Genomic DNA, 123,269 nt, shown 5'->3' on the forward strand with positions numbered 1-123,269 from the left:
CCACATTACTCACCCCTGCTTAAAAATGACGTGTAGCAGACAGTGTGGACACTATATACAGGAGCACCGTGCCTCTTACAAATGTACTCTTTCTGTGAGACAATCTATGATCCTTAGGCATATAGGGTTAGGGTTAATCTACCAGGGGATTCCTCCTAATTGCAACAAATGCATTATCCACAGAATACATTTAGGGGAAAAAAAAAAAAAAACCCAGGGCATCATTTTAATGATTTCCTCTTTAAAGTGTAAAAAACTGTGCAGGTTGTGTTAAATCATGAATGATGCATGTACAGAGTGCAGCCTTGGAAAACCAATATATAATTCTAACACATTTCTCTTAGGTCTACAGTAAGTACACTGCATCACTACAGGCAAGAAGTTATATAATTCTGCACTTCAGAAGAATAGCGTATCATCAGTCAAAATATTTACATTTAATTTTTAAGTAAAGCCTCTAAACTGAGGAAAGAAGCGCAGGAGGAGAAAATGAAATGAAAATTATACTGTTAAAAGAGATCTTGCACGTCAGACAAAATACCGCAGATTCAAACTGAAATCTCCCTTATTTTCCTTTTTCTTTTTACAAAGTACAAAAGTAGTCTCGCATGTCGATTTTTAATTTTTTTTTATCCTTTATAAATGGGATCTGGTGTATTTAGTTTTTGACTAAACACTACTTACTACTGCTACCTGTAGTAAAATGAACAACTGCAGTGTTAAAAGGGTCCACAAGATGGCAAAACCAAACTTCTGCACCCAAGTTCTTCACTTCTTTCCTGGTAGTGCTGCTCAGTGCTCTTTGGCCACATGGTGGAAGCAAAGCTTTTCTCCTTTTTTGGATGGGGGAGCGAAAGCTTCAGTTCTACAAACAATTTCTTCAGGAAGAAGTTTAAGATAAGAAACTAAGAGTCGAGTGAAAATATTTCTGGGGATTTCTCAATTCAGGGTAAATTCAAGGAAAATTATGGTTATTCAACAGTAATAATAATGTTGGTAACAATGCAGTGTTTCATTAAATGTCCATAACCAGTCTTTTGGGGAATATTACAGTGCAGAAAGATTTACATATGAATAATTTGTAAATTTCACTGCACTCTGTATTGCATTATACAATTTTATTCCTATGTTCATCTTCTAATAAACACACACACACACTGTCTGAAACCGCTTGTCCCGAGCACCGAGCGGGGTCACAGCGAACCAGAGTCTAACCCGGCAACACGGGGCGTAAGGCTGGAGGGGGAGGGGACACACCCAGGAGGGGATGCCAGTCCGTCACAAGGCACCCCAAGCGGAACTCGAACCCCAGTCCCCCCACGTAGTGGAACCCCGCAAAGCCTGCTGCAGCACCGCACCCCCTTCTAATAAATATCCTCAAAGAAAATATATTTAATATTATACTTTTTAAACAGCATTTTTATTGTAAGTTTTCAGATTATAAAGAATTGTCCAGGACATGCTGGAGTCTGGCCTAAAGTCCTTCTTCAAAGCCTTATTAAGTAGCTGCTTATTGAAAAAAAGACAAATGCCTCCTTTAATCATAGTGCCAGTTTTCCACTGTCAGTGGATAGATTTAGTCCCTGTGTGTGTGTGTGTGTGTGTGTGTGTGTGTGTTGATAAAAACACATTGTACCATTTTTACTATTAACAAAATGTGATTAAGTTCATCAATTTTCTATATTGTTACTGAGATCTGTGGTAAAGCAGCAGCTGTAACCCTTCATGGATACAACAGTAAGCAATCACAAGTACTGTATTATGCTGAAATACTGATAATGATGATATAGGAAATGTGTCATGTTGTTGATGAAACTTATCCAAAGTGTCCCAAGAACATTTGCTAGTAAATAGATGGCTTTCATTTCATTGGCTACAGTCACTCAGATATAGTAAAAATTCCAGCATGTCCCTGTTATACAATATCAATGGAACACAGAGGAAACATGAACAGCATAACAAATCTTAAAGCAAGATATTAGCTTAAGCTTGTAAGTGTCTGGCTTTGCATAAAACCTTGTACTGGGAAAAGGCAGCACTGACATTTCTCAACGAGATTTCTAGCACAGATTACTTATGATTTAACTTGGCAAAACGTACACTGTAAGCAACCACAATAGGTGGGCCATAAGCCCACTGAAATCTTGTTGAATTAGTTTTAAGAAATTTGTAGACCTAATAATAGCAATAGGAGAGTAAAAACAGCAAGTGACCCAATGTTGACTACATCCATCTTTTCGAAGTACTATTAGTTACTAAGGGCTAGTAGGTAGTATAACAGTCAGAGCTATTGCTTTGCAAAAGACCCAGCTCTGAACCCATCTCCTGCTGTACAGTAGTTCCCTGGAGCAAGGTTACCCTGAATAGCTCCAGCGAAAATTAAAGCTGCATTTAGTTAAATAAGTAAATCATTGTAACTAGCTTAGTATACAAGCCTAACACTGCAAGCTTGTTGGTTATATAAATAAATAATGATTCCATTAAAAGGTTTATTTCCCCAAAACACACACACATCTTCAGAACCACTTGTCCCATACGGGGTCGCGGGGAACCGGAGCCTACCCGGCAACACAGGGTGTAAGGCCGGAGGGGAAGGGGACACACCCAGGATGGGACGCGAGTCTGTCACAAGGCACCCCAAGCGGGACTCGAACTCCAGACCCACTGGAGAGCAAGACCAGGTCCAACCCACTGCGCCACCGCACCCCCCCTTCCCCAAAACAGTTCTATGCAATAAATGAAGATTTTTTTTGGAAATGTGAAAATGGTCTGGGGTACTTAAATTAATTTTTTAAACAAACTTAGTCAGGCAACTCTATGAATTATTCCACTTCGTTACAGGTTTTGCTATTCAAAAATACATACTGGGGAGTGTGGTGGGGCAGTGCATTTGGATGGGTCCTGCTCTTTGGTGGGTCTGGGGTTTAAATCCCACTTGGGGTGCCTTGCGATGGACTGGTGTTTTTGTCCTGGGTGTGTCCCCTCCCCCTCCAGCCCTCTGCCCTGTGTTGGCAGGCTAGGCTCCGGTTTGCCACAACCCCACTTGGAACAAGTGGCTTCAGACAGTGTGTGTGTGTGTGTGTGTGTGTGTGTGTGTGAGAGAGAGATACGTACTGCTGTATAGAAAGTGGTTGAGCATTTCGTCAAGGTTTTGGTATGCTACTAGCCCTTGAGAGCATGTGGTAAATAAAATCCTCTGTACATAGCAGAAGTACTGAGAAACTCAAATAAAAACTGTTCTTGCACAACTCAAACTTGGAGAAAAACACTCTTGCGGTAGAACACTGTAAATTACATCACTTCATCTCCTGTCTTCTGAGCCCACCCAACTATTTCATCATTAAGCTTTAGCTACTGACCCTGTTCTTAGCATTAAATCTTTATTTTTCTGTTCACTTACAAATAGCGTTTCACACATCAAGCTTTTTGGAATTAGTTTTTGGAAAGCATCCAGATGTGGTGTTTTCGCTTTGTCCATGAACTTACAATGACTGCTGACCAAGCAGTTCTGATTTTGTGATATTTACCTTTTTGGAGAATGTTTCAGGAGAGCAGTGGACGGTAAACATGTTTAGCACTGTTCTGCAGCAACAAACAAGCCTTTCTGAGCCAAAACCCTGACTGCAGGTCAGGCGATATGCAGAGGCAAGTGAAACTTCACACTGCACATGAAAACAACAGAAGCAAATACAGTCATCTACTGTGCAAGTGGTAAAATCCTATCACTGTACTATTCATATTCATGCTGTTGTCCTTGATATCATTTTGGATGTATTTCCCCATGGTACCGTTATCGTTATTACACACATTTATCCAGTTGCGTTTACTCATCTTACAGCCTCATGCTTGTGCAGCTCAGTATCCATAAATAATTCTGGATAAATACATTTCTTGAGAGTACAACGGAAGTGCCCTTGTAGGAAAATGATCGGTCAACCTCTTGATTACAGCATGAGGTTGTACTAAAACAGTTGCAACATTCAATCTCCATTCCCTAAAGCAGTAATATTTGTGGGAGCAATGAGCTGAGGAGACCTCACACTTGCTTTTAGACGGTCATCTTGCCAGACATTCATTTCTGGTGAAACGGTAACTCTAAGTTGTAAGTAATATATGTACGTGAAGGAATGAGTGTGTGTGACTTCCCCGAGATCAAATGACATACCACCTAGGGTGTACCCTGCCTCATGCTTGGCTATTAGAATGAATTAATTAATTTTGTTTCTCTTCTAAAATAATAAATGCACTTTTTACTGTACTTAGCATCATAGAAGCCATAAAACTGTCCTAGTATTTCCCATTGTTCTTCTTTCTCTTGCCACTTATCCTAAACACAAATATTTTAAAAGATTGTTTGTAAGCTATCGTTCTCATGTGAAAAAAATCTCTTAACATACCTAGTGATGATGCATTGAATTTCATGTAACATGGATCATGAACTTTCCCTTAAAAACAACATTAAGATTAGACAGTGCCTCCTAAACTTTGGTAAAGAGCGGTTAGAAAATTAATTGGGAGGGAAAACATTTAAATTAACTTTCATTGGATGACAAGACATGTTTATTTTTACCATGTGTTCAGAATGAGTAATTCTGAGAAAAATTCACAAATTCTGAGAATAGCTCTTGCATATCGTTTTCCAGTATGCAAGAAAAGAAGTTGGCCTTCAACCTATAATAACAAAGCTTTCAGACCTGAATAAGCAAGCATTCCTACACCAGAGATAACATGTTTATTTGGTCTAATTTAACTTGGAAAAGGACATTTAAGGAATGACTAGACATTACTGTTTTGAAGTATCATTTTACACTTACTCACATCCTATTTATTGAGATCTGCTGTACACCCTCACTGTCACGGTGTGGAATTGAAACAGGAAGTGTGAATCTACCCCGAATTTGGGAAAAAAAAAAAAAAAAGATATTTTTGTAGAGTTTGTTTTTGAAACCGAAAATTAAAATAATGATTTTGTGGAGTAATATGTTCATTCAGGGGGTGCCGTGGCGCAGTGGGTTGGACCACAGTCCTGCTCTCCGGTGGGTCTGGGGTTCGAGTCCCACTTGGGGTGCCTTGCGACGGACTGGCGTCCCGTCCTGGGTGTGTCCTCTCCCCCTCTGGCCTTACGCCCTGTGTTGCCGGGTTAGGCTCCGGTTCCCTGCGACCCCACATGGGACAAGCGGTTCTGAAAATGTGTGTGTATGTTCATTCAAATATAGAGCCAAAAAAGCATCAGCATTTTGAAAGAGTCCCTTAATTTCCAATGTAATGCTACATAAATTTATTTCCTCAATATTTACCTTACTTACTGCTGACAGAACTGCCTTGTTGAATCAGAACCTAAGGGAGTTTCCACTTTGAAGACAGACCTTTCTCTAAATATCATTCCACATACCTAAAAGGTGACCAGTAAGAAAAATTTTCCCCAAATTTTATTAGCAAACACAAAATTAAATAACTGAGTAACATATATGTTTATATTCAGTATCAGTTTTTCTTATCACTGTTGGCTTCTGCTCAATATATTTATGTTTTCCAATAAAACTAGAAGTTGGTCTTTATTTCAACACACCTGAGCATAAAGCCAAGTTAAACAAGTTGTTGGACTAGCAGAACCTGTCCTCATGTTGTGTGTGTTTGTGTGGGTCCAGAACAGGAGTTCTGTGACATCACAGTGCTGTGACAAGATGTGACGTGGCAATGAGTGTGGCCGTTCCACTTGGATATTTGGCGGAGCTGACTAACTCTGGCGATGTTTACCGCCACCCACAGAGGTATCTCACACCACCCTTTCTGTCGGTACCCTAGCTCATGAAGGGCTCTCTTAACCAAGCTGAACACCTCTCCTCCCTTCCCAGAATAATCTGGGCTGCCAGGAAAGCAATATTCCACATTTTCTTTGGAAAACAAATTATAAAATCTCTGCAGTCCAGTGTCCTTAACACTGGCGCTGTGTCTGAGCAGAGTGGCAGCAGGCTGATCTCTGGATGGCCTAATGTGATGATGGATTACCCGTGAGAGGCTAAAGGGACATCTGACCTTTGAGACATAATCCCTGACTTCACACAACACACAGATGACCTGTCCAACATGTGTGATCAGCGTGAGCCCATCTCAGCTAGATCACCCATCTCTGCATTTTTCTCAGCCAGTGGGAAACAAATACATTTAGATGACTAGTATTTCATACAAGTGTCCCTCTCCTCCCTCCCACAAAAAACAAAATTATTTATCACACTGACATTTGTACAGGTAGGATTTTCTGCTGAGGCTCCAGAAATTCACTAGGGTCTTTGGATGATGAAGCTTCCACCTCCCTTGGTGAGTCACAAAGAACCCAAGCTCTAGGACGAAAGGAGGCAATGACTGGAAAAAGTCTGCTTGGCTTGCAGGACCATACAACTGTTCCATTGCAGCTGTGGGATGTGTGTCAAGCGTGAGTAACGGCTGAATCTTATTGGCTGAAGCAGAGCAGCTTAAAGGCTTTTGATGACATCAGATCAGCAGGCCTCACTCTGACCCACACACCCCCCCGGGCCACACACACACACACACAGAGCTTGCTTTAATGTAACCTGATGTTTTAAGCTGAGCTGGTTTGAAACCGGTCCTGCAGGAGGCTGAAACCACGAGGACAAGACTGTCAGCATGAGACTTCTCTACACTCTTCTCTAATTTCTCTGGTAGGATTCCCCACCACTAACTGCCACAGATGCATTTATAACTAGGCCTGTGAAAAGCACTTTTCATCATTATATATACTGTGAGAAAAAGTAAACAAGCTACAATGGCCAAACAATATGTAGAGCAAAAGGAACAGCAGAATTCCTGAGGAAGTTAAAAAGACTTCACTGGGTCAGATGTCCTAGTTTTCTGACAATAGAACAGACTATACTTCTTGGATAACTATGTTAATGTAAACCTGACCGTTCACTCAAAATTAAGATTTGAGATGTTAATATAATTACAGGCTGCTGTGACCTAGACTCATAGCTCCCGTTATACATAGAGGACGCACACACGCACACATCGTCTGAAACCGCTTGTCCCAAGTGGGGTCGCGGCGAACGGGAACATAACCCGGCAACACAGGGTGCAAGGCTGGAGGGGGAGGGGACACACCCAGGACGGGACCCCAGTCCATCGCAGGACACCCCAAGCGGGACTCGAATCCCAGACCCACAGGAGAGCAAGATCTGGGCAAGCCCACTGCACCACCACACCCCCACTACATGGAGAACGTTAACAATGAATTCCTTCTGTTTGATAAAACTTGATCTGAATAACAAAAAAAAGAATGGAGGGTTTCATGCCTAATCGTTTCTGTTCTGTGCATTGTTGTTGCGTTTCCATTTTATCACCCAGCTCCTCATTATCTTGCATTCATTCATCCATACATTATCAAGAAGTGCTGTCCAGTGCAGTGTTATGGTATTTAAACCAATGCGTAAACATACAGACCAGGTGCTGTGAGGCCAGCACTACCAACTGTGCCAGAGTATCAAGCATCCTGACTGTTTGTAAAGAAAATTGTATGTCTGTAATTCATATTACGTAGCAGTTATCAATATGACCCTGCATTTTTTACTAAACCTTGTTATGCTACACTACTTGGAAATTCTGTTATTCTGATTTGACACAACAAACTTACAGACAATGTACATCACAAACATTTGAGTTCAAAAACACATCCTCTAATCCAAGCTTATCCTTGGATCAACAAAATGAAAAGATTAAAGAGACACTTCAGAAAGGTTGCCTGGTAGTTGCAGATTAACAGGACATGTGCAGTGGCAGAGAGGCACATGGGAGGGTTCACACTCTGTAGTAGTTCTCAGCCTATATCATTTAACTTGGTCTGCTCCCCATCTGTTGCCTTTGTTAATCTCCCTCACTGCTTTGGTCATACTCTTATCATGGGGTTGCTGCAGCATGCCAGAACCAGGAGCAAGGGGGGCAAACTCATCACACGCGACAGTACCCGGAATGCCACGCACTCTAAGGAGGTTTGGAATAAAGGGGAACAACTTCGGTGATTAGTGTGACTTTGCAATGTGGTCACTGAACCGAGGAGAGCGGCCCATAGACAGCCCATGTCCCTTCTGTTTAGTGCACAAACTTAAACCTGGTGTGATGCATTAAGGCCAAATTTTGGCTTATTAAAGTACATTAATGGAAGGGGACAGTATTGTAATAAGTAATGAGTAATAGTCATACCGGTCAGCTTGCACTGTAACATTTCATGGATGAAAAAGGGATGAGACAACTTGTAACGTAGCAACAGAACTAATCTGTACTGTGTATCTATGGGATGAAGTTAACATCCTGTGTTCCCCTGGACACTTAGAAATCCCAGGCTATTTTTGGTTGTGTATCAGTAACCTGTTGCCTCAAAATCTGGGCACACACACTAGGAAGTAAGACACTTTTTACACATGCCCTATTGAAACAAAAAAGCTATTTGTGTGTATGTGGTTTAAAGTCAGGGATGGCAATTAATTTTCACTGACAGCTGACTTGTGCCAGAATATTTGGTGAGGATAGGGGGGGTGCGGTGGCGCAGTGGTGCAGTGGGTTGGACCGGGTCTTGCTCTCTGGTGGGTCTGGGGTTCAAATCCCGCTTGGGGTGCCTTGCGACGGACTAGCGTCCCGTCCTGGGTGTGTCCCCTCCCCCGCCAGCCTTAGGCCCTGTGTTTCCGGGTAGGCTCTGACTCCCCGTATGGGACAAGTGGTTCAGAAAATGTGTGTGTGTGTGTGTATTTGGTGAGGACAATTAAGAACAAAGACCTAAAAAAACACAAGGCCACTTGTCATGATGGGTTGTTTTGGCCACACCTGCTGCTGGGGAAATTCTGGACATAGCCATTGATTAACCTCCCCAGACATAATAAAGACCTGTTACAAGCCCTGCCTGTAAAACCTGGTGTAGCATGCCGAGGCCGCCCGGGGAGGGGGCGAAGACGGGGGTAAAGCAGCCACAGCTGGGGCTGATTTCACTCCCTATTTCTTCCCCAGTGCCCAGCAGTAGGAAGAGACCGAGGAGGAGAACAAGTCGAATCCGAACCCCATTCCTGAGACAACGCCCGCGTCCCGACCAACCCAACTCTCCCAGCCCCCTGACCAGCACGAAACCTCTCCCTACCTGTTCCCTGGTCCCCCTTTCCTGTCTTCTTCCTTCTCCCCTGTCTAAGGGCAAATAAAAGCCCACAGCAACGGGCAACTGCATCTCCTGTCTCCTGCCTCGTCTCTTACACCTGTATTCTCCACAAACGCTTGTAAACTGTAATACCAGGTTGGACACATTCGCAACAGACTTGGTATTTTAAGCGACACCAATATTTAATTTCAATCACTGCAGTGCACAGTTGCACCATAAAGGCTGATGATCAAGCAAAAACCAGCCCACACTTGAGGTCCTGAGAATCAGTACTCAAGAACTGCCCACCTCTGCAGTGTGCTATACTGGAACACTCACCAAAGGTAGAACACTTATTGAGGCACAATGTAGAAACCTGTTTACGTCAACAGAGTCCAAAGTACAGAGCAAAAACCCAGTCACCCACACAGAACGGAAATGTTAGGTAGTACCACCCAACACCCAACCCCAGATCGCCAGTCAGTGCAAAGCCTAGCAAGTTACTGCACCAGCTGTGGAGCAATCGAGATGACAAACTGTTATAACCTGAAGGTGAACCTGTGGCTTACATATCAGCTCAGCCTAGTATGAATTACATCATATTTTCCAACACATTATGAAACAAAACAACAAGCAAAACCAACACTGTAGTAAATGATTATTTCACTGTTGGGGACTAATTGCCCTAATAATTTTTACAGAGTTTATGAATCACTACAAGTTTTATAAATTACTGAATTCCTTTCCCTAACCTGACCAAGAACTGCGGAAAGAATGGTAGGGGACCAAAGGTGTATCAGTGACGATTTTAACACAGAAAATCCTTCTGGGAATACGTATAAAAAAGCATAATTCAAACTTCTCCCAATATTTCACTAAACTCACCAAAACAGGCACTACTGGCGCAGCCTCTTACAAACGGATAGCACTACACTCCTATACAAAAACGTTTATGAAAAAAAACTACACATGATTTAAGCATAATTCAGGTTAAAAAGAAGCCAAAAACAGACAAATGTATATATAAATAGGAGCAGAAGCTGTTATTGTGCTGAGCCTGGGTTTCCTCCATAGCCCTGCTTAGCTGCACCTGCGGCTGGGTGTGGGGTGGGGGTGGACAGCTCTGCAGGAGAGAACAATGGCAAGGACACGGCATGGAGACAAGCCCAGACAGTCAGTCTCCGCCGGGCTCTGGCTGTGGGGCCAGTAGGGATCCCCAGCGCCCTCACAGGAAGGGCCCTCTCTGGCCCATGTAGCAAGATCGGAGGACAAGAACAATGGACCCCCCCCACACCCTCTTGTCGGCAATCCTGGAGCCAGTCCTGCCGCTGGGGACCAGACAAACACCCTGACGAGAGGACAGCCCATCCCTGCAGACGGGTAGGAGCCAGAGTGGAACTGCACTGGATCTCCTCTACAGTGGGTCTGGAGCCAGTTGTTCCCTTCAGAAGGGGTGAAGAAGGGCAAAGAGAGTGGATAGTTACCCTAGTGACATTCAGCTAGCTAAGTCACATGGTGCTCTATGGCAAGTCCACCTCTGTGCAGCAACCCCAACCATTCAATATTGTTTGAATTCCAGTGTTCCAGGCTATGTTCCACTGCAAAACTCACAGGTTCTGGACAGTGTGCTTTGGAATAAATGTTACAGCATACAAGCAGTCATTCCCTAGAAGACTGCATTGCCTTCTTTTATTGGGCAGGAGTTAGCTTTTGCTCTGTACACCACCATAAAACACAATGTCTCTCCTTTGGGACCAACAAACAACACAAACATAACTGTCAAACACAATGCACAGATTCATCAAAAGACAACAGAGGTTCTCTAACTAGATTAGAATGTATTTTGCTGGCAGGAACACGTGACTGAGACAAAAGGAATGTGTTTCATATTCATAATTCTTCGCTGACATTTCCTTGACTGCTTTGTTTGTGTTCATTCTTTTTGCGAGGGACCCCCGCTGAAACAATTTCATAATGGCATCTTTTGGGAAAAATTACAATTCACACTTGCACAAGGAAGAAAACAATATGAAATACTTTCTTTCCCTCACCCGTGGAATACCGCACATGCTGTTTTCCTGTACAGAGCCAGTGCTGTCATCACTAGTGTCCTTGGGGTAGGAGGCATGCAGTTATTGCCAGCTGCTTTCAACACTGGCATACAGGAATAATGATTCGGCTGATGGAATGTAGCATGGAACCTTCCACTTCAGGATTTGCATGAACGCTGTGTCCTTAACAGCTGTAGAGATTACACACACACAATGCCTACAACCACTTGTCCCAACTGGAGTCGCAGCGAACCGGATCCCAACCCAGCAACAGAGGGCGCAAGGCTGGAGGGGGAGGGGACACACCCAGGATGGGACACCAGCCTGCTGCAAGGCACCCTAAGCAGGACTCGAACCCCCACCCACCACAGAGCAGGCCCCAGCAGAGCCCGCTGTGCCTCCCCTGCTGTAGAGATTAGTGGTCCTCTAACCTTAGCATGCAAAATACTGAACAATCACTGACACATTGTCTGTTTTCACTGTTTACTTCAGCATGGAAAGTCTTTCATTCTTCAAATGTGGCACAGTAGAAACTCTTGTGTAATACGTGTCTTTTGAACTCAATAGTAATTTCCTCATATGACGCAATCAATTAAAAACCCACATTAGATCTACTTCCAAAAAATGAGGCTGACTCTTTAAACAACGTGGCAGTGCTGTCTCATTTCATCGGGATTAAGATTCTGTCTGAGTCTTTTATCTTAACAGAGAAGGGGAAAAGTATGATTATCACATGTATTCATTCACTTCCTCCAAAACTATTATTATTTACTCATTTCCAAATTTACTGCTCATTATCTTTGTCCACTAGAGCATCACAGTGATTTCTAGACACTGTCTGGCAGCCTTGAGAAACAACCGAGGCCAACAGTTAAGATAATACAGTTCCTAAACACGCATGCTTTGTTTATATCAGTAGACCTATTATTAGTAGTGCAGTAGTTCTAACTTTCTCTAAAGATGTCAATCCTTCAATTTAGAATTTCTACTATGTCATATGTGTAATATGGACAGTCAGCTCTTGGATTTGATGTATGAGAAGCAGGAAAAATGGACAAGTGTAAGGATCTGAGCGACTTTGACAAGGGCCAAATTGTGATGGCTAAACGACTGGATCAGAGCATCTCCAAAATGGCAGGTCTTGTGGGGTGTTCCTGGTATGCAGTGGTTAGTACCTACCAAAAGTGGGCCAAGGAAGGACAACCGGTGAACCGGCAACAGGAACATGGGCGGCATGTGGCGAGTGAAGTCTAGTCCATCTGGACCGATCCCACAGAAGAGCTACTGTAGAACAAATTGCTGAAAACCTTAATGCTGGCCATGACAGAAAGGTGTCAGAACACAGTGCATGGCAGCTTGTTGTGTATGGAGCTGCATAGCCACAGAGTCTGAGTGCCCATGCTGACCCCTGTCCACTGCTGAAAGCACCTACAATGGGCACGTGAGTGTGAGCACTGGACCATGGAGCAATGGAAGAAGGTGGCCTGGTCTGATTAATCACGTTTTCTTTTAGATCATATGTGTCATTTACCTAGGGAAGAGATGGCAGCAGAATACACTATGGGGCACTATGGGAAGAAGGCAAGCTGGTGGAGGCAGTGTGATGCTCTGGCCAATGTTCTGTTGGGAAACCTTGGGTCTTGGCATTTATGAGGATGCTACTTTGATACGTACCACTTACCTAAAGATTGTTGGAGACCGCGTACACCCATTCATGGCAACAGTATTCCCTGGTGGAAATGGCCTTTTTCAGCAGAATGTGTCCTGCCACACTGCAAAAATTGTTCAGGAATGGTTTGAGGAACATGACAAAGAGTTCAAGGCGTTGACTTGGCCTCCAAATTCCCCATATCTCAATCTGATCGAGCATGTGCTGGAAAAAGAAATCCGATCCATGGAGGCCCCACCTCGCAACTTACAGGACTTAAAGGACCTGCTGCTAACATCTTGGTGCCAGATACCACAGGACACCTTCAGTGGTCTTGTGGAATCCATGCCTCAATGGGTCTGAGCTGTTTTGACGGTACGAGCAGGATCTACACGAAATTAGGCAGGTGGTTTTAATGTTGTGGCTGATCGGTGTATAATTCCTATGAGTGTTATTGTCATGGATAAAATACCTGACAGTGGCTACACATCTGCGCCATATTAATATACCCATGTGTCTCACTGTTATAAGAGCTATAAACCATTCTTTTATATTCTTTTTGTTAAGATCAGCTACTTAGAATGATTACTAAGAACCTTTAAAACAGTGAGGTTAAATCTGCTTCGCTGATATGTCCTAAAACTGGTTTGTGCTGGATAGAAACATACTTCCTGCAAAGAAGTTTCTGTTCCCCTGTCTTTCCCCTGTCTTTGAATTACAGCACTTCTTCCTGTCACCATGGCAGTGGCCCAAACACTGCGGCTGGAAGGTCCGTCTGCCGTGCTGTCTGCGCACATCAAAGTGCCTGCGATGAGAGACAGGAAAAGGGTGGGAAAGCAGAGCTCTTCACCAGCCACATTGGATGCCACTAAGGACAGCTGGGACAACTGCCACCTCAAATATTTACTTTTGTTCCTTGACAATTAAACAGCCATAAATACCTTAAATACCAAATAAGGAAATCCATGTTTCAGAGTTAAATAATTCAAGGCTATAATATCTGTAATGCATAGGAGAAAACATATACTCTCTCTCACTCTTTCCGAACCGCTTGTCCTATATGGGGTCACGAAGCCTACCTGGCAACACAGGGCTTAAGACCAGAGGGGGAGGGGACACACCCAGGACGGGACGCCAGTCCATCGCAAGGCACCCCAAGCGGGACTTGAACCCCAAACCCACCGAAGAGCAGGACCAGGACCAACCCACCGCGCCACCGCACCCCCTATATTTTCTTTATTACAATATAATATTAATTTTGTTGATTATCAACTGCTTCACTTTTATTCATTTAACAGACATTTTTCTCCAAAGTAGTTAGACGGTAAGGCTGCTTACAATGATTTATCCATTTACACAGCTGGTAAAATTTCACTACAGTAATGTGAGGTTGGTACTTTTCCTCATATGGTGTTACAACAGGAGGTGAGACTTGAACCTGGATCCTTCAAGTGCGGCGGTATCAGCAGTAACGGCTACTCATACAGCTTTAATTAATTGCAACCTATTTTTATCCATTCATACACCTTTCAATGTGTCAGTTTTTGGAAAAAAAAAACAAAATGTAAATCAATTGAATAAATCTGGGTTCTTTTTTTAAATTGTCCAAATATACTGTAGCGCGCTGTGCTCCGATGGGATGAACAACACACAGCCAACATTCATTACAAACAGTTATCGGAACAGCAACACACAGCAAGCAAGAGCTACAAACACAAGGACATAATGCTCTTGGTCTGAGGACCCCATTTTCTTCATTGGACCCGCACTTCAAACCAGCCTTCCCAACTCCTCAGAGTTTCTACCTTTCTTACTGGCCAACACACTCGCCCTCTTATGTTTCCCACGAGTCGCCACAGCAGTTGAACACTTAACTCACATTTTACCCACAATTCAACTATTTACAATAAACGCATTTTCCCGCTCAAATCGTTACAGTACTGTAGTCGTTTCGAACGTGTAGGCCAGGTGAACGGAGGAAAGTTGACTAGCAGAAAGCCCTGCGCTGGGTGCCGCTGATTGTGAGCGGGGCTGAAGGGCACTGCAGTAATCGGTTGACGCTTCACGGGCGGCCGCCCGCGCGCCACCCTCAGAACCGGTTTGAGCCGGTGACTGCAACGAGATTAACGGACTCCCCGTCGCTGTATATCCCACGGACAACGAGCGGATGGATAAAGCCCAGCAGCAATACTGTACGAGTGCTAAGCAGGCCAATAGCTTCCATACTTCTAGATCACTACAAGAGCGTCAATATTTTCTGTTAAATTAGCTAATATATCACTACAACTTAGAAGATATATATCATATCAGCCGTTACGTCTGATTATCTTATCGATTACGTAGGTTCTTCAGTGTAATATTATAAATTAAAACGCAACAATGATAAAATAGATGGTGGACAAAAATAAAACGTAAAATTGTAAATGAAAAAAGAAACTATTGTACTGTTTTTTGTTTCTTGTTTGAAGAACTTTCAGCTGCCCACTCTGTACCAATGAAATGAATATTACCGTAAGGAGAGAACTGTAGCACAATAATTTAATATTGTTCGTCGAATACACGACAATAAAACTGAAAATTTAAAAACCTTGCCTTTTTTACCTCTCCCTGTGCTCACAGTTAGTGACCAGTCAAGTAAAGTGAAAGCGAACGCTTAAGGACGCCAACACTGCAGTCTGAGCACAGAGGGCGCGTGCGGCGGTGGCGCGTCTCGTTTTCCAAACCGGTTCGCACCGGTCCGATAAGCCGCGCGGCAGTGATACCAGATGAGATGCGAACGAGCTCGCCTGGAGCGTGGCGGAATCCCCACGAAAGCGCGAACGCGCTCTGAAAGAAAAGAGCCTCTCTAAGCAAACCCGTTCTGCCACATAACATGTGCATAATCCTATGTAGAGACCTCCAATTTCTTCACAAACTTCAGTGCTTTTGTATCAAATTTTCATTAATGAGCTATTTTAAATTGCCTAAATTTTAAGAGGGTGCCTGTTCCACGTATCAAGATGTATTTAATTCTATAAATCTAGTGAGTGTAATAATATAACATAATATAATAATCTAGTGAGTGTCATAATTCAGTGTAGCTATTCCTATTGTCTGCTTACTGGCCTGTTATGATGAATGTGAAGAAATGATAGCTGTGATACAATTGCCCCCTACTGGATATAAATAATCACTTTAAAAGACTAATTGGACACATGAAATTTTAGAAGTGTAAGCAATAAAATAAGGAACTTTGAAAAGACAAACTGACACCTGCATCGAATTACAGTGTCTTATCTGCATTTTACTGCTTCAGCGAAGCTCTCTTCAGCGTCAGTGCCCTTCAGCAGGATGCGCTTGCCTTCACTACATTGAAAGATAGATGGATCTATGTTATTATAAGATATAATTTTGAACAAAATTTTAATTGGGGGAACACTTCCAATTATTTAACCATGGTTTAGAAATGAATTGTGTTATAAGGTCATTAGGTGGAATACAAATTTACCTGGTATTGTACCCCAAGTGTCTTACAATTCATCAATTTTGTGTAATAAAACTGCTATTTTAATGGTATAGAATGAAATGCTTTCGTGCCTTTAAATGTTTGGCAAAATGAGCAGAGCCCTTCAAGGAAATGGTAAATGATAAGACTTGTACAGTGAAAATAATTGGCATAATAATTTATTAAGAAAATTGCAAAAGGAATGTGAAACGTATGACACTGTGTTATCGTAACATTTCGTGACAAATAAATTAGTGGTCACTAACAAACAGTGTTAGAACATGTATCAGGGAGCTGGAAAACTGGTACGGAGACAAGGCATTGAATCTGTTCCGAACAGAACTGAGGCAATTTTTTCAGGCATTTTTCTTCGGCACCAGTCCAAATACATGTTTGTTGTGTCACCTATGAGGTGGAAGTCTCGCGCATTCTAACAAAATGCATAATGAACAACACTGGCAAGTTGGCGCCTCTCTTCAGTCAAGAGTGGGAAACGGTCGGCTCTTCAGTGTCGCGCGCCCTGCCGCTTCGTCCTCTTTCCGGCATGTTCTCGTCGCCTCTCCACTGCAGCGCAGCGGTCTGGGCGCAGCAGCCGTGCGCTCCGTCGCGGCAGTTCGCCGCAGTGTCGCTCGAGCCGTCAGCAATTGGATCCCGTGCATTTTGTCCATCTTTTTCAGGATGGCCAGCGTCGACTCGAGCGTAATTTTCATCGTGAAGTAGTTGCCTGCATCACTTCGCACAGAGTCGGTGCGACAGAGTCGCAGTGTGACAGTCAGTGCAGTTTGAGCAGCTGCCTGATTGCACCCGCGATGCGCAGGAACTTGTCCTTCTTCCTCTGTTTCAGCGCCATGAGCGCTTTGGACGTCTCCTCGGGGTCGTGGGCGTACGAGAAGATACTTCGGACCCGCTCCTCCGCCTTCATATCCCCCGTCTTCTGGAAGAGCCTCATGAGCGCGTCCTGATTGACGTTCTCAAATATGTTGGCCGCCGCCTTCTTGCGGTTCGCCGTGTCGAAGCGGGTCCCGTGGCTCGAGGGACTCACGCGGCGGCAGTCTGAAGACACGTAGCTCGACATGTTTCTCGACTTTTCTTTGGTGAAATCTGCCAGGCTACCACACCAGCTCCTCAGGATGAGCGAGGTCGGTATTCCTTTGTCATGGAGCAGAGTGCGGCTCCGGACTCCTATTGTGCTTTATAAAGGGTTGCCGGCGGCGCTCGCGCAGCCGGGAGCTGCGTGTTGCCATGACGTCACTGCTCGTGCTAGCGCTCCGCTGGGAGCCGCCCATTCCAGCGCAGGGACCCGAAGGCGGAAGGTCAGACTGAGGAATGAGGCAGAGGACCCTGCGTGCCGGCACGGCTGAAGTTATGTTTTAACGGATATTTGCGTGTGTGCCTGGCGTGTGGATTTGTTGGGTTTAATTAAAGGGCGCCTGAAACACTTTCCTTGCTTATGTGATGGTCATGATTGAAGAATATTCAGCACAGCTGTCAGATCAAAAGTGCCTCTCGCAGTGGTACTGCTGTATAATTTCTCATTAGATTTGTAAAGTGAAGTGTGAGCGCATGTAATCCTTCGTTCGCACACAGCGCATCTTCCAAACATTTAACTGGGCAGAAATTAAAAGAAAAAAATACTGAAATCGCCTGTCCATCAGCTGAAAGGAATATTTTGCTTTTCTATTGAGCAGTTTCTTTGAAAATATGATTGAATAAAATACGTACATCCTGTCCTGTGTATGCTGAATGTCATACTATATGATGTATTTTGCTTCTAGAAACAATATTTTATAAATTTATAGCTATATTCATATACATACAAACAATAGGTTCACATACAAGGAGCTTGATGTGGTGTATGTCCTTCCAAACCTTAACAGGTATATATATGTGTGTGTGTGTGTGTGTGTGTGTGTGTGTGTGCGCGCGCGCGCGTGCGTGCACACACACACACAGTATGTTCTTTTGGGAAAGCTTTGCCTTGGAAGCCATGCTAGTGGTTGCTATGAGTGAGACTCAAAAGACTTAAAGCCCTTACATTTGATCATCACCATGCAGTCAATGGTCTTTGCATAAGACATCATGTTTTGTGCAATTCTCAGTTTTTCATGGTTCAGATAAAAAATAGAATTCGCTGCCGCTTCCCACTGTTAATTACAGGCCTTTGTCCTCCTGAGACTGTTATTGTAAGTACAGCTGTGTCTTTGTTTTGACTGCTGCAGCACAGTCAGCATATTTCTCGATGCTTTATGAACAACCTCTCGCATTTGTTCTTCGCACGGAGATGTATTACTTCCAAGCTTATTGAACTATGTGAGTCAACACTATTGGCACTTTTTATGTCCGAGACTTGCAGACACACACACACATTTTCAGAACTGCTTGTCCCATACGGAGTTACGGGGAACCAGAGCCTACCCGGCAACACAGGGCGTAAGGCCGGAGGGGGAGGGGACACACCCAGGACGGGGCGCCAGTCCGCCGCAAGACACCCCAAGCAGGACTCGAACCCCAGACCCACTGGAGAGTAGGACTGTGGTCCGACCCACTGCACCACCGCATCCCCCCTCACTTGCAGACAATCACGTTATTTCTGTATGTATATATTTCATCGCATAACCTGAAAATAGTATATACTGGCACTAAAGCCATCCACACAGCTGGTAGAGTAGTGGTTAGAGTCATTTCCTTTGCATCCAAAGGTAACAGGTTTGATCTCCATCGCAAACTGTGGTACCCTTGAGCAAGCGACTTACCCTAAATTGCTCTAGTAAAATAACCCAGCTGTATAAATGGGTAAATAATTGTAAGTGACATTAGAGGAAAGTGTCAGCTAAATGAACAAATGTAAATCTATTAAGAGAAATCTTGCATTAGTAGCAATGTCATTTAATGAAGAACAGAAAAAATGAAGATCAGCTAAAGCACCATACATACACTCTTCCAGTTGTAGTAGATGAGTCTACTAAATATCTCTCTTATCTAATAAACAGCAACTATAAATAGTGTTATGAGGGTGCTGCTCCCTCTTCCCAGTCCTAGACGCAGCACTGTATACTGGCAGGTTTGGGAGAACAGTGACCCTATGCATGTTGATAAGAGTAGAGGGTGGTCCCACTGGCTGCAATTTAGAAAAGGATACAAACAAAACACCCCCACAGCTTTAAACACTTGCATCCTGTGAATACGCTGTTTTCCAGCCACTTTTAAATCTTCCTAGGAACCAGAATTCTGCTTTTGGTTACTGCAAGACAGAATATTTTACCAATTATTACCACTAATTTGTTTTGTAGCTGATAGTTTTAACCCAAGACACTTACAGAATGTGAGTGACTTACACGGCAGGCTAATTTTACTGGAGCAATTCAAAGTACCAGGCCTAAGGTACAGCGATACCCAAGAGCAGGGCTCGAACTGATCGCGCTTCAGGTCATTACTCCTTAACCTCAATACTATTTGTGGTATTTCTGTTATGTAAGATTTTTGTCATCTGAGAGTGTTTTTGAAGGTCTCTAAGAGATGAGTCTGGGAAAAACTAGGGAATGCTAGCACACTTAGCCTCTTGTTCAGCCCCTAGTAATTTTCCATTAAGCAGATCTATGACAAGTGTTTGGCTCCAACAGACACAACAGACATATACGCCATCCTGGAGGTGGTGGCAGAAAATACGGTAGAGGGATGTGGTCTCTGGCGCATTTATCACAAGAGCTCAGAGAACTCTGAAGGTTCCCGACACAATGGAGTCTGCACTGCAGGGAAGGGGAAGGGGCGGTCCGCCTTCTGACCCGACCCGACCTGGCCTGACCGTCCGAGCCAACTCATTAATAACTATAACAGAAGAACAGTTAAACTTAGCAAAGGTCAGAGTTTCTGTCATCACTTCCTCCCAACAGCTGAGCTGATGGAGCGAGAATAGGTTGTCCCAACCAAAGCCATCTTATCATTTAAACATCACAAACGGGAGATGTGCTTAAAAAATAACATACAAAACAACAGCCAAAAACAAATCTGTATGAGTAATAATGTATAAACATTTAATTTCCAGTGAACCAAGATGCTTTATTTAGCAGTGCCATGACTCAAGAAATGTGTGGGAAACAAGATTCTGAGACTCAGGCTGATTTTTTTTTCTATTCCTGTCACACAGTCTGATCCAAGGGTAACCTAGCTTTGCCCTCTAGCACTATTGCTGTAGGCATGCTGTAATTTACTATGGTACTGTATGTAGCTTCACTTTCATCATGCAGCTCTGGTACTGAAGAAAAGAAATACTTGTAGTATACAAAAGATCCATGAAAAATGAAAGTGGTGATATCATACAAGGATACTCTTAAAATAACCTTAAGCACTACCTGTGGAATGCCAACATCTCAGATGATAAAATATGAATGATATAACCTCAGACTTATACATGTTTGATTAATTTTAAGCAATTGAAGAGACGTAGTTATACAAAGCAAGAGTTGCTTCAAGTGTTCTGATGCTTTGACAATAATTACGGTTTCGCTCAGAGATGATTTCATTTGACGTCAAAGGATGATCAGCGCATGCTGGTAAAGATGCCACTGGAGGGCTTTAAATATTAATTTACAATGAAATATTAAAACTGCACAAAACATCCTCCTTTGGCATAATGAGACCTGCTGATGATAACTAGTGGGACTTCATATAATAAGGCCTAGCTGCTCTTTAGTGGTTTTACCAGAACTTTGTGGACATAGTCTGAAAAACTGAATAGCTTTAGCTGCAAACCACATAAAGCAACAAGTAACTGGGACAACTGGATTAATACTTCAAATATCACTGAAAAATACATCAAGCCGATTGTTTTTTCCTCATATGGTTGGAGTTTTACCGGCATAGAAAACCAAACACACGCAGACAAAAGTATTTTTTGATTAACTTGACCAAAAAAAGCAGTCTCTGAAAAATTCAGCACTGGCCTTTTAGTCATTCTTATAGTGAACCATTACTGTTTGGATTAATCTCAGATTTTTGTTGGAATATTTTATTATTACATAGACTTCTGTCACATTTCATTAACATGTTTCAGAAATCCTTTCTTCCCCCTTATTTTATTCTGTTCTCCAGCTATACTCTGTTCAGAGCAATTAAAGTGTCACTTTCATTCCAAAAACAGCCCATTACATCAGTCATGCCTTCAAAATCAAATTTAAAAATGTATCTGCCATCTAGTCCACAACACTACAACTGTGTACAGCTTTCTGAAATAATGAAAGAATTGTTTTATTTTCCTGTTGTTGTCATTCATGAAAAAAGAAAAAAACAGAAAGTAAGAGAAGTCCATCCAGTGCCACACCACAGCCCAACAAATTACTTCATCCTTCCATCCTGCTGCTAAAGTGTCCTGGGGAAAAGTGACCGAACTCCATCCCAGTGACACCAGACACAAGACTAATTCAGAAACTAATTTACAGTTTTTAAAATATACAATAATATACATTTTTCTCCTTTGGTCAGTTAGTTGACAGTTTCTGGTTTCCGTTAGTGGGGAACACCTCTCCACTCTTACAAAGATGCTTGGCCAATGTACAAAGAACATCCACTGCATCTGCAGGCTGAGCAGAAGACAATGCTGAGGAGCTCAGTGTTTACACTCACAGCACCTCGGGAAGCCTGGGCCTAATTTCTACTCATCTGGGTCAACATTCCATTCTCTTATGCCAGCGGACTACAGTAATCACACAACTCCTTTCCTGGAGTCGCCATGGGTTGAAGCAACGTTTGACAGGAGGAGCAGGGTAGGCTCCTCGTTCTTAGTGCATTGTGTGCCCCTGCCCCACACCCTTAGAAAACACATTTCCCGTATTTCTAAACATCTCCCTGGTTAGGCCTTACGAGAACACACACAGCCGTATGAAAAAGGATGACTCTTGCATAGTCTCTTCTGGGGAGAGAGAAACCCTCAGCGGTCTGGTTTCCCAGGAGGGTCTCTGTTGCTTTTTCTGGAACCCAGAGCACAGCTGGTCACCAGAGGAGTCACCATCCAGTCATTTACTAGTTTTCGGTGCGCTATTAATTTCCAGTAGACTCTATTATCAGACTAAATGATATTTTGCAACAGTCTTCAACTTGATAGAACCCTACCAAGTCTGAGTGAGCAGATCCCATTGAATGATGGAATTCCTAGGAAAAGTTGTACTCATCTGGGTTAAAATTCCATGCTCTTGGGCCAGCAAGAAGAAAACAGCCCCTAGTGCTGGTAAGTACTAGGAGGTTAACCCAATGCCAAACGGACTGGAGTAATCGTCCTGTGAGATGAGCCAGGTGCACGCGACTGATGTCACTTCTGATTGGTGCAGCCAGCGCTGGCATTGCCACCTGCTTCAAGCTTCCTTCAGTCGCGGCTCGGTGGCTGAGTATGCAGATTAAATGACTCATCAAGCCGCACGAGCAAAGCAAGCAGGGGCCAGCAGCCGGCTCAGGCCGGTTCTATGCGAGGTCGCTGTCCTCTGTTTACTGCACTCAGACACCTCATGTGACTCCCTAAGCTCAGGCCACAGTGAAGCCACTGGCGCTATGGGTGGTGGCAGGGATCGCATCCTTGGCTAATCAGCACACCTCATTAAGTCCCACCCCTTATTTTCAAGACCACACCCTGCATAATCGTACCCATGTCCCATCTTTTCATATATTAAAATTGGCTGAATATTCTAGGAAGGGGGGTGCAGTGGTGCAGCGGTGCAGCAAGTTTGGCCGAGTCCTGCTCTCTGGTGGGTCTGGGGTTCGATTCCTGCTTGGGGTGCCTTGTGGCAAACTGGCGTTCCGTCCTGGGTGTGTCCCCTCCCCCTCCTGCCTTGAGCCCTGTGTTGCCAGGTTAAGCTCCGGCTTGCTGTGACCCCGCTCGGGACAAGCAGCTTCAGACAGTGTGTGTGTGTGTGAACATTCTAGAAAAGAAATACAAAAAGTGTAAGTCATAGACAGTGACTTTTCCATCTTCTCTTCCATGCTCTCAGGAAGTTTGTTGCTGTTACTTTCTTCTGAGACAATTTCTACTTTCAAGTGGGAATTTAAAATTGCATTTTTATATTCAAATTAACTCGGCAGGTATTAATTTATCAGACAAAAATTAAATTCAGAGGAGACTAATTCAACAGCAGACAGAAGTATCAAACACAGGCAAGAAACAGGTAGAAACAGTTATGTCTGAAAACTCTTGGGTACTTATGACTAAAATAATTGTTAATAAACACAAATAAACAAACTGAAAAGACAGAAAGACTTTGTTGAGTCATCACATGATTTGGGGTGAAGAGCATTTGGAAGAAGTGGATTTGGAGACCTCTCCTGAAGAGCGTGTTGGATTCTGCATCCCAGACCTACAACGGAAGCTCATTCCTTCACACTGGGACCAGTGGCAAAACCCCACATGCTTCTGCATTGGTTCTCTTGTGGGAGGGACACCCAGAGAAGCTGAAACGGAGGATCTTAACAGGGATCTGGGTTCAATCAGATCTTCAAGCTACATGTAGCTCTTCCCTTGACCACGTCAAAGCCTGAAAGAGGTGAGAATGTCCACTACTGAACGGTTATACCCGCATTACACCTGCAATGTGCTGCGACAAAAAGCACGACAGATGGCCAACATCGCTCTGAAGAATATTCCAGAGCAAACCTTTACCGAGACACCAGAACGCATTCATCGGAGCTCTCCTTTCTGTGTGGTACTTCCAGGTAAACTCAAAGTAAAGTCAAGGTATGATCTGAGCTGAGCGTAGTGCTCACACTGGAGAGAAGGTATATCTCTTTACAGGTGCCACATCAATTGCTTGTTTGCCCTGATCACTAGTGCTGAAAAGCTGCACTAAGTCTCTCAGGTTAAATTCCATGATCGGAGGCAGATCTCGCAGTACAGCACATCGCTTGTTGTACCATAGTGGCACTGTAAACATGGGACCCAACAAGCCCTGTATGATTCCAGGCAGGAAGAGACAGTGTGACTCAGTGACAGTGAGCTCAGTGGTGGACGTGGCTGTATGAGCAGTGCAACAGCAAGTAACCTCACTGGTTTCCAACAGCAGGTTTTGAGCGGCACAATTTATGGGTCTCCAACTTGGAGCTCAGTGCCCACACAATGCAGAGAAGAAAGTTAAGGTGCGATTGTAGAAACAGAGAGAAAAGAAAGCCATGTTTAAAGCAATTCTTTGGCTGCGACGGCGACGACCAGGAGGCAGGCGTTGCTGTCTCCTTCACGAGCTGGACCCGCCATCTGATCCCTCCTGGCTGGAGGCCAGCCAAGGAAAGTGCCGGAGCCAGAGCTCACTATTGTTCCCTGAGGCTGGAGGTCAAGGTCTGAACAGGACAGGGCTCCGTGCCGAGTACCTCCCCAGGACAGACAGCTGTATTGAGTTCCGGTGCCCCTGTCCCCTGTCTCCTGCCGCCCTCTCTGTCACCTTATGAGGGGTCTCCAAAGAGCCAGAGGAAAAATGGGTCACATGTGCAGGGTCTGGTGTTCTGATGCAAGGAGTAAAAATTAGCAGGAAAGATGGAAGATCTCCAGAACTGTAGAGGTTTCCTTACTAGGTGGAGAGACACATATTAGTTTCCTGCTGAGGGTTTGATCCATCAGAATTCCACCAGAACCATGTCAGCGCTGAAGGTGACTCGGCATTGCTTAGCCAAAGCGAATTTTCTAGCCGCAGAGACGCCTTATGCGGACCCATAGAAACAAAGTGGAACGACCACCATGCTGGGCAGCCACTCGTACCTGGACCCTCTGAGGTTTATTTTTCTCCCATTTCCATCCCCGGGAAATTTTTTTGATGTTGTTGCTTTTTTCCTCATTTGCCAGACGGGTTGTCTGAGAATCGTATATCAAAAGACGACTGCCTGTGTTTATTTTGAGTCTCCTGTGACATGTATGTCGTTACATGTGCTCCAGTGTCCAGCTGCAGAGAAGAGCACTTGACAGGAATGAAACAAACTGAACGCAGTGTCCAACGTGTACAACGGCACAGAGGGCACATGGATCAATCATCTTAAAGATTATGGATTTCTTTTCAAGGAAATGCCTATTTTTATACTTGTACGTAGCACCGCAACTCTGGTCAAGACAACCAGTTATTGAAATTGGGTGGATGGATGGATGGATGGATGCCCATACACACAAACTTGAAGCACAAAGTTAAAAGTCTGAGAGCTTAATGGAACATAATGCACATGGTAGTCAAGAGTGGATGTTAAAACACTGCAGTCACAATAAAAGGGTTTAATGGGGAACATTGTTGAGAGGAAGTCACTCTGTGCCAAATGAGAGAGCGTCTGCTTCGCATCATTGGGTACAGATGGTAAAACATGAATGTCAAAAGTGGCTTCTGGGACACTTGTCCAGGACCACGAGCAAAAGACAAGCTGGGTGGAGGAGTCACACAGCCACGCACGCTTCTTTCATTTGGGGAAAAAGTTGCAGACACTTTAGACATCATGAGAATGGGCTTGTGAGAACAGTGGTAACACATGGGCCTGGTATCCACATTAGATGAGTCTACAAACATACATCAGAAGACAGACAACCCTGAAACAATATGTCATGTTATGTCACATCCACCTTCCAGCGCCAGTTCAACCTGCCAGCCCAGTGACAGCCAGCGCCAAGGACAAGGTGGCTCCATCGCCATCCGATACCGTGGACACAGAGAGCCACGCTGGGTCCAACACGCTCCTGGGCTGGTTCTGACCGGTTGCACAGAGAAAGAAGATCTACCTTGTGGGTGATGTAACGCTGTCAGACGACAGGATCCTTGAATTTCCATCAGGGAGCCAGAGCATGGGTCAGACTGGGCACGACACACCGCCCTAAGTGCAAAGTGGTGAAAGGATGGACCCTTCAGTAGTGCTGATAGCATCGCTCCTCCAACACGGCAATAAAGCCTGGAATCTGAAACAAAGCAGGAGGATTGAACTGCAGGAGGCCAAAAGCATTTCATTGCTCTTATTAATCAAAGACAAAGCACTCATTTCTTTTTCTAATCTGTACTTTTTACATATTTTATCATGCAAATAATTTAAGAGCAGTCTGGAAAAAATAAATGCCATAACTATCTTTGTGTCTGAACTGAAAACATCTATTAACTTCTAAAAAGAGGGAACTTTTTCTAAAGTAAACCAAAAAGCAGGGCTGACAAGTTCTGGTTGTTTCAGCCGATTAATCTGAAATCCGTCATAACACAATGCAAAATGAAGTGCAAAACACTTTCTGGTAGGCCTGGAACTGGAGACACATATGCATTTTTCTGAAGTGCTACTAGAATAATGTTGATTCCTTGTTGTGTAAATTCTCTCAGTTATATTAAAGAATCTCTCTGAAGTTTGGACGTTACGGGAAGGCGTGGGAATTATCAGGATGATTGTATCCTAAAGGTGGTAAACAGCTAAATGCTTCGAAAGTGCACAGGAAATACAGAATACTCAGATGTCTGGAACTGAATAACATCACTTAAATTGACATTGCCAAAATGATAGAATCACTTCTCAGCTGTTTTTTTTTTAAGAACAGCGACTTCATTGTCTGTTCCAGAGAAACTTTATGGTCTGTCCAAACTGTAATGATCGCATTTGGATGCCCTGCCTTATAATGTCACGGGCAAAAAGAGTTGGAACATGTCCAAGTATGTGCGGTGTATAATTATTGCTGGGTTTACGATGAGAAACACAATTCAGCAGAAGAATAAAAATCTAGGTGTTTCTCCTCACTCAAGACAAATGTGATGGAGGGGAAAAAAAGAGTTCAATTTCCCAAAATACACAATCAGACAGCTTCCAGATTATGCCAATAAATTCCATTCAGTGCAGTGAAAGTGTTGATCAGACCGTCGAGGTGCCTTTTTTAAGTGTCCAGATGGATGAACCTCTGGCTGTCAGACACCCACGTGGTTAAGCCTCTGCAGCGAGCGCTCGTGTGAAAAGGCAGTGGGCAGCGCTCCCTCTAGTGGCCGCGACGTGTTACTACTTAACTCACCATCGCGGCGTGAGCAGCCCAAACATGACAATCAGCTACGATCACTGTTACGTTTCCTTTATATATTTTTATATAGGTATATATATACAAAATGTCCATTTTACTTTTCAGACCCACACCAGTCGTCTGAAGACCACACTAATTTATTCATTTAATTAAATGATTAATCAGGCTGGGGTTAACTCATGCTGTCATGAGAAAAATGCTGCCATTCTACTGAATCCCAGAGCATCACGCACATTACTAGCAGTAATCCGTTAACTATTTTCTTGTCTGAGAATTCAGTCACATATTTAGTCCAAAACATGTCAAATGAAGTGCAAATGGAGACTGGCCCTGCCAATTTTCAAAGTTTAATATTGTAATTACACACACACACACATTTTCAGAACCGCTTGTCCCTTACGGGGTCACGGGGAACCGGAGCCTACCCGGCAACACAGGGCGTAAGGCCAGAAGGGGAAGGGGACACACCCAGGACGGGACGCCAGTCCGTCGCAAGGCACCCCAAGCGGGACTTGAACCCCAGACCCACCGGAGAGCAGAACTGCGGTCCAACCCACTGCGCCACCGCACCCCTATATTGTAATTAAAAAAGTCTAAAAAAAATTATTATATAAAGCATATAACAATAATATAAATATAAAATAATAATAATAATTGATAAAAAAGAGTGCTTTTTAACCTTGAAATGGAAGAAATTATGTTATAATAGAAATTATAGAAGTGAATGCGGAGTAAAGAGCGCCCCCGTGTGAGCGTTGATGTAACTGCTGGGAACACAAGTGGTTTTCGTTGCTCCTCTTTCTTTCTTTGGTTGTGGGGATTTATGTTTTTTTTCCTCCCTGTTCATTTGTGTCATCATGACACACTCGGTTACTGGCTGCTGCAGTGGGGAGATGAGGCCACAGCAGTACAACAGGAGGACCTCGGTCAAATCTGTTGATCAGGGCCGGAACCTCGATTTACGTCCTTTTTTTACACTGCACTGTATTTTTTAAATGTAATATTACAGTAGTTCACACAGTGATTAATTGCCTTTGAAATGATTTGTTGATCCGATGTGCTGTAAACATAAAAATCAGATAATGCTTCTGAGAGGAAATCTGAGCCACATACAGCGCTGCTTGGAAGTACGTGAAGCCCTTGTGTACCTCACTCTTACTTTTAATGTTTCTCTTGTAACACAATTGGTGTGTAAAGACCAATTTCCTGTGTTGCTTTAGAGGAAATTATGCGTGTAGTAGAAACACGGTAGCAGAGCAGGTATAAAAATAAGTGGACCCCAAGTTGCACTGGTTACACCAAGTAGGTACATAGAATCAAGTGTGTAAATGATAAAAATACATTCGTTTTATAAGTTTATAATAGGGTATAAAGAATAGATTTCATAAGTTTAACATTTTATACAAGGGGGGTGCGTTGACACGGTGGGTTTAGCCAGGTCCTGCTCCCTGGTGGGTCTTGGGTTCGAGTCCTGCTTGGGGTGCCTTGCAATGGACTGGCGTCCCGTCCTGGGTGTGTCTTCCCTCCACCTCCAGCCTTACGCCCTGTGCTGCCGGGTTAGGCTCCAGCTCGGCATAAGTGGTTTCTGTGTATGTGCCACGCCCACACCTCCGGGCCAACACGGAACACCAGGGACGCAACGCAGACTGCAGCATAAAAGGTTGCGTCGGACAACCAGCTGATGCGGAAACTTGATCTGCCTCCTCGTTAGCGACCTTCTCCAGCCATTTCCTGTTCCCGAACGCCTTCCCCGAACCCGTCCCTTGTTCCCCCGATCTACTGCCTCCTTCGGATCATCGACCTCTTGCCTGTACACCGACCTCGCCTTTTGGATCCTCCCTGTTACGACGTTCGCACCTCGAAGACCCTTTGCCCGTCCTCTGACCTCCTCTCTTGGACTTCCCCGAAGACACCACGATTACCGCTCTGCACTTGGGTCCGCCGCTTCCCTTAGACGCGACCATGACAGTATGTGTATTTTATGCAAGAACAAAGACCATCTCTACAGGGTTCACATACTTTCAAGCAGCGCTGCAAGTTCCCCACTGGCCTGAAAATGGTTTAAAAAAGAAAAGCACAAAACACTGACAGCCCAAGCAGTGATACTGAGTGTGTGCTGCACTTTTCTTTTACATTCACACACGGGGACACGCAGCCGGGGACACAGCTCTGCTCCCGCGTGTGGACCTCTGGATGTGTGGAGAAGGCGCTGCGGCGTTGAGCTCGCCCCTGCAGCTCTTGCAGGTTATCCAGACCATCGGTGCTGAGCCATTTGTTAACCACACTGGTTACGAAGAACACGGCGATTGAAGCCTCGCTGCTCTCCGACTTACCACAGTAGCTCTCGTTCACTAAGCAAACCTGTTCTAACATTGTCATCGCTCCGAGATGCAAAATTCCAAACAGGTTAGATCACGTTTTAACAGATGAATATGTAACAAATGAACTGCTCCCTTCCAGTTCTCAATGTTTGCACACCGGGTGGCCGGTTTTGCACATTTACACAGTGGCCATGTCTGTATCACTTCAACATTTGGCTCCGGAGAAGGAAAACAAGCAGAGTTCATGTATCGCGTTCCTTTTTTTTCGGGGTAACAAACTGAACAAAAGCATTTCAGGTCACCGGCACAGCAGAACAACTACTGAGCGTAGTTTAAAAAAAAAAAAATTTTTACTCTCTGTTTTCCTGAACCAAAGCAAACGACTTCTGATAAACAGCCCGCATGTGAGAGTGAGCAGGCAAACAGTGGTACTGGAGCATGACTGCAATGACACAGCTTTTTTAACCCACACTTTTCGCCAAAGCCACTCACAGGTATTTACCCATGTATCTGGTTTTACTGGATTCATTTAGGGTAAGTACCTTGCTCAAGGGTTCAACAGCTGGAGGTGGGATTCAAACCTGTAACCTCTCGGTCCAAAGGCAGCAGCAGCTCTAACCACTACTCTAGCAGCTGTCCCACATACTCTCTCCCTACTGGTTTCCATAAGAGTAAAATCTTATCACACCGTAGCTCTTGATTTCTTCAGGGTTCAATCAAAGGCTTGGCCTGCGATAATGGGGAAAAAAAAAAACATTTTCTTCAACATCTTGCAAAAGTGGGTTAAAGTTTTTAAACCAGATGACATCATAAGGCTCTGGCTGGGAGTGGAGGGAAATAAAAAGCCAAACAATACTGAGTAAGTACAGCTTTAACTGGATCATGATTTTTCTACTCTGTATCCAAATATTTCAGGGAAAGGAAGTCATCTGCAGATCTATACCACATCTCGGGTGTCTGCTATGAAAATCCCCTACTTTCTTTCGCCGTAGACACCGACGTTTTGTGTTGGTGTCATCAATGTATCCTGACGCAAGGCAGCCTGCCTCTCACATGTCTGCACTGGGATAACCGACCGTCTACAACTCAGTCTCTCAAAAACTCGGATCCTTCGCCTCCCAGCCGGTCCGTCAACCTGAAACTCAGTCCGCCAGATACGTCCTGCGTAACATATAGAGGATCTGCGCTTATCCCGCAAGGGGCCCTACACAGATCCTGGCCCAGGCCATGGTGATTTCCAACCCAGACTCCTGCTTGGCCTCCCAGCATAAGAACTCCCAGGCTCGTACCATGTAAGGAGGTCCCGAGTACAATGGGAGAGGGCAGAGAGGTGAGGTCTTGGTGTGGAAGGTGAGCAGTTGTACAGACCCTTTGTACTCTACTGTACTACTGTATGTTTTGTATTATTTGCTTGGACTTGTAAACATGGTAAATAGCCCACACTTCTCAGAAGAACATTTCGGTCTTTCCTCGGCACGGAACTTCTTGGTCTGCGATTTTACCACCCCGGATATCAGCGGCCCTGATGTTCTCGGCAACACGGCCCTCGCCAAGGAAAGTGGAGTTAAAGATCCAGATGAATAGGAGTGAAAGCGAATGATTTAACGCTTGTAACAATGAACTTAGTTGAGCTCCACTCAGTAAATGTCTTAATAAGATTTAAAACCTTTTCACCGGCTGGAGCAACTGTACATGCTGTATCGGTACCATGTTCTACCTCTACTTAGGTTTAGCAGTGGTTTAGCTCCACTAAGGGTAGTAACGTGGACTGAACTAATCAAAGGGTAGAAACCAATGCTCTCTCATGAATACCTTTTACCGCAAAGCAACTAAATTTATTTGTTTAGCAGACACTTTTCTCCAAAGCAACTGCCAATGAACTCTATGTAGTGTTATCAGCCCACACCCCTTATTCACCGCGGTGACTTACACTGCTAGATACACTACTTACAATGGGTCACTCATCCATACATCAGTGGAACACACACAATCTCTCTGTGTCACTCACACACTGGGGGGGGGAACCTGAACAGCATGTCTTTGGACTGTGGGAGGAAACCAGAGCACTCAGAGGAAACCCACACAGACATGGGGAGAACATGCAAGCTCCATACAGACTGAATGGTGATCGAACACATGTCCTCTCACACCACCCAAGCACTGTGAGACAGCAGCGCTACCCGCTGTGCCACCCCACGATTACTGTCACTGGCAATCACAAACTATTACTTTCACTACTACTGCCCACTAAACTTTTTTTTTTTTTTTTTTCCCGCCCAGGGCTTTTAGTGGTGCTGTTTGGTACCTAAGGGGGTACAGTGGTAGAGCAGGTTTTGTCAAGGCCTGCTCTCTGGTGGGTCTGGGGTTCACATCCTGTTTGGGGTACCTTGTGACAGACTGGTGTCCCGTCCTGGTTGTGTCCCCTCCCCCTTTAGCCTTGCACCTCCAGGTTAGGCTCTGGTTTGCTGCGACCCCACTTGGGACAAGTGGTTTCAGTCAATGTGTGTGTGTGCACTTAGTACCTCTTTTTCCTGGCCAGTCAATTGACTTAGACCTCAGCTTTTCCCCCTATATGAGCGCTTTTTTTGTTTCCTTTCATTAATACACCTTCTGTGTATTAATGCTTAATTTATGCACTTGATCTTACGGGTTCTGTGATGAAACAATGTTGGGAAAACACTTAATTGAAGAAGAAAAAAAACGAAGTGCTCATTTTCTTTCACGACACATTGACTAAATTAGGTTTCTGTACACAGATCCAGATCCAGTCCCTAATAATCACGTGCTGCGGAGAGATCACCAGTCCGGCGTAGACTTTTTTATTTAGAAAAAGTGAAAATAATGGAGTGGTGCTCAAGAAGAGACGAGTAAAAATTAGTAGTGTGGATGAAAAGAAAGAATTCAAATAAGATGGATTGTCAGAGCTGAATCTGCCAAAATGTTCCCCGGCCAGAAGTTCAGCTGCATCTGAGCAGGACTGACAAAGTTCACCTGTTAGAGGAAGGAGGACACAGCAAGTTGAGCTGCTGTCTCACAGCACGTGGGTGGTGCGAGAGGACGTGGGTTTGATCCCCACTCAGTCTATGTGGAATTTACATGTTCTCCCGAGTCTGCGTGGGCGTGGGGTTAGTCTGCCTCCTCTGGTTTCCTCCCACAATTCAAAGATATGCTGTTCAGGTGGACTGGTGACTCTAAAAATCCCCCACGGTGTGTGTGAGTCACAGAAAGAAAGAGTGTTTCACTGATATATGCATGAATAACTCACTGTACAGTAAATAGTGTATCAAGCAGCATAAGTCACCGCGGTGAATAAGGTGTGTGGGCTGATAACACTACATAGTGTTCATTGGAAGTTGTTTTGGAGAAAAGCAGCTGCTAAACGAAGTAACAAATACGTAGCAAAGTAAATGTTCGGATAGCAGTTTATGGTGAAATTGTGATTGTGGAATAATGTGGGAATATTAAATTAATACATGAAATAAAATCAAGTGCTACTAATTCTTCTAAAAGTGCCCTCAGCAGTCTTATCGTTTCAGTGCGGGGGGAAAAAGACTCATATTTAAATAAAATGTAAAAATGCAGAACACGACAGAGCAGAAGTGGCAATACTTGGAAAATCACAGCTAATGTATAAAATTCAAACTGTCATCCCACGCTATTCAGGACTTAATGAACAATTATTCATCCCATAGAACTGCTTCTTTTTTTGTGAAAGCGAAATATTGCTTTATTTGGCAATGGCATGAACTGCTTTTTTGGGAAAAACTCAGTGGAACCCAGTTAGCTGTTGCCTGTAATAGAGGGAGTTATTTCCACCGAAAGCATCGTGAAAAAGCACCAGATCAGTGTGTCAGCAAAACAAAGGAGTGGTGCAATAGATGGCGTTCAGAGCGGAAAGCGCCTTGCCGGCGTTTCGGTGTCGGGTGACACAGCCGGACCGCCAGCCGGCCGTGTGACTGCAGAGACGCGTCATCGGCCGCGCCGCGTCCCAAAGGCCGCCGCTCCGTGTAGCTTCTGAGAGTGGCTGAGTTGCCCTCCCAGTTCAGGTGGTGGAGTCACGAGTTTCCTTTCTTATGTTGGTTTCTAAGTGTACCGGTGAGTCCGGTGCATTTCACCAGGGTTCTTTGTACTGCACTCTGCTCCTGGACCCACCGCAATTCTGTAATTTACCCCCCCGTAGATAAGGTCTTGTGACGAGTCAATCAATAACTCTGTGAATACTTTATTACACGCAGGTATTCACAGTGGTTACCTTTTGATATTCTATCTCTTTCTCTCTCTGTCTGCCATCGAACCAAACGCGTTGGTCGCTGGTTGGTTCATGCCTCACCCTCTCCAACACAGTATGTCACAATCCAGCAGCTCTGATAAACAACACATTCCAGTTTGGCCTCAATTTAATCTGTGTCTCCAGCTGAGTTGGGAGAAAAAACATTGCAAAACGCATCACCTGTATGAACCGGTCAGGGTGATTTTAATAATGTCCTTTTAATAAGCCTTATTAGTGAAGGTCTTGGTGAAGAGAAGGTGCTCAGCCATCGGTAACAGCAAGGAAGACAATATCGGTGAAGGAGCTTTTCTTTATGCAATGAGTGAGGCGACGAGATACATTTCATCAGCAGAAGTCTGATTGCTCTAAAACCCGGGGAAAGTGGTTCAGAAACCGACAGCGAGCAGCCGGAGCCACGTCCATGAGAACACAGCAGACAATCGTAGACCAACGAAACCCCCGGCAGTGCCAGTTCCGTTCTCATACCACCATTTTCCGATGAACCTCTTCTGACAGATTTCACGTCACCCAGCATTCACGCTCCTGTGTTGCGAAGAAGACGCTTCATCTCCAAAGCCACCTTCACCACTGGGGGTCGTCACCACAAAGGATCACGGAACTGGAACAACAACTCATGGAGAGCTGGAGACCAGAGCAAAAGAAACAGAGAGACAGCATTGCTGAGGAAGGCATCGTTTCAGCGTCTTATGGTGTGTATTGTGAGCTCCGAGGCTCGAGGTTTCTGAGGGACATCTTGACAACATTCACCGTGCTGTTGAACAAAGACGGCTACGCTCGGCACTATTGGCCTAGACATCACATTAGAGTTATTTTATACATTTATCTGCCACTCTGTGGTTTGAGTCCTGCTTGGGGTGCCTTGCAATGGACTGGCATCCCATCCTGGGTGTGTCCCCTCCCCCTCCAGCCTTGCACCCTGTGTTGCCGGGTTAGGCTCCGGCTCGCCATGACCCCACTTGGGACAAGCGGTTTCAGTCAGTGTGTGTGTGTGTGTGTGTGAGAGAGATTTATCTGGCACTTTTCTCCAAAGTTACTTCGGCCGATTTGACCTATTCATACAACTGGTTACTTTCTACTGGATCGCTGTGTGGTAAGCACCCTGGTCAAGGGGACTAGAGCAGAAGGTGGGATTTGAACATAGGTTCTTCAAGAGCAAGGCAGCAGCTCTTATCACTATGGTACTTCCTGGCCTTGAACCAACTTAACCGCTGTGATGTAAATATACCACAGTATACAAACGTACAAAGAACTGATGTCATATTTCCAGCTAAGACTCCTTTAGGCCGGTTTGTCAACGAAAAGAAGAGCTCGTGTAAGAGGAGAAAACGGAAGTAACGACAAAGGCCTGAAACGTGTGGTTTATTCAGACGCTGAGAAAGGACTGTCGCATTCACTCGAGTGTGTTTTGCTGCAAAACGTTCACTTCTCCTTTTGGGACAGTTGTGCAGTTCTGCAAGGCGAGCGGAGGGCATGTTGTTCGTGACACTCTTGGGGACACCTGCCCGAGAGTTTTTGGAGAGAGCCGTCCAAGGCAAATTGCACCATTTCCTATTGCAGCTTCATCCTTTCCTGCATTCTTTGAAGGCGTCGCGGAGCTGCCTGTTGACACACGTCAGAGAGACGCAAACAAAGCAATAAGGAAGTTCGGGTTAGCATTTCAGGTTGAGGCGGTAGACTCGAGAGAGCGAGGGAACGAGGGAGTCAGGAAGCGAGGGAGTGGCTTGCGGGGCCCGTCGGAGCAACAGCTCAGGTGATCTCAAACATAAACCAGAGCTCCCTGTCCCGGTCGCAGCTCAGACGTACGCGGTGAGCATGGCGAACACACTTCCCGTCCTGTGGGCCCTCACGGCAGCTGCCTTGCTTTGTCGCTCAGGTACGTCTCCTCAATCGCTGTTCTGCGCTCTTGAAACTCAACGCAGGCTGAGCGCAAAGTGCTTCTGCTGTAGCAATGTCCTGCCTGAAACCAAACTCACGTAAGCGCTCGAGTCGCCTTTTTCAGTCGCTCGATCGGGTGCAGCCTGGAGGAAAATTGCTTATGATGAAAATATAACTGCGTTTTGGGTTACGTGCTGAGTAGCGAACGCTTTTGTGTCACTTGCACGTCTCTCATTTTCTGACTATTTGGGAGGAGAGGAGCAAAAAAAACTGTCAAACACTTTAAGAGAGAAGAAACTGAAAATTTTAAAGCCCTCTACGAGGGAATAAATAAATGATGGTAATAAAAACACGGGCAGCTGCATTTGGCTCCAGAGGTTGCCGGTTCGATCCCCACCTCTGGCTGTAGTACCCTTGAGCAGGGTGTTTGCCCGGCTATTACTCCTTCGTCTGGTTGTGTACCTGGGTACCTAGTTGTGGCCCTGTGATGGACTGGTGTCCCGTCCAGGGTGTTCCCCCTGCACCCCGTCCCTTCAGCCTTGTGCCCATTGTCTCTGGGATAGGCTCCGGCTCACCGTGACCTTGCTGGGAACAAGCGGTTATTGACATTGGTTGGTTGGTTGGTTGGTAATAAAAATAATTTGTAATGTTGAAAATTCCAGGTTTGAATCCCAGTCTGCTGTAGAGCCCATGATGAAGAGATTTACCTGGGATTACTCTAGTTCAGGGGTGCGGTGGTGCAGTGGGTTGGACCACAGTCCTGCTCTCCGGTGGGTCTAGGGTTTGACTCCTGCTTGGGGTGCCTTGTGATGGACTGCTGTCCCGTCCTGCGTGTGTCCCCTCCCCTTACGCCTGGTGTTGCCGGGTAGGCTCCGGTTCCCTGCGACCACGTATGGGACAAGCGGTTCTGAAAGTGTGTGTGTACTCTAGTTCAAGTATCCAGTTATAAAAGAGGAATTATTGTGTAAACTTCTTCATCCTATACTGAAAATCAGCTGTACAATGGGGTTGGCTAAAAAGAGGTATAAAAGCAGTCTTTGTACAATGAAACATAATATATACATTATACAGACGAACACAACAAATAACTAGAGGTTTTCTAGACTTGATTATTACCTTTATCGACTCTTACTTGCTACTGACGGTTCCACTGTTTCTGTTTGCTTTTGCGTGGCTCCTTGCTCATTATCCCAGAGCAGTTTGTTTCAAGCTTTTGGAGTAAAAAAGGGAAATTTGACCCTCGGAAAGAGTGCGTACATGTAATAACGCTTCTTCGGACCCTCCACTTTATGATGAGGCTGTACCCTGCAATTACCTGCTCAGTTACTCAAGAGGAAAGGCAGCCCTTTGCTACAGCGGGTGATCCTCCACTTTCCCCTGGATGGTCCCAGATTGACTCAGAGAGGCGGACAGATGCCAAGTGGCGCCACAGCCTACGGGAACACTTTTCAGAAATTTTATTTGAACGGATTCGTACGTTTCTGCACGAAAACCCTTTGTGGTTTCAAGCTGTTTCCTATGTATTCCATTTTCACAACATGTGCAGGGTACAAATTACGTAAGGCGCTACTCATATGCTCAGTATGAAAACACAGCATTGCAGCCACTCCACTTCCCAACCAAGAGCAAGAAGACAAGAAGTCTTCTGTCGCAATTTGTACCGCGTTTCTGTTTCCCTTTATTTCAAAGTATCAAACTAGGGATCCAATGCGTACTCCTTCTTACATTCCAGTTACCCAATGAGCAGTGGAAAAGCACTGATCTGATTGTCGATTTCAAGAGGAGCCAGTTGAAGTGGTTCCGGGACTTGGAATGTCCCCCCTGGGTGCCCCACGCCGATGGTGTATGAGGAAGGCCCCGGGGCAGACCAGCACACACTGGACAGATTACGTCTCTGATCCGGCCTAGGAGCACTTGGGCGTCTCCCAGTAGGAGCTGGAGACTGCTGCTGTGAATTGGGAAGCGTGGTCCATCCTGCTCAGCCTCTTGTCACCGAGTTACACAAGTGCCAAATGGATGAAAGGACAGATATGGATATATGTGTCTATGTATATGATGTACATATTAATGGTTTTATACTACAAATCTATCTAGGTGGTAATAAAAATCTTAAAAGAGAAAGGTAAATTACAGCCCCCTCCCATGACAAAGGTGGGTGTCAGAGTGAGTAGCACTGCTGCCTCACAGTGTCTGGGTGGCGTGAGAGGACATGGGTTCGATCTCTACTCAGTCTGTGTGGAGTTTGCATGTTCTCCCCGTGTCTGCGTGGGTTTCCTCCGGGTGCTCCGGTTTCCTCCCACAGTCCAAAGACGTGCTGTTCAGGTTCACCCACAGTGTGTGAGTAACAGAGAGAGTGTGTTGCACTGATTTATGGGTGGGTGACCCATTGTAAGTAGTGTATCTAGCAGTGTAAGTCACTGCGGTGAATAAGGTGTGTGGGTTGATAACGCTACATAGAATTTGCTGGAAGTCACTTTGGGGGGAAAAAAGTGCCTGCTAAATAAATGTAATGCTTTTCTGACAAGCTGTTCATAAGGTGAATTCTCATAACTCAAAGACATAATTACCATTAGTTCTGATCTTACATTTTTTTATGTTTTCCTGAGCCTCAAAATTGGCAATCGGGGTTCTTTTTCCACTAATACTGATTATGGCATCAAATCTCTTTAAAATTAATTCAGTTACTGCAATAGCTGATATCAGTTATCAATAATTAATTTCTTGGCTCTCTGCTATGGGGGTACGGTGGTGCAATGGGTTGGACCGGGTCCTACTCTCCAGGGGGTCTGGGGTTTGAGTCCCACTTGTGGTGCCTTGCGATAGACTGGTGTCCCGTCCTGGGTGTGTCTCCTCCCCCTCTGGCCTTATGCCCTGTGTTGCTGGGTAGGCTCCGGTTCCCCACGACCCTGTATGGGACAAGAAGTTCAGAAAGTGTGTGTGTGTGGCTCTCTGCTAAGTATTAGTGACTATACTCCAGTAACGTTTCTTACAATATACTCTATTAATTACTATGAACGACTGACAACCTTCAGCTCTTTCGTAGCTATTTTGTATCATGTACTGTTCGCTTAACAAATGCTTACAAACCAAACCGATATACATGCATTCTCCTCGTGTTCACTTGGGTTTCTCCCACGAAACAAAGAGGTGTTTCATATATGACGGCTGCATGTGGTATTCATGAAACGTTTATTATGAAACGAGGGGTTTGTCTGCAAATAAACCTATTCCAATGACTTGGATTGCTGAAGAGCATCCCATTTGAGCAGGAACACGTGTTTATTGTAAATAATTGTGAATAACAGGAATTGTGGGAAACAGAAGCTAGTTGCAGGGGTGTGGCGGCACAGCAGGCTTGGCCTGTGCCTGCTCTCCGGTGGGTCTGGGGTTCAAGTCCTACTTGGGGTGCCTTGCAATGGACTAGCATCCCATCCTGGGTGTGTCCCGTCCCCCTTTGGCCTTACATCCTGTGTTGCTGGGTTAGGCTCTGGTTTGCCACAACCCTGCTTAGGATGAGTGGTTTCAGATAATGTGTGTGTCAAATAGTTGTTCAAGCAACAAGGGGGTGATGAGGGGATAAGTGCCTGTTGGGGAGAGTACGACTGGCTTGAGGGGCAGCTCCTTGAGGAAAATAGTGTCCTTGGACCAAGAGTATTATTTTCTTGTGTACTCGCCGATGGGAAATAGTGAACGTGTTAGACATGGACATGCTGCCTGTCGGTCTTCCAATAAACATTAGTAATGAACACTGTCCGTGTGTCCTTCTTTGCCCCATCGGAGTCCACAGCGGCGCACGCTAAGTCCCAGACAAGGTAATAAACTTATCGGGAAGTAACCCGAGGTCAGGAACCCTTTTTCAGGTTGATTACCCATAAGTACAGAGACACTGTGCAACTGTCCCTTTGAAAGGACTTTGTGTAAAAGCTCACAGAGGAAACTTCACATTGAGAAAGAGGTTGTATGAGCTCAAGTCATGATGATGCACTAAAATACGGGCAGGAAATTGCACAGAGGACTGCAGCTGACACGTCATGCCGATGCCACGGTGGTTTCTCCTCTCCACAGCGAGCTTCCGTCCTGAGTTGGATGGGGTGAAGGACTACGAGGTGATCACACCAGTCCGACTGCACACTTTGCACAGGAGAGATACCCAGGTGACATTCCTCTTTCCAACAAAAAACTCTTTTCAGTAAAAATCACCTGAATAAAAAATACAAGCTAGAAATATCTTTTCACAGTACAATTCTGTATAATAAATCAGTGTCTGTGCATAGACAGTATTTATTATATATGTCACTGTATATATATATATATATATATATACACATATATACATATATATATATATATATATATACACACACACACACACACACACACACACACACACACACACAGTCCTGCTTGAAAGTATGTGAGCCCTCCAGGGATTATCATTATTCTTGTATACATAATTACAATAAACCTCTAAAATAAATGATTCATTTACACACTTTGTAGTTTCCCGATAGTTTCTAGATTTTAGTTACCTACTTGGTTTAACCAATGCAACAATCCAAACTTGGGGGTCACTTATTTTTGCTACACACATAATTTCTTCTAAAGCAACATATGGATTTGCTTTTTACACACCTATTATGTCAGATGAGGAAGACTGTTTCTCATTAAATAATGATTTCGTAGTAAAACCATACTTCCAAGCAGTATTTTATGTGTACGCATAGATACATATTTTAAAAACTATATTTTTCAAACCAGGGTTCTGTTTTCCAATAATATTGATTACGGCATCAAGGTCCAGAAAACATAAATGTAATTTAATGTCATGTCTGCAGTCCTCCCGACCTGACGTGATGAAGTATAAGATACCGGTCGAGGGAAAGGACACTGTGATGCACTTGGAGAAAAACGAGTGAGTCCATTTAACTGCGAGATCCAGCTTTAATCTGTCGAACGTGCCGAAATGATGAAAATCACAAACCGCCGTCTGATGAGAAAATTTCTCTCACTTCCTTTTACGCCGATAATGTGTGCATTGTTCTGTTGTTAAACCTGCTTTCACAAGATGAGGGAATGCATTGTGCGACTTCACCCCACCATCAATTTAGCAATTCACAATTTTGCAACCTGGTCTTGCGTGCTCTTTTGACACCTTCTATGTCAAATCAGCTCATTTCCGCAACAGTATCGGCCACAATGCCATCGTGTAGAGGAAATAGCAGCGATGGATAACTCGTGTAGTTTTGATGATCATCACCTGCGTATGGATGAGAGAGAGGACACTTGTATAAGTGTCAGTCAAAACGTTATGGGAAACAACGCTTTTGCTGCCGTGAACAGCAACAGGAACTGTGTCATACTGTTGGGAAAGTCACACTCATTCAGCAGAGGACATCAGTCTATGAGCTCATGAGAAGTGTGTGTTTTTCTTAACCAAGTCATTCATGAGCCCCAGGAGAGCTGTTTTAAATGAGGTGATTAGATGGCTGAAACGGTGTTTTTCCCCAGGGGTTTACTGGCAGAAGGCTACAGCGAGACGACCTACACCCAGGATGGGACCCCAGTCACTTCCACCCCACAGAACTTGGTGAGGGACAAATACAGAATGTCACGTAGGAGTTACGTGACAAAAGCGGATTTCATGTCTTCCTGGCATCGGTAACGTTCATCTCAACGAAACAATATCCGTAGTACAAGCAGTAGAAAGGAAAGATGTCTCAGCAGCATGATTGTGTTGTGGTCAAATCTCATCGAAACTAAACTAAACTCAACTGGACTTCTTCAGCTGCGCGTCTTTGTGAGCCTTTGGAAAGGGACTCCGGCACTCATGTGTTCTTGCTGCCCACACACAGGACGACTGCTACTACCATGGGAGGATAGTGAATGACTCAGAGTCCACGGTCAGCTTGAGCACTTGCGACGGTCTGAGGTTGGAACGACACCTCCGCCCACATCTCACTATAAATAGCTTCAATCCGTTTCTCACAAGTAGCATCGGTGATACATTTCAGAGGTTCACTGATGGCTTTTAATGACAGTGAACTATCTTTGTCTATCTCTCTCGCTCACACACACACACCAGGGTAACAACTGTATAAGGAAAAGAATGAGTGCAAGTACAAAAATAATACTTGTATGGAAATACAACATTCACAGCTGAAAGGTTGAGTGAATAATAAGTTAAAGTATGTTGGATGCCACGTGTGCCAGTATGTTGGATGCCAGTCCCCATGGTATGTGTCCTTAACACCCAGGGGCTACTTCAGGACAGCTGCGCGACAGTACCTGATCGAACCTCTGTCAGGTGCGGAGGACGGAGCCCACGCCCTCTTCAAATACGAGGCCGTGAACGCGGAACCGCCAGTGTGTGGGGTCACCAACAGCAGCTGGGAGCCCGTTTACCCCCCATTGATCAGCAAATCGCGCTCCCGTAGCTCAGTAAGAGTTGCCCCGCCCACACACGCTCACATCGCCGTTCTCCAAAACGGTATTAACTTGTAAAAGACATCAAGACCTGGAAGTGGTACCACTCTCGTATTGGTTATTCTCTTGATTTACTTTATTTGGTCTTTCTGCCGCAGGGTCTCTCCCCGCTTCAGCAGCAGAAGTACGTGGAGCTTTACCTTGTTGCAGACAACAGGGAGGTATGGATGAGGCCCCGGCATTTATGGTCTACTGCGGTCCGTTTTCGGCTGACTGCCCAGCTGATTTTGGGACGTACTTTTGGAGAAGTGCGCTTTCTTACGACATGCACTTCTGCTTATCGTTTCAGTACAAGAAAATGAACAGCGATATAAATGAAGTGCGGAAAAGGATATTTGAGATTGTGAATTATGTCAACGTGGTGAGTGACGTACAGCGAACGGGAAGGTTTCCTGTAAGCCGGCGACAACGTTAAAACTCTGTGGTGTGGAAAGAGCCGCCTTACATCGCCATTTATTCACTTAGCAGCTGCTTTTCTCCGAAGTGACACACATTTCAGAGAGCAATACGATGTGTGCGTTACGCCAAGAGAAGGAAAGATCTTTATATCACACTAAGCATCGGTGGCCCTCACACTTCATTCTTTTACTCAACACACCACATTTCACATCATCATATACTGTGGTGAAAGCCACCGGTAGTGCTACATAAATTATTAAAAAAAACATAATTAACTGAAACACTCATAGCATAATGATGAATGCAGGGGGTAATTAATCCAGATTCATTCCCTCTTCCTGACCTTCTCTGTGCACACAGGTGTACAAGCCTCTCAAAACCTTTATAGCCCTCATCGGACTGGAGATATGGACAGACCAGGACAAAATCTCTGTGACAACCCCTGCTGGATCGACCCTGGATGCCTTCACCAACTGGAGAAACAACTACCTACTGAAGACCAAACCACACGACAACGCTCATCTGATCTCGTGGGTCTCGTCGTCTCTGCTGTTGCTCGCTGCACCAAACAGGCTCAGTGCTAAGGTCCAGCATGGGCCTGATGTCTGTCCCCTCTCTTGCAGTGGCATTGATTTCGACGGAGCTACAGTGGGACTGGCCTACATCGGTAGTCTGTGCACAGGTCACTCCACCGGGGTGGTCCAGGTACTGTGGATTTGGTGACATCTCCAGCTCCGCAAGAGCATCTACACCACATCTTATACAACTCTGTTGGACCCTGAAGGTTCTGTAGTCTGAGACACCAAGCTCAATGGGTGCATCCTTAATCCCTGGGAAAAGTAGCAATTTCATTCCACACGTGTCTATTGCTCACTTCGAAGACTAAATCCACACTGACATAATGTCTCGAGAAACGGGAAGGGTACTGACCGTTGCGTCACGGCGTCTTCTACTAAGTACGTGCAAACTGCGCAGGGTCACATTCTGTAAAATTAAACATCCACGTGATTTATTTAGCACTTACTATCGAAGCCAGAGTGTGATGCGTCTATTAAATGACCATTTTCAGGATCACAACTCCAGGGCCATTGCAGTAGGGGCAACGCTGGCCCACGAGATGGGGCACAACCTGGGTATGAATCATGACTCCAGTTCCTGCATCTGCACAGGCAGCACCTGCATCATGTCCGCTGCTCTCAGGTGGGACCTTACAGCATTCAGTGAGGTACTATTTCATCCATTTGCAGCAGGCGATGAAGTACTCATTTACTTTACCGCGTGGTTTCCTTTCAGCTACGACATTCCCGAGAACTTCAGCAGCTGCAGCGATGCAAACTACGAGCAGTTCCTCACCTCGCGCAATCCGCCGTGCCTCTTCAACAAGCCGGACTATATGTCACTCATCTCCACGCCGAAGTGTGGAAATGGCTTCGTAGAGAATGGAGAGCAATGTGACTGTGGTACCGTTGAGGTAAGACCCAGGTTGCTGCCACGGCGACATTTTTACAGAGGTAAATAGAGACGGAGGCAATGTAACCTCAGGCACGTATGTATTCCTTTTGCTCCGAGTCATAATAAGAATGGTAAGATGCTTTACGCATCTTTTCGAAGATTTTACAAATAATTTTCAAGTGAAATTCTAATAACCGAAGTAACAAAACATACGTGTACGTCACAGTAGTCATGACTTTGCAAAACAGTGGCTGCATTGTTAACGAGCAGTTCGAAAAGCCTCCGAAATAAATGGGATTTGGAGAAAACAAGAATGAGTAAAAAGCCATGTTTTACAGTTGCATTTATTCATTTAGCAGGCGCTTTTCTCCAAAGCGTCATACGTCTCTGAGAACAATACGAAAAGTGCATTACACCAAGAGGAAAGACATTTTAACAGAGTGGTTTTCTTTATCAGCGCCGATTTCACCTTACAGAGCCGCAGGAATGTCCTTTGTTTATCGGTGGGGTACACGATATCTCAGCCGCTGTGGGTGACCCAAACACAACATCAGCCCTCGCTTTCAACTGTACACCGTATGGAAAAAATTTATAGCAGGACAACCGTGTGCTGAACATACATGCACAGCCTGCTCCCTTGCCAAGGTATCCAGGGGCCCCATTTACTCCCAAGAATCCCTTTGACAAGCTCAGACATAACTGGTTAGTTACACTGAGAAATGGAGCAAAGAAAAGAGTGATCTAAATTAATAAATGCAAATGTTTTTTTCCAGTGCTGCTAGCTGTCAGGAAAACTACGCAGCTTGCTAAAAGTGCGGCTGTCTCCCCATCATTAATATCAGCACAATATATAATAGGGTTACCCGAGGGACTCCTCACAAATCCACTTTTGGGATAGCTGATCATCAGTAATGTCTCTGACAGCAAAGGTTTCCTGGGGGTAACGTTTCAGGATAGGTATGCTCATTATCAGGAATGTGTTCCAACTCGCAAGGAAGAATGATCAGTATCTCCAAGCAGCAGCCTATTTACAAATGTCTCACAACGCTCATCTTTGAAGAAATTACCACCCTTTCAAGCAATCAAACTTCTTAATTGCATTAAAATGTACTATTACAGTTTTATTACATTAATTTTCATCTTTGTACCTCCCTAACCTTCCATCAGTTTTTAATTCCCACCTTGCAATCTTCCTTCATCTGACTCCCCCCCCTAAGAATACCAGGGAACCTCTTCACATGAACCCCTTTAAATCCATGATTAAGACTCGCATGCTTTTCAGAATTGCTTTCAAATGGCACGTTTACATGCTTCCTTTCTTTTCATTTTCCCAGCCAGCATTTTCTCATTAGCTGGATGTTTCTTTTTTTTGATTTTCTGTTTAATTTCACTGATGTTTTGTTGCTGTCATTTATTTACTGTATCTAAAGGGTATATACTGTACCTTATGTTTCTTTTTACTGTAAAATGCTTTGAAAAAATTGCTTTTAAAAGCACTGTATTAAATAGTAGATGGTAAAAAAAAAAAAAAAAATTTTTTGAACACCTTCAAAAGGCATCTTGAGTGTGAGATTAGAAAAAGTGTATGGGTGAGTGATAACTGATTAGGTGTTAGCTGCTGTGATTGCCTGGTACAGGTAGTGCCATGATATCTTGCCTTGTTTCAACAGGAATGCAAAAATCCCTGCTGCAATGCCACAACCTGCACCCTGACAGCAGGGTCACAGTGTTCTGCTGGAGACTGCTGTGAGGACTGCAAGGTGAGTGACAGACTGCCATGTGTCGCACTTACCACACCATAATCACATCACAGGCACAAAATCCCACCTGACGAGTTACTGGTCATCCTACCGTAGACCCTGAGCTTCCTGGCATATGCTCTGGATCAGCAGAAAAAAACTCACTGAAATATTCTGTTACACCCCTGGCAGGATTTACTACAGCAGAATAACACACCATTTACCCAGTCACATTTCCAGCAGTACTGAACTTTGGTCTTTAGTGCCTTCTTGCAAATATGACAAATGCACAGGTATTTATTATGAACCTTTATTTAGCTGATGCCTTTGTCCAAGGAGCCTTACTATGTTAATACATTTTACAATGAATTTACCCATTGTTTCAGCAGAATATTCTTGCAATATTCACACTCAATTCAGATGAAATACTCTGATCAAGGGTATTACAGCAGAGATTCAAACCAGCAACCTTCAAACTGAAAGGCCTAGGTTTATGTTCTGGTTTTACACATATGCATGAAAAACAAGTGCTAAGAACTCAAAGAAACAGTTTCAGTAAAAAGCGGGTGCTGTATTTTCAGTGGATACAAGTACACATGGTACAGTTTAAACATGATATAACAACTCTGTTGTGTGTGAATGGTATCACATAGCAGCTAGTCTTAAAACATATTGACTGTATCAGAAATTTTCCATGTGGAGATACCCCTGTCTAGCTGTGTGGTTTAGCAGGTAATTCCTTGGTACCGATTCGGTCTATAGTTCACGCCACCCTCCAGAGTGTGCAGACGGCAGCAAGACGAATGCGACCTGGCCGAGTACTGCACAGGGAAGTCTACGGAATGCCCGGAAGACGTCTTCACTGTCAACGGGCTCCCCTGCAAGGGCGGCCAGAGTTACTGCTACAACGGGTTGTGTCCCACAAAGGCAGATCAGTGTGTCAAAGTCTGGGGCAGCAGTAAGTATGACTGAATTCCACGACTTACCGAACCTCACCCTCCAACTATTAAATTTACTGAAACTATACTTAGTGAAAGTCACCTGCTACGAAGTTCCTTACTTCACTTTCATCTTTCAAAATTAATGAAGTTCTTATCTGTCAATCGATTGATCCATATGCCCATTTATCTATCCATCTTTGCAACTCCAAACTTGGTCTAACAAAATGTATCTCTGCAAAGCCCAGGTCACTTGTTACACTACACACAATGGACATTACCATGGTTATGTATTCATAAGCCCAAATTACCATGGCGCCAGATTCACTCCACAGAACACATTCTCTGGAAGGGGACAAGAAGTCAAAGGCCTAATCCCTAAAATCTTCTTTCTCAGCTGCTGAAGTGGCAAAACCATCTTGCTATGACCAAAACACCAGAGGAACGTATTATGCCTTCTGCAACCGTCCATCCAGGGAACAGTACATTGGATGTCAGAAAAAGTAAGAGCTGAGGAGCATCTCGTTCGCAAATCCCTCAACTTGGGGGCAGAAAAAAGGCAGGATTGACCACGTCCTCTCATGTGTGCCTGCAGGGATGTGATGTGCGGGAAGCTATTCTGCATCGAAGGCAATGACAACCCCAACTACAACCGCTTTGTGAAGTTCCTTGACTGCAAAGCTATATTCAGCGATGATCCAGATAATGACTTTGGCCAAGTGGACACCGGGACCAAGTGTGGCGATGGAATGGTAAGGTCTTGCCCACTGGAACAGGGTGGGAGTATCAAGGGATGTGGCGATACAAACTGCATTAATCTATACAAGAATGGGAATGTTTCCTTCGACCACTCAAGGCCTGTTGACACGTGCTGCGGAAATGCATTCCAACCTATCTCCCTATCTCCCATTCCTAGGTCTGCAAGGACCACGAGTGCGTGAATCTGGAGACAGCCTACCGAGCAACAAACTGCTCAGCACGTTGCAAGGGCCATGCAGTAAGCCCTTGGCTTTCTGGCACTTCAGCAGCCGAAAGCCTCATACTGAAACAAGTGTGGGCGATCGCTGCCTTGCGGCCAGTATTAGCACAAATCAAGCACCATATCATGCAAATACGGTATATAAATTTGAAAAGTTTAATCATCGTTACAAGAGACACTTTTTGGTCCAGTTACCCAACACCTATTGATGCACGGTGCACAAAGCAAGCACCTAGAATAACAGGGTCAACTGGTAGTGTAGTGCTTAGAGCTACTGCCTAAGGACCCAAAGGTTATAGGTTTGACTCCCCCCTCCAGCTGTAGTATCCTTGAGCAAGGTACTTACCCTAAACTGCTCCAGTAACATTACCCAGGTGTATAAATTAATACATCATTGTAGGTACATTAACATTATAAGTCACTTTGGGGGGAAAAAGTGTTGGCTAAATGAATAAAGTAGCTGGCATTTCCCAACACCAGACTCTGTCCCGCAGGTGTGTAACCACAAGCAGGAGTGCCAGTGTGAGCCAGGGTGGCTGCCACCAAACTGTGACAGCAAGGAATACACACCACTGTCTCCAGGTACGTGTGTGGACTCTGGTTTTATATACTGTCAAATCTTACCGAAATGTCTTATTTCAATGAAAGAAAGGAGATTAATGCTTCCTGTATGATTGTTTCCAAAATTGTTGTGCTGTGTATGAAGCGTTTGTGTTTCAAATACTTTTTTTTTCTTTTCTTCATTATAAAGTTGGGGGGAATAATCTGAAAAGTATTCTCACATCTGAAGCCCCATCAGTCATTTCAAGGCTGCTTTTCCCACTACTTAGATACTGGTTTCCTCATTTTTCTTAGTAAAGCAATGAAATGTCCTTGTACCAAAAAACAAAAGGAATGCTATTAGTGCCAGAAATATAATAGTACACATCATGGGGATTCCTACTGCTTAAACTGAATTTAAAGAATGGGAAAAGCAGGAAATCTGAATATGCAAACCATTTGAATCATAGGTGGTACCAGTGAAAAGTATGAGTACGCCTGAGCAGAACTTGCGTGGGATGAAATGCAGAGTCCAAGGAAAACTTTTCACTTTTACATGTATTCATTTAGCAGACGCTTTTCTGCAGTGACTTCCATCGAACCTTGCGTTGCATTTAGGGGCTACCTTTCCGCCCAAGGTGACTTACGCTGTTAAACAAAGTGAGTCCCTCATCTCTGCACCATAGCAACTCGCAGGTATGCCACATGTCTGGGACCTGGAGCATAAGAGCTGAGAAGTCATGTGGGCTCATTTCCTGATCAAAACTGTTACCCGAGTGTCCCGTGAACGCAGCCTAGTTTCCGACAAGCGCGCTCAAGCGTTTGACTGGTACCATAGAGGAATCCCAAAGGGTTTGTAATTTAAGCCTGTAAGAAGAGGTAACTGTTTCACCGTGATTTTGAGGATTAAAGTAACTGTGTTGAACAGCAGGTGGGCGCTCGGTCCTGCACAGGGGTAAGTGGCACTGGTCCATCCACATCTGCTGATAAAACTGCCCGCACGCTTCCTGCTGCTCTTTGAAATAAAAAAAAAAAAGAGAACTGAGCACTGGGGTTAATAATAGTGGCTGCTGCACATAAGACATGGGGCCACATGCATCACGACACAGCTGTCTCAGTTAAAATCAATTAAAAAAAAAATAAATAACTCGAAGCGGCTCAGGGCGATCACCTCTAAAACACTCGGCGAGCTACATGGTGACCAGCACTTGCTTTGCACCCTTTCTGTGTGATCTGAAGTTTGGCACAGCACCCTAAATCCGGTCACCCAGTGGAGGGAATTTTCAATAATTGAAACTTATTTTTAAATGGTCACTCGAAGCACAGTGGGACTCTGTGGGATGAGACATTAATCAATGCTTTTTTTTTGGTTTAGGAACAATTATCACCATCATAGTGATTGTCATCCTCTTGATCTTGATCGTGGTTGGCGGGCTTGGAGCGTTCCTGTACATGCGCAAACGCCGAGCCTCAACATCCCACAGGTGAGCAAAAACATGTAAAGCGGCTCTCTCAAGCGCATGGCCACACACACACACACACACACACACACACGAGTATTTGTACACCGACACTTCCCGCCGTTGTGCTTTCAGACGCGTGCGCCTCAATGACAAGCCGGGAGTGAACAATCCTGCCTTCAACCATCAGCCGAAACCGTCTGATTTCCAAGTGCAGGTAGCAGAGCCCGCCAAACTGCATGTTGGTACCACCTATGCGGTACCGTGGGGAATCCGGTCACACCCCTTACACATCCTCTGTGCTCCCGGCACGTGTTTATCAGCATCATTCTGGAGAACTGGTCGTACTCACGACTGGACAGCCACCTGTTTATACACATGCAAAACTTTTTAAAGGACGCATAAGGCTATAATCTTGAGTTTTCCTCCCATGCCTACTCAGTGATATTTCTTAATTCAGCAGATTTAGTCTCTTCCCTTTGGTGAAATTTTTTTCAGGTGCAACGCCCCAAAGGACCCCCTCCGCCTCCACCCACCATCTCTGCTCAAGCTCAGTCTCCAGCGCACAACCTGGTTGCTGCACGAAAGGTAGCAATGAAAACTAGAGAACCGAACAAAGATGTCCCGATAGCCTGTCATGAAATTCCAAAACCATGACTGAGCATCCTGGTCGAACCCCTGACTTTCTTTGCCCCTCAGACTTGTTCAGACTCACACTTGGTTAAATTGTGATCTCTTTTACAACAGATACTACATTTCTCATTTAGACATAACTAAAGAATTGGAAACAGACTTACCGATGCATCATAAAGGACTTCTGACCAGCAGGTTGCTGGTTCATGTTCCAGGAGAGGCTTTGTTGCATTAGTGAATCACTAATGAAGTTGTAGGCTATGTATAGCCTTTATTCATTTATTGCCTTCCATCTCCCGTGTAGGCTCTGAGACCACCACCACCTCCTCGCGTGTGACACCCAGTCTTCCGTGATGCAGACACACCCACCCGATCGCTCACACGTGTCTGGGCAGGGGCACTGCTGGGTGCCGAGTGCACTCAACCCATCGCTCCAGCATCGACTGACACGATTTCATACATGAGACTTTTACGTGACAGAAAAGTGTCCCGTCAGTCACAAGCCACCAGGACTCCAATAGTTAACCAAGGGCTTCTGAACTTTGGATGTTTCCATCCTGAAACTCACCATGAATGAGCTGCTGATCAGTGTTGACCTGAAAGGTTTCCTTCTCGCTTAATTTCACATAAAAACACAAGCTAATATTAGAGTTGACTTTAAATTGTAACTGCATTGGTGGGTGTTCATTTTAATCTATAGGAATATTTTAATACTGTAATTTTTTTGCACTTAAGTGAATTTTCTTTTCTGAAATGTGATGTAATTATGGTGTATTGTTTACAGTCCCCTCATGTAGTTTAAATCAACTATACTGCTAGATCATAATTAATGTCCTTGAGGAAGGACACAAGCCATATGTGGATACAATTTCACATAAAACAAATTCACAAAATGCTAAAGAGGATTTAAGAGGACAGCTTTGGGCAAAGTGGTCAAGGTTTTTGACCAAAGCGTTCAGTAGGTAGGAGTAGGAGACTCTGCCGCTCCTTCACGGCACTGACCTCTCCAGGCAAGGAACTTGAACTGGAGTTTTAGAAGTATTTTCTACATAGCAAGAGAAAATTTTTTTTTTTTTTTTTTTTTTTATAAAAAAACCAAGATCTTGTAAAGACTTTTAAAAATGTTTCCCTAATATGTAAAGTTCAATTTTATATAGCATGTTTACGTTTATTTATTTTCCAACAACTAAATGCACATTGTGATTTTTTTCTTTGTCAGCAATGTGTTAATATTGTGAAGTCATTTATACTTTAATAAATTTATACTATAAAATAACACAATGCATTTAAAGTGAATCTTTATGCCAACAGCATAAATTCATACAAACACAATACTGAATAATCCAACATATATAAATAAAAAAAAATTCCGTGCAAGATGCTCAGTGTCCCGCAGAGAGGGGGAAAAAAATTGACAGTAACCTGTATAGGGGGTATTTCATCTTCTACCTGAAATTCTTAAATAATCTAAATTTGCAGTGAAACTTATGACATCACAATATAGTTAATAATGAAACTAAACAGTAGAGGTCAGTAATAGACTGGAAATTACAGTAACAGTTGACTGAACTGAGCCACATATGTTGGCCAACATTAACAAGCCAAATTATTACTATTTCTGCCTTTCTCCAATGTTATATAATGAACTTTACAAGGAAGTATCCATTCATACAGCAGTGCATTCTTACTGTACCAGCTCACAGCAAGTACCTTGATCAAGGGTACTACAGCAGAAGTAGAATTCGAACCAGCAACAGTCAGACAACAGCTCTAAACAGGTCCCTACCCTCTGCAACATAACTCTCCTCTAATAAAAGACAACACAATCTTCCGTGTATAACCAGTGATCGCATTCTGAGAGTTCTGATTTACAAACACGTAATTTGTACAATAAAATCTGAATAAGGAGTTAACGCACACTTAAGAAAATATCTTAGTTGAACAAAATATAAGCCCTAATGACAGCGCCACAGGGGGAAAGCAACCCCCCTCTACTCCCATCGCAAGGCTTCTGCCACACACCTGTTACCTTCTTGCCATGTGCTCACCCACACACAGACTACTTGGAACATTTTATCATAGTGTAAAGCCATTGTAACAAGTGAAAAGGAAAAAGAATGTCTTACCTATCAGTTTAAAACATAACGATATGACAACATAATAGATTTCTCTTAAAAAGGCAGTATCAGTAGGAATGGCTTTGCATGGTTTGATTTACAGTTTATTTATTGCAAATGACCCTTAAAGAATAGCTGGACAGAGAGGGGTTACAAGTGACACTATTACAGCTGCCTCAGGTATTCCAATACGCTGGTCTTTGCTTTGAATTGGATTTTCTCCACATTTAAAAGGCAGGAAGTCTTGCATGGTGAATGAAAAAAGCTTTGGTGACTCCAGAACCCTTTTCCCATTTAAAGCAATGATAGCTAAGAGTTTGTTTTGAAATAATTTACTCAAAAAATAAATTTTCACAAATGATGGTCTCTGTGGAAGTCAAGCCTGTGATCTATTGCTGATTAAAAGAAACCATTATATTTTATGTATTTCAGATGCAATGTACTGAACTACTTGGCAGTGCTCAGTGTCTAAACTTGGAGGCATCGAGCAGCAAAAGGGTATAAGACCTTAAATGTATGTCACACTCCTATATCGTTTCATGTAGGGGAAAACTGCTTTTCTTAAAATTGAGCCTGGAATATTGTCATTTGTGTAAAAGAGAGACATTTTGAATAGATTTCCTTTTATTTGTTGGAGCAAAACATCTACATAATTCAAGACTTTTTTAAGAGGTCTTGCAATACAAGTACTTGACAATATTTTTTTTACTTTGTTTTACAGCTATTAGAAAATCCTTAACATGTTTCTCCACAATCAATTTAAAAAGTCAAACAGGAAGCCAGAAATGCAGCTTGCCGTAGGGCCCTGCTTATCCCCACTTGTGCACGCTGCTCTTATTTCATTGAATTCAAATGTGAATGTAACACCTCTGCCATGCATGCACAACCCCTGGAGGAAACGGAACGCGCCCTGCAGCGACAGACCTGGAATAATTATATTAACTACAATGAAAAGTATCTGGACTGCAAAATGACCCAACGATCTGGGGTCGCTCTGAAGCAGCGTCGTCGATTAGCCCCTTTGGCGGCAGACCACAAGGTGCAACGTGCTGTTGGTGACAGGGTCGCACCCTGTGAAATCTGTTCAGCTTTGGTGCTCTCACAGATGTTTCCCTCAGAAACAGCATGGCACATTTCTGTAATGCAAGCATGGCTCAGAAACATACAAAATCACATAGGAAATTCATAATACAACGTTCTATAAATACACCGCAGACTGGAATAAAGACTGAAAGATGTTGAGTTAAAACCACTTAAGTGCACTGATTACACCACTCCCCCTGTACTTTATAAATACTGTAATAGAGAGAAAAATTTAATAGCAAGAATCTTAAAAACAGGAACAAACTGCAAGAGCTTTTGTTTTCAGGCATGGGGCAGCAGGAATTCCTAAAGTCAATGTGTTTTAAATCGAAACGGCATCTAACTTGGACTTGACTTAAATGAAGTAAATTATGACTTTATGCCTTGATTGCAGGATCAGGTAAGCACATCATTGGAAGAATGTTAAAAAAAAAAAAAAAAAAAAAAAAAGCGGATTTTAAAAAATAAATCTGTGGGCTTTTTTTGATTCCAGCTATTCTGCAAGCCTGAGAATACGCATTTTTGCTGCAGTAAGAAAAGCACTGAAAAAACCTCTACAACTCTGATGTGAAATCAGACCTTTTGTTCAGTATACAAATATAAGGACATAAAATGGACATATCGAAGCAAAGAATCATTTTGGAGGTGATTTTGCCTTGTGTCGTTCTGTACTTGTCTTTCAGACTGAATAAACTGACCACGTTAGTTGCGTTTGCTGCCTGTGAACGTGTGCATTGAAAAATGCATCGACAACCCCCCCCCCCGAAAAAAAAAAAAAACTTGTAATTCCCCAATTTCAAATGCTAGTACAGCCTGGTTTCTATGACCTACTCCAAAGCTTCTGTTACTTGTTCCGGCTGGAAACTATCAAAACAGCTCTTCATAGGCCAGCTATTCATTTATTATGCTCCTCTAAACAAAGTGCCCCAATGTAGTTCCGAAGAGTCTTTCATAAGAGATCAAGAGCAGGTGGAGATAAGACTTGACAATTTAAGCATTAACTCTGCACTGAATTGAACAGTAAAGCTCTAGAAACATCAAGTGCTGTTGTGTCAACTGTGTTCCCATTGCCTGAGCATCCTGTAGCAGCCCATGGCATGGAAACTTTCTTCTCTTCTTTTTGGCGTGTCGGATGTTTTCGGAGGGAACAGGATTCTTCTCCTCTAGCTGTTCTGCTGCAGTTATTCAGTAATGTGCTTTTCATCAGCAAACTCTCTCCTCACAAAACCATACCCATAAGACCAGCAAGCTCCTCCTTCCACATACTTCCTGGAGACACAGAAGCTAAAATGTCAGCACCTGCAGGAGTTCTGGCATCTCATCGCTGATGGAACAGTGCTGATGATTCTGTCCCTTCACATCTTGCTTTGGTTTAGTAATACTGCAGGCCTGCCTGCCCTCTTACTCGTCACCGGAGGAAAGCGTTAGTGGCAAACGCAGCAGACAGGCTCTGGGACATGTGGCAGCAATGGAGAGTGTTGAGCCAGGAAAACGCATTGCTTGGCAGAGCCCAAAACCAAACAAGAACTTGCAAACCATCAGACAAAGACATTGCCAGAGATCCAATCTCTGCTTTTTTTTGACATACGCTACTTAATTTCACTATCATGACTGATCTTACAGGATGTAAAAAATAGAAAAAAAATTTAAAACTCCCACATTTAAATAAGGGAACACTCAGAAATATACATTAATAAATATATCTATAGTGAAAGCAAAGCAGCTCCAACAAGTGTATCCATTTAAGTTGTTTTGATGATTGTCCACCAACAGTATTAAAGCAACTAATTGGAGCAGTTTTCCCAAATCTCTCACCTCTTGAATTTATAAAGCAACACCTCCTGTTCCTTGGTCAACATGCATATTACAAACCTTTCACATGAAAACACCACCTCAAGAGCGTGCATGTCACCATCTGTATGTATATTCACTCTAATGTTCCTTTTTGCCAAGCAAGTAAGACAACACTAGTGGAAATCACTTAAAGCTACAACTCTCAAATAATAAAGATGCCCTCTTCATGGTACCATACATAGTCAAACTTACAAAATTTCCCAACACACATTTGATTCTAACAGTGGGTGTGCATTCCAACCCCGACGTTTCATGTTTGTCTTTAACCATTTACACAAACCTAATACATATCATGTAATAAAGATACACTGATGTATTTGTTTATTGTTGCCGTTGTTGTAGTTGCGGTGGTGGGACTGCATTCAGCCCACCTGTCCTTAGCCTGCAGCAAGTGGCTGAGGAGAAGGCTTTCGCAGGCTTCCAGTAAGAGAAAAAGAGTGGAGATGTGTGAGCCTGGTAGGATGGGGCCGTGTGAGCAGGCGTTACTGTGCAGGGGGATCCGTGCCATTCTTGTTGGGGCAATTGGCTGCATTGAGGGACTTGAGCGAGGCGCTGTCGGCCTGCTGGCTGTCCCTGCGGGGGGGCATCCTCTCGTTTATCCTGTCTAGGCCGCGCGCCTCCTCGAAGCTCCGGATCTTGTGCTGGGGCGAGAAGCCTTGGATGGCTGCAAGGACAACAAGGGGATCCAGGGAGAGAAAAAGGTAGGAGAAACAGTAGGGAAAAATTAAATGTCTCCCCCAGAGCACTTTGACCAGCTGCCTTCAAGTCTTTGGCTGGAAGAACTTAATTTCCAGAAAGAGCCTATCAGTAACCTTAATCTGATTTCACCTCTGTTGAGACACCGATAACAGACTTTCAGTTAATATAATCAGTTAGTTGTGGCCCCCCCTCTCAATTTCTGCAGACTTGAGATCTTAATACACATGTCATCTTTGAACACAAGTTACAGGAGAGACAAGGCTAGAGTGAGCCCTGGGGATAGCGGGTGTGGGAGGGTACCCAAAGGGCATCTGCCCACAGAGACATCGTGACAGTTGTTCTTAGGGTAATTGGGCTGGGCAGCTTCCTTCTGCCTGTGTGTAGGGTCACACACTGTTGATTAGCATTTGGGATGGTGGGAACATGACTGATATCCTCCACCATGGCACAGAGGAAAATCTGGCACGTGCAGAAGGCTGAAGGAAGAAGATCCATGAGGATGAAAAGAGATGGGTGGGGAGAAGAGAAATCACATGCAAATTACCCCCACCTAACTTCTTGTGGTCCAAATTGCTGTGGACATTGATTGAAAACCATTTCACTGTGTGAACTTGTGTACAGGTTAGAATATGCCATAACAACACTATACCATAACACAGTAAAGTAAGCAGTATGTCAACAGCAGCATCAGCAGCAGAAAGCCAACACAAAACAGAGTAAACAGAGTGACTGCCTCCTTGGCCAAGACTGAAGAAACCCACATGGAATTACTGTCAAGTGTGTTTTGAAATGGAGCTGCAGTCTATCACTCATACTGTGACAACACAAATAACGAGTGAAACACGAGGTGGTACATGTTGACTGTAGCAAGTGCCATAAGAGGCATACCAAAGGTGCTCATCCCAAGCAGAAGTTAGTTACTTGGTCACAAAATGATAAATCTTAGAACATCAAGTGCTCAGTAATGTGCATGTGCTTGCTGAATGTGTATGCAGCATAAGAACTTACCAGCGTCATGAAAGTACACAGGCGCCATATTATACACATTAAAGGCCGTTGCTTTGTCTTTTTACACTGTTAGCATCACTTTCTGCAGGCTACGAACAGTTAAACAGCATTTACAATACATACAAAATAGCAGGTTATTGTTTTAAAAAACACCTGGTGCTAAAGCAGCTTCAGAAAACAGCTGGACAGCTGGTAGCATAGCGGTCAGAGTTACTGCCTTTGGATCCAGAAGTGACAGTTTCGATCCCCACCTCCAGCTGTGGTACCCTTGAGTAAGGTACTTATCCTAAACTGCTCCAGTAAAAAAAGTTACCCAGCTGTATAAACGGGTAAATAATTGTAACCTTAACACTAACTCGCTTAGGAGAAAAGCGTCAGCTAAATGAATAAATATGAAAAAATTAAATATAAAGCAAGGAAATGCCAGCTGCTATCTGGCCTAATTGTGAATGAGCATCAAGTCACCCACTGGCTGTAGCTGCGTGATTGTTCCACTTAGAGGAAGTCCAGCTCTGAACTACACAGCCTGGGAAGCAACTGGTGGACCCATCCATACTGCCGACTGAAGGTGTCCCACTACTGAAAATGGGCGTCACCAGGGATCAAGGTTTTTTTTTTTTTTTTTTATATATATAAAATCAAAAGTGCTTCAGATGTGAGCCTAGTTTGGAACCGTTGTTCACTGCATCACGAGCATATGTGCTTACAGGCAGGTGTTTTTTAAGACAACCGTTAGTGCAGATCACAAAGTACCAAACACAGACGGACAAAAAAAAAAAAAAAAAAAAAAAAAAAAAAAAAAAAAAAAAAGAAACCCAAAGTTCTACATAATAGAAGGGTCTGCCGAGGCTATCACACACAGGTGGGTACGTACAGAAAATGGCCCTCTTTCATGTCCAAGAGTCCAGCCATACTCAGGCAGCGAACCAGGATGGCCCACGAGGAGCCCAGTGTATGTGCATGTGCCCGGTGCATAAGGACCCAGCCGCTGGAGGCAAAGGGTTTCCTTTCACAATAAACACACGCCGCATTAAGTGGCAAGCAAACGTAACGAGATTAGGCTCTATAAATACCTGCTGGAAAGAGGGAGGGCTGCTGGGGGCCTGAGCCAGAGCAAGCTCCTGAGAACAGCAGCACTTTGCCTTAGTGTGGAAAGAGTCCTGCTCCTCTCAGGAACTTTTATCTACCATTCAAAGATTACCATTCAGCAGGTGAAATACAAGCTGTGACAACACCTTAATTCACCAGAAATTATGGATTAGCAGTTGGCCAGGCACTTGCTACACCGTTCTTGAATTACAAATTAACAGGCCCCTAAGCAATGATTGTGACTTTTTAAAAATTAAATCTATTAAAAACAGAATAAGACAAGCTATGCATTTTCCATAGACAGGTGTGTTTTGACTGCTATTTAAAATAATCTGGCTTCAGTTTTCCAGTTCATAGGACAACCTCACACTGGTGTGTGCAGCGGGGTTTCATCCTCTCCGGGTCAACAATTGTATGTTAATACGGAGGCCTACACTGCATCATCATCACTGCAGAATAAAGCACGAAGGTTCCAGCACAGGCTCCACTGCTGTACACGACCAGATCCCTAAAGCAGATACTGAATGATCCGGAGATGCAGTCCATTGCAAGCTTCACTAACACCTCCCTGACGTGGCTGTCTCTGGTGGTGCAGGAGCGGCTGTACCCCACACATGTAATGTAACACACATTGAAATTCACACACACACAAAAAAAAAAAAAAAAAAAGACGACGACAAAAACAGAGAGGAATGACACGGAGGCAGATTGAAACGGGAGAGTCCACACCGCAGACAAGGGGGTTAGACAACGGAGAACACGGAGAGACTTCCACAGACTGCTTGCATTACCTCGTGCCGCTTCTGCTTCTATGGTGGCTGTATAAGCGTGAGTAGTTGAGCCATGCCGAGAATGAATGGAAAAAGAGTGAATTCACATATCAATGCAACGAGAGACATCCATCGCATTCCATCACATTCCCCCAAAAACATTATCCTGAGAAACAAAATGTACACAGAGAAGTTTGTCACTTGTACGATAAACATCGGTGCATATGGTGAAAGTAACTGTAATTGAGTCACATCTGCAGCTATGTGTCTTTCTCCTAACGTAACGCACAAATTGTGTTTTCTATGAGATGTACGTCGGTTTGGAGAAAAGTGTCTGCTAAATGAATAAATATAAGTCAACTGCCACTGCTACTATGATATGGATTGCCTGATTTATTAACCATTGCGCGAGACAAAAAAATATACCAGTAAAAACTTAAAAGTACACAGTAAAACTTTACTTCAAGAAGGTGACTCCCCTGAACCCTTTAAAGTGCACCAGGTACACGCCACCATAATGAGGTCAAAGTTAGCTTCCAACAACCATTTACAGTAATGTTATGGTGAGAATGACGTGCAAAGAGAGGTGGTGTGTGTGTGTGCAGCAGCAGATGGAGTGCATCAGGAGTTTTCGCTTGGCATTGCAATCAAGTTCCTGGGAATTGCCCCTGCGCTATGAAACAGATGTCTCTGACCCGCGGCGTCATAGCAAACAAGCAAGATGCTGATCAGACACTGATCAAGAGAACTCAAGAGAAATATGCACACGCATGCAGCACAAGCTACAGTTTTTATTTCCATTTTTATTTTATGGTGCAGGCAACATCAGCAACAAGCCAAACAAGATTTCACTGTGCAGGTAGTTCTGTCTAAATCTGCCACCTAAATCCTGACTCATCTCAACTGTATCCATCAGAGATTGATTGACTTCTCAAAATTTATCATGTTGTACTATTGCTATTGCAGGAAAAACATTTATATTATTCTGTTGCAGGAGCAAATTCAGTCACTATACTTTACACCCAGCAGCTCATGACCACCATGCCAGCGTGGAAACACCACTAAATGTTTGACAACACCCACATGATCACACGTTAATTATCTCAAAGTCAAACTGAATTTAGGTCAAGGAGGATTTCAGAATGAGAAAAGTGAGACCTGGGAGTAGCCTGGGTGTTAATAAATGGAAATGAGGCTGTCAGGAATAACCAGCTGAAGAGCACAGGGAGACATCAGAAGACACAGCCCAAACATACAGGCAATATTCTACGGTATTTATATCTAGGCCCGATGCGGGTAGGGATTAGATGAATTTCAATTCGATCCCTTGAAAGCACGCAAGGGGTTTGTCTGCCGCCTGGCCACTTAAAGCCACGCTCCACATCAGCCAGGGAGATTGCGGGAGATAATGTTGCTCATGATTACCATGGGAAAAAGCAGTTTGTTGGACCCATGCTGATAACCCATCCCCTTCAGACACATGGAAGCAAGGGAAGGTGGTTTCCAGCTATGCAGAAACACGGTCCTTACACTGGTACATCAGTGTATTCAATGACTGTGTAATCAGGTCAACCCCTCTCTCATATGCAGGAAACTATTCAAGGAGAGTAAATTCATAACTAATCAGAAGTTAGTGACTCCAAAAAGAAGCATAAAAATACTGTACATCCTTAACAGAGAGATTATACTTTAACACTGGACTCATTCATATAACTTTGCAGTCAAATAAAATTCTTTAATGCCTGAAGGCCTTAAAAAATTACTGTTTAAGTAAGATTTAGGTGGAGGACTGTGTTCCCTGCTACTTTGGAGTGTGAACATGAAGAAGAACAGGAGGAGGAGAGGGGCGCTTACCACTCTGTAGGGTCTGCCGGCCTCCAGAAAGCACTCCCAGAGGCAAGGTCCCCGTGGGGGTCAGCCCTTTAAGCTGCAGTACACTCTCACTCTCCTCTCTGCGGATACACGCACCCATATCAGTGCAAAACACACTGGTGTGCTCCTCATCGCAAAAACCAAGCAGTGGAAGCTGACCAATCCTGAGCATAGTGCAAAACCAAGGACAGAACCATAAGCAAAGTACTTCTTAGTTGAATCACAGTGAAACACTGAGCCCAAGGACCTCTAAAAGCATCTGTCATGATTATGCTGGCTAAGATGAAAACCACCATCTCCTCTGGCTCCGTTTGCCCAAGGACACCAGAGACTCACCGGAGTACAGAGAAGACTCTGGCCATCTTGCCAATGGCACGGATCTTGTTCCTGATGACTTCCTTCCGCGCGGCTGGGGTGCCACCTGTTAAAAGAAAGTAGTGTGAGCAAGTCTGTCCTTGTTCGAGTCACCAGGAAAGGGGCCTTTTATTTTCCAAAGAAATGACCTTCAACCGAAAGTCAATGGTAGTGATCTCTGCTAAACTGTGTGTTTTTTCCAACGATGCCTGTCGGACTTGTACAGCAAATGACAGAACACAGTGAAGCGTGCTGCACACAGCCATACCATATGCTGTTTCACCACTACTACTTCTGAAAATAAAAAGGCAGTGTGAGAGCACAGGAGTTGTGTGCCTGTTGCAGAGAAAAGCTCCTTGAGATATGTTAAATGGAACTCTGTAGGGGAGCACAAGAGGGAGGGCTGTACTGGGACAACACAAAGTTCAGGTGGTTTGGCTTTAAATGGACTTATCAAAAGAGCAAGCCCTTGTCAGTCTTTCCGCTGACTGCTCTGGGTTTAGGGTCTTTCTAAATTATCAATGACCCGTCAACAAACACAAAAGTGTGTCAGCTCAAACACATCCTTAGAGCTGCACCTCTTTCTGCCCAGTTACTTTTCAGCCACATTGGTATATCTGTGAGAACTTTGCCTTTACTTGGGTAATCATCACAATGACAAAGACAGTGCATAAACAATGCTTCTTCGGTTTAGACATTATGTCTTGTTTGCTTAGGAGTTATCAGAGCATGAAATATAACAGATGTTAGACAATTTAAAAATACAGCAGACATTAGTTCCAGTCCTCTCTTTTTGATGTCTGCACATGTTCTTAGATCTTTATTTGGCATCAGAAGGTCAAGCGGAAAGCCTGAAACCTCAGGTTTTCTCCTTGTGTCATCAACACAGTAGGGGTTTGCAGAGACAAAAGCATATTTGTCCCTCTTGAAAAAAGTGAGAAACGGAGTGTAATAATCACAGTTGTGTGTTAGTGGTTTGGCCTTAGCAGGTGGACTCTGCCTTTTTACAAACAATCCGAGTCTGCTGCCATGGTGCTCTTTGCAGTGAGGGCGAGGAGGAGGGTAAAACTGAGCTATCTACACACAGTTAACATCATAAGCTTCCAGATGATCCTGTCCAGATATCACAGCAACTACTCAACGGACACAGCTGACTTGTCAAGATCTGGCTGATGCTACTTCACAGCTCATTAACACTAACGGCACTTAGAGCATGTAAAACGGGAAGGGAAAGACTACTGCACACAAACTAATGCATTATATTATGTGGTACATAACTGCCAACCAAGAAGTAGCTCTACATATGACATGTTTCAACTTTAACTTTCCAATAACCACTAACCCAAATAGTACTGCAGTGATCGGGAGCCTATTCTAGAAAGCATATAGCTTCAAGGGTGGCATGTCCAATAAGATGTACACACCAGCCACCTAAAAGATATCACATATAACACATGACAAACCAGAATGTAAGTGTGCTGCCAGCTCAACAAGCACATCTAGAAGAGGGAGAAGCAGCTTCATTATTTAACACTATGCTTACCTTCCACAGGACCATCATATTTGTACAGTGCAGCTAGTGGCCAATGCAGCAATTGAAAATAAATGAAGGAAATGACTCGGGATCCTTCAAAACACCACACAAAATCTAGCACAGATTTTGGGCATTGCTCATCTGTAGACTTAACATGGGGTCTGTGTGGATGGCCAGGCATTACATTTCAGCTCTGGTCCCACAACACTGTGGCCAAACAGCAGAGCAAGTCATGTTTGTTTCAACAAGCAAGATGCAGGAAAACTCTTGTGACATAATCACGCAAAAATATAAGAATCACACTCTTAATGATGAACTAACTGGAAATCTAAATAAACAGCTGCCTAGTTCTGCCTAAACTGACCAAGAATTGATTACAAAAGGCCTTCCCCATAATTCAAGTTCTTTTTTTCCCCCCATTTGTGCTTGTGTATGCAATTTGATGTGTTAAATATAAAAGTTACAAGATTGCACGTAGCATTATTACTCACGTAACAAGACCATATAGGCAATGGATAAGATGTGGCTGCCAGAGTCTTGTAAGCAAGAGGTATGTTATCTTTGGTGTAAAACCATCGTAACATGTTTCTTTAAACGCAAAGAAGACACGATGAAAAAAATATCTAGGAGAAAGCTTGGTAGTGGGTTACGTATCCTGAATGTGATTTCTTTGCTTGGTTTTCCATAACACACTTTTCAAACTAAGGGATTGAGAGCTGTTTTAGTTAGAAGTTTCCCACCCAGTAAAAATGACAAGGGCATTAAGCTGTTACATTTACCCTCACACGTGTCGTCTCCTTCAGACATGAGTTCATCGTCGGAGCAGATATTGAGCACGTTCACGAGCATCTCGGTCACTGTGAGAAAACAGCATGCAGGTTAGCGCCTCTGCTATACAAAAATCTTAGTATGAGTCTCAGGGCTGAAATCTGTGGCCTCCAGAAAACAAAGACTAAAATGATGCTCTTGTTCTTAACCTTGTGGCTCTACAATAAAAGAACTGGGTATGTAACCATCTCAGTATAATTGTATCATCCATGACTAGATGAAACATGCACTTAGAAGAATCAGGTCTATAGTCCCAGTATCTTTCAGGCCAAGCAGTCCTGAAGATTTAAAGAGAGAAGAAACTTAAAGGTTCCAGCAACTCTGGGTACTGCTGTGGCCACTGGGCATACAGTAATACCAACCAAACGCAATAGTGAACAGTTGCATAAGAGACTTCCTGGCTGCTGTAACCACAAAACCCACATACTAAATCAGGGGTGCCAGTAGGAGGTGAGATGCTTACCTTTCTCACCCACAAAGGGCAGGGACCATGTGAAGACATCCATAAAGTTGGGCAGCCAGTAGGGGTGTGGAGAACAGTTGAACTGCCGGATGTTCATCACATTGTTCTCGTATTTCAACACAGCAGCTGAGAGTAAATGGAGAGTGGACGCTGTAACCCGGTGGTGGACTCGGGTGACAGGCCCGCCTTCAGGCGGGTGAACACTTCCTCCCCTTCATATGGGCAAAGGCTTTGGCTTACATTTTAAAATAGGCTGACACGGAGCACTGGCAATAGCCTGGGCAGGAGTGAAAGCTGAACCCTGCTGCTCGTCCAGCGAGTGCTGACTCCTCTAAGGGTATTCTGGGAGCAGCATGGCACCACAATTGGCATTTGGTGGAGGCAGAGAGGTTAAAGCTCTCATGGCACAAGGGCACAGAAGAGCTCACATATTCTCTCTCATTCCCTCAGAGATAGATGTGAACATTCACTGACAACCACCTGCTAATGACCACCATTAATCACCAACAGGCCAACAGTGTAATGAGAAGAGCCCCTCACACACATCCCATGAACCTACCTTTGTTGTTGTAAACGTCTAGGTAGTTTGGTGCTGAAAAGATAGTGATTAATGATGGGAAACCTGTAGTCTGGCTTTTTCTGTACATTCGGTACCTAGACAGGGAGGGTAAAATGGGTAAAATACACAGTAATTATAACGTATTCAAATGCGAGCATCCCCATTATGTCAAAAGGAATCTATGAAGAACACAGTGAGAAAGGTAAAAATTTAAATATAGAGAAAAGAGTTTACACTTACCCTGCATCTTGGGCTTCATGTGCTCGAATTACTGATAAGAGATTATTATTTAGCAAAAAGTCACATACTGCATGGTAACTGAAAGGGAAGAAACAAAAAAAAAATACTTCAGCCACAATATGGAAGTAAAGAATGCTGAATTTGTCATACTGTTTCATGGAAGAGCTCAGCATCTAACCCTGAAACCATAAACTGTGAAATTATTTGAGGCACAGTAGTATTTGAGACAATATGTTGATTTCCCATCTTTACTATGGCCATTTGACATGCATCAGTGGTATGGTCAATGAGTTTTGCACGTTCAAAAGCACTATATTGTCAGCCGCCCTTATTTTTTAGGGTTTAATGTTAAGCGGCAATATTTTCACAGCTAAAAATTACCCATGCTTGAAGTGGCTTCGCATAGGCTGTCATATGCAACTCCTACCTGAAGAAATAAGAGCAGCCACGGACAGAGTTATGGTTGAAGTGTTCAGGGGTCTTCTCGCTGCCATAGTCCTCCCCAGGGTCAGCCCACAGCAGGTCACACATAGGACCAAATGCTGGCGGCTCTTTAAACCTGTCCAACTGCAGAACACAAAATGTTTAATACAGCCTTTCGGAATTTGTGTTGGTCAAGACTATTCTGTCCTGAGCACTTGGAGTTGTAGCCAAATTAAATCCACAGTGATTCAATACTGTAAAACAATGAAACATGAAAAACTCCAAGGAGGTGAATATTTTTTTTTTTGACACTGTATACATACATAAACATGTACGTGTTTGTATAGACATATGTATGCATGTGTATATAAGCAACCTTTTTATTTAAAGGTTGTACTTTAGTGTATTAGTCCCAGGTGGGTGGGGATCGGAAAGGGGTGGCCTAAAGTTACATGGTTTGTTCACTATTCACTGTAAAATGCTTTAAAGGAAAATAAACTACAAAAAAGTAAGTATGGCCCTCAGCACAAGCATACGTGGGAAGGTAAGAGCTGCACAGATTATGGCCTGTAACCCACAGCAAAGGAAAGCTTACAGTGGGACTTACTTTTCGGATGTCGTCCAGGCAGTTGATTTCCGGGGACAAGCCTCCATGTACACACAGGAACTGCTGGTTGAGGAGGGCAGCCAGGGGCAGGCAGTCAAATGCTTCCATGCAGGCATCGTACACACGCTCTGAGTACTTGATTTTACCTGAAAATGACACGTTTGAGAAGCCTCTGCACTACATAACGCCATCTGTTATCATGTTGACATTCGTGAGGTCCACTCATATCTCTACTACGTTTGACAAATATAATAAAATAATTCAACAATAAAGACCTATACATAATTTTCTATAGATATTCGTCTATCCATCTATATATTTATTCAACGCTGTAACGTCTGGTATACACCCCACTAAGCCATGATAGGAGTGAGCACAAGAGAGCTGTCCCTGGATTAATTATTTGGCACTAGGTGCTATTTGTTCTTTTACAATTAGGGCCTGTTCCCTGGCCATTAGCATGCTGTCACAGGGGAGGGAGGCTGTCCAGAACACGAGCGTAAGACCATAACAGTAACTGCCTTCGGGGGTCTTCAGCAGCTCCAGGGGACAAATCTTAGTTACCGCCACAGTGACCAGAGAACAGAAATAGGGCAGGCACTGTACTCAGATCCCAGATTAATGCAAAAGCTGCATTGTCTACTCCTTTTTCACTATAGCAAGGGATAGCAACAAGCCAAGAGGTTTTACAATATTCTACAAACAAAGTGAGCAAGATGAACAGCCCATGCTTTTGTCACTTTCTCTGAACTGAGGTACACAGGTCACCATTTGGTGAATATTCCATTAACTGCTCTGACAGGCCTGACCAAGAGGAGTAAATGAACAATCACAAAAATGTTAATCCAGGGACATACTATACATCTTATATCTGTAGTATGCTGTAAGAAAGTGTACCCACTTTCATTAGTGTGTTAAACTTTGGTCAGAAATACCCCAACAGCCCTAGTTTCTCTCTTAATCTCAAATCTTTCCAATGCCACATAAATCTGCATCCACTTACTAATGAGACTGAAGAACGAACGCATTCCATGCTGTTAGCAATTTTCAGAGTTTCTGTCTTCATGAGACATGTATGGGTCTCGGATCAAACCCCCTGCAGCCCAACCCAATTATCCTGCTATCTGCATAATGTGAGGCTGGGTCCTAATACGGACAAATCTAAACATTTCATGTTTTTTACATAACTGGCCTCTATCCATGCTAATGAGTTTTTTTTTTCCCCCCATTAAAACACATTTGCATAAAACATTTCCCTTTCAAGGTTTTCTATGATAATCATTCATCCATTTAACCCTCAGATCCTATTAAGTAACATTACAGCTAGCAAATCGACGGGGCTCTTTTGGGTGTTCACGTCTTAACAGTCCGCACCTGGAAGACTGCTGTGTTGTACAGCTCTTCAGCCTCTCGTCACAAACACGGAAGCACAGCCCGTAACATCTGTGTTTGTTCATGTACCAAAATGCTGCATATTCAAGAAGAGCCGTAAGGTACTAGTGGGCTTTCTCATGCAAACGCAACCCACAAAGGAGAGGGCTCTCAACGGAGAAACAACCTGACACACATACTGCATAAGCCCAGTGGTGGGACAAAAGCAGAGACATGCTGCCTCTCAGACACACATTCGAGCCAAGCTATATATAGAGGCCGACATCCCGGCTTTTAAGGTGTCAAGATTATTCCAGCAGCTAATGAAAGAGGGACTTTCCACGTGGACTTTGTAAACACCGGCACCCCACACATACATGCCATACTGGCAAAGCAACATGAAGGGGATAAATAAATGTGCTGCCAATTAATCTGCCCTGTACATTCAGTGCTCGTATCAAACTGTGCTGAATTTCCTCACCAGAAATAAATTACACACACATTAAAAAAAATTAATCTAGAAGAGCTGAAGGTAAATCCCTTTCTTTCTGGCTGTTAAAAGTGTGGGTGGAGGTGGACAGGCATGACATTTGCCCCAGGACTGCGCCCCAACCCACGTCAGGCTCAGCGGCTGTCGGCTCTCCCCTCCGCTGGGGACAGATTCCTGCCAAATGCCACGCAGCAGGAAGCTGGGGGGGTGTCACCCAACCCCCATACCACCACCACCCTCCCATCACCTTCACCTCTGCAGCTCCTACATTTCAGTAAACACCAGAGAGCACCATGTTCATCAGGCTAAAGATGTCAATTTCCTCCAAGTTTGCTCTAAGTGTTGCTCGATTTGGGATAAGCCACTTTAGCCCCCCATCGCCCCTCACCCCCCACTATGTTCCTGGTCACGTACCAAACTTGACGATACACAAGACAGACAAAACTAAAATACATTTGCCATATCACACATACACATACATTGAGATTTCTTGTAAAGCCTGGAACTACCCCTACATTTACATTTATTCACTTAGCATACGCTTTTCTCCAAAGCGACGTATATCTCATCGAAAACACAATTTGTGCAATAAATTACGAGAAGAGACATAGTTGCAGACGTGTGAAATTTAGGAACATTTAAAGCTAACCGCTCTGCAAACACACGACAGGACACACTTACACTCCTGCTTGAAGGTAAAGTACTCTGTGAGATGGCGGCACTCATGGTTGCCTCTGAGGAGGAAGAGTGTGGTCGGATGGTTGATCTTGAGGGCCCAGAGGAACAACACACACTGAATGGGAGAGAAAAAGACCGCATTGATTAGGCCACAGAGAATAACCACAAATACTTTGTTACAAACTCTGAATTAGTTTCGATCTAAAGTTCCTTTGTCCTATAAACAATGTAGAGCAGGTCAGCAGGGTACATATAATCTGAGGATGTGCCTGAGGTCAAGTTTTGCCTTTGAACTACAAGTCTTCCTAGTGAAAGCATGCAAAAAAAAAAAAAAAAAAATGAACCAACCAACCTTTTATAGAGTGTCAACAAACTCCATTGATTAGTGGATTTTTTTGGAAGTGAACACTTTTCAAAATAAAGTCATTAATTTCAGTGATTAATCCCTCTTGAATTCTCAGATGTTAGACACGAGAACAACGACTCTCTGTTAATGAGACTGCGGCATCCAAGACAGGAACCGCAGGAGTCAGACCAAACTCATTACACTATTTATTTTCGCTTTTTCTCCCCTTCTGTATTTAAAGGCAGCATTAGATGGAGCCTTAACAGGTGTGCATTCAAAGTGGGATCAGGCACCAAATGAACAGGGCAAAGAACAAAATCCCAGAGAAAAGCCTCAGATCGCAGAGCTCTCGGGGGCCTCCTGGCGAAGGTGCTCAGCCTGAGGGCATCGGGCTTTGTGACTGAGCCGTTTCACCCCCCCAGCTGCAATCACTGTGTGTTTAGGAGCAATGCCTTCATTCAGGCTTCCTGGAAAGCAGCAAGTGAGTTTGGTCAAGTATTAGCAATAACTGGAGACCGCTAATTTGGCACGAAAGAGTGCAACGATTGTGCGTGCTTGCAGACTCTGACACAACGATGTGGAGTAAAGACCACAAACTGGGGGCTAGGAGGTGAAGTGAGGTATGTTGGCACTCTGCTGGCTGTAATACCACTACAAGCTTTGAACTGGCCAGTACAAGAGTGCTGTGCAGATTACCATTTTAAAGGACTAAAGAGACACCCTTTCGAGGACTCTGTAGTGCTTACATTTTATTCTTACTCTTTACTTCTTTATAAAAACTTTTATAAAACAGGAATTGTTTTCTAGCAATCCTGTTACAAGGGTAGGTAATTCAGTAAAAAAAAAAAAAAAAATTTAAAAGCACAACGTGAGAACTAGAGAGCTGTGTCTTTCCCTCCTGATGGCACAAAGAATACAGGCTGATCTATAAGAGGTCATCAGTCAAAACTGCAGATGGAGCGCCGCTGAGAGACTGAGGAATGGCAACGTCAGTAAATATTTAAGCTGACACCATGAGGACCGCGGAGAAGTAGGTGTGTTCAGCAGGATAAGAGAGTACTGCAGAAATGACAGCACAGAACTAGGGTGGAGGAGGCAGGGGCAGATCATCTGAGTCAAATCACTAGCCTGAACTTGTAATCCAATCATTTACACTCATTAAGATGCTGGTAATTAATATTTCTTCCAGTCACAGAGCTGACACTTTAATTCATCAAGTTGATTTCACTCTCTAGGATGTCACACTCATGTTAACGGAAACATCATCATTGTAAGTGCTTAACTACTCGAAAAGGACCAGTGTAACTTCAACAAAGGTGCTTGGGGCAAAAAGTGGTGTGGCTAAAGCGGAGCTCGTCTCACTGGTTTCAGGCACAACTTCCTGTTTCCTCAGGCGGCCTGGCCCATGACGAGCTTTGCCACTTACATCACATGATTAGCCCAGTCTGAGCCATTTCCGTACACTGCACATGTAACGGAGCGTCCTGTCCGAATGAGGCCCGAGGCTTGTTCAGCCTTCTGGGAGCCCACAGGGCACGCAGCCATAGACCGTTGGGTTTCCAAGGGCACATCCAGCACTGCAAGATCCCAAAATGGTTTTCATCTACATATGCTTTTAGAGTAATGGGTGGTGAAACTACTGACCCTTTCATCAGGGCAGGACATTTGAAATGTGTATTATTGTGGCCTTGGCACAAAGGCCTGTAATATTTTGTTTGTGGGCAGGTGTGTCTGTCTCTCTTTTCAAAGGTGAAGCTGGGAAGACTAAGTGTCATCCAACTGTTACCAGCCAGCAGAAATGGAAGATGGGGGTCCAACCCTAGACTGAACTGTAACAGTATACAAACAGCATTCAGTAATGCCTGGTAAAGTTCTGCAGGTGACAGTGGCTAAAGACCTGGACTTATGTTCTGCACGCTGAAGTCCCAGGAGGAACATAAGTGTTGTACCATTAGGTAAGGTACTTACACAAGCTGCTAAAGTAAAATCAAGTCTGCTATAAATATAAAAAGTCAGTCAACAAGCAAAAAGCAACTGTCAGAAAAGCCGTTTTGTCTCTTATAAAAAAAGAGAACAAATAATTGTGCGCTGAGGCAAAGCCCAATACTTCATCCAGTCACGGCAGGACTTGGCATCAACGAACACCCAACACAGCATGAGGCTAAAACATCACTCAGTCCCAGTTACACCTTATATGTATTAACTATATAAACATTTGAGTTTTGCCCCACAAGCACATCTTAGTCTCCAGGGTACACACACAGGCAGGGGGTGGGTTTGATCCCCAGTTGCATCTGGGAGTTCCGCTCTGCCACGGCTCCTTGCTCTTTCACGCCATCGCTTTCATCTCTGACATTTAGCCAGATCCCCCCTTGTGCCCATCAAAAGCAAAACTTGGAACACAGGCAGCGGAAATCGATGCCCTGAGAGCGGGGCGTGCCTCAGCCACCCAGCTGTGATCGAACTCATCACCATATAGAGGAAACCCCAGACACCAAAGAGGCGCCAAAAAAAACTTAAGCTGTTCTCTGGTCAGTTTAAATAAGTATGATGAATAGCAGTTCAAACAAAGCAGAGTTCAGCATTTTGAGCTGCAGAATGAGGGAAGAAATCAAATCTCCTTTAAGGTGCTTTTGGGTGTACTGTCATGGGCACCACATATTTTCCTTATAGGTTCCTCCAGATTTTTCTTTTCAGTTTTCTGACATTCTATAAATGCTTTTAAGGATCCAAAAATGGTAATGACACCAAGTACAAAAACACTGGTCAATGGCCTAAAAGACCAGCAACTGAAAAATGAATATAGAAATAAACTAAATATATATGAATTTTTAGGGTGTGCTGCATATGCAGCTGCTTCAGGCCCTTGCTTGAAAGCATGTTCTAGATATGTATTTTAAGTGAGTTCTTCACCATCCATCTAAACAGCTGGGATACAACAGAAGACAACTGTCAGCACCTCTTAGGCATTGTCTATGAACAAGTGTATGGAAAAAAAAAAAAACTGCAGAAGGCTTAGATTAATTGGAGATTGAAGTATTAAAAAAAAAAAAAAAAAAATTTAAAAAGCATCATTCAAGATGCTTCACAAGACAGCAGTTTCCTAAGAAATTCTGCCCCCATTTCCAACTGATTTTACTAAAGAAGACCCAGCAGCAATACACCTCTGATTTGAGGACAGAGGAGAGCAGAGAGAGGTTCAACTTCAGGTTTCTTTTACTAACAATCCCCTTGGGAAAATAAACCATACTGCAGACTGACACTCCTGTTCTTTATTCACTATTGTTGTAAGACGGTGTGTAAAAGCAGATCAAGACCTACTGCCAAACGTGCTGAATGGTTCACCACACTACTGAGACAGCATAAAGGTGTTAGATGAGCCCAATCAGTGAGAGAAATGAAGTGGACTGACACATTGCATGCGACTGTACACGGCAATGCTCCAACCAGTTGCTTTAGAAATGACCCTTGTGGATGGTAGTTACGGAGCACAGCACATGTGCCAGGCTTAGTACCTGGATGGGAATGCACCCGCACTCAGTCATACCCTCATCAGAACAGGGAGGTTTTTACAAGGCCAAAGGGCAGCAGAACCAAATAACTAAGTGGAGAAAGCGAAGCCTTCTGATGGGTGCCTCTGAAAAGAGTTTGCTCATAAGAACAGTAGAGAGTCCTACAGACAAGGCAGAACTAACAGAACCCTGGGCACCGAATCAGCTGCACATTGGAAAAACAGCTCCTATCAAGCTGCAGGCTTCCATCTTGATCTTCCAGTGATGAAAAAACCTGTGAGGGCTGCACACGACCCCAGACGCACTCACCTCGATGCTGAAGTACCCTCGATCCACATAGTCCCCCAAGAAGAGATAGCGTGTGTTGTTTGGCGAGCCACCAACTTCAAAGAGCTTCATCAGGTCAAAGAACTGGCCGTGGACATCGCCACACACTGCGGAGAGACAAAGAGGTTGGTATTTCTAACATACAGCAGAAAACAGGAAATACAGGCAAGACGACGACAGAGAGTTTACGAGGTCATTTGCCAGTTTGGCCAGTAGTGTTTGAACCATTTTTCTTAATTATGCAGTCAAGACTATTAATTTTCAAATACTGAAGTTCATGAAAAAACTACACTCATTTACATTTATTCATTTAGCTGATACTTTTCTCCAAGGCAACTTACAACGTTAAGCTACCTACTATTATCCCATTTATACAGATGGGTAATCTTAACTTGATGCTGGCGATGGATCGGCCATACCCTGCGAAAGCCAGCTTCAAACACTACAAGAGCAGCCCTCACGTGAAACCCCCAAGGCAAGAAGACGCGAGGCCAGCCAAAAAACACATGGCAACGCCACCTGGATGCAGAAGCCAAGAGGATGGGCCACACCTGGGGAAAACTGGCCCAGGACAGAGATGCCTGGAGAGCCCTTGTTGACGGCCTATGCCCCAAGAGGGGTAGTAAGCGTAAGTAAGTAATCTTAACTTAGGGTAAGGAACTTGAACAAGGGTACAACAGCACTAGGTGGGATTCGATCCTGTGGCCTTCAGATCTTTCATCAACTATGCTATGACTTGCCCCATTTTACAGCAATATTTCAGAAGACATCCTTTTAAGCTGTCCAGGAAATGACCTATTAATTAGATTTAGTGAAAGGAAACGGGTGTGAATGAAAAATCAGCTCTGACTAAACCCTTTAGGAATTGAGGGCAACACTTTTTGAATGGACTACTGAAATGTATGTGGTCCCACTATGAAGGCCAGAATTGTTTTGCTGCATCCTGGTCTTGGTTTAAGATACCACAGCACTCAATAGCAGAGGTCGACTACATATCTCTGCTCCTTCATGTATGCAGCAGTGCAACAGCATGGCCTGTACAGAAATGTCACTCTGAAGCAGAGACACCATGGAAGGAGAACAGGAGCTTCTAGCCTGGCAGCAAGCAGAGTGTGCAGATGCCAGCCTGCTTCGCTCTCTCCTCTGGGCAACCTTGACAACCTGCAATAGCTTGCTTCAGTGAGCTGCAGGGAATGGGGTAGGGAGGTGGGAGGGGGGGTCGAGACTGAAATGCACACTGCTGTTGCAAGCTTCCAGCCTCCACAGTAAAGAAAAAGTAAATAAGGCAGCTTATCCATATTCGCCAGATTGAGGAATAGAGGGCCAGCTTACTACTGTTCTGCGAGAGCAGCAATGGCAACAGCAGCTGTCTGCGATGGTGCGCAGGAATAGCGACTGTCAGAGAGATGTAAATAACGGTACCCAGAGGGGCCCCAGTGCCACAGGCACTGAGTAAACAGTGAGCTGGGCCGGCCAGGCACCTCTGAGGGAGGGGTGTGGAGGAGCCATGCTGTTTGGCTCAACTGCACCCTGCTCAGCTGTGCCGCATCACTGCTGTGCCACACGCCTCATGGTAATGGTAACTAAATTCCCTGTATTTCCGTGTATTTAACATAGGGAAAATGATTGCAAGAAACAAGAACACAAAAAGTGAATACAAGAGAAAAATGTGATGGTGCATCTTTAAGAAACAGAAAAACCACTGACACTGCAGCAGAAATATACAACTGATTCTGGAAGTTCTTATATAAGCTAGAAGTATACTGTCAACAGATGAAGAAAATCTTTAGTCCGCATTTTTTCCATTGCATGTTGCTCAACATGTTCCGAACAATAAAACTTTCTCAACCTTGAGGCATTTCAAAAAGCACTCTATAAAACTATTTTTTAAAAGGAACTATTCAGTCAAAATGAAATCATAACGCACACTTTCCGACCTTGGACCGGCATAACATTTGTTTCGTAACATCAAGTTTATAAAATGAGCATGAGCCTTCAACTGGCAATAGTCCAGAGCTTGTGAATACCTGCATCAGGACTTGGACAGCTTTAATGGCATCTGACATAACATGTCTATTGAATGCTTGTGTACATTCATCTGCATTTGCTTACCTTTTGTCCTTATTACTTCTGTAAGCATTTCTATACGCTGTGGGCTGAAGCAAGATCCAAGGCACTCTGAACCAGTCCTCGCTTACTGTGCTTTCATTCTGCTCTGCCCAGCTGCATTCACTCAAGGACAAATTCAGTGTGGAACCAAGGTATTCATGTCCCTGCTTTCAGATGCTAATAGCCTCAAATCAATACTGTCAATATATGTAATACGTTTCATTAATGCTTGACTTAAAACCACACAGAACAGTCAATCGTTTTACAGTTATGCTGTGCTCACACCCTACGATGGCACTACTGTCAGAGTTCAAGGGGATCATATATTTACTCATTACACAGCTATAATAATTTCATTTAGCCATTTCCGCGGGCTGCCTTTAACACCAAATGTTTTCTCCACTGAATTAAGATTATTAAGCATTTTACACACAGCAGCCAACCAGAAACACCCATCCAACACTCATCGCAGGCCACAGTGATGTAGTTGGCAGCAAGCTTTGCATGCAGGGCCACTGAGCCAGTCAACCACCTGATGTCACCACCATCATTGGGCGCGTGGGATTCATTCTGTGTGCTATGAGGTGTCCGCACAGTAGCTGAAGGCTTTTCCTTTGGAAACACAAAAACACACACAAAAGCCTGTAATACCTGTGATGGGTGCCTCCACTTCCAGCATGCACTTCTCCTGGCGAAGGATGTTGGCACCATCCCTGATGATGCGCAGTGCCACGTCTTCCTCCAGCCGGCCCTCCTTCACAAGGTGGCACTTGAGCAAATCCACCTTGGGTTTGCCATCCTCAAAGAGCTCCTTCATGGAGAGGCGCTGGTGTGGGGGGAATGGCACCGCTGTAGAGAGAAGCTTGGTGGGTCAGCACACTCATGTCCAGCAGGCAACTTTCATAAACCTAAACACTGTGGTGGAAATTAGACTCCATTCAACACTTACATTAACAAAAAGAACCAGACAACATTATGTACCAAAGTAGCACAATACTCCGCTTCAGTGACTGGGTGTAAAAACAAATCATACAAACAAGGAATCGTTTACCAAAAAAAAAATTCTTGCAGTGCATGTGACTTAACAGGAAGCTGACTTCATTTCACCCTCAGGACAAATCACAAAAAGAAAAGAGAAGAAAAAAAAAACATTTTACAGCACGTAGCGTAGTGGTTAAAACCACCAGTTGTGGACTACATGGTTGCATGTCTGAATTCCATCTCCTGTTGTAATTCCCTCTAAAGCGGGCCAGTAAAAACAACTCACTTGCTCACTTTCATTAACTTGTCCGGGTCAGGGTCTCAGAAGTCCACAGTCTACTTCGGAATTGCTGGACACAAGGCTGGAGGGGATCCCTGTCCATCACAGAGTAGCCATTCTCACACACATTCGCACATTATGGACAATTTAGAGTGTATAGTTTACTTGAACCGCAAGTTTTTGGACTGTGGGAGGAAAGCTGAGCACCCAGAGGAAACCCACAGAGACATGGGGAAAACTCCAAACAGACCGAGCTGGATTCAAATCTACACCTGAAGACCCAGGCATCTTGAGGCAGGAGTGCTCCCGCTGTGCCACTGTACCACCCTTTCATGGAAAATAAATACCCAACAATGCTAGAACTCTGAATACATGAAATGTTGCATACATTATGCAATATTCATTTCCATGCACTTCCAGTTAAATATTTCAAATGGTCAGGATTCCCAACATCCATCAACAAAATTCATATCTGAGACCAGCCACAAATGATTCATTCCAGGATGACAGAAACTGCATTTTAGTTACAATCGGGAAACTGAAGAAAAGCATCACCTTGGTTGTAAAAATGCAGCTTAGTCACCATATGCAGTTTTGTTCTATGCTTCACTGATCAGAACAACCTCAAATCTATGAGCTAAAAAAAACCAAAAGGCCCTTCAACTGAGGAAAAACATATAGCGAACACAATGAATGACAGTTCAGATTCTCTGGATATTTAGGTTCACCTTGAGCAAATTACAAGTTTGTCATTTCAGAAAGTACACATTTCTGCAGCTGAGCGTCCAAGTGCTAATTCAGAAAGCACAGAAACGCTTCTTGCAATCAGATTTCCAGAAGCACCGCTTCCATGCTTTTATATCTCATCATGTTCCTCCTTCAGCCAACCAGGTACCCTTGTAAATACGAAGAAGCTGGTCATGACCCCTTTCCTCTGTTAGTGAGAAAACCCAAAAAGTTAGCATTCACAGGCAGCTGGCAGCACAAGTTATGTGAGAATCGAATCGGGACGTGAGAGCGGCAGGTAAAAGCCCCAGGAGCAGCCGTGCTGCTGTGCTCCGATGAAAGTGCAAGTGTGTAACCAAAGTGCACTTTGCTTAAATGCATCTGCTAAAGAACTTGACATCATAACCAAATTATCAGATTTCTTAGTTCATTCCTGACTGTTTCAGGGTTATTCATATCTGACTCAATCATTTAAAGGTCACAAACAGGGCCTGTTGGGCAAGATTGACTCTGTAGAGGATGGGGATGATGCAAGGCGATGATCGGAGACAGAAGGAGCAGACTGTTTCCCCGAGGTGTACATCCCCTCAGTCAAGCTGCAGCTGCCGAAGGCCATAGCACAGCAGTGGTAAGGTCGGGCTAGGTCAGGTAGGCCCAGGACCCCTCTGGGGTCCTCAGTGCCCCCAGCCCCACAGCATCCATTAGCCTCTGCGGGCCTGCAGAGCTCAGCCTGGGCTGATTCTCAATGCAGCGTACACACACACACACACACACACACACACACACACACATTCCATCTCATGTTTATATAAAGAACTTCAAAATTAAATAATGAATGAGCGGCTTTGTATGGGGGGTCTTGGGGGGGACATGTGCCTTAAGTCAGGCAGCACACTCCCATAGCGCTTCCTTGTCCAGCCAACAGAGTGGAGAACAGGAGAAGGTTAGTCCAGAGATGCCGGCTAGAATAACAGCAATGGAGGGAATTAATCAGCCGTGCACGATCCAGGAGAACAGCTGGGCAAGAACTGGGGCCCCAGCCAGCCATGCCCGAGAGGGCCTGGGGGAGACTGCTGCCCCCTCAGTCCCTGCCATCTAGTCTCACTCGATCAGATCCATCCTAGCGCCTGAGTCAGAGCTTGGATAAAAAACAGCAGAACTGTGGCTCAGAGTGGACAACAGCAGTGTAACACAGCTCTCCCCAAGAGGCGCTTGACTACGTGAGCTGGCGTGCCTCTATGGCGGGACGCAATTCAGGCCCAACACCAACCCGCAGGGCAAGCCCAGGGGGAGCAATAGAGAGGTCCAAGAGGCCAGTGTATGCCCACACCCTACAGGAGCAGAGAGGAGAGCTTCTCAAGGGTTACACAGACATGATGCTCTGCAAATGCAGCTTCTCACCTGCATCACCACAAGCTTCTTAAGTCTGCTTCAGCACAGAACCTCAAGTAAAAACCAGAGGATGTTTCATCAGAAAGTTAAATATTAAAATGACTATGGGGAATACAAGTCTCTCCTGCCTGTCATGTTCAAACAAGAGCGGCTATCTCTTAACTCGATTTAAGAAACATCTGTCCCAGGACAAAACCAGCCTTTCAGTTGCAAAGAAACTGAGTCCTTTAGTTCTTCTGTTACTGTGGCATTAAAGGCTGACACTAGAGACTTGAATACACATGCCTGTGTGGGCAAAAACTGTGGTCAAACCCAGATCCTGCAAGGAGGCCTTGCAGCAGCTGGCTAGAGATGGAAAAACTCAACTCTGCCTCTTTTTATATAGATCATAATGTGCACAAGGAAGGGAGGCCAAAAATTTGCTTTCCCTAGTCTTTGAAATAAAAGATCCATCAGAATATAGAGAGGCATTAAATGACATCTGCATTCCAAGTGGTTTTCTACTGAAAACTTCAGGCATGTCTCTGATCTACAGCAGTAAGGATCACAGATGTCACACTCTCAGCAAAGGTGTAAACCTTTCAAAAAAATGTTACTGGTGGTGCTTCATCAACATGACGTTTATCACCACCACTCCCAGAGTCTGCTTTGTCACTTTCCAGACACCTCGATTTTCAGTCTGGTTGACATTCCCAACCAGACAAAACTCGAGGTTTCTGGAAAGTGAATAATATGAACTATAACTTAATGCAATTTTGGAAAATAAGTGTAGATCATTTTTCCATTAAATCAAGCAGATAAACATATTACTGGAAACTGGACCACTGTTAGTCAGGCATTCAGCAAATTTCAACAGGCCTTAAAGCACAGCAAACATGAAAAGGAAAACTTCATTATGCAAGCAGTTATTCTGTAGTAACCTATAAAGATTTGTCATACTTCAGAATAGAGCAGCAGGTTATCAAAATTTTAATTCCAAATTATTCAAATTATGCAGCAAGAAGACTGCAGTAGCATGACAGCACTAAGAGCTAAGCCCAACACCACACCTTCCGCACTGGCAGTGAGGTTGTGCTTTTTGGGCCAAGTGGCTGTGCTTCAAACAAAAGCAAGACCTGACCGCTCGCTGAGATGTTCAAACGCACATTTGGCATCAGTGTTAGGCTTTTGATTCAGAGAACTTGCAGGCACTACTTTCAATCCCTTTATGAATTTCAAGAACAGTGATCATCCACCACAACAGACTATCACATCAGACTCATATTCGTACCCGAGTTGTTTCGGCACAAAACAGACAGACTCTTTAAACCCTGTGATGCTGCAGAAGCCAGACAGGGTAGGACTGCAGATCAGGATGAACATCCACAAGACCACAAACAGAACCTGTGTGCTTGGGTCAGTGTAGTGGAACAGACACTGGTGTTAGTTACAGTCTTCAGAAACTTTGTGCGCTCCAGCCACCTTGGCACCCTGGGTAACACTTGTACGGGACACACTGGACAAAAGAGCGAAAGCAAAGCTATCCATAAATGTCCAATCTCCGGAAGTGGCTCCAGAAGAGCTGGGAAGACATGCTGGCTCATTTCCAGCTCAAAATTCTTCAGTGAATACCTGTTGGGGGGGGTGGTTGTGAGTACAGTCACACTTTTGATTGGTACAATATATCACAAAATACTGTAGGTGTGCATGTCTAAGTGAAAGAATCGATGAAAGCGTACAGCAAGAATCAGACTGCAAACCACCCTGTTGCCCTGACTTATTATAGGTTGTGGCTCTTGAGGATCCTTCTGTGACCCAACTCATCATCTTGGTTATAGGCAGCGAGCAGCAGGCCATCAGCTGAGCTTGTGCAATGGAACCTGGGACCCTCCAACTGGTTCTTAAGGGCGAATATGTAGGTTAATGGCACATGCTCATCGGGGCAGGCAGCACACTCTGAGGTCCCACATGAGATATAGAGAAAGAGGTGCGCTCCTATGGGCGTTATAGGGAAGGACGCCAAGAAAGGGGGGCATAAGAGTTGTGTGAGTGCTAAGAGGCGATTAAGCAAAGCTTTTATTAGCCTGGGATTCAAGGTTCACAAGCTTTATTTTAAAGCCCAGGCGAACCAGCGATGTGTCAACTGAGGTCTGAAGACCAGATAGTGACGTGGCAGCAGGACCAGCGGCTTTTAAAAGGGGAGGGAGATCACTGGGGTATTTCTCCACTAAAACTGAAATCCCCACAGAGAGGTGCTGCCCTGCCCAGACGGAGACCTATCCCAGTACAACAAACTAGGATTCCCTTCTCAGCTGGATCAAGAACACCAGGGTTGACAGCAGAGACTCCTCCAGAAAACCTTGCAACAATCTAGCACCAAGCCCACTGGGGTGCAGTCAAGCACATTGGGCAGAAATGTGGAACACCAGTTTCAGTGCAAGGAAAGCATCAAGCTCCATGAAGCTCCGCAGTGATGTCATGTAATATATCCCATTATATTTAAAAAAGTAATAGAAGTAAAACTGCGGTTTAAACGGCGCAAATGCTGCACAAAGAAATGAGCCCGACAGTGTCTGCAGCGTCATAGGGGGCTGGTGACATCACGTCCCATGTAAACAACATCTAGTATCTCAAAAAGTATGAGAGATGGAACCGCGGTTCGAATGGCAAACCAGCACAAATGTAGCACTGACGAAAAACGTACTTTATTTATGCTATTTGTAGGGGTGCCAGCTTCATGGTTCTGGGTGATGTCACATGAAATACTATTCTTTAGATTTAAAAAGCAGAAGAAATGGAACAGCGGTTCAAATGGAACAAATGTAGCACAAACAAATGAGCCCGAATTCGAGTGTCTGCAGCATTGTAGGGAGGCTGGAGTGACATCGCGTCATGTAAACAACCTTTAATATCTCCAGAATCAAAGGAGATACAACCGCAGTTTAAACAGCACAAATCAGCACAAACGAAGCACAAACAAAAGAACCCAAATTCGAGTGTCTCCAGTATTGTAAGGGGACTGAGTGATATCACTGCCTGGAAAAAATAAATGTTAATATCTCAAAAACAACAATGGCATAAATTCAAATTTTTATGGCAAAAAAACTGCACAAATGTAGCACTAACGAATCACGAGGTTGTCTTTATTTGTGCTGTTTGTAGGGAGGCCAGCCACATAGAGCTAAAGCATCACTTTCCAACACCTGGAACTTTTATAATTATTTCATGGGAAATCCAACAGTTTTGGGTAGAATTCAGAGTCAATAGAAAGTAAACAACCTAGTGGAACTGAATGGTACAGATCAAACGCAGACAGTCCACGAATGAATCAGTTTACCAGCAGTAAGGGGGGCTCTCCACAAGAGATTGGGAGAAGTCAGAGTAGGGCAGGGTGATGATACCTCAAAACTCAAACTGAGAATGATCCACTAAGCATTCATGCATACAAACTGATCAAATGGCAACAAAACCAACTTTACCAACTAGAATGGCTATACGTCAGCTGCCCCTCAAAAAACTTTCATTTCAGTCATACTAATTACACTACTTTCAACCCTACGATAGCATTATTTGTATATAGGGCTCTTTCATAACGATATCTAGGACAACCGGTATGGATGGAGACAAGTGAAGACACAATTACATTTTTTGTGTGCCATGTTCAGAGGGTAATTAGCATGTGGAGTGGAGTGCGCACTCACCAGGTCAACCACCCGGCGGTAGTTCCATACATCTGAAATAATTGAAACATTTCCCTGATGAACTTGCTTAGAGGAAATCGTTACGCTTAAAAGCCTCTTTAAAATGCACGAACTGAAGTTAAAGTGGGAAAAAATGATGACAATGACATTTCACGAGAAAGGGTAAGGGTGCAAGACGCCTCCGCTCCAACGTCTAACGGGGAAGCAGGAAAGTGCAGACTCGCTCTATATTTAGAGGGCATGGTGGCACGACTTGCGTGCTCCAGATGTACTGTTTACAGCTTCTCTCACACCCTCTCCGCCAGCACCAAACAGTCAATCCCACACCTGAAGGTCGGCCTGATAGCATGTTGCAGAAGTTAAGGAAAAGGTCGACAACCAGGGCAGTGAGCCCATTGGTTCGGGGGCACGTCTTGCAGCTCACACACATCGGGGAATGACGAGGGAGGGACACCACCTCTACGCTCGTATCACATGCTGCTTGAAGACCCCATCGTCAGCTTCACACGAAAGAAAAGGTCTGTTGTAGTCACATGGTGATCTGCTCAAACTGAACCAGGGAGGGTAGGTTCAGCATGCCCACAATGCATCAACCCAGAAACGGGCTCTCTTGCATCCACAATCCAGACACTTAAGCAGCTACCGAGACACTCCTGAGTGACCAAAATTACACCATGAGTCACACTAAGCACTTAACAGATTTAACTTTGATCATCTGTGTTAGTATTGACCACAGTTCACTTCAGGTATTTAAATCCCTCCACAGCAAAATACTGCATGACTTTTTCCATATTATATGAAAATGTCTCATACCGCATCTCCTAGGTGACCGAAGCCACCATACCTTGGAAAGGGCGCTGACAGTCAAACTGATGAGCTTTGAATTGACTCTGCTTTAACTGTCAGATGCAGTGAGCCCTGCCACAACACAAAAACAATATCAGGTAAGAGGAAGCAAATGTCACAAAATCCAAAGGCATATCCAACACAGCGAACAAACGCCATGACTGTGGCTTTTAAGTCTGGCCTCTGGGGCCAAAAGGAGGCAGACTGGTTGTAATGGAGCTGTACAGGTTGAACGTAACCAAGCAGAACCCAACAGCCCCAACATCCCATGTAGCACTTTAATGCCGAAATGGGGTTCGATGTTGGACTAAAAAGAAGATCCTTTAAAGGAGCAGACAGCCCTGGTGGGGTTGAGTCATTAAGCTGTAGACACCAAACTACGCTGTTGTCTGATCAAATTATCAGGAGTAAAGGTGTTTTACTGAGCCTGCAGCAGGCAAGACTTGCTCAGAGATGCAGAAAAACATAACTTTTAGGAACATATGTAACATTCACATATCAAAGCATCAGCTCTTCAGTTGTACTCTGACACTAACCAATAGCTAACCAAAAACTAACCACTGGAATTACACTAAAGCAACAGAGAAAATTAGATATTTGTTGAATGCGGGGAAAAAAGTCCCATTATGCAAAAATTCAAATCACCAAATTTTGCCAACTGAGAAAATTAAGAATACTGCCATTCAGCACCAGTTGATCTTCATATTAGCTGATTTTCATATACAGAATCACAGTAGAAGTCACAGGATCTGTGCTATTTGAGTGGGGACTCCACCTGCTTAGTGAACACACTCCATGCTTTCCTTGTCCACTTAGACACTATCCTTCAGCGGATAAGATATAATACAACATACAAAAAACAGATTAAAACTCTCATACAATAAATATATCCAGTATTGTACCTCCAATGAACCATTATTGTGACACAATAATAATGTTGCACATAATTCATGTTCCATATAGCCAAACTCTGGAGGATTCAATGCTTCAAATGAGTAAATCATTGAAATAACAGGTCGCTTCATTTTAAGAGAGAATTAATTAGCACAACTGTGTTTACAAAAGGAGGTCACATCATTCTTGGCGATCATATCTGCTTTAGGAAGAACATTGAACTGGTTCAGTCTCTCTCTGAACTGGTTCAATTTATCTCGAATTTATATGAATGTGGACCGGATGTTTCACAACTTTTTATTTAGGCTCTTAAAAATAGGCTGACAGCACACACCCTGACATACTTAATCCTTGTGGGGAATATTGAAAAGTTTCTAAAATCCAGTCAAACTGCTGGACACCAAGTTATACTCTTTCTGTTCTTCTATATGTGGGCCACATGTGTCTGTGAAACCAAGTCTTGTCAGCCTGGCTTGTACAATGTCTCAAGCACCTACTTTTAATGCAGTCAGCACTCACAGGAGAAATGTGATCAAATGTCCAGCAAAATACAGATGGTAGCCTTCCCTTAAGGTCTACGTTTTCATGGAGTTGGGGTGAGAGCAGAAGTAGAATCTCCAGTCTTCCTCTAAAGCTCCCATAACGGTAACAGTCTCACCCCGTTTCTCTTTTCCTGCTTAGGACATGGACAGAGGATCAAAATCAAGTTTCTGAAAATAAGGCATCGCAAGAGCTCATCATAATACATACAGTGATTTGTAATAACTTCTGTTTAATTAGGGGTAAAAAGTATGCAATACCAATAACCGCCAATCTATGAGTTTAGTGCTAAATCCTTATGCTTTGTTATATTCTTTGAGATGCACATCAATTTAGAGAAAAACATCTGCTAAATGAATAAACGTAAATGTAAGACAACAGGAACATAGCTCTACTACTCCCAAAACAAAGTCAACTGAATTCTGCACTGCCTAATAAGCAGAGCCACACAAGCATGATATCTAAGAAGTGCATTAAGCAAGCAGTAGGAAAGGAGATGATTAATAATAAACTGGGAACTGGAGAAACTAACACACAGTGACAGCCTGCCAATCATTCACAGACATAAAAAATTAAAGTCAGTCAAGGTTGATAACCATCTTCAGAATGACAGATCCATCATCTGATTACATTCAGAGTCAGCCTGACAAAACCACTGGCACCCAATACCTCTAAATCAGTGGCCCCCAAAACAACATCCAGGGTATTTGGGCATTTGTTCCAAGCCTAAACCAGGAACCAAGTGCAATTAAGCAAATTACTTTGTTACACAGCAATAAAAATTCCAAGTGCTTCAAATCCTGCATAAAGGCCACAGCATCATTGTTATGTACATGAAGGGCTTTAGCTGTGACTCAAACCTTTCCCAGCTTATCTAGGAAACCTAACAGTACTGCTAAAAGCAAAAAAAGAACAAATATGCCTGGTTTCAGGGAGGCAGAACCTGAGGAAAAGCCAGGAAACACTGCTGATCGCCAAGGGAGAAGAGGGAAAAAAAAATCCACTTCTCTAGAGCACCATACCTAAGTTATTTGGTTGTTTGTGGCCTCAAGGGGCACTGGTTCAGCCCGCTAGGAGGCGAAGAACAATACAAACATTTACCACGGCAGATGCACCCCCTCAGTCACCAAGCGAGCTCATCAGCACCAAAGTGTAAACACACACCCTCACACCCAGTGCTCAGCAGCAATAGCAGGCCTGGGGAGGTGGGAGATGTAACGGTGGAAGCTCACTGTAATTTTACAACCATCCTGCAGACAACAGAAACACCACCACCTGGGGTGGAGCAAACTAGCACAAGGTTGAAACGGCTTTAAAATGAACCAAAATGCCACAAATGAACCCTGTCCTCCAATCCTGTGTTGCTTTAAAAAGAACAGCTCAGATGATATGGGGGGAAAAAAATAAACACTTCTCAGAAAGATAAATTTAACAACAAACCAAACTGCAAGCTATATAACCTTGCTTCGGCACCTCACTTTATTTGCAACTGAGAAACCCATTAGAAATATTTTGCTTTTTAAAATTCAATATATTAAGCATTTTTCAAGAGGGCAAAACAAAAATAAGTGTCAGTAAGCTCTAAGCAATGGGCACATTACTTTGCTGCTGGTCATTTCTACAAAGGTAGTCCAAAATAACTGAGGCAACATCCTTCTTGGGGATCAAAACATTGATTTATCTCACATTTTCACTGGGTTATAATAAGAAATTTTACTTCACTGATTTCATTTTAGATATAGCTGAGACTTTTCCCCAAAGGGACTTATAAAGCTAAATTTGTAGACACGCTACAATTACAATGCATTGCTCATTTATTCACCTGGAAAATTTTTACTGCAAGAGTTCAGAGTAAATACTTTGACCAAGGGGGGTACAGCAGAAGGTTTGTTTTAAACTCGGGTCTTTTGACTGCAAGGTGATGCTCTAGCACTACACCGGGATATTCTCTAAAACGGGTGGCTGTGACTGACTGTGGCAATTTTAAAAATTCAGAATATTCATTCATCTCTTGTCCTATATGCTGAGATTCTGGGTTACGGCCGGATATGGTTTTGGGGTTACAAAAAAAAAAAATTAATTCATTAATAATAGTAACAAAAATAAAGACAAGTCAAGTAGCAACAGTTGTGGATCCAATGTCAGTGTCTAAAATGTTCAATTAACTACGCCACTCTGCTGTAAGGAGACTGAAATCTGCAAACTGGAATTCACTACTTACATAATTTAATGCAAATCTATTTAAAACTATATTTAGGGCAGGTTATTTAACCTCGTCGTGAGGGACTGTAGACAGAAAGCTGTCATGCTGACAGCGTGTGGAGAGGCTCTGTCGAGTGCAGTCACATTACCGCAGTCCCACAAGGACCCAGAGGGGAAGGACCCACTTGCTCTGGTTTTGAACTACGCTTTTCTAAACTGCAATGGTTTGAACTTAACTTTACTTGCATCCACCAAGCAACCCTACTTCCATCTGGCGAGTCCTCCACCACTGTTTGCAACATTTAAAACAAGGAACAGCCTGCCTCTAAATTAACTGTTTCTTGAGGACAATCCACATATGCTGTGGAGCACCTCAGAAGTTTGCTACTGGTAACGAGCCATTTAAAATCTTCAGAAAAAGCAAGCCTCGAAAAGTGGTATGAGGTGTGGAGTTCCATGTGTCTAGCCATGTCCTACAGTAGCTGTGAGTCACGAGTATCACATTGTCAGGGAGCCTTCAAGAGCCTGTGAACTTTGCAATTTGGTTATAGCTACACACACACCTCACTCACACACCTACTAACTTAACCCACTGCCTTGCCCATAATACACTGCCCAAAAAAAAAGACTTCATCAGGACTAGTTCCCATTTCCCTATCTTCCTCTAGAGCCCAACATTGTCCCTTGTGGTGTAAACACCCGACCTCGCAACCCAATTTGTTCACAGAAGCCAAGTGATCTCTCAAGAGTGCGAAAGTGATCCCAGCTCATGGGGGCGTAGGTGCCAGGGAAGCTGACGGGTACCGATAACGCCACGTCAGTAAGTCCCTGTCGGAGCCCGAACGTGGGAGCCCTGCAGCAGCGTTGCCATAGCGAGCACAACACAAGGGAAATAAAAAGGTGTGTGCAATTCAAAGTGCAGAGGAGAGGATGGCAAGAACCACCGACCAACCCTTTCACAGACAAGGTGCTCTAGCTGAGCGCAGGGTTCGACCCCCCAGGAGACCACATAGTGAAAAATGTCCAAAAAAAAAAAAACTTTAGCATTTCTAAACCCTCCCCTCAGGCTCATTTCATTATCTCCGAAACCTTATTCAACATGCATCCATGACAGATGAGCTTAAAGTGACACAGGGGCTGAGGCTGGAAACCAGTGACACTCATCTTACACTTAATCCTTTAGCTGATGCTTTTCTCCAAAGTGACTTGCAATGCTAAGTTACCTACAATGACATACATTTATACAGCCAGGTATTTTTTCTTTTTTCTCAATGCAGTGATCCGGGGTAAGTACCTGGCTCAAGGTAACTCCCGCAGCAAGTAGGATTAAACTGGACACCTTCAGATCCAAAGGTAGCAGTTCTAACTACTCAGCTACCTGTTGTGGAGGACATGCAGTTTGAGTGATTTTACTCCTGTACAGGGAGTTGCAGCCACTCACAACACGCAGACACTGAGCAAGGTCGTAGTCCTGTTAGCCACCGCCATTGTGTCTGCCTCCCTCATCCCCGAAACCAGAGTGTGGCCTCCCACAGCGCACCGTAGACACACCTGCAGCTCAGGTCGAGACTCAAATCCCTTAGCAGCGTTCCAACCGCTGCAACTGCACAGCCAGCACTTCAGCTGAATCCTTCTGGAAGTGACCTGGGGAGATCACCAGTGTAAGGATTCTCCTTACAGTTACTCCACTTTTACTTACTCAGACGCTTAATTATTCATCGACATGCAAGTGAATTTCCCAGCGGTCAGACAGGCCTGGGTGAGTCGGTCTGGAAGGGAGACTCTTCAACCCACAGCGCAACCACGACAGACTGAGTTGGGTAACAAGTTTAGGACTGAAAGCACTCTACACACTCCCAGTCAGAGAGGTCACTTCTATGTAGGACGCAGTACCACTGACCCAATAACCACACCTACATCAAGTTTAGAAAATGTTCATGTTAAACGCCATGTCTTCAAGTTTCTTCTCAGTCACGGCATCTCCACAATCCTTCAGCAAATCGGCACAAGCTGCTGGGTCACGCAAAAGAAGCGGTAACATTTCTGTACAATTCATATGAGAAAACTCATTCGATATAGTGTGGGACAGATCCAGCTAGCCAGCTTCACCAGTGACAGAAGCGCAGTGCTCGAAAAGATCTCATCAGAGGATGAGAACAGCAGCCCTGTGATGATTTACTGCTGCTTTCCCACCTCACCAGCTGCAGAGATGGACAAGCTTATTTCCGCAGACGGTGTTCCTCTCCTGAGGCTCAGACAGAGATGCCCAAGCTTCAGGGTAAAGTGACGGCTCTCCACTGCTAAGGGTGACCCCAGCGCACACACACCCTTCAGCCACATCCAAACACTGGTTCTCAGCATAGGTGCTCACATGTGTCTTTCTGCTGTACCATAGGAGCCCCGGGCGTTGGGTCCAAGAGGGAGAGAAAAAAAAAAAAACATGTTTACAAAACATCTACCCTATTCATCCTCCTTAACTGTTACTGAGCATCCACTTAAAGTAGTAAAACGATAAAACCTTTATCAAAAGTTTCAGTAAAACTTTAGATATGAGGATAATTCACGAGGGGAGGGGGGGGAAGATATCGATAAAATTAGGACAAGATAAAATTGTTCAAGTCCATCTCCTAAGAACACAGGATGCTGTTTTGTTTCACAAACAGTAAATTAACAAGATCAATAAGAGATTGATGAAAACAAACCCACATTATTGACCACATCAGCGTTTAGCGGTTAATGCAATGATATCTAAGGTCTCATTTGATATTAGCTGGCAAACAGATCCTTTCATCTCATGCTTCTTACAGATTCAGTCACTTCCTCTACCTTCATTACACACACTATGGATCTTTCAAAAGCATTCTATAGACTGCTAGCCAGTTAGGTTCCACAATTACTATTAGAAGAAGAAAAAAAAAAAACACATAAACACAGACCTAAAACAGACATGGAAGCAGTGAGTGACGTAACGGTTTTGCGCTACCGTCTTGCACTCAAAGGACCCAGGTTCAAATCCCACCTCCTTTTGTAGTAGCCTTGGCTAAAGTACTTGCCTTGAAATGCTTCAGTAAAAACTATCCAGCTGTATTAATGGGCAAAATGACTAAGTAAATGAACACTGCAAGCCACTTGGCAAGAAAGTGTAAACTAAATAAATACATGTAAATGTAAACACAGGAATGCGAAAGTGTGACTGTCGAAAGCAAAACAAAAGGATGTTCCTCTTGCTTTGAAAATCGGTGCCTTGTTTTAGGTACCGGTAAACAGTGCTAAACAATGAATGGGGCTCAAACATGAAATTGAAACAGCACATATATTTTGAGCATCAACCTGTTCTGGCACTGCCAGCTGTGTATTCTCAGAGTCAAACCAATACTCAAAGCAGGTGGCGTAGGATTTTGGGCCGTTGCCCGGCTTTCCTTAACTGTCTGTCTACGGGTCACTTCTTTACCACGCAGACCTAAATTAAATGACAGCTTCCAGCGTGGTGTAGAAAAGCGGAGGAGGCTCTTCCTTCAGTGACAGCTCAGTCCTACAAGCAGCACTGCAGGCTGAAATGCGGTTACATCGATAATCTCGGTGACCTTGTGAGGCTTTCTAAAACTGCAAACCAACTCTCATCGAGTGCCAGAAGTTGATGAGCATGTGAACCATGGGCAGACAGCGTGGGAGCTGTGGTCTACTCAAGGAACCCAGCAACCAGGCTGCGTAGTGATGGCACTTTGCCCCAGTAACCCTAAAGACACAAAAAGGCCGTCAGGATTCGTTAAGAAAACAGCGTGAGCACAGGGACCGCCTGCAACGAGGAGGAAGGGCGACAACATCGGACCCTGAACCGTGCCGGCACCGAGCGCGCAGGCTTTAAAACGGGCTCAAACCCGGATGCGTCAAAAATAAACTGCGGTTTCAGGCCGCAAATGAGATCCTAAGTCCAGTTTGACTGTGCAGCCGAACACCCGCAGACAGACAGAGACAGACAGACAGTCCACCGCGTTTGATCCATTGGAGACAATTAAACATTGACTCCGTCACGGCTGAAGAGCCAGAGAGAGCGCAGCACCGCTGAACGGTCAGACACAAACACAGCGAGACAAAGTCAAACATGGACAGTCCGAGTGAGCCAGACAGAGTGACACGAAGAGAAGACACTCAGCGTCAAACACTGGACAGAAAGTCTGAGTGGAAAACTGTCAAACGGAGTCATAGTGAAGCACTGTCCAACAGTAAATCTCACAAGCACACAGACAGATGAGGTCAAAGTGACTGTCTCAGTGAAACACTGAAAAAGAGAAACACTGTAACAGTATCAAACATTGACATTCATTTAGCAGATGCTTTTCTCCGAAGCGACTCCCAATGAACTTTATCTAGTGTTATCAGCCCACACACAATTCACCATGGTGATTTACACTGCTAGATATACTACTTACATTGGGTTACTCATCCATACATCAGTAGAACACACTCTCTCTGTCACACTGTGGAGGAACCTGAACAGCACATCATTGGAGTGTGGGAAGAAACCAGAGCACCCAAAGACTTACACTACTAGATACACTAGTTACACTGGGTCACTCATCCATACATCAGTGGAACACACTCTCTCTGTCACTCACACTTTGTCTTTGGGAGCATGTCTTTGAACTGTGGGAGGAAACCGGAGCACCCAGAAGAAACCCACAGAGACACAGGGAGAACATGCAACTTCTTCACACTGACAGACTGAACAGGGAACGAACCCACGTCCACTTGCACCACCCACCCAGGTGAGACAGCACTCGTCGTGGCACAATGTGTCGCCAGAACCCACTGCAGAGAGACAGTCTGAGGGAAAACTGCCAAACACACACAGTCACAGTGTCACACCAAAACACACACACAGCTGAACGGTAAATCACACACACACAGCAGGCAGGCAGGCAGAGGCAATGCCGCGAAACGCGGTCGCCGTGAAAACACACACAGCGTGAGCGATGCCGTCGCGTCGGGGGGAAGACGAGGAAAAGTGGAGAGCAGCGTGTCTGTTGAGTCAGACTGTGAACTCAAGTGTGCGAAGAGAGATTCCACATGATTATTTCCACATTGACTGAACGTGACACGCAGCGCGTTGGACTCTGTGGTCCCCGTCGACACACACGCGGGTCCTGGCTGTGAGTGTGACAGGAGCAGGGGAGCCCCGCTCGGAGTCGGACCCCGCGCGCGCTCTCTTACCTTTCACCAGACGCTCCGTGGTCGACTGCCTGCTCTGCTCCGCCGCCGGCTTCCGCGACATCTCCCTCCTCCGCCTCGCCCACCTCTCTCAGTCTCTCGCGAGCGAATAATCCCTCCGCGGGGAGAACGCACTCCTTCGCGCTCGCCGTCCCGCGCCGCCCGGGCACCCGGGAGCCGCCAGCTGTCCGCCCCGAGTCCGTGCACGAGAGAGCCCCGGGGCGGGAGAGGGGGCGCGCGGGAAGGGGAGGGTGGGGGGAGAGAGAGCGCGAGCGGTCGGGCAGGGGGGGGGAGTGGGGGGTTCGCTGTGCCTCCGGAGCGAGCGGCGCGTTCTGTGCACGGAGAGCCCGCTCGGTGGCCGCGCTCGTCGGCCGCCGCGCGCCCCCAACTGCTGCCAATTCCCCTCACTAACAGGATTAGCTAGCTAGCTAGCTAGCCACCGAGCCGACCAAGTACAAATGAACAACCCCGTCGGCAGCGCCAAAAATCAGTTTCCCCCCACTTTTCCGCAGCCCCACTGCTTTAAGATATCTTAAACGTGGCGATGTTGACGTGCCCTCTTGTTTCCGAGCCCATGAAACTGCTTTCGGGGCGCTTCGCCTCAATTTTCTTGCCTCCCCCTTCGCACGCGAGCTGCAGTTATCAGGGTCCCCCCTCCCCTCCACTTTCGTGCGCTCGGATTAAACTCTCTAATCCGCTAGATCCGAGCGGATTTCCTACAATATGGCGACGCTAATTTGCCGCGCGTGGAGGCTCATGGGAAACGTAGTCCAAATACAGCCCGGACTCGACATCATTAGCGCGTATAGAAACCCGTACGCCATACCAACATTTGTTGTTTTTCTTTTCTTAGTGCAAGCGATCGAACGCAAAGTGCCAAGAAAAAAAGAAGCAACAAATATAAGTCCACATGCCGATGAGTCTCTGCACGCGTGGTGTCCCCGCCCACCAGTGTACCAAATAGTAAGGATTTAAAGTTTCTCTGAAGGGACTCTGGGGGGCAATTCTGTGGAAACAAATTCCTTCAACTGAACATCTGAGGGATATAATAGTAAACAGTTTACTTTGTTTTCACGCTGCTCAGGTTAGACACCAACAGTACCGCACCCCGACCAGAGCCTTTCAAGGGGCAGTTTTAGGAGACGATGGGAGGAAGGCCGCTGTCACATCAGTGTCTGGACATGACTTCATTAAATACAGGAAGGCAATTTTTTCTGAACAAAAATGTTTATAAAAACACAGATGTGCACCCTTTACACCGAAAAGGTTTATGTTGTTTCCCCATAAAAGACACAAACATACATTTGTTTCATAAAGCAATATCTATTTGAAATTCTTACTGACTTCCATACATTGTTGTTTCCTGCACTCCTACATGGAAATAAAAAGACGACGACAGGACACAGTCATCCTCCAACACACACCACCAAGTCCTATGAGATGTGACTGTGCAGGAGCTCCTCCAGCTTCATTCCGGTCTTCTCCCCAGATGCTCCAGATGTTGCGAGACGCGCCTTCAAGCAGCAAGTGTCCACTTGGTCGCAGCATTTTACCCCAAAAAAATCTGAAATCGACTTTTCGATTTACTGAATCGCAAAGGTCGGCACAAAATGATATTCGCACAGCTCAGTTTCCCACCTAGGGTCAAAAACGGGGATCTCAAACACGAGAAACATTTAGAACATCAGCTTCATGGTCCCTGGAGAGACCCCTCTTACTGTAATTCAAGTTCAACGTGTGGTTTCCAGTGACGAACGCTTTGGAGAAAAGCGCATCAGGACATGTTTCCCAAACAGCAATATCATAAATTATAAATGACATACAAACATTTCTTTAAATAGAGAAGCATATTAAACTGCATCAGCTCAAAGAGACCCAAAGAGCAATTTGTTAGAAATTTCAGCAAAGGAAAAAACACATTACATTGTTGAATATTTGAGCTGTTTTTTTTTTTTTTTTAAAAAAAATAAGAAAAAAAGAAAAAAAAAGAAAAAAAAAAGCACAAACTGTATTTTCTATGAGATGTATGTCGCGTTGCAGAAAAGCATCTACTAAATGAATACAAGTAAATGTAAATAAAGCTCAGATCTTATATGTGAACGAGCCAAAATGGTCACTTGCACATAAATATATAACAACATGACGCATGAGCAGGCACATGAGTTTGAGAGACACAGCTGTCTACTTCAGGAACAAATCACTGCAAAAGGAAATTCGAAAGATGCCACATGTGCAAGTTTATCACCATTGGAAGAAGAATGACAAATAAACCAGAGATAATGATGAACCCATTTTCGGTCCTCTTCTAGATTCATTTCTGTGCAAACATGTTTCTGCATAATTATACAGCAAGAAAGTCTGCATTACAATTAAATGCTTATTTCTAAGAAAAACAAAACACACACACTTAGAAAAATTCAAGTACTTGATCATTGTTTGGTGCCGCTATTTGATCCTTCCTGTATAATTTATATCAGAAAAAAAAAATCCTCCAAAAATAGGTAAATATGAATTTAGAAAAAAAATGAGCAACCTACTTTCAGGAACTCTATTAAACAGCTTATTCTACACCATACTTTATACAGTATGCCATACATGACGATCTGTTGTTAAACACTGCTCTATTAGTGTGCGTTACACATTGTTGACAGCTGAAATCAAAGTTTTGACTCTTCCATGATTACCGAGTTGCACTATTTGCTTTCTGCTAAACCAGACGCTGCAGTGCAGCAGCAGCTACCTTTGTCACAGCAAATATAAGCTAACAGAAGTGAATGAGAAGCAATCATCTATGTATAAGATCTAAGATTCTAAGACCAGAAAAAAAGAAAAATGAATTTCCTATCTGTGTGTGTTTTAAAGATGCTTGTAAAGGTCTCCTACTTAGAGAGGACAGGGGAACCATTTATTCTACTTAGGGGAAGCTGGTTGCGTAGTGATGAGAGCTACTGTCTTTGGACCCAGAGGTCATTGTCAGCAATTGCTGGTCCCAAGTGGGGTCGCAGAGAGCCGGAGCCTTAGCCGGCAACACAGGGCGAAAGACCAAGGGGGGAGGGGACACACCCAGGACAAGACGCCAGTTCATTGCAAGGTACCCCAAGGAGGGCTCAAACCCCGGACCCGCGACATTGCGGGAACTGGCCAAACGCACTGTGCCACCATGCCCCCCCTGACTCAGAGGTCACTGGTTCAAATCCCACCTTCAGCTCTAATACCCTTTTACTTACCCTAAATTGCTAATATAATATGACCTACCTGTATAGATGGGTAAATAATTACAAGTTGCTTTGGAGAGAAGTATCAGGTAAATGTGCTTAACATCTGCACTGCTAGCTTTCAGTGCATTTACAGTTTGTGTCTCCCCCTTGTGGTCACTTCTTAAACAGCATTTAACATTAATTCATAATTATGGTTCTGCTCAATGAGAAACTCAAGTACAGTACAGCAGCTCCACAACTCACTATGGGCCAAGATGCATTCTTTCCAGTTCATTATTTTAAAATTAAACTTTCTTCTATTTAAAGTAGATATTGTGTTTGTAGTGGAGTGAACGCAAACCATTCACCCAGAGAGACAATAGATGGGAAGTAAAGTACGCCCGAATAGCACAGGGGTTGCCCTCATTCAACTCACCTCCACAGCGTTTACAGCCAGTTTCTGGCATTGATGAGATTAAGTTGAGAATTTGACAGAAATTGCACATTTAGGGGACGAATAAGTCAACAACTGGAACTGAACAGGAGTTTGAGGAGAAAACATTTGAGTAATTTTGAATTCTAATTTCAATATAGCTCAAAGACTTAAAAATGTCAGTTTTTTTTTTTTTTTTTCTTAAAAAAACAGCCTTACCAAAGATTTTACAGAATGCAATAAGCAGAAATTTATCTATGTTTGGATTTGCAAACAAAACAAGTTGCCGAAAGACTTCAGGGCTCAAGTGTGCTTGTCGAGTGAGGTGTCAGTCTATTGAGAAATACGTGTGCAACAAAGATTTCAAACAAAAATGCAACATGAATGTGCAGTTTGTGATTTAGTAGTAAATTTGTCACAGAACATCATTCTCAATAAATATAATAAATAATCAATCAAATGTCACTGACGCTTTGGACAAAAACAAACAATTCAAAGAAAGCGAACATTTTCAGCAGTGTTGTTCAAGTGACACAAAAATACTTCCATGGTACAGAATGTAAAGCAAGAGCCCCTGACAAACTATTCTTCTGCCTGACTGTCTCACGCTGTTAAAGGAAGGAGGTGTCCATCATGCCCTGCATAGCCACACCATCAGCAGGTTTTCATAACGGCCCCACGCTCAATAATTTAGCCATCACTGAATGGAGAATCAGAGATTTGGAGAATGATGAGAGATGAGAGAATGGAGATTTCATTGATTGGAGCAAAGCGATTTTCGCCACGAAAAGCCGAGCGAAACAATGACCGACTAATTGACCGAGGGCCGAGACTCAACGAAAACCCACAGATCCGGCAGCGACTGCAAGGTGTGAATGGGCAGCCCTGTATTAATCCAGCTGGCCTTTCAAATTATTTTCGCATCTTAAAAAAAAAAAAAAAAAAAGCAGTTTGGTGCGGGTCCGATGGAGCAATCAAAAGGCAAGAACAAAATGCAGACTGCGTTCCACTCGAAGAGTAGGCCTATCGCTCTCCTCGGAGTAGAAGCAACACATACCAGCACACGAAAAGGAAAACACGGTCCTGCATATTTCACTAGCGTTTCACTACATTATCACTTGGACATTTTAACAAATCTGATGTGTTTCCGGAGCAGTGGGGAAAGTATTCCATGGGGGGGGCTCATTCACACCTGGCAGAAGGAAAAACTAGAACAACTGCCCTGGGCACACGAAACAAAACACTCCAAACAAACCAACGACACAAGAGAACCACTAACATTAACAAACATCCAAGAGCGAAGCGCGAACAGCGGAGATCTCGAGATCGCAGCCGTACGCAAAAACACACAAAACTTGTCATTATTTGGTCTTCAGGGATCAGAAAGAGTCCTCAAAATAAAGAAGATGATACAAAGAAAAGGTTAAAAATCACACTTAAAAACAAAGCCTTTTAGGTGGTGATTCACTGCAACTAGTGACTCTGGCACCCACTATGTGTTTGGTTTGGACTCTAAGAAGGCTGCTGTCTCAAACAAAGAGAGGTCCTAAAACGACATCTCTGCAGGAACACCTGCACACCTGACTGTGGAAAGCACCGAGACACTGTACAAGGTCATGAGAACTTCCGCGTCAATCCGCTACTCCGGCCAGCCTGCTTCGTCGTCATCCGTAAATACACAAAGCAGAAGGACGTCGGGGCAATTCCGGGGACACTCCTTGGGGGTGGGGAGAGAAAAGACACAATCTGGCTCACTCGTCTGCCCAAGACTGCTGGGATTCGCCTTGGATCTGCGCTTTTAGTACATTCCCGTTTCTAGTATAGGGAGGGTGATTTCGGGGGTAATGCACTTGACCGAGGCCAACACAACAAGGCCAGCACTTGCCGATCTCCCCTCACAGGGTTGGCCTACGGTGTGGGTGTAGAGAGGAGCGAAAGGACAGAGCCTGGCACATCACGGCACACCAGTTCTATTGCATATAGGAACATCTGTTTGTCTGTAATTGGGCTTTAGTGTAGGTTGGGGGGGGGGGAGGTCCGAACGCAGGTCCGGCCCGTCTAGTCCACCCAGCATACTGTGATAGACAGGGACTGGGAGAGCGCCGGTGGGCCTCCACTCGGACCCGGGCCTAGGCCCGCGTCTAACCCAGTTGGATCTGGCCTGAGTACATGGTAAGCAGCAGCATGATGGTGAAGCCCGTCAGCAGCCCTGCATTCTGGATGGCGAAGGTCACAAGGGATCTACTGCCCCCGCCCTCCTCTTCCTCACGGCTGACCTCGTTCATCTCCGGGAACTGGAAGACAAACACAGAGCATCAGCATGTGAGAGGCAAAGTCTGTCTCTCACACACACACACACACACACACACACACACACACACACACACACACACACACACACACACACCAAAGTATGTGTAAGTACATGACTGATTTTTGTCACTCATTTCATATTTTAGTCTTTTTTGTTAACCCAGACCTAGAGATACTGACCCTTCTGTTCCTAAGAGTGGGAGAGAACCTAAAAGGATGGCAATGTGCTCCGTGAGCTGTCACGCTGTGGAGCAGCACAATGGCAGCAGGTGGTGAGGAAGGAGTGCAAATTTCCTCACAGTGCATCTCACCCAGGGAACCTCAAGGGGGCGCTCTTAGCAAAAACCACCAGAGTTGCGGCAGTCAGTCGGCGCAAAGCAACCCGATCCAAGACATCCGGCACGGCCAGCTTGTATGTATATTAGCTCATGTCGAACGTTTCATCACTTGTCAACTGTTTATATTACTTCACCACAGGCTTGATGACAAAGGTCAAAAGTGACTGTCCCTGGACGCCAGCGGTCACAGTTGACCCGAGGCCAAAGTTACCGCAACCTAACCAAAGTCAAAGCGACCACCCCGGTGACCTGGCCCGCCCCTCACCATGTCAGCCAGAGCGATGTAGAGGAACATTCCTCCTGCCAGCGCAAAGATCCAGTTGGCGGAGAAGTGGCTGCCGGCCAGGATGCCGAAGCCCATTCCCAGGTAACAGCAGCAGGCTGACAGGAAGTTAAAGAAGAGCGCTTGCTGGATGCTCATACCCGCGTTGAGCAGGATCACAAAGTCACCTGCGTACACACAGGAGAGTGCGAATCCGTTCACATTACACATTAATAATATGTAAAATATCCTAAAATTATTACGTATTACTACTATTATTAAGAACATGAATATATTCCTCTGCTGTCCATCCATCCATCAGTAATCTCCTGTCCAATGTCAGGGTGAATATAAAAATGTGATTTTGCAAAAGTACACTTCTCCCAATCTGGACAGGTACAGGTACATTTTATTTGCAATTCAGAAAGAGTCAAGTAAGAATTTCGCCATTGCGGAACCTGACCCTGAAACCGTCTGACCTTCTCCAGCTCATTAGCCAAAGCGGTGACTGGTGACCGATGTCCAGACTCTCACACTGCACCCACACGATGCCGAGGGCTACAAACGAGGTGCTCCCGCAGTCGGTGCTTACCCAGCTCGTGGGGAAACTCCTCGCAGAGGATGGCTATGGAGGTGCTGATGCCCTGGAAGACAGATACGGTGAAGGAGGCCCCGATGGCCAGGCCGTCTATGAAGTTGTGCAGCCCATCGCTCAAGGTGATCATCCAGGCCAGCGTGCCGATGTCCGAGTAGGCCGTGCCTTTGAGCCAGTAGCAGCCCCCGCCGCTGCCAGAAGTCTGGGATTCCTGCGGGGGCCATATGGGTGCAGTCAAACTGAAGGCAAGTGATGCTTGAGCAAAGCACCCAATTTTGACGTTACCACAGAAGACAACCAGTACGACTACAGCTCTTTGGTGTCCCGCACATGGGAGGATCATCGCTGCGGTGTTCATACCCACAGAAGAGATCCCATTAGCTATGACTGACCTGGAGCGCAGGAACATTGAACACCCGATCATCCTCATCTGCCCCCTGCAGTTGCCCATCCCCCGCAAGAGGAGGCGTTTTCGCTTCGCCATTCTGCAGCTTCTCCGTGACACCGTCCTCCACGTCAGCCTTGGAGGCGTAGCACTCGGCCGGGAAGTGGCTGTGCCCGTGACCTTGGGCCTTCTGAAAGGGGAAGAAGAGGATGTCACAGCTCTATGAAGTCCACTATACCATCCCTCCCCACCCCCCAAGTGTTATGTGCGATTGCCAAAGTTTGTCCACTTTGTCCAGTAGCACCGTTAACGCTTAGCAAATGAGTAGCTGCATAAAGATTTAACTGGAAATACAAAAGTGAGTGTGAAGCACTGTGCTACGTGCATTTAAGGAGCAGATCCAAACAGAACTGCTTCAAGAAGAGATGCGATCCTTCTTGAATGTTAAAAGGGATTCAGCCGTTCTGAGGGGGAGAGGGAGCTCACCCCACCACATTGGAGCCAAAACAGACTCTACTAGCTTCCAACTTTGGGATTTGTGGGCATGGGACCACCACGCAGCACTTTCGCTAAACCTTTACTCTGTCGTGCTTCTGAAACATCAGGTGTGCCAAGTCACTCCCTGAATCGTTTCTTCAGTGAAGAAACTTAACGCTGGCATGAAAGCGGAGTACAACACCGTGCCCGAGCGCTACCATCAGCCACTCCCTGTGAACCACTGAGTTCGGCAGGCCTCGCGTTCGGCCGGGACTTTTCCTTTATCAGCTCAGAGCCCAACATGTAACTCATCGAGATTCTCCGCCAAAGATGACGTTCAACAGGTTTTTTTGCTCTAGTCTCTGACTGGGTGCAGTTTGTCACTCCTGGCGATGAAAGGTTCATCAACCACAAAAAAAAAAAAAAAAAGGCACCCGACGGAGAAAGAAAGGCCTCCTGTGGGGTTCATTTGGCTGTTCCTTTCAGGCCGTAAGCGATCCTTGGAACAAGCTACGCTACCATAGTGTTGTGACGCACCGTTTCTGGCGAACACTCCCTTTCCCAGCTCAGATGTGTACGTCGAAGAAACGTGCCGCCTGCTCTCATATTCAGATGCCCCGTGGTTCATTACGACAGCACAGTGATCCGGTTCCCTAACAGCTCCACCCAAGAAACTGGCGCCAATCCAGTGCCAATCCAGCGCCAGCTGAATATCTGCTCGCTCCACATTCTCGAGGGCTACACCTCACACTCTATACATAATTAATACGCTCCATAACAGCTACCGGTAGCCCGCAGAACAAGAAAAACGAGGCCTGGAATCTTCCAGAATGCAGGCCTCTTACATTTCTGTTCAGATACTTCTGTTCCACTCTTTCTACGTATCAACAAACATTTACACGGTCAGCTGGTAGCGTAGTGGTTCGAGCTACTGCCACTAGACCCAAAAGTTACAGGTTCGATCTCCAGCTGTAGTACCCTTGAGTAAGGTACTTACCCTGAATTGTTCCAGTAAAATAACCCAGCTGTATAAATGGGTAAATACTTGTAAACAAGATTAACACTAAGTTGCTTTGGAGAACAGTGTCAGCTACATGAATACATGTAAATGTACCGTGTTTCCCAAGCCCCGAGTAGCAGGACTGTTTACAGGTGGGACGTACTCACCCCATCTTTCCGTTTCAGCACCATCTTTAACACCTTCTCCGTGAAGAAGAAGAGATAGAAGCCCCCGAACACGACCGCCGACTTGGAGATGTAGTAATTTTCCATGGGGTCGAAGCCAAAAGCCTACGCATGGAAAAGTACAGCGTTATGACACTTCCCCAAAGCATGTGTTCAATTTGTGAACACTCTCAGACAGCATTACCCTTCAAACAGAAGTACCATCACAGCTACACATCTTGAAACATATTCAGTGATCACCCAACAGCATATGCCTCGAGATATAGTCATAACAGGAGAAAATCTATTTTGTGAATGAGAAACATGTTACTGTTAGTTTTTGGGGATGTAGGGCCTTTTAATCTGTGATATAAATTATGCTACACCTTTGTCTTTTGTGCTGCAAAACATGGTTTTACTCCAGTCCCATGTTGGGAAGAAGAAAGACACTGTGGGTCAACTGCAGTGTACATCCATTTCAGCGAGGTGAAGAAAGATTTGGACTTCTTAAAATTCTTCTCTTATTTATAATAGGAATAAGACGCCAAAAATAATCCAGAAATATACAAACACGAGAACTATTATTACTCATTTAGTTGACACTTTTCTCCAAAGTGTCACTGACAATTATTCACCCATTTACAGCGCTGGGTAACTTAAGTGGAGTAATTTAGGGTAAGCACCTTGCTCAAGGGTACTGCAGTTGCAGGTAGGATTCAAACCTGCAACCTTCGCATCCAAAGGCAGTAGCTCTGACCACTACACCACCAGCTACCCACATTAATTATTATAATAATAATAAATTTACATTTATTTAGCAGACACTTTTCTCCAAAGTGACTTCCAATGAACTCATAATAATAATAATAATATTATTATTATTATTATTATTAACAACAACAACAACAACAACAACAACAACAACAACAACAACAACAACAACAAGGTGCAGAATCTGAAACACAGTATAAACTACAGCTATTTGTTCAGCAGGGTGTGTATATAAGATATGCTGGGAGCCACAGACCACACAACTGCGTCCAGCTCACAGAGGTGGCCAGATGGATACTAGATGGCGCACAAATCACTTTCTGCCTGCGAACCGTAATATAAATGTGTCTTACCGACTACTAATATGTTGTTTTTACTATCCCGCAACTCTTTTCTTAATAAACTGAGCAGAGCAAAAGCGCTGTCTTTCTGAGCGCCTGCTTATCACGAACGCGCCGGGTTCGAAAAAAAAAAGGGCTATGCGACGAAGTAGGGGAAACGCCCCACGGAGCCGCGCAAAGACACAGTGACGAAGCCAAAGGTGTCACGGCGATCCGGTGCTGAATGTACACTGAAATGGACCCCGTGTCAATCGCTTGGGTGAAAAGAGATACTGCCGCATTACAATGACTGAACTTTGTGACTGCAGAACACAGATAAGGGTTTATAATGTTAGTCATGTACAAAGAAACACATCAACATTTACACTTCACGCTAGCATTTCCCAGCCCTTCTCCTGAGAGACCCAGAACGAGCCACGGTGTAAAGTTCCCGAGTCCAACGTTTGGCGCTGCAGTGACCTCCAGGGACACTCGAGCGCAGCCTGACAACAGCGACAATTTTTTGGGTCCAGCGGGCTCGACTGACAGCGGGTCCCTCAGGTTCGGGGTTCGAGGAATGCTGCCCATGAACCACACGCTACCTCTGGGATGAGCTGAAACAGGGCGTTGGAGTAGAGCGTGCCAATGGCCAGGGCTATGAAGTAGAGGAGCAGCCGCTTGTAAAAGGTTTTCCTCATGAAGGGCACCACGCTGGCACCCACCAGGGAGCACAGGGAGATGACCGTGACGCACAGGAACCCATAACCCCACACTGACCGTGATGGTCAAGAGTGAAAATGAGAGCCACAAGAAGAGAAGAAAGGGGAGGGGGGGTGGAGGGAGAGAAAACAAAATGATCTGGTTTTTTTTTTCCAAGAAAAATTATTCCACATGCATCCATCAGCATGCAGCTTTTCTTTAAGAAGAAAATAACTGCATGGTCATACCCCCAGATTACAGTCAAAGAGATCAATAAGATTAAAAATTCCATCCTTTCTTGGGACACACTTCCTGAAAAGGAGACCAGGGTTTCCCCCAGAACACTTTGCTCTGCTGGTAATTAACAGCTGAATATGTCCATTTAAGCTCAGTATGAATTGCTCAAGTGTTTTGCTCTGATGAGTGACCACCAGCCCAGCAAAGCCCTGGAGTAAACCCTGGGAACAGTGTACAGCAGAGTACGGTAAACCTGATACAATGCTACAGCAGTCAGTGGCAGGAATAATGGAGGTGAGAGGAACTAGTCGTCACGAAGTTCAGTGATTCCCTTCAGACTGCTGCACGGACTGATGAGAACAAGAACAATTACTGTGATTCGGTGCGGGGTGGGGGGGGGGGGGAGCACTGCCTTGTCATGCCATCGGTACACTCTGATTTGGGAATTACTGGTGCGCTCGGCTTCAGGCCACGTAAGAACAATGGAGGCCAGGCCACAGTGACAAGTGAGCGGTCAAGCAGTCATCAGGAGAGAGAAACGATTTCCTCCCCGCCAGCCAGGGCCTGGAGCGACGTCGGTCCGGTGAGCGAATACAGAACAGCTCAGCAGCTGGCCAGTTCCTGCAAGATGATCCCTGATCAATAGGTCCATCCACAAAGCACCCACACAGGTGTGTGCCTACACCTCCCCGCCATGTGCAGCGCACCCGCATGACCCACACGGAGGTCACGAGAACCTCTCGCTACACTTCTCCTGCCTCGATCAGATTTGGGTTAGTTAGTGTGTTGTAAAACCCCATTTTAATTTAATTTGCTTAATCTATTTTCCCTTCGTATGGAAGGAGCTTTCGAGAATTAAGCTCCCTTTTCGGTTCATCTGCGATTCCATTTTTTTTTTTTTTTTCTTTAAACCCAATTTCATTTTCAATAGGAAGGACAAGGGTTTAAAGATTAAGTAAAGGTAAAATTCCTCCATAACTTGCATTCAGTGGAGTGAGAATAATAGCGATAATAAGCTGCACTTTGCGGTGTGTGCTTAACTTCAGCCGACGTGGTTCCCACACCGAGCGGCGCTTGGGGGCAGGGGAGGTGCACACAGAAGCCTGGAGTGCTGTGTGAGCAGGACTGGGACATGAATCAACCAAAAAAAATTTAAAAAAAAAAAAAAAAAAACACCCACTGGAGAACAATTCCACAAACACCAACCAGGGATCTGTGGCCATGCTTTGGAATTTCAGAGACTCCAACAAATCAAATCAAATCAAATAAATGATGGGTAGAAAGGAAAGTCAAAAAGTGAGAGGTCTTGGACTCAGATCTGTCTCTGGTAAGAGGCTTGCTGGGTTTTGGGGGGAGTGGGGAGCGGTTTGCAGAGGGGTGTACTGCACCTCGGGGATGAGCTGGAAGACAGCAGTGGAGAAGAGGGTCCCGATGGAGAGGGCGATGAAATAGACCAGCACCCTTTGCATGAAGCGCGTCTTCATACAGGGCACCACAAAGACCCCCGTGAGGGAGAAGGCGCTCACCAATGTCACACTCAGAACAGAGAAACCCCACACTGTGGGACAGAGAGTGACAGGAGCTGCCGTTAACACCACTCCTCTGAAGCGGCAGACCCTTCGGAAGAGCAATTCTCGCACACATACTGCACGCGCCTCGCATGCAGCACTTGCAAAGACAACGGGCCATGTTTACACCGTAAATGGCGTCTTTAAAACAAAAAAGAAAAATCCTTGTAAAAAAGGATGGATGGGTGAAACTGGATGTCCAAGTCACCAGGTGGCTCTCGGTCCAGCATCACCTCTCGCCCCCCCAACCTGGAAGAGGAGCACCTGCAGATCTGCGACACACAGCACAACAAAGCTTCCCATGTGGCACAAGTACAATGTGGAACAGGAGAGCAGAGCCAATGGCACCTTCCCAGGGTCCCCCGACATTGAACTGCTGTGATGGAAAAGGTAAAGCTGTCATGGCAACACTGTAACCTTGGGAACAACAGAGAGGTCCAGATGCGCATGAAAAGCACCATGATATGAAATAGCAGTCACACCCCACTTTGGTGTATCTTTGTAGGAAGGGGAGAAAAGAAAAAACAGAAACAGTAATAAAACCAATCTGAGTATGAGGGAAAGAAAAAGCTAAAGAAAATGTTCCCCAAGAAAAGAAACATGTTGATTCCTGGGTAGTTCAGACTGCATCCCGTCAACAGCTGCAATCCCAACCCGACTGGGCGAGTCGGTGACCTTCCTCCCATTGAGTGATGGCCAGAGGGCAAGCAGTATCAACTGTGGGAAAGCTGTTAGCAGAGGATGATGGGTAAGTGTACATCTGTCATGGCCCCTTTCAAAGCCACTGCAATAGCAAAAGTGGGAAACTAAGAGCAAGGCAGCAAGAGAAATCACAGCCACACGTAGTATCTAAAACACTAGGGATCAATTATATGAGCAGTACACACACACCTCACTAGTGCACAAAAACAGGGTTTAAAAAAAAAAAAAAAAAAAAAACAGAAAAAGATTGCTGTGTTGAGAGATGAACCTTAACTGCCTCTGCTTACTATGCTCTATTTACACCACAAATATACTGAAATTTACATTTACTCATTCAGCAGACACTTGTCTGCCAAGTGATTTACAATGAATACTATGAGTATATGGAAAAGGATGGTTTAAATAAATTAATTCTGCTAGAATTGATGCACGCTGAATGAACACTGGTTCATATGGTGGAACGTAACTAACCGTGCTTTAGAATCACGTGTCTGAATCTAAGTGTCTCTTTCTGCTAATGTGATGCGCATGTATTTTCTATGACATTTACGTTGCTTTGGAGAAAAGTGTCTGCTAAATGAATACATGGAAATGAACATGTAAATCAAAGCCATTGAAAAGTATACACTCAGTGTGGGTCAGGCAGTCCTACAGAGGGACCGGAAATCCTCACCCTCAGCGGTGGAAGGCTTGCCCTCCGTCGGCACGTCTCGGTCAGGCTCCGCCTTGGACCCCTCCCCACAAGTTCCAGGGCTCAGCTGCTGCAGGACGGTGGGGCAGAACTCTTGCAGCCCGTGTCCGTCGAGCCGCGACTGCTCGCTCAGGCCATGAGCCGCCAGCAGCGTGTCCCAGGGCAAGCACTGCGGATGACGGACCCGAGATTTGAAGGGCGCGATGAGTCAGGCGGACTTGCCTTCATCCCGAGAGGCCCCGAAGGGCCCCCATCCACAATTACTGCACACCTGGGCATGCACGGGGACCCAGCACAGTACGGCCCTCAAACAATGAAACATCAATGTACAAACACAAGTCACCCAGCCTGTTTGCCCAGGAGTCATTCATGGTCTTATCTGTTTCAGTACAGTGAAGGAGCACGCCCTCAACGACAGCAAAACCTGGAGCTCCTGCAAATTTCATTGTCCGCAAAGGTTCTGTAGAAGAGATTTATTTTTAAAAAAAAAAAACCTTAAAGTGAAAATGCAAGTGTAACGGTATAATATGAAATTAATTTGTACTGGCGGCACAATGGATAGCACTGGAGCCTCACAGCTCCTGGGCGTGGGTTCGGATGTGTGTTCACTGAGCTTGTGTGTTCTCCCATCTTTACGTGGGCCTCCTCCAGGTTCCCAGACACAGACAGGTACGAAAATAAGTTACTCGATATACTGGAACATCTCGTACATAAGCCGCCTTGGACGAAGGTGCCAGGTCAGTATGGATTAATATTAACTGGCAACACGGCACAGTTTACGATGTGATGCCACCGTCATCCAGAACTCCATGAAGCTCTGACAAGATCCGCAAGCAGCAAAACGGAAGCGTCAACATTTGAACGAACATGTAAGAGCTATAATACGTCGCCAGCATGCGACTTACTGACACCACCGAGACACCTGCAAATGGATTGAAAGTGAGCATACTACATCACAGTCATCACTTACTATCAGCTCTTTCTCAGTTACTCGATGCAAGCAGTGGCAGGAGGGCGGCGTAACGCAAAGCGAACTTACTCTCGAGACATTGGCGCCGGGAGCTCGTCCAGCGGAGCTGTTGTCCCCCTGACCTATGCTGAAGCGGGACAGGAACGGACGGAGCTGTGCCACAAGAACGGTGCTGTTGTCTCCATAGTGGCTCATCAAGTCCTGGAGGAACTGTTTGGGAGAGGGCTCTCCGGCACCCCCCGCTGGCCTCAGGAAGCACAGCAGCAGGGCTAAAGTCGCTGTCAGCTGGACGCTGCCATGGCCAGACCTCTGGATCATGACTCTTCTGGTGGGTGGGGTGGCAGGAGAGTGGACGTAGACTGTGGAAAGCATCAGGGACAGGACACAACATTTGCATCAACCTTGGTGAGCGGGGGCAGCTAGGGGCCCTCAATCGCTGCCAGACACATCAAGGCCTAACGGCACGTGTCTGCTACAAAACACTTATCTACTGCAACAGACAAAACAGACCAGTAAAGTGTGTCCATTGCGTAAATGGGGGGGAAAAAAATGGACCCAAGATGAACATTCGAGGATGTCTCTAAAGGTCAAGGATCACTGCACTCACCTCTCCCAGCTTCAGGCAGATCTTCAGCCCTTTCACCTGAGCTCAGCGCTCTAGAGACTGAAGAGGCAATGGAAGAGTCCTCAGAGCCCAGCTGCCTGTGTAGAAGAGCAGAGGATTCCAGAGCCATGAGGCAGCAGAGAGAAAACAAAGTGTTCTAAAAACATCCTGGTCCAGCGCCACCGGGCAGGGCCTTCTGCATCAACAGGAGGCTGCGATGGCCGTGCCATTCTTCATGAGCTCTAACACCATTTTAACCCTTGGGCTGCGCTCAACACAGCTCGCTATTTCTGGCCTTCCTCTCCAACACCGGGTGGCCCGTTGTAACTAATACTTTCTAAAGCAACTGTGTGATGTCACCTAATTTTGCGTTATACCTTTTCATCAACCTCAGTCTTCCTCATTCTCAGAAGTTCAACATGTTCAACAATTTTTTTTTCCTCCAAATCTGTGGTCCATTGACTTCGCTCACGTGCAGTGATACCACTTTCTGGTGGCCAAATCTGAGCAGACACACTACAGATGTACAAAAAGTGAATAAAACATGTAAACTTCAATGAAACTGATGACCATTTACTTCAGGTGTTCAGAAGCCTGCTGTGGAGGATCTCATGAAGCCTTATGGCAATCAGACGAAAGGAGCCGCATTTATGATACATAAAAGTTTTTTGATAACGTTTTATGATACGTAAAAGATGCAGCTGGTAGCGTAGTAGTTAGAGCTGCTGCCTGTGGACCAAAAGGTCAAAGGTTCGAATCTCACCTCTAGCTGTAGTACCCTTGAGCAAGGTACTTACCCTAAATTGCTCCAGTAAAATTACACAGGTGTATAAACAGGTCAATAACTGTAAGTAGCTTAACGCTTTGGAGAAAAGCTAAATGAATAAATGTAACGCAAAAGTGGTCAAAGCCAAGTTTGACAGGAACACGACTGGAGGGTTAAATTTCCTGTCAATCTGCACCCATCCAGTGCCCACATCATGACTCCAGTGTTTGTTAACCTCACGCGGAGTCCTGCGGCCAGCAAGCGCAAACCCCCACAGCAAGGCTGCAGTCCTGGTGTGAACTGATGCACGCCTCCCACCAACCTTTTGCGAGACAATGGTCCGCAAGCTCTGAAGCTGGCAAAATGTTTGAGGAGAGAAGGAGAAAGAGCTGGACAGGGAAACACAGAACCATCACCAGGAAACATAACTCTTAACTGTACCCTGACACATGAAATTTCCCGTAAACATGTGTATCTACAGGGCTGCAAGTCCAACAGAAGGGTCTGTGCTCTGTCTGCACCCATTTATGGAGCTCCGATAAGACTGTTGAGTCGCGTCTGAATAAGGCCAGAGCCCTTGCCACCGGGCTCAAGCACTCTGCTGCGCTACTGTGCTCCTGAAATGGCTGAAATTATGGAGGAGGGTGAAACTCCAGCACACGAGAGGCCAAAAAGAAAGTACGTTAAATAGACATCAGCGAACCCGCTCACAGACGCTGAACCGCAGAGCTAGGCAGCGGGTTCCAGGAGGACCCTGAAGGCTACATCGCACAGACAGACCTGTATCCTGCCTTCTCCTCCTGATCTTCTTCTGAGCACTTAGGTGAGAACAAATGATGAACACTTACCTTATCCAACGCCTCACATCACAGCAGTTCCCAGACAACTTCCAGAAAGCGGAGGTCATTTACACCGTTTCTTACGGCGATGGGCACACGGATCACGATGCCACGGGTTCCAAAGCGCGCCACACAGATTCAAGACTTTTTATGGAGCTGTTAAAAGAATCAAAGCACCCGCTCGTCGCCGTTATCTTCACTCGCCGCGCTGACGCAGGGTAATGATGGGCTTAAGAGTACAGCGCGAACTGGGACAGTCGGGTACAAAACAGACGCTGCTCAGAAGAGGGTCACCGGGTTCAGTGCAAAATGCACCAGGTCGACTCCACGAGAAAGAAGCATGTACCCTTTCTTAAAACATCTCCAAAGTGTTAGTAGCTAAGCGACACTCGCCTCTGTGAGCCACTCAAAAAAAGGTAATGTACTGTATGATTAGGACAATATTTCTAATGAAAGGTCACAGAGACAGATGCTGCCAGTTACTTAGTTATTTATTCATGTAGCTGACACGTTTCTCCAAATCACATTGCAATGTTAAGCTTCTTACCCATTATTTACTCATTTAGACAGCTGGGTAATTTTTACTGTACCAATCCAGGGTCAAAACCTTGCTCAAGGGCAGTCCTGGGGGAGGGGGGATTCGAACCTGGGTCCTCTGAATGCAAAGCAGCAGCCCTAAACACTCCACTACACTCCAGGTAAAGAGGAGGAAAACAAGGGAAACATATATATATATTTTTTTTTTAAAAAAAAATATATTAATTTTTAAAAAAAAAAAAAAGGAAGAGGGGGTGCGGTGGCGCAGTGGGTTGGACCACAGTCCTGCTCTCCGGTGGGTCTGGGGTTCAAGTCCCGCTTGGGGCGTCCCGTCCTGGGTGTGTCCCCTCCCCCTCTGGCCTTCCGCCCTGTGTCACCGGGTAGGCTCCGGTTCCCCGCGACCTTGTATGGGACAAGCGGTTCCGAAAATGTGTGTGTGTATATATATATATATATATATATATATATATATATATATATATATATATATATATATATATATGGACCTGCAACTATATTTCATTACAGACCATATACAACCCAGAATAAAAATCTGTCTAATTAATTAAAATGAAAGAAAAAAAATGTTGAGCACTAGTAACTGCTACAGAATTATATACACTTTGGTACAAGAAAGACAGCCGTAGGCACAAAGAGTAGAGGCCACCCAGGCAGCCCGCTCTGGTTGCGCAAAGTACACCCCGACACCAGTTTGGGACGTCTGACTGCCAGCGATGCAGAGCCTAAGGACAACAAACGCAGAGCGAGAGACACACATAAGCATGACGTACGACTTCTTTCTCGGCCAAAAATGTTGGTTCTCAGGGAAGCAAGCACGTGGAAATAAGAGCTCACGGGCTCAGCCCCAGACCAGCCAGAGAGCAGGACCTGGCCAAGCCCACTGCGCCCCCCTATATGCTCATTATATTTATCAGAAAACACAAGATGATATTTAAACAAAAAAAGAGCAGTAAAATACATTACTATGAAACTGTCAGCGCATAAATGAATATACCTGAAGAGCACCATCCTCTACAGTCTCCTCACTGTCATCCAAGGAGAACAAGTGTTTGCCACCAACAAAAAGCAGTTTGTGGAAACAGCTCCTGTTCACGAAACCTTTGTCATCATTACAGCGTGTGACTTCAGCACAACATGTTGTCCTGTTCCGTCTTTGTCATAAAAGAGCAGAAACGCATATTTTACAGGTATAATTGAGCTGCATAAACCCCTAATTGTGGTCAGGTTGGGTCAGCGTTTTCTTGTCCTTCTATGTCACTTGGCCACACGTTCTCCATCTTTACTTAAGCCCAAGCCGTCATCATCCAAGATTCATGCGGCATGCTATGAGACATCACACTTGTGCAAAACACACACACACAGGTGGCAAAAAACCAAAACAAACAAAGGCAAAGGTAGCCAGCTCACTAAGCGCCAAAGACCTTCGACACTTGTGAGAAAACTGCTGCAGCAGCACGCCTCTCCCAGCATGCCACATCACCTCCCGAATTCTGGCAGAACACCGAAGAGCTTTATTACACCCGACACAGCTTGATGGTGCTTTCGGTACAGGGTTCAGGGGCCCACCTTACAAGCGAGACTCCAATGAACTTTTCTTTATCGTTCCATCACAAATAAAGTGCACACAAACATAGTAATCGGTGTTATATTACCATGGTCACGTAATATCAACTGAACATACAGTAATACTAACCACTGATTGCGTTATAGTACGTAATATGGTATCACTCATGAGATAGCGCCAATACAACTTCAGTGAAGTCATAACGCAGGTACAAACTATCTTACTGGTTCTAACACTGACAAACTAGTTTTTGTGGATTCATAACGCAACGTGTGGCTTTACGGAAAGTAAACGCTTCCAAAAAAAATAAAAATATCTATCAAGTTAACCAGCATTCCAGCAATGCTTTCCCTCGGGCTTTGTTTTTCAAGATTAGGCTTTCAAGTACATCAAATCACGTTGCATGATACCACACAGCAGGAAGGCCGTCTCGGGAGAAGAGTAAAATTACAGTGAGCGAACGCAGTAAAGAGTAGTTTGCGTCCAGGTACTGAAGCGATTCGATGGTTTTGCAGCTACTGCTATTAAACTGCTGTGCCAGGTATTTATTTAATACGAAAAGAATTAATCGTGTGCTGCAATAGAGGCTCGTTGAGCTTCTCCCTCAGCTTTCCGACAACAAGCACTGGGATCCGGGCTCCCCGAGCCGTGTATGTTAGGAGAACCGTTTGCTTTTTCTTTCCATCAGACATACCAGGCGTTCTCAGTACTCTCCTTGCATTATTAAATGATGATTATGGACTTATTTTCCTGCGTTTTCAGTAATGTATCACTTTGGGGTTTGAGGGTGCAGCGGGTATTTTAGTTGGAAGGTTCCGGCTCAAATTCCACTCCTGCCGCAGTTCCTCCATCAAGGCACTAAGCCCATGGTGGAGGGGGTCCCTGAAGCGAAGGTTCGCTTCGCAAATAAACCAGGCTAACTAAAGAAAAGTTGAAAATAAAGTAAGAACGAGTACACTTACTATCTGTGACATTATTCAGGTACGGCAACAACAAAGCCTCAAATAACTTCGGTGCGGTATTTTCTTGCAAGTTGACCTGAGGAGTCATCATTCATTTTACATTTACATTTATTTATTTAGCAGATGCTTTTCTCCAAAGCGACTTCCGACAAACTCTATGTAGTGTTATCGGCCCACACACCTTATTCGCCAAGGTGACTTACACTGCTAGATACACTATTTACACTCATCCATACATCATACGAGCACCTCATGCCAACTGAAGGTGATGACCACCTGCCATGACGGACAAGATGTACCTTAGTGAACAAGGACATCCAGTCAACACTCAGCTACAATGTTATTATTAGCTCTAAATTGTCTTTAAAGACTTATTCAATGTATATGTAATGAATGTCCAGTGGGGGGGCAGCCACTGGCACTTGGAGCCCCAGAGGTTTTTTTTTCCTCCCTCAACTTTCAGTTGGGAGTTTTTTGTTCTTTTCCTCCGTGGCCAGTAGACATACCTATTTTAATAACTGTATGGATACTGTATTACTCTAGTATATAGTCACAACTGTCTCATTTCTGTCTTGGACCTTCAGCGCTGTAGAAAAATAAACTGAATTGAACTGATCGATGGCCTTTTTTTTTTTTAAGGTCCTTCGATTTCATCTCACTCTGAAGGGGATCAGTCAGTGCCGAGAAAAAAGTGAAGCAAGGATTGCTCACGTGAAGTAAGTAAGAAAGAAAAGCCAGAGGCCAAAATATTTACAACGCTGCTTATTTTTACACCACCTTGGACGAAGGCATCAGCTACAGGGCAACAATGATGGATGGACGGATGGGTACGAAGCGTAAGTGAGGTAAAACTGGGCCAGAACACGGGCTTGTTCCACAGTCGAGGATTTATGCTCAATCCTGGCAACAAGTGCGCGCGCACAGAGCGCGAGCGGGAGCGACACAACCGACCGCAATCGGGCGAAGTGAGACGCGACGCGACGCGCGACTCTGACCTCCTTTAGAGCGCGAGCCTCCGCAGCACCGGCTATTTCTAATACATTCTGCAGAGGTGGTGGTCGTCTCTCTCTCTCTCTCTCTCTCTCACTCTCTCTCACACACACGTCCACAACACACATCTCACTCCTGCAGTCAGCTCTCAACAACAACGTCCTGTTTGCGGTCGTACAAAAAAAAGACTTTCATTATCGTTCCTGGTTTTCGCTCAAGGAATTTCTTAATACAGAAAATCCATTACGACGAATTACAGACATGTTTGGAAAGAAAAAACTAGTAATGCACTTAAAGAATCACGCGTGTGCATCCAAGTCTCTCTCTCTCTGCTAACCTAACGTTACCGTAATGCACACATTGTATTTTCTATACGTCACTTACTTGGCGTCTGCTAAGTGAATACATGAAATGTTACGTCAGGCAATCCACACGAAAATAATGGTTTAGTTTTAGACTAGAGGTAGCCAGGCGCTGCCAAAGCGAAAAACTGACACACACAGTTCAAGCGAAGTGTCCGGAACCCGTGAAGTGGCGCGTGTGCCGGGGGTGAACAAGGACACCTTTACACACATGCCACGGCTCGAGCCACTGACTAGACACAGGGCATCCGCGACCATAGGTTCAGCATGCGCTGCTGGAGCATCACGGCGCCCACGCCGTTTGCGCTTACATCCGTCGTGGCTTCCGCCACATGCGACGCTTTGAGACTCATTCCGGAATCATATGGACTGACGAAGGGAATGTGAAACATAGATTCGAACACCGACGACGGATGGGAAGGCAGCCCACTCTACACAACCAACAACATGATCATGAACATGACACACACATCATCATCGCATCTTCCTTGCTGACCTTCTCTTGCAGGAAACCCTCCAAACCAAAACATCAAATCCGGTATAATAAGTATTTGCTTTCTAAGTAAATTACCACTATCTCCTACTCTCTAGTAGTAGTATGCAAACATAACAGCGGGGTCCGGGAGCTCAAATTGCTCTGACTCATGTCATTGTCATGCTAGCGGGACATAAATCGGAGCAGTTTTGCTTACTGGAAGGCGCTGCTTGTGCCGCGGAGACGGATGTCCTCGTTCAAACTGTCCTCCGATGCTTCGGCCGAGCCGTAAACAGAGGACAATCGCAGGTAAGGCGCTCGTTCAGCTGACACATACCCCGACCTACCAGTACACGCACCATATGGACGTGTAGCACAAAAATACGTCACCCTTTCCCCTTAACGTCACTATGCACACGCCTCCGTGACGCCGTCAGTCCTTATGAACCAATTAGAATTCAGAACGTAAACAACTGCTGTCCAGCATGGTTGGTTTTTGGCTTTGCGGTTCTAAGTTTTCGCGGGGCTAATAATCCCTTCAGTGTTTTGACGTTTTTATGTTCATTTTTTTAAACTTGCAGAATGAAAAAAAAGCATATCTTTTTTCAGATTATACTCATTTATTAAACCGCTTTTCTTTTTTTGAAAAAGCCTAACTTTACCTGTGGCTTCGTGTCCAGTTCCAAGTGTACATGTCGAATGTAGTCTTTAAAACCCGCTTTTCACACACACACACACACACATTTTCAGAACCGCTTGTCCCTTACGGGGTCACGGGGAACCGGAGCCTACCCGGTAACACTGGGCGTAAGGCCGGAGGGGGAAGGGGACACACCCAGGACGGGACGCCAGTCCATCCCAAGGCACCCCAAGCAGGACTCGAACCCCAGACCCACCGTAGAGCAGGACCGCGGTCCAACCCACTGCGCCACCGCACCCCCTCACTTTTCACACAGTGGTTGACAATAATAGTTTACTGTCACACAAGGTAACGTAAAGGTCGTGGATCTTTATATGTGAGCGTGTGGTGCTCTGGATTCGGATGGGGCGAAGAAGAACAGACAATCAGTGTTCATAATGAACGTTTTATTAAGACACCTACACAAGGGGAAATAATCATGTTCTCAATCCGAGGAGCTGCGCCAGCAGCTTTCCGAGCCTTTTTCCTTGTTTTTGCGAGCAAACACGGTCGCCCTATCATTTTCCCCAGAAGTGGCACCACTGGTTGAACATTTCATTTACAATTTACCCACAATTCAACTATTTACAATAAAAAGTCTTCCCGCCAGAACACACAGTAACACGGATCGTTACAATATAATACATTTTATTAAAAGTGGCCATTTTTATTTCTGGAATACAATACTTTGCCTATTTGTGCTGCTTTATTTTTATATGGAAGAAAACCAGAGTTTTTCTGTAAGTCAGTGAGTGACTTGCGTTGGCTAGGATTAGTGTCATCAAGTTGAGAAAAGATCACCTGTTATCCACAATGACTAACTGAAAACAGCTGTTTAAGGCAAGGCTAATTATTTCCAAGAACTGGCAATAACCCTCTGCTAAAGTGGCTGTACAGCATATAATTTCTCTCTTTAAGACATCTTTCAAGGGCTGCTACTTCACCATGCTCTTAGTCAACATTATGATTCCACACCCACACACATTGTCTGAAACCACATGTCCCGAGCAGGGTTGCGGCAAGTTGGAGCCTAACCCGGCAACACAGGGCGCAAAGCTGGAAGAGGAGGGGACACCCCCAGGATGGGATGCCAGTCCATCACAAGGCACCCCATCCAGGACTTGAACCCCAGACCCACCAGAGAACAGGCACAGGCCAAACCCGCTGCACCACCATGCCCCCAATTGATTCTCCACCAACACCTGTAAATTGCACCCCAAGTTATTTAAACTCTGCCATCTGGAACATCTGTTTTTTTCCAGCTCAGGGGGATCAATCTATGAATAGAATTATCAGCTCAGATTTGGAGGTTCTGACCACAATTCCAATATTGTGAAACTCAGATACAAATTGGTGTGGTGTATACTGATGTTCAAATTACAATAATACTAACAGGACATCATCATGTGCAAAATGCAGTGATGAAACCATATTATTCCTAGCATGGGTACCCTCCAAACTCCAAGAGAACATGGACAAAATATGAATGAATACCCCACACAGAAGAAGAGACAAGGCACACCTTTGGCAGAGTACAAATCCTACACTGAATGTGTGTCACTACATGAGAAGAGTACTCTAAAAGAAATTGAATTAAATTAACTTAAGGCCAAAAAAGTACTCACAAAGAACAAATGGGTTGCAGAAGAGGCCCTTCCACCTGATATTTCTGCAGCATGTTCTACAGCATATTCCATGGCATACAACAGGCCATTTTTAGGTCAGCAAAGCTCATGTAGATAGGGTTAGCAAATTCTCAGCTCTACTGAGCACAACTTATCAAGCCTTGAAGTGAATAGGCTACAGCAGCAACAGACCTCACTGAGTTAATTTCCTTGAGCTCAGAACAAGAAGATGAAGTTACAGAGGATGGGGATGTAGATAACTGAAGAGTACAACAAGTTGCCTAGTCTGTCAAGTCCCGGTTTCTGTTGTGACATGTTGAGGGCAAGGTCAGAAGCTGGCATAGAAAGAATGAATCCATGGACCAAGCCTGCATTGTGCCACAATACAGACAGATGTAAATGGTGTACTGGTGTAGGAAATGTTTTCTTGACACACATTAGATTTTTAGTACAGTGAGCACCATTTCAATGCCAAAAAGTACCAAAACATCGTTTCTAACCACATGCATTCCTTCATGGATAGTCTATTCTTTCTTAAACTGATACTTCCAGCAGTATAATGTACCCTGTCAAAAAGAACACAGTGTCTCAGGTTGGTTCCACAAACAGGATAGTGCCTTTACTTCATATAGGTGCACAGTCCACACCTCTCAAGCTAACAGTATCTCTGGGATGATGTTGAATAGGATGTTAGAAAAATGGATGTGCTGCAAAAAACCAACAAGATTTAACTAAAAAAAGTGGCCTGTTTAAAATGTATAAGTACACACACTGTCTGAAACCGCTTGTCCAAAGGGGGTCGCGGTGAACCGGAGCCTAACCTGGCAGGATTGGAGGAGACACACCCAGGGCAGGATGCCAGTCTGTTGCAAGGCACCCCAAGCAGGACTAGAACCCCTGATCCACCAGAGAGCACGTCCCGGGCAAATCTGCTGCACTACCACACCCCTGCACGCCCCACAATGTATAAGTAATTAATTACAAATGAAATCCACATATGGGGGGCGTGGTGGCGCAGTGGGTTGGACCAGGTCCTGCTCTCTAGTGGGTCTGGGGTTCAAGTCCTGCTTGGGGTGCCTTGCAACAGACTGGCGTCCCATCCTGGGTGTGTCCCCTCCCCCTCCGGCCTTACGCCCTGTGTTGCCAGGTGGGCTCCGGTTCCCTGCGACCCCGTATGGGACAAGCGGTTCCGAAAGTGTGTGTGTGTGTGAAATCCACATAATGGCTCAGTTTAAAAGTGTGTCGAGTGTTAGTCGATCGTAAGGCCAGATACCCAAGACTATTTTTTAGTCATAGTCAACCCCCTAAAAATAGTTCTTGAATTTCAGCAAATAAACTGGCAACTTGTTGTACTCCTCTGATACACTTAGGGCGCTTATGATCCTGACACTTCATACAAATTGTACATTAGTTTGTGTAAAGCAGCTTCAGTGGAAAAGCCGGATTAAAATTCCATTGTAATATTGCTACATGGCATGTGGAATGCAACTTTAAATTCCACATTCCACTGCAACCGTCAATTTGGATTTTGTGTGGCTTTCTATTTATAAGTACTTTCCTCTTTTCGGTGGAAATTTCTCATGTTTCACTATGCTTTAAGTGTACTTTTGAGAAGTACATTTAGGAGAATATATGAATCTATATTGTATAATATTTAAACACTTTAAGCAATAAAATCCTTTTTGTAATGTTTATATTTATTTTACTGGAGCTGGGATGCCACAATTGTCACCTTGGATAAAGGTGTAAGCTAAATACTACATATTGATCATTGCTCATTATTTTGAAGTAAACCATCTGCTAAATGATTATTTATCCATTCATCCAATTTCAAAAACCACTTGTCCTGAGTAGGGTCACGGCAAGCTGGAGCCTGTCCTGGAATCATTGGACCCAAGATGGAAGGGGAGTACACCCTGGATAGGATCCGAGTCCATTTCAGAGCAGCCACTCACCCTAAGGTCGCACACTAAGGGCAATTTAGCATCACCACCTCACCTAAATTGCATGTCTTTGGACTGTGGGAGGAAACCAAAAAGGACCCGGGGAGAACACGCAAACTCCTCACAGACTCAACAGGGTTTGCACTAATGTTCTCTTGTGGCACCCAGACACTGTGAGGTAGCAGTGCTATTAATATTTAAAAATGAAATATACTATATTTACAGGATGATTATTTTCTGACTAGTCTAACAGCACATTACAGCTTCTTATTTGTAAATCTATTTTTTTCCAAAGCAGTGCGTGTCTACTTTTGTTCCAGCCAAAGAATAACAACAAGTCCAAACTGGGGATTTTTCTCACTTGCAATGTGAAGTTATGATTAAATAAAGAACAGCTTCCATTCATCCATTCATCCATTTTCAGCATCAGAGTGATGTAGGTCAACATAGCAAGTGATGGAGTCACGGTGGCTGAACTGGATAGACCATACAGGCTTACCTTGTATAAGAAAAGTTCCTTAAACCAGGCTTCCAACTTATGAAAAAATGTCATTTGTATCCAGAAACATCCATAATGAGCTGTCAATTCATGAGAAATGCTTTGGATGGATTTGTCATCAACTCGAAGCCAACTTATGGCAATTATTTGCTTAGTTTCCAAGTCAAGGGAGGCAACAGATGTGGTTTGCAATTGCCTTATTCTTCCTGTACATACAGGATCTATTGGGCGCAAAACAGGAAAAACATGTACACTCCACACACCCTGAGCTGGATTCGACACCTATGCTTACAGCAGCTCAGGAGCTGAGATACACCAGCATTGCCATTGCAGCAGCATGTCCAGAGAAATGCCTTTCGACAACAGAAAGGCCGCTTCGAAATACAAGCTTTGGTGATGCTAGTCAACCACACTTCTGTCAATCCAAAGGTTCTGACCAGTCCATCCAGACAATACTGAAGACCAACTGGATACAGTGTTTTCAACCTTTCCAGCAAAGCACATCCCCCTTGCTGCCCTGCCATTGCAAAGTTGTCTCAGTGCCACAGTAATCTTAGTATGAGAGATGCCTGTTCCTGCTGTGACCCATTAAGTCTCCTTCCCTGTCGCTCCGTAGGAAGAATACACCTCAGAGCGATGAGGGTAAAGAGAAGTGAATAAGAAGAGGCAAAGCACAGCCCTAACTACTACACAACATGCAACCAGTGGCCATTACACTGTGTAAAGTTTTCTTGGGACTGCATTCAAACACACTAATCAAGTCATCTGGTGACTATGATTACTTAAATATACCCTACTGCCTTGCACTACCCTGTACCTGTACATTTTCTCTACTACTCTTGGGCCCTGTAACCCTCCTTGGAAAATGTATATAGGTACTAGACTGAGAAATCCATGAACACTTGTAGAAGTTGTATTCATTACACTACACAACCAACCATTTGTTTATGGAAATCACAAGAGGCCTTTGTGACACACCAGGGTCTTTCAGAAGCAGGATAGGTGATAGACAGAGTTAAGTGCAAAGCTGCAGGCTATCTTCTCTTTTGATGGGCGTGGCGTGGTCTCTGGGGATAGGAACACAAGTTCAGTCATGCAGTTATAGCCCTTTCTTCTCTTGCGGTCTCTCATTCCTGAGTCAACCCATTCCTACTGTCAAGGTAGGTTTAATACACCATTAATCAAAGGGGATGCAGTACACAGGTGTTTACAAACCACCACACCTCCTTCCTCCCCTCCCACAGGATGGTTTTTCAGGTTATGAAAAAATGCATTTCTGGTTTTCATTCAGATCCTCGCATAACAAATTTTTGTAGAAGTGCAAGGATCAGCTGATGGTGTAGTGACTAGAGTTGCTGCTTTTGGATCCAAAGGTTGCTGGTTCACACCTCACCTCTAGCTGTAGTACCCTTGAGCAAGGTACTTACTCTAAAACTGCTCCCATAACAAATTTCCTAGCTGTATAAATGGGTAAATAATTATAGGTAGCTTTGGAGAAATGCATCAGCTGACTGAATAAATGTAAATATAATTCAGGGTAAGGACCATAGCATTAGGTGTGTATTACAAGGGTAGTATAATCAAATCTTGAGCAAGGTACTTACCCAAAATTGCTCCAGTAAAATTGCCCAGCTGTATAAATGTTCAGTTTTAATTGGCTTAACAGTGTAAGCTGCTTTAGAGGAAAGCATCAAATATATAATTGTAAAATAATCTTTCAAAATTCCCCTTGATGGGTAAAAATAAGTACAGATACAGATTTAGATTTGTTAGGATATCTGCAGTTTAAATACAGGCTATTTTTAATGTAATCTGAATGTAATGTCTATGTAATTATTAAAAACATTTCATTAACTTAAACTGATACCCAGAAATACAGGAGTCATACTGCTGTGGTGCAGAGGAGATGGCAGGTGGATTAACAGGATGGTTATATACCCCCCTCCCCATAATGAGCAACTACAGTGAAAATCAGAGTTCTTACTAAACAAACTACAGACACAAAAATCACTGCTCAGCCCAAGAAATAAGGAAAAGCACCAAAATACTTGAGAAGAGAAGCACAAACCACACAGATCAGCAGCTCAGTACTCCAAATGAATGTTCTAGAAACCTAGTAATCTTGAACACATTAAGTCAGAGACACATCCTGCCCCCTCGCTCCACTCTCCGACTTTTAAAGGACCTTTATTTTCCCTCAGCTGACCACACCTGCTACTCATTTCTTGTTCATTGTTCCTTTCCCAGTGTGGCTGTCCTTTCCCAGGTCCAGGTGTTAAGGTATTCATGACCTCATGTGGATTAGGACAACTACACACACACACAAATAACAACAAACCCACTTTCTACCAAGAAATAGTTTGAATAGATTTTACAGGAGGGTGGAACTAAGAAAAAAAGCACAATGTCTGAAAAGGAAGACCGAAGATGTAGGTGTACTGCTTCTCTGATTTGACTGGAGAAGCTTCCATGAATGCTAAGGTAACGTTTCAGTTAAATTTTATTCCTCATCAGGACTGCCAAACATTCACTTGAATCCGTATCAAGAAGATGGACAAACACAGTGGCTTCCAAAATTGCTCAAAGATTTAACAGTTCAAGGCCTTGGACTTTGGTTGGGAAACAGTGCAAACTAGTATAACCCAATTTATAAAAAAAAATTAATAAATCATTAATTTACATCTGCTAAATATCAGTGCTGCATTTCAATTAGCCATTTATTAAAAAAATGTTTAAATTCATATTTTTCACATTAATAAAAGAGTTTGCAGTGATGCACATTTTTTTCACAATTAATGAAAAGGATACATTTATTTAGGGAATATAGTTTCATATATTTAGCTGACAGTTTTCTCTAAAACAGCCTGCAATATAAGAATTGTACACTCAGCAACTTACACTGATCTAGCAACAACTTAAGGAAGTGCTGCAGCACAGTAAGTAACACTAGTGCCTCACAGCCCTGAGGTGCTTATGGATGTGGGTTCAAATCATTGTGTGTGGAGTTTGCACATTCCTGCCGTGTTCCTATGGGTTTCCTCCCGCAGTCCGAAGACATGATTTCCATGTCAACGGGTGACTCTAACTTGCCCAAAGTGGCTGTATGTGTGTATGATCCTCTTGCAAGGGAATGGCACCCCATCCAGGACATATCCTGCTTCACACCCTTCTGAGACAGGTTCAAGACCTTGTATTGGACAAGTGATTACTAGTAATGGATGGATGTAAAATAGAGGGGTGTGAACAGGAAAACAGTTTCCTCATTTTTTCATCTACATGAATAAGGCTTGTGGATGTAAGGTATTTGTTCTAAAACTTTTAACAGTTGTCCTTAATCTATTTAGACCTGTTTGGTTTTTTCAGTTATTTCTTACATAACAGCAGCAGTGTTTTATAGACCTAATGCATTTGAGTATCGCAATGTCGTCTTGAAAAAAGTAAAAAAATAAAAAAAAAAAAAAGGGTGAGCTACAGTTGGATTAATTCAGTGCAGTGTGGATTATAACGATAGGTAGTAAAACACATGTCATATGCTGGATTTATTTCAGCAAAATGTCTGTACTATCCATCCATCCATCCATCCATCCATCCATCCATCCATCCATTTCCCTGCCCGCTTGTCTTTCCAGCTGATCGTAGTGGCAATAGCGAGAGCAGAGAAGTCCACACGTCCCTGTCCCTCGCGACTTCCTCCATCTCAACCCAGGGGATCCCCAGCCGCTCCCAGGCCAAATGGGAGGTATAATCTCTCCAGTGGGTCATGGGCCGACCTCGGGGTCTCGTTCCAGCTGGTCGTGCCTGATATACCTCCAAAGGGAAGTGCCCAGGGGACATCCATATCAGATACCCCAACCACCTCAACTGGCTCCTCTCACTGTGGAAAAGTAGCGGCTCTACTCTGAGTTCCTCCCGGATATCCGAACTCCTCACCCTATCACGGAGAGTGAGTCCCACCACCCTACGGAGAAAACTCATTTCGGCCGCTTGTATCCGCGCTCTTATTCTTTCGGTCATTACCCAAAGTTCATGACCATAGGTGAGGGTAGGGAAGTAGACCGAGTGGTAAATAGAGAGCTTCGCCTTATGGCTCAGCTCCCCCTTCAGTCTGGTACAGCGATCGCATTACTGCTGCCGATCTCTCGCTCCCTTCTCCCTTCACTCGTGAATAAGACCTCAAGATACTTAGACTCCTCCACCTGGGGCAGATTTTCTCCCCTTACCTGGAGGGAGCATGCCTTTTCTGTGAGAGAACCATGGACTCAGACTTGGAGGTGCTGATCCTTATATCAACCATTCCAAGTGCATGCTGGATGCATTCATGTGACGGTGCAAGAAGAACAATATCATCCACAAAAAGCAGAGACATCACCTTCCATCCCCCACATAGAATTCCCTCCTGACCTCGGCTGCTCCTTGATATCCTGTCCTTTAAAACCACAAACAGGAGTGATGTCTGTAGCAGTTAATATATATTAAAATGAAAATACATTATTTGAGACACTGTATCAAAGCAATTCCTTGAAGTTGGAGGATGATTGGGAACAAAAAGTCCTCCGATCTTAACAAAATTTTTTTATTATTGTTTTTAAAGAATTTGTAAAACAAATAAAAGAAAGTAAAATGAAGTTACAACTGTTGATCGACCAGAAGTGATCTACTCCACATGGACCATCTCCCAGGGCGCATGAGGAAACAAGCACCAGATGCAGCCAGCTGGCTTGTCTGAAGACTCCACTGAAAGACTAAGGAGGAGGAGGAGGATGTCCTCTTTAGGTTGTCATTGCTAGTTTCC

The 123,269-nt window shown here is 44.5% G+C and overlaps 4 protein-coding genes across 5 annotated transcripts; 1 reads left to right on the forward strand and 3 right to left on the reverse strand.

Moving 5' to 3' along the window:
• Positions 1 to 16,479: 16,479 nt before the first annotated feature.
• Positions 16,480 to 17,627, reverse strand: tcima (transcriptional and immune response regulator a). The gene has a single exon (XM_018744029.2). The coding sequence runs from the start codon at positions 17,389 to 17,391 to the stop codon at positions 17,089 to 17,091; it is 303 nt and encodes a 100-aa protein (XP_018599545.1). The 5' UTR covers positions 17,392 to 17,627; the 3' UTR covers positions 16,480 to 17,088.
• A 17,930-nt stretch (positions 17,628 to 35,557) lies between these two features.
• LOC108929529 (zinc metalloproteinase-disintegrin-like batroxstatin-1) lies at positions 35,558 to 51,615 on the forward strand. Its single transcript, XM_018744126.2, has 22 exons — positions 35,558 to 35,782; positions 39,850 to 39,938; positions 40,620 to 40,696; positions 41,293 to 41,371; positions 41,637 to 41,713; positions 42,039 to 42,222; positions 42,366 to 42,428; positions 42,557 to 42,628; positions 43,027 to 43,196; positions 43,290 to 43,371; positions 43,736 to 43,866; positions 43,960 to 44,137; positions 45,789 to 45,878; positions 46,620 to 46,815; positions 47,193 to 47,298; positions 47,391 to 47,547; positions 47,712 to 47,792; positions 48,269 to 48,356; positions 49,690 to 49,798; positions 49,910 to 49,991; positions 50,273 to 50,362; positions 50,712 to 51,615. Exons 1-22 carry the CDS (start codon positions 35,722 to 35,724, stop codon positions 50,742 to 50,744), a joined length of 2,295 nt encoding a protein of 764 aa, XP_018599642.2. The 5' UTR covers positions 35,558 to 35,721; the 3' UTR covers positions 50,745 to 51,615.
• A 2,840-nt stretch (positions 51,616 to 54,455) lies between these two features.
• LOC108929537 (serine/threonine-protein phosphatase 2B catalytic subunit gamma isoform-like) lies at positions 54,456 to 92,193 on the reverse strand. Of its 2 annotated transcripts, XM_018744144.2 has the most exons (14): positions 91,493 to 92,193; positions 75,392 to 75,589; positions 72,614 to 72,738; positions 68,450 to 68,561; positions 65,908 to 66,053; positions 65,305 to 65,444; positions 64,878 to 64,955; positions 64,638 to 64,732; positions 64,079 to 64,204; positions 63,567 to 63,644; positions 61,236 to 61,320; positions 60,882 to 60,979; positions 59,049 to 59,075; positions 54,456 to 56,125 (listed from the first exon to the last, which is right to left on the reverse strand). In XM_018744144.2, the coding sequence occupies exons 1-14, from the start codon at positions 91,551 to 91,553 to the stop codon at positions 55,944 to 55,946; spliced, it is 1,551 nt and encodes a 516-aa protein (XP_018599660.1). In that variant the 5' UTR covers positions 91,554 to 92,193; the 3' UTR covers positions 54,456 to 55,943. The 2 variants fall into 2 exon arrangements, with proteins under 2 accessions (XP_018599660.1, XP_018599661.1); XM_018744145.2 differs by lacking the exon at positions 59,049 to 59,075.
• Positions 92,194 to 94,743: 2,550 nt separating this feature from the next.
• On the reverse strand, positions 94,744 to 114,122 carry slc39a14 (solute carrier family 39 member 14). Its single transcript, XM_018744146.2, has 10 exons — positions 113,949 to 114,122; positions 107,219 to 107,313; positions 106,681 to 106,970; positions 105,624 to 105,810; positions 102,347 to 102,516; positions 100,657 to 100,779; positions 99,020 to 99,202; positions 98,625 to 98,838; positions 98,036 to 98,220; positions 94,744 to 97,413 (listed from the first exon to the last, which is right to left on the reverse strand). The coding sequence occupies exons 3-10, from the start codon at positions 106,927 to 106,929 to the stop codon at positions 97,261 to 97,263; spliced, it is 1,464 nt and encodes a 487-aa protein (XP_018599662.1). The 5' UTR covers positions 106,930 to 106,970; positions 107,219 to 107,313; positions 113,949 to 114,122; the 3' UTR covers positions 94,744 to 97,260.
• Positions 114,123 to 123,269: the final 9,147 nt, after the last annotated feature.

Source organism: Scleropages formosus, chromosome 12 (assembly GCF_900964775.1).
Source record: "Scleropages formosus chromosome 12, fSclFor1.1, whole genome shotgun sequence".
NCBI classification, from domain to species: domain Eukaryota; kingdom Metazoa; phylum Chordata; class Actinopteri; order Osteoglossiformes; family Osteoglossidae; genus Scleropages; species Scleropages formosus.

Bases quoted from the DNA above. Each gene is read 5' to 3' on its own strand.
- tcima (XM_018744029.2), bottom strand. From the start codon at position 17,391: ATGTCGAGCTACGTGTCTTCAGACTGCCGCCGCGTGAGTCCCTCGAGC.
- LOC108929529 (XM_018744126.2), top strand. From the start codon at position 35,722: ATGGCGAACACACTTCCCGTCCTGTGGGCCCTCACGGCAGCTGCCTTG. The intron at 41,372-41,636 runs GTGAGGGACAAA...GCCCACACACAG, and splicing joins CTTCCACCCCACAGAACTTG to GACGACTGCTACTACCATGG. The intron at 44,138-45,788 runs GTAAGACCCAGG...TTGTTTCAACAG, and splicing joins GTGACTGTGGTACCGTTGAG to GAATGCAAAAATCCCTGCTG.
- LOC108929537 (XM_018744144.2), bottom strand. From the start codon at position 91,553: ATGTCGCGGAAGCCGGCGGCGGAGCAGAGCAGGCAGTCGACCACGGAG. The intron at 65,445-65,907 runs GTAAGTCCCACT...TGTGTTCTGCAG, and splicing joins GCCTGGACGACATCCGAAAA to TTGGACAGGTTTAAAGAGCC. The intron at 61,321-63,566 runs GTAAATGTAACA...TTCTTTTAACAG, and splicing joins AGGAGACGACACGTGTGAGG to GTGGCACCCCAGCCGCGCGG.
- slc39a14 (XM_018744146.2), bottom strand. From the start codon at position 106,929: ATGATCCAGAGGTCTGGCCATGGCAGCGTCCAGCTGACAGCGACTTTA. The intron at 100,780-102,346 runs GTAGCGTGTGGT...TTCCATGCGTAG, and splicing joins TGTTTCAGCTCATCCCAGAG to GCTTTTGGCTTCGACCCCAT. The intron at 98,839-99,019 runs GTCAGTCATAGC...TGGCCCCCGCAG, and splicing joins TCAATGTTCCTGCGCTCCAG to GAATCCCAGACTTCTGGCAG.